The 144,179-nt window shown below is 46.4% G+C and overlaps 1 protein-coding gene across 1 annotated transcript; it reads right to left on the minus strand.

The window, feature by feature from the left end:
• Window positions 1-34,854: 34,854 nt before the first annotated feature.
• CLIC4 (chloride intracellular channel 4) lies at window positions 34,855-101,508 on the minus strand. Its single transcript, XM_019461835.2, has 6 exons — window positions 101,259-101,508; window positions 64,966-65,075; window positions 54,260-54,385; window positions 47,444-47,550; window positions 39,134-39,315; window positions 34,855-38,409 (listed from the first exon to the last, which is right to left on the minus strand). Exons 1-6 carry the CDS (start codon window positions 101,328-101,330, stop codon window positions 38,245-38,247), a joined length of 762 nt encoding a protein of 253 aa, XP_019317380.1. The 5' UTR covers window positions 101,331-101,508; the 3' UTR covers window positions 34,855-38,244.
• Between the last annotated feature and the right edge of the window lie 42,671 nt (window positions 101,509-144,179).

The raw sequence follows: 144,179 nt of genomic DNA on the forward strand, positions 1-144,179 counted from the left end.
GTTATCTGAGCAGGTCCTAAATCCAATGGCAAATGGTCTTATAAGAGACACACAGAGAAGAGGAGGAAGCGATGTGACCGCAGAGGCAGAGATTGGACTAATGAAACCACAGGCCGACAAACATCTGGAGCCACCAGGGGCCAGAGAAAGCGGAGAATGGATTCTCCCCTGGCGGCTTCAGAGGAAGCACAGTCCTGCCAACGCCTTGATTTCAGGCTTCTGACCTCGGGAATCATTGGAAGTGTGCATTTACCACCTTAAGTGGCATTAAATATATTCACGTTGTCGTGTAACCATTGCCACCGTTCATCTCCAGACCCCTACATCCTGCCAACGTGAAACTCTAGGGGCGCCTGGGCGGCTCCGTCGGTTAAGCGTCCGACTTCGGCTCAGGTCACCATCTCACCGTTTGTGAGTTTGAGCCCCGCATCGGGCTCTGTTGCTGACGGCTCGAGCCTGGAGCCTGTTTGGATTCGGTGTGGGTCTCTCCCTGCCCCTCCCCCACGCACGCTCTGTCTCTCTGTCTCTCTCTTTCTCGAGAATGAATAAACATTAAAAAAAATGAAACTCCATCCCCGTGAAGCGATAACCCCCTCAACTCCTGGCCACCATCGCTCTACTTTCTGTGTCTGTGATCTTGACTACTCGACATTATCTCATCCAAGAGGAATCAGACAGTATGTGTTCTTTTGTGACTGGCTGATTTCACGTAGCGTAATGTCCTCAGGGTTCATCCATGTTGTAGCATATGACAGGTTTCCCTTCTTTTTGAGTGGTGAATACTATCCCGCCGTGTGGATGCATCACATTTTGCTTATTCATTCTTCTGTTCATGGACACTTGGGTTGCTTCCGCGTTTTAGCTACTGTCAATAACTCTGCCAAGGGCATGAGTGTACCAATATCTCTTCAAACCCCACGTTTCGTTCTTTGCGGTACCTACCCGGAAGGGAAACTGCTGGATTATATGGCAGCTCTATTTATCAGAAGACGCCACAGAGCTAGATGGGGGTATTGGGCAGATCCCCCAATCCCAGTTGGTCCCAATTTGTCATTGGCAAATCCCAATTTGTCATTGGCAAACCCCAGTAGCGTTGTGCTGGTTCAGGCTCCTAGGGCATTCAGCAGCAGAAAACTACTCTCCTTTTGCAAAACATCTGAGAAATGTTTGGACTGCTAGTAATCAGTTCAGATTCAGTCATCTTGATGAAGTGAGGTGGGCTTTTAATCCAATGTGACTGGTGTCCTTATAAGAGGAGAAGAGACACAGAGACAGGGACACAGGGAGGAGAGCACGTGAAAAAGAAGGCAGAGACTGGAATGATGTGTCTGCAAGTCAAGGGACACCAAGGATTGCTAGCTGCCACCAGAAGCCAGGAGAGAGGCATAGAACACACTTTCCCTCGGAGCCTCCAGAAGGAACCAATTCCGTGGACACTCTAACCTTGGACTTCCAGACTTCAGACTGTGAGAGAAACACAGTTCTGTTATTTTCTGCCACCCGGTGTGTGGCACTTTGCTATGATAGTCCTCGGAAATGAATACACCTGGGACCGTGTGGGTGATGGGAAGACAGGCTGCACGTGGAGCCACTTGGCTTTGACGGGGAGGCCGCAAGGCCCACACCATCATCTTTTGGCCGGAGAGACTTGGAAAGATGCTTATGTTCCAAAAGCAAAAGGAGAAAAGGAAAAATCACACACTTCCACCAGCTTTTCGGAGGTGAGGACAGCCACCCCACCCGACAGGCACTTGGGTCCGAGCTGTGAACAGAAGTGTCATTAGTCCGGGCTGGAAAATAAATCCAAGTGCTCTTGAGGTTGTTTTTGGAACTGCGTCTGGCCAGAAGGGAGAGGTGTCGGGCCTGGTGACTGGACCAAGGTCCAGTTAGGGGAAGAGGAGGGAGAAGCTGGGCACTAGGTGAGCAAGGGAGAGAGATCACTCCCCTTTGCTCCCAGAGACCCCTTGTTCATAGGTGCAGGCTCTTTTTCATAGGAAAAGCAGAGGAGGGAAAACAGAGCTGGGGTCTTGCCAAGTTGGGTGAGAGACCAGTGGCCACTTCACCTCAGTCCTGACATCTTTCAGCGAACGGCGCGTCTCCCCAAGACAGAGGACATCCTTAAGGAGCAAGAATTCACTAGAAACAGCATCTCCCAAACTCACTCACTCAAGTACCACCTTCCCACTTTTTGCCATCTCTGGCACATGTCAGCCACATTGGTATTTCACTTGACATCTTTCTTTAAAAGGCTGCCTCTTTCCAGTCTCTTCAACATATGGTGCTGGGACAACTGGATAAAATGAGGCTTGACCCCTACCTCACACCATATACAAACATCAACTCAAAAGGGATCAGAGACCTAAATGTAGATGCTGAAGCAATAAAGTTCTTAGGAGAAAACATAGAGATTAAATCTTCATGTCCCTGATTTTGGCAATGAATTCTTAGATATGACACGAAAGCACAAGCCACAAAAGAAAAAAACAGATACATTGGACTTCATCAAAAAAAAAAAAAAATCGTCCAAACAAAAGACACTGTTGACAGAGTCAAAAGGCGATCCGCAGAATGGGAGAAAACACTTGCAAATCATATAGCCGATAACAGATTAATATCCAGAATATAGAGCAAGCTCCTAAAGCTCAACAACAAAAATAAAATTCAAGTAAGCAAAGGGCTTAAACAGACATTTCTCCAAAGATGATACCCGAGTGGCCAGCAAGCACACGAAGATGCTCAACGTCGCTAATCGTGAGGGAAACGCAAATCCCAAGTGCAATGAGATATCACCTCACACCCACTGGAATGCCTAGAATTAAAGGGGGGAAAAAACACAAGGAAACGGCAAGTGTTGGCAAGGATGTGAAGGAATTACAGACTTCGCCCATCGCTGGTGGGACTATAAAATCGTCCGGCCGCTTTGGGGAACGGTCTGCCAGGTCCTCAAAACGTTGTAACACAGAGCTGCCGTACGACCCAGCAATTCTGATCCTGGATACATACCCAAAAGAATTGAAAACAGGTGTTTAAACAAGTGCTCGTACACAAATATTCACAGTAGCCACAAGGTGGCAACAACCCAGATGTCCATCGACGGATGAACGGGTGAACAAAACGTGGTCCATCCGTACAACGGAATATTACTCAGCCACTAAAAGGAATAGAATCCTGAGGCATGCTGTAACACGGATGAACCTCGAAAACATTATGCGAGTGAAACAAAAGACCACATATTACACGATTCCGAAATATCCGGAACAGGCGAATCCATTGAGACAGAGAGTAGCTGAGACGTTGCCAGGGGCTGGGGGAGGGGAGGTGCGTAGCGATGCCTAAAAGGTACAAAATTTCTTTGGGGACGATGAATATATCCCGGAGTGGAGTTAGTGGTAATAGTTGCGTGACCTCATGACTATACTAAAAACCACTGAATTGTACATTTTATAAAAGGGTTAATTGTACGGTGTGTGAATCACACCGTAAAAAAAAAAAAATCGCCTTCCAGTCTGGACAGACTGGGGGCCACCTGGCACGACTGAGGCTTTTGCTCCTCATGATAACAGTACGCGATCGGTGCCACGGGATTGGTGGGCAGACTCGTGAGCTAACGCTATGAGTCGCAGGTGTTAGGGTTCGGCGGAACCTTCTGGAAAACGTGTCCAAAATACGAGCTGCCGGACACGTCCTCAGGGTTTCAGATGCAGCAGGAGCCTGAGAATTTGCATTTCGAGCACGTTCCGCAGTGATGCTGACGCTGATGGCCTGCGGACCACGCTTTGAGAAGCACAGCACTCGTTCGTGCCAAGTGCTCTGCGTCCAGCACCAGATCCAGGACGCAAACACCACGTGAGCACATTTTAGTTCTTCCCACAACTACCACTGGGAGGCTTGCAGGACCGGGGTTATTATCTTGGCTTTCCGGTTGGGGAATCAGAGGCCCAGAGACGTCAGTAACTGCCGGGGGTCGTGAGGACAGGACGGGGCAAGGCTGAGACTTGAGCCCGGGGATTCTGGTCCGGGCCGAAGGCTCTTCACCGGCCCACCGGGAGCAGGCACATTTCCTTCAGAATCTGCCGTCCCCCCTGCCCTCCCCCAGCCTCTGAAGCACTCTAGGTCAAGTCCAGACACCCAACGCTCCGGCCTTCTCACTCATTGCAATCTCCCTGCCCATCCGGAGATTTTCCCTAAACCCGCTGCTCTGAATCCACTGCCTGGTGGATACAGCTCCCGCCACCCCTTCCCCCGACTCCCAGAGCCTCTTCCTTTCTGCCACCCCTGCCCTGCCCCGCCCAGGCCCAGGCCTCGGCTCCAGCAGGCAGGACTGAGGCAGGGCGGCCCAGGCAGTCCCGACGGCCACATAAGTCACGTTCTCAACCCCTGGGAGCCTGTGCAAGGCCGTTGTGCATCATCCCCTCCCTCAGGTGCTCCTGTGGCTTCTACAGAGAAGTGGCTTCCTCGAGAGCCGTGAGCTGGGCAGGCTTCAGAATGAAGTCTCTCCATTGCTGGTCTGTCATCTGCTCCTTCATCCAAATATTTCCTGGGCACTTGCTCCAGGGCAGGGGCGTGCTGGGCTTTGAGGGAACACAGGGGTTATTAAAAGCCCGGTTGCAAAAGGTCACGGCCAGCTTAAGACGACGCTGACCCTGCAACAGTCATCACAGGGGTGTGTCCGAGGCGCCATCCCATAGAGAACACTTTGAGCAATCCCCAGAGACGTCCAGAAGCAGCCTGGTGTCAAAGCCCAGAGTTCCCGCAGCGTCCCAGTCCTCTCTTGCCCGCTCGGGGCCAGAGGTGGTCACGGCCAGTGGACCCCAGAGAAGTGGACAGACGCCACCCATCGGGAGGCAGGATGCCCAGCGAGATCGGGGGCCGCGAGGAAACACGGGCACATCTTTATAGGGCTCCGTCCTCAAGACAAGCTGCTTCTCAAAGGAAAGTACTTCAGCAAGGGAGGATGTGTAAATGGGTACCATTTTTCCCATTTTAATATTTCTGAAAATTGGGATGTGTCTTACAATAGCTGTTGGCCAGGGGCCCTCTGGATGGAGTTCTCATTGCCTATGCAAGCCAAGCGGTACTCTGGTATGGGTTTCTGTGGCTTGGAAGGAAATCCTGGAGACAATACAGGAGTATTCTTTCAGCCTCCAGGAACCAGATGGTTGTGGGCGCAGGGCAGGGGAGGTGGGAAAGCGGACGCGTTTAGCAGCATTCCTCGCGTGGGAGTCCAAAGGGAGGAGCACTGAGCAATGCAAAGCTGGTGTAGCACCAGTGGCTCTCAGTCCACCTATGGATTCTGTTGAGAAACGCCGCTTCTGGATGCTTCCCTAGTTGGAGAGGGGGTTAGGGAGAGCACAAAGTTAGTAGGAGTGCTGGAAATCTCTCCGAAAACCCAGAGGTAGCTACGCTCAGTACTGTGCTGGTAAACCAGCTCCTGAGGAGGGAGGACAAGGCCTGAATTGCATCATTTGCCAGTTTCCGTGGTGTAAATATTCTCACGATGGCTGGTTTTGAACAACAAACAGTTTTAAAAGCTGCTCTGCCAAATTCCTAAATATTTACCCATCAGCCACCACTGGTCACAGACGCAGACTTCCATGGATGAAAACTCATCAGATATCCTTACGACGTGTGCGCTTCATGACATGCAAGCTTTTGCTGAATCAAATGTGTTTAAAGTCAGAAAAAGAGAGAGAGAGAGAGAGGTCACCAACACATGCTGACACAGAGGACAATACCGTTTGAAAAAACACCAGAGTCGGTCACTCTGACCCAGAGCCTGATTTCGAATGTGAACAAGTTTCTTTTCAAGTGAATTGAATTTCATTTCGAATAAGTTTATTTTCATCTGAATGCTCCTTCTACATATGTACGAGAATGATGTACGTAAGTCACGCATCCAAGTCTAAAGGAGCTCTTTTGTTAAGTGTGAAATAAAAAGATTCTGAGTGGTAAGAAGGTATTGTCTTAGTCTAACTGACAGCACTTTGATTTCCTGTGGCATAGAGAAGAGTGGTATGTCTGTATCCAGGAATGTTGTAGATTTGTTGAAATGTAGAGACGCATTTTTTTTTTTTCAGTTTTGTACCTGTTCTCAAGAACACCGGGCCAGGAATTAAGAGATGGGGTTCTAAGTCTGGATTTGCTGCTGTGTGACCACGGGGAAGTCAGTTATCCTCTCTGAGCTCTGTTCCCTGATTCTAAAATAGGGATAATAATGCTACCTACCTCCTACAGCTGTGGAGCGAGGTTTAGCAGGTGCCTTAGGGAGGCAGGCTAAGTAAGAGCTGAGTCTAGGGCTACCTAAAGTCATTACTTAGACTCTTCTGAACCCCGATCTGTCAAATGAGCTCAGTCCTAGGTTTGCTGGGAAGATCCAATGAGCTAACACAGGTACGCAGCCCCTGAAAACTGGACCGTGCTCTGCCCACAAGACAAGATTGTTAAGAGGGGCGCCTGGGTGACTCGGTCGGGTGAGCGTCCGACTTCGGCTCAGGTCACGATCTCGCGGTCCGTGAGTTCGAGCCCCGCATCAGGCTCTGTGCTGATGGCTCGGAGCCTGGAGCCTGCTTCGGATTGTGTGTCTCCCTCTCTCTCTTTGCCCCTCCCCCGCTTGCGCTCTCTCTCAAAGAGAAATAAAAAAAAAACATTAAAAAAACAAGATTGTTAAGAACGGTCTAGAGGTTCTGAGCACATCAGGGTAGCAAAACCATGATGGGACACATTGCCCAAGGGAAAGAGCCAAAAAGGGAACCACGAAAAGACTGCATGAAGGCTCACGGCTCACTTCCACACATGGAAACATCTGTCAATCTGCGGTCAGACCCGCCGTCCCAGCCTGGCCGCTCGGTCACCTCAGAATGGAGAAGTGGCCATGGGAACGGCATCCTCGTCTGTGAGGGGCTGACGTAGGGGTTTGGACACAGGGTGGGGGACCGGGCGCCAGAAAACTGAACCGAAAACGTTCCCAGTGAGGCGGGCCCGCCCTGCTGCCCAGCTGTGCTGTCACCAGACCGTGTGGTCCGTGGATAAGGAACATGGCCTTCCCAGCCGGAAGAAGCTGGGCTCAAATCCCTGCTCTGTGCGGATTCTCCAGCTGGGAAACGGGGATGGAGCATAGCTACTTTCGGGGTTATTGGGAGGATTAAGGTAGAACACGTATGCAGAGCACCTGGCGGGCCTGGCACGCTGGAGGAGCCTCAGAGAAGGCCTCTGCAGCATGGCGCCACACAAGCCCATCGGTCCCCGTGCCCTCGATGGATCAGGTGGGACAAACACGGACATCCACGTTCACCGTGATGTGGTTAGCGCCGAACAGAGAAGAAAGTATGAGGCGCCATAGAAGGGTGCAGGGTGTGCCTGCAGCTTCCCAGGAGAGCTGAACCTCACCAGATGGGTAAAGTTAGCCAAGCAGTAGAGGGCGGGAAGGGCATTCCCGGCAGATATGATAGCGTGAGCACAGCCAGGAGGCACGAGGCGGCCAAGCGTCCCACACAAAGGCCTCATGCTCCAGAGACAGATCCCTTGGTTTAGGCGGGGAGCCACAGGGACACCAACATTTCTTCCTCATTCTGAGCCAACGCTCCTACTCGGCTGGCAATGAAATGGGCTGTCGCTGCCACCTCCAGAGTTAGAGAGTGAGCTCCCCAGCACCTGAAGCATGTAAGTACAAGGTGTCACTGGGCCAGTCCCGGGCCTCTAAGTTCAAACGCGTTCCTCCCTGTGTTGCAGGGGGGGCTGATGTCTGTGGGCTGCGTGTGTCCCCGGTCCCCTGGCCAGTGGGTTTCCAGCTGGGTTCTGGCCCGGCGAGGCACAGTCTGGGGGGATGGGAGAGGGGGCTAAAGAGAGAAGCTGGAATCGTTCTCCTCAAGTGAGGTCACCAGCAGCAGCTCTTCCGTGTTCCAGCTCCCACCCAACCGGGTCCCAGCTGGCACCAGGCAGCCCGGGGCTCTGGGCTCCACTCACCCCACCACCTGCCCTGGCCCCTCCGTCCCCAGGGCGGGGGCAGTTTTCCACACTGGCTAATCTCTGGGTTGACTCACCATCCCCTCTTTGGCTCTAAGCTCTTCCATAACCTGGGTAACTAACTCCCTGTATTAAGTCTCTCCGTCTGAAATACCCGGACTGCTTCTGTTTCTTGGTTGGAGCCCGAGTGACAAGACAAGTCACAGATAGGAGGCTGGTCCAGAAGGTCCTCTGAGACTCTCCCCCAGGCATCCACGGGCCACAGGCAGGCCAGCCCCACCCGGACAAGTCCTGGAACAGAAACTATACCCCCAAACCCCAACCCCAACCACCAGGAAAGTCCAATAGCCCTTCCATGGTTACCCAGAGCAGAGACGGCCCGGTTCCAGACCACAGGGAAGAAATGCACAGGGAGCTAGGGAGGTGTCCTCTCTCCACAGCTTTAGAGTGGGGCCCACTTGCAAGCCGGGAAACTGGGCCAGCATCCTGTTGGAGGGTGAGGAAACTGAGGCTCAGAGAGGGAAGGGGACTTTTTTAGAATTCCCAACCAGAAAGCAGCAGAGCGGGGGCTGGAACCCGGAGGTCCCGGCTCCTGGCCAGTGCTCTTTCCCCTCCCGAGTTATCCTGTCCCTGACCCGCCTCCCGGGAGACAGGGACTCTCAGGTCCACCGGCGACACTGTGCATCAGCTTGATTGCAGTCGGGTGCCGCCGTGGCCCAGCCCGCCCGCTTCCGGGGCACCGCCATTTAGGAATGTTTCCGGCACAGGCCTAAGGACGTGCGGTGGGATGACTGTAGCCTTGTCTAAAAGTGAAAGGCTAAGGATGACCTGAGTGTCATCAGCAGGGGATCGGTCCCAAGTGCGGCGTGTCCACACCTTGCGCTCCTGGGTGACCGTTAGACCACACGCGGTGTGGTCTAACCACCTGCTGTGTTTTCACGACGGAGCCCACGTTAAGGAGCGCAGAGAGAACTCTGAGCAGGGGTCAGTATTGGGGCGGAGCAGGGGTCTGGACCCAGAAATAACTCACTTTTCACTGTAAACCCCTTATGATACTTACGTGGCCGCCACGGCCGCACCATTGTTCTAAGAACAGTTAATAAAGTTTTTAATATTTCATTTAAGGGGCACCTGGGTGGCTCAGTCGTTAAGCATCTGACTTCAGTTCAGATCATGATTTCACAGCTCGTGCGTTCGAGTCCCATATCAGGTGAGCTTGAGCCCTGCTTCGGGTTAAAACATAAGCCCTAGATGAGCCCCACTTCTTTCTCTCTCCCTCTCTTCCCTTTGTGGGATTCTCTCTCTTTGCCCCTCACTCACTTGCACCCTCTCTCTCTCTCTCTCTGTCTCAAAAAAAAAAAAAAAAAAAAAAAGACCTAAAACCATAAAACTCCTAGAAAAAAAACATAGAAGGTAAGCTCCTGGACATTAGTCTTGGTGATAATATTTTGGATTTGATGCCCTACTCAAAAGAAACAAAGGCAATAATAAACAAGTGAGACCACATCAAACTAAAAAGCTTCTGTAGAGCAAAAGAAACCTCCAATGAAATGAAAAGACAACCTACTGAATGGGAGAAAATATTTGCAAATCTTACATCTGATAAGAGATTAATGGCCAAAATATATAAGGAACTCCTACAGCTCAACAGCGAAACAAACAATCTGATTTTATAAATGAGCAGCGGACCCGAAGAGACATTTTCCCAAAGAAGACATCCAGATGGCCAACAGACACATGAAAGGGTGCTTGACATCGCTTATAGTCAGGGAAGTGCAAATCAAGACCACAGTGAGATGTCGCTTTACCCTGTCAGAATGGCTAGTATGAAAAAGACCAGAAATAACAAGCGTCAGTGAGGATGTGGAGAAAAAGGAACCCTCGTGCACTATCGCTGGGAATGTAAACTGGAGCAGCCACTGTGGAAAACAGGATGGAGGGTCCTCAAAAAATTAAAAAGACACCTACCACGTGATCTAGTCATTCCACTTCCGGCTATTTATCTGGAGAAAATGAAAACACTAGTTTAAAAAGATCTGTTACTCCCCATGTTCATTGCCGCACTATATACAATCGCCAAGATATGGAAACTAAGCTGAGCATCCATCGATGGACGAATGAATAAAGAAGGGGGGGGGGGGCGCCTGGGTGGCTCCGTCGGTTGAGCGACCAACTTCGGCTCAGGTCATGATCTCGCGGTTTGTGGGTTCGAGCCCCGCGTCGGGCTCTGTGCTGACAGCTCGGAGCCTGGAGCCTGCTTGGGATTCTGTGTCTCCCTCTCTCTCTGCCCCTCCCCTACTCGTGCTCTGTCTCTGTCTCGGAAATAAACATTAAAAAAAAAAAGAAGAAGAAGATGGGGTAATATCTACAAGGGAATATTTTTCAACCATAAAAAGAAGGAACTCTTGTCGTTTGCTACAAGGATGCACCTTGAGGGCGTTAGGTTAAGTGAAATAAACCAGACAGGAAAAGACAAACATTGTATGATCTCTCTTATGCCTGGAGTCTGAAACCAACAACAAAAACAAAAACAACCAGGCTCCTACACACAGAGAACAGACTGGCGGTGCCAGAGGTTGGGGGTGGGGAGGTGGGTAAAAGGGGTGAAGGGGGCTCACAAGTCACAAACTTGCAGTTTGATAATAAAATAGGGATGTGACGTACAGTCTGATGGCTGCAGTTCATAGTTCTGTATTGCCTATTTGAAAGTCGCTAAGAGGCTAGATTGCAAAAGCTCTCATCACAAGAAAAGCGACGTCACTGTGTGTGGTGACAGGTGCTAAGCAGACCTACTGTGGTGCTCATCCTGCGGTCAATACAGATAGCAAATCATTACCTTGCACACCTGAAACTCACATACTGTGGTATGTCAATTACGCCCCATTTAAAAAAAAAAAAAAAAAAAAAAAGGTTAAAAAAGAAAGACCTGCCAACAGACCAACCTAAAATGGAATAAACGGCCTTGGGAGTGAGCATCCTGTCATTGGGGGAGATCAAGCTGGTGCTGGGCACTGGCCCACAGGACACTGTAGAGGTGACTCAATTGCAGGACAGAGGGTTGATTCTTTGATGTTCAGAGTCCCTTCCACCCCGAGAGTCACTGAAGGAGCCAGTCCTAGAACAGCCCCGTTCGCCGAGTCCCGACTCTGGGCCCAGTGCTGTGTGAAGGGTCCTATCAACTCTAGAGCCTTAAACCTCACGGCAAAACTGAGAGAGGGGCACTACCGCTCCCCTGTTCTACAGACAAGGAAAGGGCTGGGGGGGGCAGGGGAGGGCCAGGCCCCCCCAAGAGTCCACACCTGCAGGGAAGGCATGGCACCCACTGCCCTCCTGAGCCACAGAGGCCCCAGTCAGCAAAGCCCGGCTCTCACTCACTTCCCCTCCCCAAGAGGTCCCCTTCACCAGTTGGTCTGGTTCTGTGTCCTCATAAAGGGTGTTATTGCCTTAAATTGGCACAAATGTATTGTGCTGAATTTTTTAGTATTCTCTTTTACTTTAAATTTGAAAAAAAAAGGGGCGGGGGAGCCCAGGGTGACTCAGTCGGTTAAGCGTCCGACTTCAGTTCAGGTCACGATCTCACGGTTCATGAGTTCGGGCCCCGAGTCAGGCTCTGTGCTGACAGCTCGGAGCCTGGAGCCTGCTTCGGATTCTGTGTCTCCCTCTTTCCCTGCCCCTCTTCTGCTTGTGCTCTGTCTCTCTCTCTCTCTCTCAAAAATGAATAAACATTTTAAAACAATAAATTTGAAAAAAGTTAAGCCTTCAAAAAAATGACAAGAAAAACACACTAAAGGGGTCGCTTTCACCTAGATTCAGCCATTATTAACATCTGGCTACATGCGTTCTCTCTCCACATATCTATATACTTTCTTTGTGCTGACCCACAGCAAAGTATGCTGTGCACATCAGGACGCGTCATCCCTAAATGTCCCGGGTGCCTCCGGAGAAGAAGGACGTTGTCTTACACAACCCGGGACAATGATCACATCCAGGAGAATTCACACCATTCCCTGACATATAGACCACATTCCTTCACCAGCCGGCCCAGCGCTGTCCTTTCTGTCATTTTTCTACATGCACGTTTCCAGTATGTGCGTTCTTGTCCCCATTCCCGCTTCTTCCACTCAGCCCACGACGTGGGATCCCTGCGTGTCCCTGCGGGCACACGCTCCCCTCCCCGCTCCCCAGTGCGGACGCCTCCCACAGACAGGGCTGGACACCGTCCTTCCTACCTGTCCCCTAGCCCAGCGCTGCTCACACTTTGCTCCCAAACTACCCGGCGCTCTTGGGAGATGACAGAGTCCGATTCAGCAGGATGCCGGGAAATCTGCATTCCTGACCCCCTCCCGGGAGTTGCTGGCGTTACAAGTCCACACGTGGAGCAGTGAAGCCCCTGAGCGAGAAGTGGGGTGCACTTTTGTGGAGGGTGAGAGGTGAGGGCTGGACCCGGGGGCACAACCGCCGCGTCTTGGAGTTTGTGGACTTCACCATCACAGGGCACGGCCACTCTGAGCTCCACGATGACTGTCCTTTGTCTGGGTCGCCACGAAGGCCCAGGCGCGGCTGCCTCCCTCGCCCACCCCTCCCCCCCCTAGAGTCCCCTTCCTCCCCACACTGTGACCTAGGCGGGCAGCTGAAGCTGCACTGCCTGTGGCCAACACGAATCTCTCTGCCCCCCAGCCATGCTCACAACTGAAGGCTGTCCCGCCCTCTGGGCAAGCCCCAGAAGACTCTCTGAGAGAGAGGCCTCTGGTCTGTGAACGCATGTGCCCGGAGCTGAACATGAGTTGTCACCACAGTCACAGACCTCGGCCAGCCCTGCCTTTAGCTCCTCTGCAAAACAGAGGCACAGAGAGGTTGTGCGACTTGCCCAATGCTACACAGCCAGAGAGATGGAAAGGCTGATACTCACTCCAGCCAGGAACCATAAGGACAAAGCCGACCGCCAGGGGAGATTAAAAGTGAAAACACTTTCAATCAAACCAATTGCAGTGGGGAGAAAATGACATTCCTGGAAAGACCCATCTTGCTAAGGCTCATGATCAGTGAGTGCATGGACGCTGGGCATTTGGGGGTTTGGAGCGTGTGGGGGACTCTGGGCTGACCAGGCCAAGCCCTGCCTGTAAGGATGCTGGGGCCATTCTGGAAATATGCCCCTGAGCCTCCTGGGGGGCCAGCTCCAGGCACCTGCTTAGCCCGCCCACACCTCCCTGAACCTGTGGACCTCGGGGCTCCTCTCGCCCCTTGCTGCCCCCTGCTTTCTGCCCACGCCCTGCCCCTGCCCCCTCAACTTCCGGCCAGGGCCAGAGGCACCAGGGGGTCTGGAATGTGTGTCTTCCCCCCCCCCCCCCCAGTAGCCCTGCCTCAGGACCCCTCCTGCTTTCTTGCCCCCCGCCCCCATCCAGGCTGGGAAACCTCTCTCTGTCTCAATAAAAGGACACACGTCCTCCAGCACATGCCCACCTCCTGAGATCCTGTACGCGGCCACCACCCCATGGACGCTTCACCAGGGTGGGGACCAGGAGTCACAGCAGCAGCCCTGGGAAAGCCACCCGCCATCTTCCCCATGTCTCCATACCTCGTGCCCTGCGGACCCCAGACCTGCCTCCCACCCCTGCTCCGCTCCAGCCACCCCGGCCGGCCTCCCTTCGTGCCTCACCTCTTCGTGCCAGCTCTTCCCCTCCTCGGGGCTGTCCCTCTACGACACCTCCCCTAAAGAGCTTCAGCAACCAACCTCTCAGCCTCTGTCCGGATGTCACCTTTCCAGAAAGGACTCCTCCGAGGTGGCGCCGTGGCGCTGGCCCTCATGGGTCCCCCACTGCCTCGCCCTCCAAACCGTCCCCCTGGTTTCCTGGTTGATCGTCCGGCTGTGACCCCTAGAAGGTCACCTCCAGGGACCAGGACCTTGTCTGCGTGCTGCTATTTCCCCAGACCCCAGAGAAGGGTACGTACGTTATAAAATGCTCATTTACAGTTTACCCGGTGTTTTTGTGTCCACAACATGCTCAATCCACCCAAACCTGTACGGTAGGCAGTTTCTTGGCTTTTTCAAAGAGGAGCAAATAGGGCTTAGCCCCTCCTGGGCCATTCACTTCTCAGGCTCTGGCTTCCTCATCTGCGAAATGGGCACCATAATAATCCTCACGGCCTGCTATGGAGCCAGCGTTCGATACATGGAGACTATTGCTAATGTTATTTTACTTAGACACGTGTACTTTCGATACAAAAGCAGATCCTCGGAACACTTCGTTACCAAAAATTTGAAACACTGCAGATGAAGCTGAAGAAGCTCCTGGAACCACTGTTGGTTGGGGAACCTCCCTGTTCTTTCTCCTCCTCTGGAGAAATAAAGGAGTGGGGGAAATAAAGGAGCTAATCAGGGCTAAACTGATTAGCATCGTCATCCTGTGTCCCTCGGTCCGCACGTGAGGGCCACTTAGCGCCCTGTCCCAGAGAGGTCCCATGCTTTCTCGTCCACGGACCGTGTTCCCTCCCACCTGCCGCTCGACCTTCACAGGTCGGTGACTCGAGCCGGGCAGGCGATATCCCCATTTTGCAGAGGGATAAACCGAAGCCCCAAAGAGTAGAGACAGCCTCCCAAGCTCATGCAGGAGGAAGGAGAGGGACCACCTCCCAAAGCGGGGTCTGCCAACTTTGGGGTGGCTGAAGCCACGTCTTCTGAGACCAACTGCCCCCTTGGGAACAGACTGCTACACACAGCTTCTTCATTCATTCATTGCCTCATGCATTCATTCAAGCTTTGCCAAGGATGAACAGACCTTCCAACAGTGGCCTCCAGCCATTTATATGCCAGAAAGGGGGGGACGAGAGCCGTGCAGCGCTTTAGGACGGTGCCGGTCGCCTGGTTCCTGCCCTGAGGGAGATTTGGACGAAGAGGAGAAAGTCTTCACGTCTATACTGTCGATAGTTCTAGTTAGAGGCGAGAGCACATTTCCTTTGCGACCGTAAAGAAAAATCCCACCGCCGGAGGAAGCCCACAGGCAGAGGAAAGGCAGGACGAAGCCAGATGAGGAATCGGGGGGCTTTGCGAGACTCCCAGCACCGGCTCCCAGGCTCTCACGTCGGGAAAGGGGAAACCAGGGCGAGCGTGGAGCTGTCAGCAGCGCTCAGGCCCCATTAAAACGGCCCCCAAACCCCAAGGTCATTTCCTCCCGCACAGTGGATGTATTTATTTTCCATATCTGGCCAAACGCAGGGGAGAAACCCAGGCTGCGTAGCAAAGGGGCCGGGAGAGAGAGGGGAGAAAAGAAAACAACGCGAAGTGGAGTTTTACGAGAGGCACTAAGTCCCCTCACACGATGAATCACACAGGCCGCTAACGAGGGCGACTCCGGAAAGTCTAGGGGACCGAGTCAGGGGAGAGGCAGGCAGTCGGAGAAAGGTGGGTGGAACTGCACGGGCGCCCGGCACGCACACAGAAAGAGAGCTGCGCTGGGGGACGAAGGTCTCGAGGGAAGAAAGCAAACCCGACAAGGTAGAGCTCTGGAACCATCCCAAGAAGAGTCCCTTCACGCAGAACCTTCCACGGAAGGAGAGCCTGCCATTGCCTGGTGGATGCTCGGCTGGGGTCCCGCAGACCACCCAGAGTCATGGTCCCCTGCAGGGGGCCCGGGTCTCTCTTCCTGTCCACACACCCCCCCCCCCCCCGCTCCCTCCTCGGGCATGGGGGCTGGGCCTGGTACAAGACATAGCCTCTCTCCGTCTCTCTCACACACACCTGCACCCACTCACACCCATTACACACACACAGGACTTTAATTTCTTTTTCTCTGGGTGGGTGGAGGGAGCTTCTTGACCAACCAGCTACACCATCAGAAGGCCCTCTGTGTTCTCCAAACCTGCCAGCTCCCCCACCCCCACCCCCAGGCTGCAGAACGAGACCGTTTTTCCCCCACGTAGAGCTGTGGGAGGGCCCAGTGACGCTTGTAAGCACTTAGCGCTATGCCTGATACAGTCCCGGTACATGGGAGGCATTATTTTTCTTTTTATCATTAGCAGTGACCTTGGGAGGGCCCGGGGACAAGGGGTGGGAGGGGGAAGGGAATGAGCGAGCCGGGGCAGCAGTGGTCAGGAGGCAGCCGAGGGTGAGGGTCTGCTAGCCGGTGAGGCCTCACGCAGTTGAGGGAGCCGGTGTGAGGCCTGAGGTCACTGGCCGTCAGAAAAGGAGCCTGGAGGTGCACGGGGGCAAGGAGTCTGCTGCCGAGCACAGGGGAGGGAAGATACGGGTTCTGGCACCAAGAAGAGGGATGGAGGGTGGCCTGGAAAGACGCCAGGTGTCCTCGGTTGTGCCTCGCCTCCAACTGTGTGACTGTGACCCACCCCTGACTACTCCAAGCCTCAGCGCCCTCCCTGGGAGTCTGGGGCCCCATCTCCCCACGGACCCACGGCTCGATCTGACGCCACCCACTGTGCCCTCCAGCAGCGGGCGCTCCCTTCGCCCACGGCCACCCCCTCCTCACCTCGGAGCCCCCACAGCCGGGGCCAACAGTCAAGAATGTCTGCCAAGTGCCTCTCCCTCCAAACAAACAAACAAACCAGAAGGAGTCACAGCCTAAGTGTCTTTTCGGTCCGCTGCCTGATGTCCCTGAAGCCCTGCCTGATTTCTTTCAGGCCCGGTTATGCAAAACATGACCCTCTCTAGCAACTGAGAGACGGCCCTGAGTTCTGACCTGGGCCGCGGCGAGACGTTTGTCCCAGACGAAGGTAGTCTGGCAAGTCCCCCAGCCCTTCTGAGCACCTGTCCAAGCTGCGGAGCCTCTTGGTGACTTCGTCAAAGCTAACCGTCGGCTCTGCCAGAAGGGAGGGCCGGGCTGAGCCCGCGGAACGCAGAACGTGAGCCAACGTCCGCGCAGGGGTGTGGTAAACTGCCCGTGGTCTGAAGGACGGCCTCGGGGAGCGGGGGGTGCTCAGAATCTGCTCCCGGACCGGACCTCGCTCCCCTTACTTCTTTAGGGAACTGGAGCCACAGGCTTCAGGATCCCGCCCTGCAGCCCCTCCAGGCCCGAGCTGACGGTCACGGCCAGGGTAGGGCCACTCCGCTGGCTGGGAGCCCAGCCGCACCTGCATCTGATGCTGCAGGGCCAGGGATTGACAAGGCCTGTGTGGCCCGAGTCACAGATTCCTGATGCCTTCCTGACCCCCCCCCCCCCCCATTAGCCTCCAGGTGACTCGACTTCTGCTCGGGGACTTAGGCTGGCAAGCAGCCCCCGACAGTGACAGTGGCTGAAAGAGGACCGGGGTCCTGGATTTCCACGTACTCCCGCCATCCAGGGGGTCTCAACGGGGCAGGCTGGGGGCACAGCAGGGTCACCCCAGGCTAGGGTGGAGGGACCTGTTCATTGCAAATCTGACTGCCCGTCTCCCACCTCAGACCTGCTACACGGAATCCCCACTGCCCTGGCAGCCCCAGAATTAGGCTCTTGGGCCCCTAACAACTGCAGCGTGGGGCACAATTCTTAAGGGTCCATCCCAAGAGCCAGAAGACCCTCGGCGGACCCCTGACTCTGCCACTTACGAGCTTTATAAACTTGAGCGAATAACTGAACCTCTCTGAGCCTGTCTTCTCATCCCTACAATGAGGATAAAACTGGCACCTCCTCCACAGGGGACATGAAGAAACGATGAGAGAATTCTGTACAACACTCGGTGCAGGGCTCGGCACAGAGTAAATGCCCCATAAACGCCAGCTATCCTTACCGCTCTGACGTGTGGCCCGCTATTAACCACCGCCCTGCCTGCTCTCAGGCTACAGTATCTCTCTGCCCTGCCTCACTAGCCAAATTATACCTCTGCCGGTCAGGGTTGCCACATGCGATTGCATAGGTTGTGCACTGCACAAAGTGCTGTCGCCGGAACCGGGGCTGAAATCCAACCTGACTCTGCTGCTAAGCCAGGCGCAGCGGCATATGAGCTGTGGCCACAAGGGACGCATTTTCCGATCTGCCCAAAAGCCCCACACAGGCAGCAGCAGGTGCTGTAGACCCCTGACTTAGCTTGCCCCAGCCACTGCTGGGCACGGGACCCTGATCAGTGTCTACCAGGTACTGCCACTCCAGCCCCACCTCAGCCACCGGGAGAGGGTGGTGGCCGATGTCTGTCTGCCTGTCCCCAGCCCCACCCTGCGGGCTGCAGGAACTTTGATGTCTCTAGCTGACAGGCCCAAGCAGGAGGAGAACAGTGATCCACTGTTTTGTAAAAGTGTATGTACAGATGTATATATATTTGGAGGACAACTTGGGAAATTTGAAAATCAATTTATTATTATATGAGATTAGAACATGGTAGTTAATTTTAGGCATCGCGCTGTGTAGGAGAACGTCCGTATTCTTAGGAGATGAGGGCTGGATTATTTAGGGGCGATGTGCCATGACGTTGACAACTCAGTCCAGGGGCGCCCGGGTGGCTCAGTCAGTTAAGCGTCCGACTCTTGGTTTCAGCTCAGGTCATGATCTCCCAGTCTGTGAGTTCGAGCCCTCCGTCGGGTTCTGTGCTGATAGCGAGGAGCCTGCTTGGGATTCTCTCTTTCCCTCTCTCTCTCTCTGCCCCTCCCCTGCTCACTCTTTCTGTCTCTCTCTGAAAAAGAAATAAACTTTAAAAAAAATTAGGAAAAAAAAAAAAAAAGAAGAAGAAAGAAACGCCTGGGCCCCAAAACATAGATCCAGATGTGCCTATAACTATAGAGAAATATAGATACGGAGAAATGATACAGATCAGCAAACCAAGTATGGCCAATGTCAACAGCGATTACATCCCGATGGGGGGTATAGAGATGTCTGTGGGACCGTCCTTGTACGTTCTCTGTACCTTTGACAGTTCTCATAATAAACACATTTCACTAATAACTCCTGTAAAGGAAATGGTGAACAAGGGGCCCCAGAGTCAGCCGAGTTCTGTCTGGCGTCCCCCGCCCCCACCCGCACGGTGGTCTTCCTTTCCGGGAGAGAACCTCCTGGACAGGCCCTTGCCTCCTTTGGGCGTGTGGGAGGCACCCTCCCAGGGCGACGCGTTGGAGCCACTCAGAAGCCAGCGCCGAGAAGGGCGGACCATCACCGTCTCTGACCCCCAGAGGAGCTCAGATGCGCAGCTCGGGACACCCGCACCCCCGCACCCTCAGGATCCTCCTCTTGGAGTAAGAGACTCTAGAGAAGGATGTTCCCTGCTGCATTTTGCATAGTCAAAAAAAAAAAAAGGAAATCGCGTAACCGTCCACGAGTAGCGGATCAGAGGCATATAAACTGAACAGCTGCGTACCTGGGGTCACGGACGCGTCTATGACATTCGGGTGAAAAAGCAAGTTGACGAGCAACACGTATGATCTGTTGCTCTTAAAAGAAAACTCTAGGGGCGCCTGGGTGGCTCAGTCGGTTGAGCGTCCAACTTCGGCTCAGGTCATGATCTCGCGGTCCGTGAGTTCGAGCCCCGCGTCGGGCTCTGTGCTGACAGCTCAGAGCCTGGAGCCTGTTTCAGATTCTGTGTCTCCCTCTCTCTCTGACCCTCCCCCGTTCATGCTCTGTCTCTCTCTGTCTCAAAAATAAATAAACGTTAAAAAAAAAATTAAAAAAAAAAAGAAAACTCTAGATATATATGATCACTGTGTACGTCTAGAGAATGATCTGGAGGGTGGCCCACTGAACTGTTCGCGGTGGTTACTTCTGGAGAGTGAGAGTAGGTAAAGGAAGAGAAACTTTCACTTTCGGGTCAAACACATCTGCATTTTTGGGATCTGTTCACAATTCTAAAGAGCACATCTCGGGGCACTTTGAGCTTTTAGAGAAGCATAACAACAATGTCCAGCACTCACGGGCACCTACTACGCCTCATGCACTGTTCTAAGGGCTTCATGCCTATTAACCCACTTAACCCGCACACATTATTCTTACCATCTTTCCAATTTAGAGACCAGGGAGGCACAGAGCAGTTAAGCAACCTGCCCAAGGTCACACAGCCAGTAAGTAGGGGAGCTGGGACTTGAACCTGAGCAGTCGCTTTCTACGAGCGGTGCCACAAGCCGACTATATCCCCCTCGGAGGCGTATCTTCATGCGTTGTTTGTAACCCTCGCAAAGCTCTCAGGGGTCCTCCTTGCCCGACTCCGGTAGTCCAAGAGTAGCCGAGGAGGCTGACCCACGAGGGCCCCGGCACTAACACCATCTGAGGCTGGTCGGAGGTTCGTCCTCTTCTAAGAGGGAGGCAGTGAGGGCACCAGAGGAGTAAAGAGGATGCACTCGGTGTAAAACCCTGCGATCTCCGAAGCCGTCTCTGGTGCCACACAATATTCGTCTTGAAAACCAAGGCCCTGCTGCTCCTTTGACAGATGAGGAAACTGAGGCTCAGAGCCAGGAAGAGCCCAAAGTCGGGATGAGTTTTGGCCAGGGCCTTTTAGGGGAAGGGGGGAGAATAAAGACCAATCCCGCCCTCCAGGGGCTCCTGGTCTTGCTCTCCGTGGATGGTGAGGACCGAGTCTTGAGTCCCGTGGGCCTCACCTGGGCGGCAAAAGGTGAGCCGCCTCCAGGAAGGCAGGTGGAACCCGATGGCTCCCGCCCCCCGCCCCCCCATCCTCAGCGTCGTCGGGGCCTGGACAGAGGTGTCACAGTGCCCCAGAGCCACACCTTAGAATTCTGAGAATAAGAAGTGACCCAACACCCCGGAGGAGACACGCCCAGATGTTAGCAGGGGCAGATCTGGGGCGTGAAATTGCGGGTAATGTTTATTTCCTTCTTTGTACTTTCCCACGGTTTCCAAATTTTTATTTGGTGACCGTGTATCACTGTTATCATTCGAAAAAGAATGCTGTACTTCCTCTCTCTCTCTCTCTCTCTCTCTCTCTCTCTCTCTCTCTCTCTCTCTCCAGGAGAAACCAAGGACAAATCACAGCACGTACTTCCATGTGTGACCCTTGCTAGAAAACCAGCATTTCTGGGATGGCCCACTCTGCAGGGTGCCGGGACTGCTACGTCCCTTTAATGTCCACAACCACCCTGGGAGTCGGCTTTCAGGACCCCCATTTGACAGGTGGATATACCGAGGCCCATGATGGTCCACGACGCATTTCACAACCCAGGTGCCTCTCCGGGCATCGTTGTACCGTAACGCACAACGGTGACCGATGGCTAGCATTTGCCATTCCCTTGATGACGGAAGAACATTTTGTGTTCCGCATGCGCTGTTTTGTCTGGTGGCACGCACACCTAATGTAGATAAAGCTACAGCGGACTCAGGCTCCCCTTTGGCTGCCAGCAGCCCTGAAAACTGGAGCCACCCTTTCGGAAGCAATAGATGACGATGGGTAAAGAGCTCTAAGCACGTTAAGGTCCTCTGACTCGGGAGTTCCTTTCCCAGGGACGGGTTTCTAAAAGGGCTTCAGCAGGAAGAGGAACCTGGGCGCATAAAGAGCTTTGTGTCCATATTAACGGCAATAAGCAAACCACTTACAGCACAACGATGTGACAGAAGACGCCATAGGACCTGACCTTCTGCAGGGGCCAAATAGAGGTGGCAGCAAACCCCCCAAAAGGCCCCACAAGTGCCTCCTCGTCATCACTTGCGAAGTCCCCTCTCCCACCGAGCAGGGCTGACGTGGTAATGGACAGGATATTGTGGGAGTGACCACAGGTGGCTTTCAGGGAGAGGCCGTGAAACACGTTGCAGTTTCAACCTGGGGGGAAGCCGGGCATCGCGTCATGAAGAAACCCAAGCCCCGGTCGAGCCCTCAGACGACACAGCTGCCCGCCGGATACCTCAGGACCGCCCAGCTAAGCGGCTCCCAAAATTCTTAGCCCGCAGAAACGACGAGAGAGGAAGTGTTGCTGCTGGGTGTCCGTGAAGCTCGAGAGATCCCGGCCAGGCAAAGGATATCAGATCTCATTGTCTTCTCAGCCCTTGACCTTTCCCCGAAACCCTTCCATGGAATGGTTTGATCACGGAAAAATAAAAATAAAAATAAAAATAAAAATTAGTAAGTATAGGTTGTCACTTGACGTCACTGGGTTTTGAGATAACTTGTCCCACAACAGTGAAAAAACAATACCCCATGCAGGGAGCCAGAGGGGCTTGGTCGGTTAAGCGTCCGACTTCGGCTCAGGTCATGATCTCACGGTTCATGAGTTTGAGTCCGCATTGGGCTCTGCGCTGACAGCGTGGAGGCCGCTTTGGATCCTCTGTCTCCCTCTCTCTCTGCCCCTCCCCAGCTTGTGCTCTCTCTCTCTCTCTCAAAAATAAATAAACATTTAAAAAATTTTTAAAAGCAACAATGCCCCATGCAGTGGAATACCAGGCAGCGATGAACGTGAACCAGTCGGCTACAAACAACAATATGGGTGAATTTCACAATGTTGAGCAAAAGAAGCCAGATAGCAGAGGACATTCTTTGTGATTTCATTGATACGAAGATCAAAAACATTCAAAACCGGGGCACCTGGCTGGCTCAGTCAGTGGAGTATGCGACTCGATCTCGGGGTCGTGAGTTTGATTCCCCAAGTCGGGTATAGAGATTACTTAAAAATAAATAAATAAAACTTAAAAAAAAAAAACAGTCAAAATTAATCTATGCTATCAGAGTAGTGGTTCTCTTTGAGAGAGGGAGGGAGGTTAGTGACTGGGGCCGGTCAGGAGGGGGTCCCCAGGTGCTGAAAGCAGTCTACTTCTCCATCTGGGGTGGCTTTTTAGTTCAGATTGTAAGTGTGGTTAGTTTGCAAAATTTCATCAGGCTGTCCATTCATGATTTGTGTACTAGTCTGTATGTACCCTATATTTCAATACAAAAATTTTTTTTAAATTTTTTTTAATGTTTATTTTTGAGAGAGAGACAGAGTGCGAGTCCGGGAGGGGCAGAGAGAGAGGGAAACCCAGAATCTGAAGCAGGCTCCAGGCTCTGAGCTGTCAGCACAGAGCCTGACACGGGGCTCGAACCCATGAACCGTGAGGCCATGACCTGAGCTGAAGTCAAACACTTAACTTATTGGGGCGCCTGGGTGGCTCAGTTGGTTGAGCGACCGACTTCGGCTCAGGTCATGATCTCACAGTTCATGGGTTCGAGCCCCACGTCAGGCTGTGTGCTGACAGCTCGGAGCCTGGAGCCTGCTTCCGATTCTGGGTCTCCCTGTCTCTCTGCCCCTCCCCTGCTCATGCTCACTCATTCTCTCTCTCTCTCTCAAAAATAAAGAAACATTAAAAAAAAATTAAAAAAACAAAAGAAAACACCACTTAACTTATTGAGCCACCCAGGTGCCTCAATACAAAAATGTTTTAAAGTGATCATTTTAGGGGTGCTGGGTGGCTCAGTCGGTTGAGCATCCGACTTCGGCTCAGGTCATGATCTCGCAGTCCATGAGTTCAAGCCTTGCGTCGGGCTCTGTGCTGACAGCTCAGGGCCTGGAACCTGCTTTCGATTCTGTGTCTCCCTCTCTCTCTGCCCCTCCTCCACTTGTGCTCTCTCTGTGTCTCTCAAAAATAAATAAATGTAAAAATTAAAAAGTAAAAAATAAAATAAAATGATCATTTTACATGCAATGGAGAGGGCCGCCTGGGTGGCTCAGTCCGTTGAGCATCCTACTTCAGCTCAGGTTATGATCTCACAGTTCGTGAGTTCGAGCCCCACGTCGGACAATGTGCTGGCAGCATGGAGCTTGCTTGGGGTTCCCTTTCTCTCTCCCTCTCTCTCTCTGCCCCTCCCCCACTCGCGCCGTTTCTGTCTCTCTCAAAATAAATACATAAACCTGAAATGCACTGTATAAAATCTAGACACCTATGAGCAGGCTCTATTCACGGTTCGTGGGTTCGAGCCCCGTGTCGGGCTCTGTGCTGACAGCTCAGAGCCTGGAGCCTGCTTCAGATTCTGGGTTTCCCTCTCTCTCTCTGCCCCTCCCGGACTCGCACTCTGTCTCTCTCTCAAAAATAAACATTAAAAAAAATTTAAAAAAAATTTTTGTATTGAAATATAGGGTACATACAGACTAGCACACAAATCACGAATGGACAGCCTGATGAAATTTTGCAAACTAACCACACTTACAATCTGAGAAAAGGGCAGAACCCTAGGAGAGCCAGTTATCTTCATCCCGCAGCACGCACATGCCTCGGAAGGCAGGGTGGAAAGGAAAGGAAACGTTTGTGTTGGGAAGCAGGGACCCTGGGCCATCGTTAAATGTTCAACTATTTCATTTAAGAATGCACTATACTGTGGTGTCAAAGGAATGAACTACAAGGCCAAGTGGTAAAACGTTTCCGCAGGGTGTCTAAGCAGACACTAAAATACAATCCTCTAAGGAGTAAGCTTTCCAGTCACCAAAAATCCGGCCACCCAGAAGAGCTCCTTCCCAGAGATTTTACAAATCGTTCGAGCGCGGTCTCTCTAAGCAGAATCGGTTATTACAACTACCGTTTTAATGAAAGGCAGAAAAGCGGAGGCCTACTCGCAAGGTTCGTGGCCCAGCGGGGATTGGCGGGGAGTCTCGCCAAGAGGAGAGAGAAGGAGAGAGAAGGAGCGGGAAGGAGTCGACGACACGCTGGGCAAACAGAACAGGAAGTATCACTTTGCCGTGAAGTAAGGAAATAACTGCCCCCGGGGGCCCCGGGGGATCCTCCCCAGGGCTGATAGCAGCAGAATCAGAACAGAAACATCACCCTCAAATCCCAAAATGGCTGCAGACGCACAAGAAAGAGGCGAGAGTCCTCAAGTTTCACTGAGCTGTGAACTCCGGGCTTGGCGTAATAGCTTTCCAGGACGGGTCATCTCCCAGCTCAGAACTGTCAGTGGCTCCCCTGCCTGTGACCCTACAGCACAGCCCTAACACGGGTCCTTGGTCCGGCCCCAAACCACAAGTCCGGTCCAGGCACCCACGAATGGGTCACCTCTGGCCTCCAGGCCAAGCCCCCTTGTATCCCTCACCTGGGAACTCCCTTCCCCAACTGCCCTGTACATGGGAAGGGCTTTCTGAGCTTCAAAGCTGTGGAAGAAACCACAGAGGAAATGTCTGACAGATCCGTGCTACAAAACACAACAACAACAACAACAACAACAAATTCTGGTGTGATTAAAAAATACAAGCACAATTAAAAGACAAGCGACTGGAGGGAATATTTGCAGCGAATACCACAGACAGATGGTTAGAACCCTTAATTTATGAAGAACCCACATAAATCAATAAAAACAAACACAAAGACACTCATGGATAAAAAGGCAAAGGACATAATAAGAAGCAAATGTAAGTGGCCCATAAGCACTGGGAGGGGGGATAAAAGGATGCTCAATCTATCTAAAGGCCGAAGAAATGCAATTAGCAGTAAGATACCATTAAGTTAGCAAAGACACTGTCCCCTCCTAGCTGGAGCACAGAGATGGCATTAGCCCCGGTGTTGGGGGTCGGGGGGTGTAAACCACTGAGATATTCCCTGCAAGCCACTGGGTGATATTTATCAAAAGCCTGAGAGGCGCCTGGGTGGCTCAGTCAGTTGAGCATCTGACTTCGGCTCAGGTCATGATCTCACAGTCTGTGGGTTCGAGCCCCGCGTCGGGCTCTGTGCTGACAGCTCAGAGCCTGGAGCCCGCTTCGGATTCTGTGTCTCCCCCTCTCTCTGCCCCTCTCCTGCTCACGCTCTGTGTCTCTCTGTCTCTCAATAATAAATAAATGTTAAAAAGGAATTTTTTTAAAAAGCCTGAAAAAATGGTCCTCCTCTTTGTCCATATGTATGTTTTTAAACCACGTCCTCAGAAACTTCCCAGCAAATAACTTGCTCATATGCATCGATCCTCTGGAGATGGTCATACTTTTGGTTCACATCTCTGATTATTTCCCCCAAAACGTAGAAGCTGAAATACAGTCAGAGATGTACGTACAGAGATACCCACAGCGATGTAAATGTGTAATAACGGAAAGCTGGAAACAACCTCGACACCCTACCAGTCGGGGAGTAAGTGAGTCAATTATGATGCATCCGTGTGACGGAAAGCATTGGGCAAATAGCCTTATAATGATCGAGAGTTCCAGATGATGCGGGAAATGCTTCTGATATGATAGATTTGTGATGGAAAGTAAGCTGTAAAATTCTTAAAGAAAAAAAAAAATCCTGACCAATTGGTGGGAAAACACACCATGAATGGGTTGCCTCTGGTGGTGAATTTGGGGGAAATTTGTGTATTGTGCTTCTCTACTTTTCTCTGTACTTTCCAAAATTTCTACAGCGAGCAGAATTACTTTGATAATCATTTGAACAGTTAAAAACCTTTTATAAACGTATTTGCAATACTATTGATTTTCCTAGTGAAAATCAATTTTCCCTTTACAAATCAGAACAAGGTAAGCTCAATAAATACGCAGGAGTGAATGAATGAATAGTGCTTTTAAGTCTCTTGTGAATAGTTTCTCACCTTCTGCTTTTATTGCCTGGTTATTTGTGTTTATGTCTTTTCTCCCCTGTGGTCCTGGAAGCTCCTGGAAGGCAGAAATCACGTGTCTCCATTTATTCACCATCAGCCAGTGCCTTGTGCCCAGGAGGCACTTCAGTTATTTTTTTTAATGAATGGGGCATCTCATACACTTAAGCGTGTTTTAACAGAAGATAAAGATTCTGGATCCCGATAATTTATTTGTTAAAACCCATTTCTTGTGAAGTCAGGGAACTCCCTGAGAACCAAGCAGAGGGGATCAAGATGTGTTTCCAGGGGCGCCTGGGTGGCTTAGTCGGCTAAGCGTCCGACTTCGGCTCAGGTCATGGTCTCACCGTTTGTGAGTTCGAGCCCCGCGTTAGGCCCTGTGCTGACAGCTCAGAGCCTGGAACCTGCTTCCGATTCTGTGTCTCCCTCTGTCTCTGCCCTGCCCCCATCCACGCCCTCTCTGTGTCTCTCAAAAAAAAAAAAAATGAATAAACGTTAAGAAAAAATGTTTTAGAAAACTTACCAAAAAAAAAGATGTGTTTCTAGAGGCAACTCTGTGTCTGCTTGGTAGTCACCACCTTGTGTAAACCTGAGAACACTGTCCTAGAGGTCCCCACCCTGCAACTAATTAACTAAGGGGCAGGGCACGACCCTCATCCTTGGTTCCTTCATTGATGAGCCAAGGGTGCTGGAGTATGTCCAGGTTGCCCTCACCATCATCTTCTGAAAAGCATCTGATAATGAAAGTTGAGTCAGAATATCAAGTTGAAAGGTATCTTTAGAACACGGCAAGAGGTTTTTTTTTTTTTTTTTTAATCAGGGTGCTGGGGGTGGGGGGGGAGCTCAGGGGTTGAGCATCCAATCCTTGACTTTGGCTCAAAATCTTTGAGCACTGTCAGCACAAAGCCTGCTTGGGGTTCTCTCTCTCCCTCTCTCTGCCCCTCCCCGCCCCCAAATAAATAAACTTTTTTTCAAAAGGCTCTTTTGATAATCAGTGAGTGGGGCTTCCCTCCAGTTTATTTACATTTTTATCTTTCGGTCCAATTTGGAAAATAGTTACCATAGGCAACCTTAGGAGTCTGCTAAGGGCCATAGGGGTCTTGGAGCATCTGTAGAGACGAGGACCGACTTCTCTGCGGTCAACTGTTTAAGAGAGTGACATGACCTCGTAGACCTAACGGTGTTTCCAGGGAAGGGAAGGCGGAGGTACCCAGGCTTTTCGCCTCCTGCCGCTCCCTTGATGGGGAAACTCCGATTTTGCTGGCTTACAGTGACCTCTGCAGGCAGCGGGCAGTTGCACGCCTATTTCTGAGCCGAGGAGGTGGAGAGGCCAGGCCCCTTTTGCTCTCCGGGGAGGCCCCCAGAGTCCCGTCTCACCGTCTTTTTCACAGACAACAAAGCGCCAGTGCACTTGGCACTTAAGAGTTGGAACCTCTCAGCTCCGCGTGCACGGCGCCCACCCGACTGTCCTCCGGGGGCCGGAGCCGGGCGTGGTACAGCCGCGAACCTTCTGGATCCCACTGGAGAAGTCCACCTAGGGGAACTCTGGGCGGCTCCATCGCCGGGCCAAGAAATCAGCCTTCCCGAGGCCCCACCTGAGCCCCTCCCAACGCAGGGGAAGTGACAGCATCGAACTGAGCGCTGTAGATAAATCTCGCAACCAGATGGCCTCTATCACATTCCTGGACATGTGGCCTTGAGCAAATAATTGAACCTTTCTATGCTGAAGTTATCTTACAAAAAAAAAAAAAAAAAAGTGGGGGGAGGGTTATTAATCACCCCTACCTCAATAGATTGTTGACAAGATTCAAAGATTTGAAACGTTTACTTATGAATAAATATATATATTTATACGTACATTCGGGATAAGCTTTAACACAGCAACGGGCACCTAGTGTTGAAGGAAAATTATTTACTCTCATTTGAGGACGTCCGAGGAAGAAGAATCACTTGAAAAAACCGAAGCACGCCCATTCTTCCTGTATAAGACACAGAATCAGAAACGTCGCCGGCTGTCCCTCGTTTTCCCGAAGGACGACCCCCGCGGCTCTCCTCACTGGAGGCCACTCCTCCGGCCGGGGACGGAATTTCTCCGGGCGGGCCTGGAATCTTGCACCCCGTCCCGGGGACGACGACGCCCTGGGGCTCTCAGCGCGGCCCCTCCTCCGGGGAGCCTGCCCCGCGGCCGCACGGTCCCCTGCGCCGCCACCTGGCGGCTCGCGGAGCCGCGTCCCGGCGCGGCGGGGAGGGGGGAGGGGGCCCCCCAGGACCGGCCGTGGCAGCATCGCTGGGTCCCCTCGCCGCACCCGCCTGCACCCGCACCTGCTGCGATCGCGGCCGAGGCGCTCCCTGCAGCCTCCCGCCTGCCGGCCGACCGCCGAGGGCGCGCGAAGGGCTGGGGGGGCGCGGAGATCGCGCGCTCGCGGGCTCTGCCCCCGCGGGGAGCGGAAGCCCTCGGGCCGCCTGACTTGCAAGCGGGGTGTCCCCCTCCCCGGGGTGCGAGCGGGGCGGGGGGTGGGGGGGCGGCGCTGCAGGTTAGAGCGGCCGTTCGGCACAGGAAGGAGGGGCGGAGGCCGGAGGTGCCTTCACGGCGCGCAGCAGCCGGGACAGATCTGATAAAGAGGAAGGAAGCCAGCGACGCGGCGGAGCCGAGCTGCCAGCTCCCCAAACTGACGCGGGTCTGCAGCTGCCGGGCGGTTTGCAGCCCGGGGAGCGACGGCAAGGGGGGCCTGCGCCCCCTGCTGGTCCTTCTAGATCAGCACCCAACGGGCGCCCCGAAAGCCAGCAAGGGCAAGGCTAAGGTTGCCTCCAGCACGAGGCAGTAAGCCTTCCCGGGAGAGGCAGGGCCTGTCGGGCCGGGGCCCTCGACCCTCTGCTCCTCGCCGGAGACCTGCCCCAGAGAACAGACAAGAATAGATTTGCTCCTGCTGGAGCTCTGCTGACCTGGCAACCCAATGACCTTGGCTGGCGGGACTCGGGGAGCCAAGTCTACGCTAGTAAAAGCAGGAACACTTGCACAGATTGCAGCTCACAATCCGCCTATTGCTACGTTCCTTGGGCTCTAATTCTGGCTCTGTGACTTAATAGCTGCGTGACCTTGAGCAACTCTCTTAACTTCCCTGTGCATCAATTTCTTCATCCACAAAATGGGAATCATAGTCTCCATGTCATAGGATTGTTAGGGAGACTAAGTGAGTGTATGTAAAGTGGTTAGAATAGTTCCTGGCACATAATAGGCACATATGTTTGTTAATTTTTTTTACATTTCAGTGCAGGTTTTGGTCTTACTTTGCACTTGCTATCACTGGGATTCTCCTGCTGTCTTTCAGTCATGTCTATTTTAATTCTGCTGTGGTCAGAGCACATACTTTGGAGGATTTCTTTGAAATTCGTTGAGACTTGCTTTATAGGCCAGCATATGGTCTACTTTGCTGAAAGCAAAGTACTTGAAAAGCAAGTACTTGAAAAGAATGCGCGTTCTGCAGTTGTTGGATATAGGGTTCCAATGTCAGTCAAGTCAAGTTGGTTAACTGAGTTATTCAAATTCCTCATTGAGTGGGGTGGGAGGTTCTGTTCTTCTATCAGTTATGAGAGAGCTATGATAAAAATCTTTCATTGTGATGGTGCATTTGTCTATTTCTTCCTTTTAGCTTAGTTAACTTTTGCTGTATGTATTTAAGACTGTGTTGTTAGATGCATACAAGTTTAGGACTTTGTATCTTCCGAGTAAATAAGCCTTTCATTATAAAAGGATACCCTAAATGTCCTGTATTATAAAATGTCCTTCTTCAGCTCTAGTAATACTTTCTGCCTCAAAGCCTGCTTTGTATGATAAATGGTTATGTCTGCTTTCTTTTGATTAATGTGTCGACAGATTGACTGTTCCACCCTTTATTTTCAACCTTTCTGTATCCTTATAGTGGGTTTCTTGTATGTGTCAAATATTCGGTTTTGACTTTGTTTTTAATCATTCAACACTCTCTGACTTTTTTTTTAATGTTTAATTTTGAGAGAGAGAGAGCATTAGCAGGGGAGAGGCAGAGAGAGATGGAGACAGAGGAACACTTCCCACTTTCTGATTTTTAATGATTGTTTAGTGCACTTATATTTAATATAATTACTCATGGTATATGGTTTATAGCTAACCTTTTTCTATTTTTTCAATTTGTCTGATCCTTTATTCCTTTAATCCTCTTGTCCTTTTGTTGGGATTCATTGGCTTTTTAAAAAATTCCTTTCCCCTTGAATCTTAGATGTTTATTCTTATAATTATCGTAATAGCTACCCTAGGCATTACAAAACTTATCTATGGTTTTGTAGTTTTCTTAAATCAGTATTTAATGTAAGGATCCTACAAGTACTTAACTCCACTTACTTTCCTACTACACCTCCATCAATGTTATATATTTATAATATATAACCAGCTATATACTGCACATTATCTATTTTACTTCATTACATTTTACTTCTGTAAGCCAGTTATATGTTCCATAAAATATACTTCTGCAGAATATAGATATGTAAATGTCTCCTTCCACAGAAGTAAAATATACGACAGTGCGTATCTGCAAGACGTCGTCGTTGTTTAAGTAGTCAATATTCTTTTACATTTGCCTACAGATTTTACCATTTCCATTGCTTATTCCTCCTTCTGGTTCTGTGCCTCAGTCTGGGGGTCATTTGCCTTTGGGCTGAAGTACTTCTTTCAGTGTCTTTGGTAGCATTGGTCCGCTATTGCTAAAGTCTCTCGGCTTTTGTCTCTGTGAAAATGACTTTTGACTTAGCTTTTGAGAATACTTTCACGAAAGTATGGAATTCTCCGTTGGTAGGGTTTCCTTTCCTTTCCTTTTCTTTTCAGCAGTTTGAAGATTCCCCTTTCTTCTGGTTCCAACATCTCTGCTGAGAAGTCAGCTATTAGTCTCATGGTGACTCCTTCAAAGGTTATGGGTCATTTCTCTCTGGCTGTCTTCAGGCTTTTCTGCCTTTGGTTTTCAGCAGTTTGACTAGGATATTCTATGTTGTGGTCTCTTTGTTTTGATTCCTTATGGGGTTTGCTGAGGCTAATGAATCTGTGGGTTGATGTCAACAAGTCTGGAGAGTTCTCAGCCATTATTTCACCCAATATTGCTTCTACCCCGTTCCCTGTGACTTCAATTACACCTATCTTTAGATTGTGTTCTCTCATGTTCTTTCCTTGTAGATTTGTTTTTGCATTCTTTTTACTGCCTTGCTTCAGTTTTTTTCTGTTGACCTACCTTTGAGCACTAATCGTGTCTTCTGCTGTGTTTATCCTATTGTTTAAACCCATAAAATAAATTCTTGATTTCAGATTTGTGTTTTTTAGCTTAAAAAAAAAAACATGTTATTGAAGCATAATTTATAGGCTGTAGAATTCACCCATTTTAGGTGAACAAAACTAAATGGTTTATACAAAAATTCTTTTTTTCAGGGCGCCCGGGTGGCTCAGTCGGTTAAGTGTCCAACTCTCGATTTCAGCTCATGATCTCCTTGTTTCATGGATGGGTTCAAGCCCATCGTCGGGCTCTGCGCTGGCACCACAGGGCCTGCTTGGGATTCTCACTCTCCCTCTCTCTGCCCCTCCCTGCTCACTCTCTCTTTCCCTCTCACAATAAACAAACAAAACTTATTTTCATTTTTTTTCCTTTTTCCCTTTTAAGAATACATTTTGGATGACATTTAATTTGTACTTTTTTAATTTTTTTAACGTTTTATTTATTTTTGAGACAGGGAGAGACAGAGCATGAACAGGGGAGGGTCAGAGAGAGGGAAGCACAGAATCTGAAGTAGGCTCCAGGCTCTGAGCTGTCAGCACAGAGCCCGACGCGGGGCTCGAACTCACGGACCACGAGATCATGACCTGAGCCGAAGTCCGCGGCTTAACAGACTGAGCCACCCAGGCACCCCTTAAATTGTTAACTTTAATTCAAACACAAAAGAAAGCCAAGTGACTAACTCTGGCAACTAAGCTGCCAAAACGCTGATTATCCAAAACTTCAGCATGGCAGAGCTGCCTCCACGCACTTTTAAAAAATTGAGATATAACTTACATCCCACAAAGTCCACCCTTTCAAAGTACACAATTCGGTGTGGTTTTTTTATATTTTAGTATTCACAAAGTTGAACAACCATCGCCATCATTTAGTTTTGGAACACTTTTATCACTCAAGAAAGGAACACTAGAACTACCAGCAGTCCCTCCCCGTCGTCTCCTCCTCCAACTCCCGGCAACCCAGTAACTTGTCGGTCTCGGTAAGATTTCCCTCTTCTGGACATTTTGCATAAATACGTGGCCTTTTGTGATTGGGCTCTTTCACTGAGCATAATGTTTTCAAGCTTCATTCATGTTGTGCCTTGTATCTGTATTTTTTGATGGCTGCATAGTATTCCAGTACATGAACACATAGATATATAGAGATCTACAGGTTTGGGTTTGTTGTTTTTTAACCATTCATCTGATGATATCTGGGTTGTTTCCATTTGGGGGCTATTGTAACTGACACGAGCATCCATGTACAAGATGTGGAGACAGTTTTAATTTTCCTGGCTAGGAAACCTAGGAGTGAAATTGCTGGGTCGTATGGTTGCTCTATGTTTAACTCTTTGAAGAACCACCAGGCTGTTTTCCAATGCAGCTACACCATTTTATGTTCCCACCAGCAATGTATGAGAGTTGTAATTCCTCCACCTCATCGCCAACACTTAGTAATTGTCTGTCTTCTTGATTATAGCCACACTAGGGGGTATTTTTTGTGGTTCTAATTTACACTTCCATAATGACTAATATTAAGCTTCTTTTATGTGTTTATTGGCCATCTTTGTATCTTCTTTAAAGAGATGTCTATTCACATCCTTGCTCTTTTATTATTATAAGAATTCTTTATATATTGTGGACATTAGACCCTTATCTATAATCCATATTTGGAATAGTTCCATCATCTTAAAGATCCCTTATGTTTGTTTGCAATTCCCATTCCCACCCCCAGTGCCAGGCAACCATTACGTTCCTGGGTTTTGAGTAAACCCCTCCAGCTAATGAAATTTTGTCTCCTAAATATGGTGAGATGGTGGGAGATCTCATTCTGCCTTTTGGAAGCCCTGGGCTTAGCTTCTAGCATGCCCTGGACAGCTCTGGAGTTCAGCAAGTGTCCTGTGAGAAATCCAGTCATGTATTTGGGGTACCTCAGGTTTCCAGTGTGCCCTGTAAACAAGAGCCTTGTGATTTTCATTTCCCCAGAAGAACCCCTCTGCATGGGCCAAACCCAGTCCTCAGTCCCAGGCCCAGAATCAGCAAATGCCCCCAGGGAAGAAAATTACCAGACCATCAGTTCACCTCAGAAGGGCTTCCTCCTCTGAAATTCCAATTCATTTAGTTCTTCTTGCTTCCACAGTTTTCTGATGTTTAAAAATATTATTTTGGTGTTTTTACTAGTTGTAGTATGAATGTTGTGTTGTCGTGACCTACTATAACCTACCCATCAATTACTGTAAGCTTTTAAGTCTTTATGTCTTATCAGGCAAGTCTGCTAGCCTACCTTCCCTTTTCCATATATTGGTTATTTGAGGGGCATTAATTCTTCCATATGAATTTTTTAAAATCCATTTATCTAGTTTACACACACACACACACACACACGCACACGCACACGCACACGCACACACTTGGGATTTGGGGGGAAAATATACTGAATTTATAAATTACTTGAGACTGAATTGAAACTCAAAGACTCTTAAGCTCCCTATCCATGAACGTGGTATACCTATCCATTGAGCAGGTTTCTATTAGGTCCTTTGATAATATTTTGCACTTTTCTTCATAAAGAATTGCACATTTTGACCCTAAATAGCTTATAGTTTATCTTTTAAAACAGTTTTATTTTTTGGAATAGGTAATATATTTGCTACAAATTTCTCAAAGCTCAAAAAAGTATACACTGACAATCTCCTACCAATTTTCCTGTCACCCAGGTTTTTCCAGAATTGTCACTCAGTGTCACTAGTTTATTAATTTTAATATGGTTAATATTAGTATATAGTAATTATATTTCTTCATTATTGTATCTAGTAAGCTGGCTTAATTTTCTTATTTCTAACAGGTTATTATGGATTTCCTTTATGTGTATGTATCATCTGCAAAGAGTAGCCATTTGGTCACTTCTTTTCCATCCCCTGTTCTTTCTACTGATTTTACTGCACTGGCTAGAATGTTTCTAATAAAATAGCTGTAGAAAGTAGCTGGATAATAGCCATGATAAAAGGCAATCTATGTATGAAATTTGCTATAGGTTCTTAGATGGCTTCACCAGGTTAAACATTTTTTTTTTTTTTTTTTTTGCCGCTGGTCCTATTTTGCTAAGAATGAGAATTATGAAAGTTCTTATCAAATTATTTTATCCACCTACTGAGATGACTATATTTTTCCCCCTTTAATCTATTAAATGTGCCGAATCACCCACTCATGGAAAAAAGTAGTCTCAAGTAAAACACTTTTACCCCAGGTTACTATTTATTTTCATGAGGGGGGGAAAAAAGAACCTTTTATGATAGTGAAAATATACTTTATTTTTTTAATACAATAGCTGCCAGCAATATACTGGTTCTAGAGAGAAAAGAAAATACAAGCATTCTATAATAAGCTTTCATTTGCCTTTTCAAGTAATTCTAAAGAAAATATTCCAATTCTGTTCAACATTATGACTTGGGGAGTTGAAATTTTTTCCATGATAAAAATATAATTTTGACGGTTCCAATCTTGATCATTTGTAAAGGATGGAATTAAAAAAGCCCATACAGTGTATCAATAATGAATACTTCCCTCTCAGAATCAAATACTGACTATAACCAGTATAAGAAAATGGTTAATCAATAAACTTGATGAAATGTGTATCAAAATGTTCATGAAAAAATACATTGCTATTTCTTCCCATTTTTTTTACCTTGCAGATATTTTCTAAATGGAGATTTTAAATGTACAGAAATAAAAGCTATCTACGTAACTCTGGAGAGATTCAAAACTCAACAGAAGTTAAAATGCCTAAACTCTAGAGTTGATCAACTTAGTGTAAGAATGTCAGAAGTCTCTTAATTGCATACAGATTGCTCAAGAATTTAAACATAAATTGTGTAAGCTGAGTTACCAAGAAATCAAATCGTATATGATTTTCATCACAAAAGCCAACAATCCTAATAAAAGAAGGCTAGAGAATATCTGCATCTACATTAAAAAAAAAAAAAAAAAAGGAAGTTATATCTGCTGAAATAAAGAGCTTTCCAACTGTTAAACACAAAAATGTCTCAGAATTCCTTGGAAAACAGTGAGAGTTTCCATTCAGAATCTAATGTTGTTGAAGGGGAAGGTAAGGGGTTTAAATGAAGGGGGAAATGATTCAGTAGTTGTAGAAATAAATATCAGATGATCCACATTATGTCAAATCATACACTAATTGCCATGAAAACTTTTATGTCCTAATATCTCCCAATATCTTAAGCCATGACCTTTCCACAAGTACAAAATGGGATTAAAAACAATGTTCTAGGATTATTCTCTTTACTAGCTTTTTGTCCATTTGCCAATCTCAATTTTATCTATCTTCCCTGATAAAGTAGTAAGGTCTTTCTACATCAAAATCAGAAGAGAGAAACCTGCCTTCCTTAGGTATCCAGAGGGACAGCCAAGTATAATCACGGGATAAATTTTTAAGAGACACTGAAGAGAATAAGTATCGAAAGTGGAAATACTTCACAACTGAATTTCAGAATGTGTTTTCCATCGCTCTACTTTGAGGAATGTGCCGCTGTCCTCATTACCCTCTCCTCTGCACCGAGGCCACCATTCACTTGGAAGAACAGACCCCCTTCTCTTGAATCTTTTTCATACTTCAGGCTGCGAGGCCCGGCTCAGTATCACCTGAATGCCAACTTACCACTTAGAAAGTAGGTGAGAAGTGGCAATGTGCGTCCCGGTGCAGATGTGACATTTTCACCCACTGAGGCTATAGAACCTCTCAATGATAACCTGAGTGCTCTTCTTGGAACCAGGTAAGTCGTCATCCGATATTTAATTATAAAAAGGTGGGTGCCCAAACTTTCGATCACCAATAAGGAGTTCTAAGAAAGGTAAGGCAAAGAAACTTCCCTGAGCCGAACGGAGACAATACGGAGCTCATCCTTCTACACCAAGCAATTACGGAGAAAAATGCAGTACATTTATAGAAATCAGGCTGCTTCCATAACACCAGTGCTTACTGAATGTTACCACATCAAAGTGGGGGGAAACACCGCCACTTTAAAGCAATAATATACTTGAATTTCCAAAAACAGCCTCTGAGAAATAGCACTTCTTAAACAAGTTATGTATAAAAAATTACCAAAAGTGTATTCGAGTCACAGCCATGGTCTTTGGAGCAGTATTTATAAAGTACGTTTTTAAAAAATGAATAAATACATAGCAGACTTTTTGTTTTATTTTTGCCAAGTTCATCCTCCCCTGTCACAGCATGGACCATCCCTGGTTTAGGACTTCAATCTAAAAAACAAGCATGCAGAGTGCTATCCCTCAGTGCGGCTTTAGAAAAATTTAATTGAAAGACGTACAATGACTGAGATTAGGCAAAACTCGGTAAATGCGTTCTCACCATCACAACTACAATTTAGTCCCAAAGGAGCGAACCATCCTCTAACCCAAAGTTTAACAGTAAACGGGAGTGGAATGGGAAAGCTCGTAACGTGTGTTTTATCTTGTTTTTAATATAGGGTGGAAAGTGCATTGTTTAGATGATCCACATTAATTAAATATGTTTTAGAAACAAAATTCTACTTGCCATTTTGACAAACCCACCCGACATTCCTTCGGTTAATATCTGTGAGGGTTAATCTTTACAAATCGTTGTACTGCGACAGCAAAATCAACTAAAGATCAGTTTATGTAGTGTTGCTCAAAAGATCTACAGACAGCAAGGTCTATGCTTACCTAAAAAGGAGCTTTTTAAATAAAGGAGGAAAGCAATATGGTTCTAAATGAATGGCACTGGGCAAAATACATACCAAAAAAAAAAAACAAAAAAAACAAAAAACCCAAAACAACAAAAAAAAAAACCACACAAAAAAAATCCACCACACATTTAGACAGAAGAGCAGGTGCCCACTGGTTTTTCTCATATGGACTTGAGGAAGACCTTGAGAATTATCATCTCTCTCTCTCTAAACTTTTAGCTTCTACATAGTGTCAGATGTTACAACTGGTTTGAGGGATAAATGCTTTCGGGCAAAAGTAAAAACCCACGTACAAAAGTGGAACGGCAAAGTTTGTAGTGACTTTCTGTGGAAGGCTCTCTTCACTGGTGGGAGCACACCCAGGACAGATCATCCCGAAACTGACGGATACGGCGGTATTCTGATATGGTGGCGATCCCTTCATATACGAAACACTCTAAAATTCCAAACATACATAAATATTCCTTGTACCACGCATTGTGCACCAGCTGGGGGCTGACTGAGGAGGTCACGGTTACTATGTTCACACATCAACACTCAAAGTTCCGCCGTCTACACAAAGTGAACAGACACAACAGTGAGGGTTCCGGAAGGATGGCAAACGACCTCTAAAGTGAAAAGAGCGTGATGGAGTGTCCCCAGATGGGGGGCAGGGGAAGGGGCAGGGGCAGGAAGGGGAGGCAGGGTGCAGAATTTTAACATAATACTGCTTAGGAGTGTGTACTTAAAGACAGCTACTATACCTGGTCTATCCTTGATCCTAATCCTGAATAACTGCATGTTCATGCAAAATAAGATTTCTACTTTATAGGAACAGGAGCAGTCTGTTAGGAAAAGCATGTTCTTAGGGGAAGACGTGAAGTCATCTCTCTCATAAGTGATAGTTTACTTGGTGAGTCTTTTGGCTACGTCGCTATATGCTATTTCAACCTCCTTGTCACTGGGACAGGTGTTGGTAAACTCATCCCTGCTATAAGCGTTAGTTAGGTATCTCCAGATGCCAGCCATCCCTTTCGGAATGTCAAAGTTGCGATATTTTTTGGCCACCACCTGAAAACACAAAGAGATCGAAAGTGAACATTTATTTTCCATGACTTGTACACCAGACATATCTCCAGTTTGGGGACAAACGAATTCCAACCATCTCTGAGAACTGCTTCTATTGGAGAAGTCACCTTCGTCCTAACTGGAGTTTTAAATAATGACAGGACTGCACACGACATCAGAACTTCAGTAGTGTCACCGTGACCGTAAACACCTGCTCTGGGGATCCAGGGAGGAGACAGCCAAGTGCCATTGCTCGATAGATACCTTAAAGCGCACATGCTGTTTGAGACGTCTGTTCTCCTTGGTCTTGACCTTTACTGCACAAGTAGTGCCTACTCCTATTCTAGGTAGCACAATGTCTTACACAAGAAACGCTCAGTAAATATTTTTTGCCTCGTACCAGATGATCACAGAACAGAATTTGACAATGTAAGTTTGTGTAGCAAACTCCAATTCCAAGTTACCTGCTACCTTTTTAAATTTTTATGTAGTCATAGGAAAAACTATTCTTCTTTCTCATATGCCTCAATTTTAAGACATAATTTTCCATTTAATTAACTCTAAAGGCATTTCAGCCGTTGCCTAAATAGCATTAATTTCTACTGTTCGGGGGTTCCTGGTCATATACAGAAGATCGAGGAAATTTCACACACAAAGAAAGCGCTATCTCAATAAACAGAGAAGGAGCCCCCTAATTGCAAAGTGACACCACATCCCATAGACCTACCTTGACAATGTGCAGTTTGGGAAGCAGGTTGCAGTCAGCTAATGTCATTTCATTGCCATCCAGAAATTTACGTGTAGAAAACTTAATGTCCTCCATACTGTTCTCATCAATTTCATCAGGGAGGGGAGAATTCAGATATTCATCCAGTTTCTGCAGGGTTTTCAAGAGACCCCTCTCCAATGCTGAAAGAAAGATGGGGATACTGTAAGAAGGAAAACCACCCGAGCCCCAAAATAGAAGCGTTCCTCTTCCAGCCCGTAACTACTTTATCAAATGCTTACGCCGACACGAAGCACTGTCGAACTAGACAGACAAGGTTCCTGCTCTCCTGGAGCTTATTTACATGGGGCCAGTATGAGACAAACAAATACATTTGTTCAGATAAATACAGAAACAAGCGGGACAGTTTCAGAAACCGGAATCCGTAAAACTTAATAACTAAGCGCCCCACTTACAAACACACTGTGGCCCAACACAGTTGAGGTTTAAACCAGAAAAGTGAGTGAGAAAAGGCAAAACCTATTAATTCAAATCTAGGGAATAAAATCTTGCTACGACGGAGATTCTTGCCCTGAATTTTAACGCCTGCTTCCCCAGGAATATTTGGATTTATCACCAAGAAACGTGTTAAGAAACTCCAATACAGACAATCCAAGCAGAAAACCCGAAGTTTCTGCACTGTCATGTAACACACAAGAAGCCAAGAATAGCACATTTTATAATAACATGGAAAACACAGAGGTCAGATTAGTGAGTTCAATTTATAATACTGAATCAGGGGGCTCTTCAGCCAAGTAGATTAAGATGCTATGATTGTTATAATTCAGAAATTAAGTGAGACAGAGCCACCCCTGTATACCTGATCAAGGTTAAGGACCTTCAGCAGAGGGGGTGGGAATGTCATTGGAGAGGACTGTGGAATAACACAGACAGGTCTCCTATTATCCCTTCTTATCCTCAGCCTTCCCAATCTACCTTCACCCCCCCGCCCCCCCCCACACCCTGAATGGACGAGCTCACACTGATGACTCCAGTGCTTGGCCATAAAAGAAAGTTAAATACCCTGAGGTGACAATCAATACGGTTGTATAAGTTTGAATAAACTTGGTTCCATTAGAGAAAAAGACAAAGTTTTCATATGCTACATATTAGGTATTTCACCAGCAACATAAATATGTCCTAACCCAAAACGTCTTCTTCCACATTAATCCCACCCACTCATCCCTTGGTCCCTTCCTAGCAGTCCAGATAAAAGATGGCAGTCTTAGCTGGATAAAAGGGGCTGTAGACATAAAAAGGAATAAATGGATTTTAGAGGTACTTAGGAGATAAAAACCAACAGAGCTTGGAAACAAAACTGTACATCGAGAAAGGACAGACGGGTGCCTGAGAGGCTCAGTCGGTTAAGCATCCAACTTCGGCTCAGGTCATGATTTCGCAGTCAGTGGGTTCGGACCCCATGTCGGGCTCTGTGCAGAGAGCTCGGAGCCTGGAGCCTGCTTCATGTTCTGTCAGCCAGATGCGGGGCTCAAACTCAGGGACCATGACATCATGCCCTGAGCTGAACTCACGGACCGTGACATCATGAGCTGAGCCAAAATCGGACGCTTAACCAACTGAGCCACCCAGGCGCCCAACACTTAAAAAAACTTTTAATAAATAAATAAACATTTTTTTAAAGTTACTTTATTTTATTTTATTTTTTAACGTTTTATTTATTTTTGAGACAGGGAGAGACAGAGCATGGACAGGGGAGGGTCAGAGAAAGGGAGACACAGAATCTGAAACAGGCTCCAGGCTCTGAGCTGTCAGCACAGAGCCCGACGCGGGGCTCGAACTCACGGACCACGAGATCATGACCTGAGCCGAAGTTGGACGCTCAATTGACTGAGCCACCCAGGTGCCCCAAAGTTACTTTAAAGTCAGTATCTGACAACTGCATACCTTGTAGTTTTTAATATGGTTTTTTTTTCCACTCTACCTGAAACGTTTTCTTTTTTAATATATAATTTATCACCAAGTTAGCTAACATACAGGGTATAGATACAGTATGCTCTTGGCTTCGGGAGTAGATTCCCAGGATTCATCACTTACATACACACTCAGTGTTCATCCCAACAAGTGCCTTCTTCAGTGCCCATCACCCATTTTTTAATATGCTTTTTAAAAATATGTATTAGTTATGCTCAGTATTTTAATATGAGCATTGTTAGGTTTTTTTAGAACTGTTAAATTTTTTAATTCAGGGCTGGTTTATATTAAACTAATAGTCTACTAAATCCTGAACTCCTTCCTTCTAATTCTTGTTATTCAATTAATACATTATTCTTGTTTCCCCGACCAATTTTTTCTTTGAAGGTGAAGTCCGTGTCTTATGCTTCTGTATATCGTCTAAAATTTATGGCACTCTAGTCAAGCACAAATTAAATGCCTGTTCAACATCTGTGCCAGACTGAGAAAGGCTAACAACGAAGCATAAAAGTTTAGAGTTTCTTAAATGTCTGGAGAGGGTTCAAAAGGAAATCATGTGAAAATGTAGAATAGATACTTTTAAAGTCAGACAAGGGGAGATATTTGTATCTATTACATCTTTGCGGGAAGCTGAAAACAGAGGCAGGAACTGCGTATTGCTAGGAACATTAAAGCCATTTTAAAATGTAAAGAAGAAACGGTAAAAATTTTTTACTTAGGTAAATATCAAACTGGAATGTATGTATGTCAAATGATAGGGGACAAGCTCCAGAACAAAGAACTACCTATTTTATTAATAAAAGGTCACTCCAGCCATAGCCGGAATCAAGTTAGTTTATTTCTTAGAGCAAACAGTTAAGCAGGAGGGCGCTAGAACCCAGTAAAATAAAGTTGAGGAGTTAGCAGAACTCAATTGCAACCATGGAAGTGACAAGGAATTAAGCCATTTAAAAATAGATCAAAAATACAAAGGCAATTAATATAACTTTTTGATTACATCCAAGTTATCACCATGCACACAGTCATCTGAAATGTCAAATTTATAAATTAACAAGAGAATGAAATGTGAGAAATAGGCGGGTTAGTGAGGAGTCCAGGGCTTGATGGAAAAGTTTTCACGGTTATACTTAAAAGGGCTGGGGACGGGCCAGCAGAATCTCAGGATGGTAAAAATAAATAAATAAATAAAAAACAAAGATTCAATATGCTTCCTATCAAAATCAATGAACACAGAATAAATACACATTAGATACAATGACTTGTTCTTTGATGGGTTTATAGTGAACAGAGTCACGGCCTCTATGGAGGAGAATACTGCCTGAATTCAAACACTGAAACAATGTCTCCAATGGCACTTGAGGGGAATGACAAGTCTGGGCAAGTCTATGATCTCCAAGCTACTCTAAATTCATCCTTTTCCTGAACTGGTTTTCAAATGTATCCAACAGAAAAATAAAATATCCTAAATCTACAATATTTGAAACATAATGCTTATCGTCCCAGATATAATAAGGCACAGACTAAACTTAAGAACCTAGCCAAACATTACAATTACTATTCTTTCCATCCTTTTGGACTTAGTAAAGCATCCACAATGAAGCTGAACTGCTGGACCTCATTAGAACGTGATTATTCATTAAGAATCTCAGAAAAAAGGGTATAGTAATGAAAACAAAGAACGCTGAATTACTTTGATTCCATTTTTTATGAAACAACACAAGGAAGCCCAACAAAACAAAGAAAAACAGAGGTGCCGAGAGGTACTAACAGAGCATCATTCAATAAATATAATGAAATTTTGAAGACAAACCACGAAGGAATCTAAAGCTAAGAGAAAGAAAACGTCAACATTAACCACTAGAAGGCAATAGCAAGCCATGAGAAAGTAGCTCTTGTCTTAGCACTGTTACTCTAATACCCCTCCTGTGGTAATGCTGATATCTCTACGAAGGTACTTCAAAAGCTCTCCAAAAAAAATTAGTACTTAATTACAATAGAGGCCATACAATTAGTTTTAAATTAATTCTGAAAATCAAAACACCCTTTCTTGCCTATGAAAATATAGCAAAAATTTTCACACACACACACACACACACACGCACGCACACGCACACACATGCCAGGGTCAGAAGTGTGGGGAAATGAATACTCTCACATTAGTGAGAATATAAACTGGTGTGGACTTTTGAAGAACAAAACCTTCTGACCTATTTAGAATGTAGCACAAGGACACGGTGACTGGCATCACTGTTTGTGATAATAAAAAACAAAACAAAAAACTTGAGACAATCTATATGACTATCAACAGGGAAATAATTAAATAAAAATCCTTATTGTGGAACACATTAAGCAACATTTCTAAAAACTGAGGTAGATCTATGATCTCCAAGCTACTCTAGATTCATCCTTTTCTTGAACTGGTTTTCAAATGTATCCAACAGAAAAATAAAATATCCTAAATTTACAACATTTGAAACATAACGCTTGTTATGTTTTTTGATATGGGAAGACTTCTACAACATAATATGTGAAAAAGACAATAGCAGAATGTAAAACACACATAAATACACACTCATATACAATGTTCGCAAAATTACATAGAAAAAAGGATGAATACTAACTGTTGGGGAAGAATTTATATAAGGTTATTAAGAAGGACACTGAAATTCCATTAAATTTATTTCTAAACTATTGTAACTTTTTTAGTAAGCATACATTACTCAATCACTGTATAATTTGAATGAGTAAATGCAAGGCAGGAAGCATGAAATGTAACACGATCATGCTAATTTCAATAAAGGGTAATCTTACACAAACAATTTTTAAAGGCCAAGTAGAAAATAGGGAGTGGTAATGAGTATTTGAAGATGATTAAATCTACAATTCGGTTACATAGTTACAATGGTGAACAACCACCCTCTGATTCCAAACACTTCCGGGGGGGGGGGGGGGGGTGGTTCGACAGCCAAGGAAGAGGGGAGGAAAGATGAATTTTGAATAAAAAGGAACTAATTAGAACTTACAGAGATCCCTTGCCTCCATTTAAAAATAGGAATTTGGACACTATGAAATATGCCTCAGAACATATAATGGCGGGTTTCATCACTGCCAATTCATTGAGCTCTTAAGAATATTATAAATATCAGGGTGCCTGGGTGGCTCAGTCAGTTAAGCGGCTCTTGATTTCGACTCGGGTCACGATCTCACAGTTAGTGAGATCAAGCCCTGCGTCAGGCTCTGCGCTGACAGTTCCAAGCCTGCTTGGGATTCTCTCTCTCCCTCTCTCAAAATAAACAAACATTTTTTTAAAAAAGACCATTATCTAAAGTACCAACACCCTAATAAATTACCTATTAAACAGTTACATTTGGGAACTTAATAATTTATACAAATTAATGAAATCCCAGAACTGAAGGAAAAAAAAGTAGATCTGGACAAGTCCTACCTAATTCATTCCCATGAGAGGAATGACTATTAACTTCTTTTAATGCTTCAAAAGATTACACAAATCTTCTCCCAATCAACTTGGACATGTTACCAAAAGAATGAACCTTTCTCTCCCTTCCTTCCTGCCTTCTTCCTTGCTCCCTTCCTCCCTCTCTCCAGACCTACCATATTTCCCTTTATTGTATTCTTTAAACCCTATTTGTTTATTTTCTACCCAATCTAAGTGCTGACCCTTCTCGTTCACTGGCCCAATACTGCAGTATCTAGACATCTAATCCCTCACTTAGAATTAGGTCTTAAAAGGTCTTAAAACTGTTCAAACATACTGAGTTTTGTAAAATACTTAATAGGCTGGTAAAACTAATCAAAACCTTGCCTACCCGATCTACTGTGTAAAAATGACAAATTCATCTCCACATAAGCAGTTTATAGTTTGGGGGAAGAAGGAGAAGCACTAATTTCTTAGGCTTATTTAAGGCATTTTATTGCACTAAACAGACAGATAAGACATCTGAAACATGTATATATATACACACACACACACACACACATATATACATATACTCAGTAAGCTCCACAGTAATTTGGAATACTGTTTTCTAAAGTCCCAGGGCAGTGACAGGCCCTATGGGGGAAGGTTGCTTGGCAACTGGAATTCTTATTTACCAATAGGTAATTTAATATAAAGCCTTCTAAGTTATGCACTGTCTGATCCATTATGTTGTTTGTTCTTAGTGGTTACAATTCTAAGGACAGTAAGCGTAGGTGGCTACTTAAGACAGTAACAAATTGATAGGAAAAAATAGAATACAAAGTTATACTTAAGTGAGTCACTTTCTCCCCTGTTCTCTCCCCTCCATCCCATCCCCCAAAGCAATTGTTTGGCATGCACGTGCGTGTGCGTGTGCATGCGTGTGTTTAAGCAAATATATTTTTTCCCCTTTCCTCCCCACCAAGTGTCAAAAGAAATTCAACCACCCTCCAGTTTCCAAAGGCTACGTGGAGAAATAAAAACATTATGAATTTAACTCTGAGAGTTCAAAGAAATGCGGGCAAGAGCATCTGGATATCAAAGGGCAGTTTCACGGAAAGAAGAGTCACCTGGATAAAGGAAGGGGACAACAGAAGATACTGTGTGTGGACAGGAGGGGCTCCAATGTAACTGTTTACTTAGTATCTAAAAGGCTTAGACTGAAACATCCACCAGGAAAAAAGCCAATTACTTAGGAAAAGTGCTCCCAAACCCAAGGCAATTACTGGAACACATTTAATAGCTACAAGCCAGGGCTGGACACTAAGACTGTTCCCTCCCTCCCTTTGTAGGAAAACATCGCATGCAGTGAATATTATCCCAGAAACCATTGAAATTCAATACTAAATTATAAACTGCTGCAATTTTAAAATTTAATAATAATAATTTTTTAAAAAGCCTGAATAGCTTGGAACTCTGCCTACTGAAATAACATCAGAAAATTAGCAAGTGTTTCAACTTTTTAAAAGATGTTTATTCTTGCTTAACCAGCACTGTTATTTCCCCCCTTTGGTGTCCTTATTCATTTGTAGCCATAAACTTCTACCCAAAAGAACCTCACCCAGGCTACCAAACTGTCTAAAACTACGATGGATTCAAGTGTCTTTAGGAGCTGGCGTTTTGGGTATTGTGATTACTTTTAATTAATAAACACTAACGTTCTCTCCACAGAGTTTTATCCAGAGAGAACGATGCTGGATGCTTTGATGCTTCTCAAAGAAGAAAAAGAAAAATTACTGAATGGTATAGTTAAGACAAGGTTCATTAAATGGACCCTCTTTCAAAAAGACCTCCCTTCACCATATATAGTTTCGGTAAATGAAATAAGATAGTGTCCTTTAATAAATAAAAGAAGGAATTTGGGGGCACCTGGGTGACTCAGTCAGTTAAGCGTCTGACTTCGGCTCAGGTCATGATCTCACGGTCCGTTGAGTTTGAGCCCCGAGTCGGGCTCTGTGCTGACAGCTCAGAGCCTGGAGCCTGTTTCAGATTCTGTGTCTCCCTCTCTCTCTGACCCTCCCCCGTTCATGCTCTGTCTCTGTCTCAAAAATAAATAAACGTTAAAAAAATAAAAATAAAAATAAAAAATAACAAAAGAAGGAATTTATATCTGTACTACCCTAAACAATACTCACCATGAAAATATGACTTAAAACTAAAATCCTATTTCAGGATGCAAGAAATTAGGAATTATACTCCCCAGTATAAATGCCCTCTTAAGAGTCCCTCCCAAAATTGCTCTTTAAGGATAATTATCATAGAGGCGCCTGGCTGGCTCAGTGGCAAGAACACATAACTCTTGATCTCAGGGTCATGAGTTCAAGCCCCATGCTGGGTATGGAGCCTACTTAAAAACATTTTTTAAAGTAAAAATAAAAAAAAAAATTTAAAAAGGACAAGTATCACAAAGATCCATCCAGGCTGACTTTAGGCTGCCAGCACCCAAGAATAAACAAAAGATTTAGTAATAATTTAAATGAAGTTAAATCAGTCTATTCCAAACCACCACAACCACAGAATCCATGGTTTCTGATGCACCGTTAAGTCTTTGCGTAGTTCCCCTTCATGGTAACTTCTCAGAAGACTGTGGAAACAATTTGTTCAATAAACATTTTATCACACATCCACTATATGGTAGGCACTGTACCAGCAGCCACAGACAGGAAAACGACAACCTCTAATCAACTTGGAAAAAGCCAGTTTTTAATACTTAATGGGACTATCTGGACTCCAAAGTAACCATTTATAATCACCGTATAACGGGATTTTTTGGATTTATTCGAGGGGGTTTTTGGTTTGTTTATCTGCAGTGGTAATCCAGTAGTCTGTGGGGGTTTTTTTGTTTTGTTTTGTTTTTTTACCTTCATTAGCCTCTGGCCTTGAATTTTTGATATATGCAGAGAATTTGGCAAAGATGTCCATTCCAGCAGTATTTGATTCTGGGTGTTTTGGTGACAGCTTCAAGTACCTGGCGGGAAAAGGTGATAAAGGATTAGAAAGATCCTCCAGGGATCTGTTAGCGCTGAGTTCTCTCAATCCACAAACCATCGTGCTAGCAGTTACTAGACATCTTCTAACAGTTATGACTCTAAGAAATGCCATCATCTGTTTTCTATGGTATTTTTAAGATGTGTTTTTTCCTTAGGAAACAAAGCTCTGCACAGTGTTTTTGTTCGCATATTAATATTCTTGGCAAGCAAAGGGCATCCGCGCTCACTTCCATTTTAGAAATTAGAACGCTGGGGAAACAGTCTGCTTGCTCGGAGGTGGGTGCCAAGCCAATGCGGGTCTTAGAAAGAGAGCTCCAGAGCAGCACTGTCCAAAAGAACTTTCTGTAATGAAGGAAATATTCTATATCTGAACTTCCCAGTAGGGTAGCCACTAGTGATGTGTGGCTGGCTATCTGGACAGGAATTTCGATCAACCTGTGTTACGTCAAGTTAAAAAGTCCCCTCCTCCGCTTGCACCAGCCACATTTTAACTACGGAGCTTTCTCGAAACAGAGATGCCAACCAGATTCTTGGTGTGTGCCCTGCCCTGAACCACCCCATGCAGCAGTGCCAGAGAATCCCGACAGCGGGAAAGATCAGGCATTCTGGTCAAGACAAAAACAGCAGGAAGCGGACCACTCACTTCAATCCCACGCTCGGGATTTTCCAAAACCTTCCCTGTATTAGACATTGTAAGGGTGGCACTGGGCAACAGGAAGAGAAGTTGCCCGGTAATTTTGCTAACAAGTGTTCTGTTGTGTTGTTACAAAGTTGGTCTACTTTGACATCAGACATAACTTTACACACACACACACACACACACACACACACACACACACAGATGTGTATTTTGCATATTTAAATCCCAAACACACATACTCAGTGTCTATTTCTTGCTCAAATTGGAAAATACATGTGAAAAGGCTCAGCTCCTCCCTCTTCCCTTGGGCGGAGTCGCACGCACTCAGGGAGTTGGCGGCCACAGGAATTCAGACCATCAGCACCCCAGTAGGAAGACAGATTCATCTCCTCAAAGGCCCTGCCAAATTTCCCTGGAAAGTGGGCCTGGGGGAGTAAGACTTTGGGAAAAATCTGACATGAAACTACGAACTTTGATTTCCTCAGATATTTTAGGATGCGGTCTTTCCACTTCTTTAAAATTAAAAATGAAGGTGAGGTATTTTTAGGTAGAAATTTAATTTACTTGCAAGCTATAGTTTCTGGTTAGCTTTTATATTCATATTTTTTTACATCTGCGATTCTGAAATCAAGGACAGGTACATCTAAAAATCTGGACAGAGGACTACATGGGTAAGGAGATTATAAAGTATCTACTGAATACTCATAGGCTCCATTTGTCTTTCATTTTAGTAACTCTCAACTGTTAAGCTTAAAGATTTCTCTTATAAACAGAAATATTTACAGAACAGATTCTTCAATGAACGATGAATTTCATACAGTATAATGTATACTACATTAATAATATATAATAATTTTTTTTTCCCTCTTAACTATAGAAAACCTTACCCTCTCTTTCTCTCTCTCTTTTTTTGCCCCCGGCTTTGGGCTGAAAGAGTTAATTCCAGGTTCACCTCCCTGAAGTCCCCTCGAGTATAAAAACAACAGCCTCCAGTTTAAATGTTTTTACTGCCTGTAATACAGTAACTTCATTGATTCATTCCAAACAAAAAATAGCGCAAGGAACCTACGTGCCTCTTCAATACATCTATGTTTTCCTCTAGCCAAGTTTCCATAATTATTCTTCTTTTCCCCACCCAATATTTAGCTGTACCTACTTTTTCTAATAAAGTTCACTTCCTAATTCTCAAAATAAGAGGCGTGAAGGTAGGCTTAAATTGTAGATCATTTATATATTCATCACTCACATATATTCATTTATTCTAATTATTATGGCCCTGCACTGTCAGGCATTATTGTAGGTGTAGGGGATATAATGATGAGCACACAGAGGCATATTTACTAAAGACCTATTTTAATTAACAGGGAAGAATGAAGAAGGATTTGCAATCAGCATATCCTTAACCATATGAAAACAGATGCTATTATGATTCTTAAAAAATAAAAACTGTCCTCTAAAGCAGGTTAGGCATACCCTACTCTTCTCCAAGACAAACCATTAAATTTGTACTATTTAATCGATAGAATACTTACAAGAGACCACCTCAAATTCTCATTTTGCCTAAAAGGAAATTCTATTCCAGAAAGCTTACATTCTTGGTCCCCAAATCCCTAGACTAGTTAAAAGTATTGGCAAACTAAAACCCAGGTTTCCTGTCTCCAAGTATTGTTTTTGCTTTTGTTTTAGGACAGATTGGGGTCTCTGAAAGATAAAGCAAATTCTAAACCAAGAGGTCCAAAATCAGTTGCCAGTTCATTTTGCGTTTCCTCAAATACTGGATTTTAACAATTCATCATTATTCACTTTCCCAAACAGCTTGATAAAGCAAAACTTCGACTGAGAACTTTCATTTCAACACTTAACAAAAAGGAAGGCAAGTAATTAACAAAAGGCTACCTGTCAGCAACACCACGGGGATGAGCATCCAGGGTACAAAGACTTTCAGATCAGTTCTTTATTCTGTATTACATCACAGACTGTGAATGGTAAGACTAGCTATGAATACTCCCATCCTTTTAGGAAAGATCTCAGGCATTTTCTTTCTCATGTGAATATAAGAATAAAGTCTGAGTATACAACACATTAAATTATCCCTGTAAATTCAACTTTCATTGTATTTCTCACTTTAAAAAAAAAACAACAAAAACACGATTAGGGGTTTAAGATTAGAGCCCGGACAGCTCAGTTGGTTGATCGGCCAACCTCAGCTCAGGCCATGACCTCGACTGTTGTGAGTTCGAGCCCCAGGTGGGTCTCTGTGCTGAGAGCTCAGAGCCTGGAGCCTGCTTCGGATTCTACGTCTCCCTCTCTCTCTGTCCCTCCCCTGCTCTCTCTCGCTCTCTCTCAAAAATATACAAACATTAAAAAAAAAAAAAAAAAAAAGAATAACCCTTTACAGAGCTCATCTCCAAAATTATCTAACTTCCTCTATCCTTCTATTTTTTTTTATCAGTAAGTTAGCCAAGTATACCAGTCTGCTTCAGTTAAAACTCCCAGTTTCAAAGCTTTTTTGAAAGCTTTTTTGGCAAAGTAGTTCCTTAATTCAAGCAAGGGGAATTAGTTATATATTTATAAATACTTTCCCCAGAGGAAAAGAAAGAGAAAGTTTCTTCTATGTATGCTGGTTAACAGACCAGCAAAAAAAAAAAAAAAAAAAAAAAAAAAAAAATTCCTGGATTTAAGCTTTTCACTAAATTCTAAACAACTCTAGAACAAACAGTTGCCTGTATTTATATTTGTCATGATCGAATCAGAAGTGCTCACATAAAAACACTCTGTTCTCAGTACCATCAAATGCCAAAAACATGTTATTAGAAATGCTAGCTTCTGGTCTGCCAGCTTGGGCAACTCCTCTGCCTTTTCTCTTCATCCAGTCTAGAAACACGAAGGCTCTCAATCAGGGAGTGAGGAGGGTCAGCAGTAGTTAAGGACTAAAGACCTTCTTGTCCTTGAGGGGAAAGGCAATGAGCCAGGGCAGTCCCTGAACGCCCTAGAACACCACAGGAAGGGAAAGGGATGCCCGTGGTGGTCCGGGAAAGAACTTCCTTCCTCCTCCTGCTCATCTTCCAGAAACAATTGTGCCCAACAGAGACTCTGCTGTTCATCAGCACCTCACAGTAGGGGCCGCAGGGCCCAGTAAGGGGAAGCCCCTGCCCATCCAAACGTGCTTTTCCAATGCATATACATAAAAACTCATCACAAGTTAAGCCTCACCTATTTCTTAAACAGGATTCATTGAATTAAGTTTGACAAACACCTTCGGTCCCACGGGCTCATCACAGGAAGCTTTGATTTCTTTCCTGTCCTTCCTCCCAACTTGAACTAGCCTACAATCTTATACTCGCTAAAGCACAATCCAACTAAAGACTTACATTTCACCTCTTTTATAAAAGTCAAGCTCAACAACATAAAGAGGAGAAAACTAAAAGGAAGAAAATAGAGGAAACACAGGTTTTGGAAGTCATATAGGCCTGGCTTTGGAGCCACAGCTCTGCCACCAGTGACTGTAAGACCATGGACAGGCTACGTAGGTTACTCGCCCTCAGTTTCTCCATAAAGTCTTTGAGAGGACAGAGATCGTCCACAAACATAATCCATAATGCACAGCGCACGGCACATAATTGGCACTTGAACGTTGGTTAATTTAAACAGCAGAGCCATCAGCAACATCAAAAAATACTCCCTTCTACAGAGTGAAATTTAAAGAAACCCTTCAGAAGAGGGGCACCTGGGTGGCTAGGTCGGTTCAGTGCTGACTTCGGCTCAGGTTATGATCTCAAGGGTTGGTGAGTTTGAGCCCCGCATCGGGCTCCATGCTGACAGCTCAGAGCCTGGAGCCTGCTTTGGATCCTGTGTCTCCCCCTCTCTCTGCCCCTCCCCTGCTCGCACTCTGCCTCTCTCTGTCTCTCAAAAATTAAATAAACATTGAAAAAAATTAAAAAATTTAAAAAAAGAAACTCTTCAGAATATAAACTACAGCATAAAAACAAGGAATATAATGGGAATAAGGCATGGGGATTAAAGAGTACACTTAGGGGGCCCCTGGGTGGCTCAGGTGGTTAAGTGTCCAACTCTTGATTTCAGCTCAGGTCATGATCTCACACTTGTGACATCGAGCCCTGTGTTGGGCTCCGTGCCGTGTGGAGCCAACTTGAGATCCTCTCTCTCCGTCTCTCTCTCCCTTTCTCTCCTCCGCTCACTTGTGCACATGCGCGCTCTCACTCTCTTTCTCAAAATAAACATTTCAAAAAAAAAAAGAGTACATTCAGCATGATGAAAAAAAAATAAAATGATTTTTAAAAAATACCCTTAGAGAGAATTCAGCACATTGTGAACCTTTTAGGACAGAAAGATCTCCAGATACTTTTTTTTTTTCTTTACTGATTTTTTTTTAGAAAGTTTTCCAAGTTTTAAATTATTTAAAGTGAAAAAAAGACCATCTCTGGTTAGAGTATCTCTGTGAACATGCCCAAACAAAATGGAGCTGAAATTTCTGTATATAAAAAGCAAAGTGAAAATGTGTATTTTCCAGGTCCGATTCAAGAAGCTGTGACGTCTCACAGAGCACTGAATGCTAAGAAACTTGAGTATTTTTGATATTAGTTCTACTATCATCTATTATCTTAATGTCTGTTCCCTCTGAGAAAAACAACAAGAAGGAATAATGAAAATCGTCGCTACAGTTGTGGAAAGCCTAGACTGCCCATCTCTCTCCTTCGTTCACCTGCAGGATGCCACTTTTTGTTCATTAAAGCTTAAGCCAGGTATTGTCTCTTTTCTAAAGCCTTTCCTGCCTCCACTCACTTCCCTTCACCATGCCACCACCCCCTCTCCATCCATAATGGACCGCGCTTCCTGAGGGTAGGAACTGTGTCTTACTCACTACTGTATTCAGAGGGCTTTGGTTGTAGCATAAATGAGCGAGTGAGTTCTGAGGAACCAATTGTTTTAGAACCCTCTGACCCAATAATCCCATTCCTGGGAAATTTATCTGGATATGGAGAGTAAAAGTCAGATCAACTAGCAAGAAAGCCCCAGGCCAGAAGAAAAACAGTTCTGTTTTCAGGATGATGGCACCAGAAAAGTCTAAAAGAAATCCATAATGCATTGAACCTATGCCAGGATTATAGCAGGATGCAACACTGCACATGTGCAATGCGGGTAACTGTCACCACAGTCCATCTGTCCCTCAAGGGTACCTCACATTGTAGGAAATATAGTTGAGTACTTCAAAATCATTAACCACGTGGGCTAATGTGCAGGGCCTGGGAATCTATAACAGCTCAAAGAAATACATAAATAAAAACTGAATCCCAGGGACACAGTCTGAAGTCAATTCCCTTGGGTGACAGCTTTAGACAGCTACCTTTAAAATGCCCTGATGAGGAATCCCCCAGCAACGTATTCCACACTCCTGCTTAGCCGTTCTGGCTAGGTTCCATCTGAACCTCTCTCTCCATCTCTTCTCCTTCCCAAACTTCTCAGTTTGGGACCACTACCCCTCAAATAACCAGAGCTAACCTAACGTAGCTCCCACGTCTCAAACCCGCCTTCAGTGTGTACTCTTATTTAGGCTTATTGGCCGAGCCAGAAGCCAGTTCTGACAGAAGCCAGTTCTGACGTCTGTGGAGCATGAATTATAATGAATGAAGGGAAGGGGCGCCTGGGTGGCGCAGTCGGTTAAGCGTCCGACTTCAGCCAGGTCACGATCTCACGGTCCGTGAGTTCGAGCCCCGCGTCAGGCTCTGGGCTGATGGCTCAGAGCCTGGAGCCTGTTTCCGATTCTGTGTCTCCCTCTCTCTCTGTCCCTCCCCCGTTCATGCTCTGTCTCTCTCTGTCCCAAAAATAAATAAACGTTGAAAAAAAAAAAAAAAATTAAAAAAAAAAAAAAAAAAATAATGAATGAAGGGAAGCCCAGCCACTGCACCTTAATGCTTGCTGTAAGACTTTGACCCCAGGACCATCCGGAGAAAGGGCCCCAAGGGCCAGAAAAGACCAAACTTTAAAGAGATGGCAATACTTCCGTACGCATTTTTTTTGATACTCACTTGGGAGGGCATAAGACTTCTTCGAGAAATTCTTCAATCTTATTTACATCCGTTTTGACTTCATTGTTGAAAGTTATAAATGGTGGGTGGGTCCCAGGAGCCAAGTTCTGCAGGTCAGCAGGCTTCCTGTTGGGCAAAACAGTGGTCAAAACTGGATCATTTTCTACTCTGGGAAGGCAACAATACTTTAAATACTCAGAGTGGTTCTAAATGTTAAAGTATGTAAAAATGAATAAGAAATAGTACTTTTTCCACTAAGTACAACAGCTGCACTGCTCTTCTAATAAGACGCGAACCTTCACAAAGCACAAAATTCATAGTAAGAAAATCAGAAATCTTTGATTTTTAACCAAAAGACAAGTCCCCCATTCTCATTCCAAATTTAACGGAAGTGCTTATTAGAAACAGTGGTAGAGGGGCGCCTGGGTGGCTCAGTTGGTGAAGCGTCCGACTTCGACTCAGGTCATGATCTCACAGTCTGTGAGTTCGAGCCCCAAGTCTGGCTCTGTTCTGACAGCTTAGAGCCTAGAGCCTGCTTTGGATTCTGTGTCTCCCTCTCTCCCTGCTCCTCCCCCACTCGTGCTCTCTCTCTCTCTCTCTCTCCTTCAAAAATAAATAACATTTCAAAAAAATTTCAAAAAAAGAAAGAAACGGTGGTAGAACTGAGAGAAAACGGTCTCTAGTCTCAACTGTGGCACCCACTCATTGTGTAGACATGGCGTAAACCATAACTTTTCTGGGTCTTCCTTTTCTTTTTGTAAAACACGGAACAAGAGCAGCTGATTCATACAGCCTTTTCCAACTACAAGATTCCAATTCAGTGCTACCAATTTTCCACTTTCCTAGAAGTCCACTCTCAGCGAGGAAAGAGATCACCAGTCAAAATGACTTCAGTACGTAAGAGATAGCATAACCAAAAGTAAGATGCAACACAGAAAGGGCAAAACAGGATAGCGAACAGGAAAGGCTTAAAATACGTATTAGATGAGAATTTTGTCCAAATTCGTTAAAAAGCCATCAACAAGTCAAACAGGTAGGAGTCAAAAGAAATTGATACACGATAGATAAAGTAAGTGGACACGTGGAAAAATGTAAGAACAAAACAAAAAACCAATTACCAAAGAAATTCAAGAGGAAACTATGACGACAGTTCCTTCCTATTAATTAGGGAAAACTGAAAATACATAGAACACTGATAAAGACGGCAAAATTGGATACTTACAGCTACTAATACCACAGAACACTGGTACCACCCTATTAAAAATCACAGTGGCTCACCTGAACCCATCAGTGAATCCTAGAATCAATAATATGACCCAATACAGTGTGATCCTAATGATAAAATATGGAGCGTACATCACCATCTGGGAGGTATTCTTACAAAAAAGTGGCCCCTGAATCTAGAATCAAGTCTCTTAAGGCAGCTGTCTCTTAAAATGTGGTCTAGGCGACCCTTTCACCAGGTGGTCCATAAAGTCAAAACCATTCTCATAATACTAACACGTCACTTACTTTCTTCACCCTCATTCTTTCATGCCTACAGAGTTATCCATAGACTACCTGGTGTGTGATGTCCCAAGGTAACGTATACGGAAACAGATATGAGAATCTGTCTTCTATGAAGGCAGACATGAGAGATGTACAAAAATGGAAAGCAATGCCATTGTTTTGGAAAATACATTTTTTAAGACATATTTTTTGTGATAATAATAGGTTCATGGTTGTTCTACCTAGTAAATGTTTTTTTAATTTCTCAGCTTTAATTTCTAATACAGTAAAGTTGACAGATACAACCCACACAATTGAAAGCTCTTTGAGGTCCTCAAATAATTTAAGTGTATAAAGGACTTCTGAGACCAAAAAGTTCATTTGCAGGAAACATGAGGAGTTGCTGAACAAAGTTAAATGATACCACAAAGAAGCCATCAGCCAAATACAGAATTTGGGACGTTCTGCAGTTCAATGGAATGGATTTCCACCAGTCAATGGCATGAGGGAAAAAAGTCACAAATGGGGGTTGGAAAGGACTGTTGCAGATTAAGAAAAATTTAAAAGACATAACAACCAAATGTAATGAGTAGAATTTGTTTAGATCCTGATTTGAAGAAAGCAAAGAAAAAAGATACTATGGAGACAACCAGGGAGATCGGATCATATGCTGGGGACTAGACGTGATAATGGCAGTGTGGTTGGGTAAGAAAATGTCCCTACTATTTGGAGACATACAGTGAAGGGTGCAGGGTTGGAATGACAGTGGGATTTGCTTTGAAACTTATTAGAAAAACTAGGGACACAGCAAATGGGTAAAATCTTGATAACTGAGTTGAAGTTGTGGGGAAGTTTATTCTATTCTTGTGTATGTTTGAAAAGTTTCAAAATTAAAAAGATAAACCTTAAGAAACTTAAATGTTAAAAAAGCAATATATTGCTTCAAGCAACATTTCCCCCACATACTATTACAGCCCTTCCCTATCACAAATGCACAGAATTTAAAAGGATATCTTTTGTTTTTAAAGCTCACCCTTTTTTTTTTTTTTTTATGTTTATTTGAGAGACAGAGAGACATGGGCCCAAACCCATGAACTGTGAGATCATGACCTGAGCCAAAATCAAGAGTAGAACACTCAACCAACTGAGCCACCCAGGTGCCCCTTAAAGGATGGCTTTTAATGCATCATGAAGGTGAAATACTTTGTCACTAGAAAATAATGTTTAAAACAGAGTGTGCCCCAACGTCTCATCCCAGCTTATCAATTTCCCTTGGTCTTATCCATATTCCTTCTCTGTCCCTCTCCTTTTTTTTCTCCCTACACCCCCATTTAGGTTTAGAAAGCACTTCATCTCCTTATGACTACATTCCAAAAACAAAGAGACTTACTAATGTCTGCTTAGTTCAAATTTTCTAACTCCAAGCCCCCTCAACCCAAGCTCTAGAGCCCATCTCCCTTTCAAGCCAAAGAAAAAGAAGACGCATTTTCTATGACTTGTGTAAGAACCTAAGCTCTAAAAGAGGGCTTTTAAAAGCCAAAATCTGATTTGATGTGCAATTCTGATTCCTTTCCTGAGCATACTTTGGTCTGAAAAGGTAAAGCTGAGCACAAAATGACTGGAATCACGAGAGCTGAGCAGTCTTCCGGCTGCACACATACTTAAGCAGTGGTGTAGCCTGTGAGACTCCCGAACTCATGTAAGAATCCAGGTCGGAGCAGGGCCTTTTCCAGGCGTCATTTCTTTGGTTTGTTCAGTTATTCCTTTTCACGCCTCACCCTGACCATCTGTTCATCTGTGATCACCAACGGGCCCGGCAGGTCCACGGCCGTGTCACCTTTGGTCTTCAAGCCCCCTCACGTTCCAGCTCACAGCTCACGACTGTTCCCAGCTACCCTCCATTTCCTGCTCAACTCGGGAAGACCCTGTACGTTACCAACGGTCCAGAAACCCTAACAGTTCAGGGTTTAAACAATTTATTTTCAAATCTCAACATTTTAAAGTTAAAAAAAAGAGACTCGTTTTGTTCCCACGTTATAAAACCTATCCATCCGCATTTTTATGACTAGCAGTCGATTAATGCCTAAATGTAAGGTAATAACAACATACGTCTGTGTGTTTCACAAATAATTTTTTCATGAACAGGGTAGAGTTAGACAAAGGGGAAGAAAGGGACTGATGCCTTAAAACAACATGGAGGGAGGGCAGCAAAATAAGTAACAGCTATTACTTCTATAATAAATTGTAACAGCTTTTAGCTCTCCAAACAAATTTATTAGAGGAGGGATAAAGTTGGCATGGCAGAGAAGAAAGAGCCAAAGACTGAATCAAAAGGATGTGGTTCAAGTCTCAAATTGAATAGTTCTGCCATCCATCCACCAGCTGTGTGACTAAGGAAATCACGGCCTCTGGATTTCCTCCTCTGCACTGCGGACATAAGCCCTGCTCTGCCGGTGAAGATCAAATCAAATAAGGCCTATGAAACCGAACTAAACCAAAGTACGCAAAGGAAATCCACGACGGCTTTCAGTAGCACGCTAACACAGCATGCTGCAGGAGATGAGACAGGCGGTTTTTAAACTCTACTTGAGTCTGATGGTTCAGAACCGGCTATCTAGCATTAGCTGACTGGTAATAAGAAATCTGATTAATAGAGGCTTATAAGTGAAGTGAAACCAGGCACGCGATTACCAATGTTCTGTTCATATTAGGGACTAGTGGATAGTCCGTTTTGTTTCTGCCAAAAGCCTATCTAGATTTTGAAAAACCAAAGGTGACGAAACTATTTTCCAGGATTAAGTGTTGACGTGAAGGAGAACCATGTTAGGTCCTTACCCCAAGTGAAAGCAAATTTGAGAAGAAACTTGAATGCCTCTCAACGGAATAGCGGACTTCAAATAAATGTTCAAGTTGCAAACACTGAGGTGACTTAGAAGCTTTATCAGGTCATCAACAAGGCAGAATCTCCCCTGGCACTCCAAGGCCTCAGGTGTTGTTTGACCCACAAGGTTCACTTTACAGATGCTTCACAGAAACTTAACATTTCAGAAGCGCAGCGTGACAGACATGAAACTGAAACACAGGCAACGGCTAAACATGTCAGGCCATCCTTGGCTTATTTCATAAAAGCCCTTTAATAAATACTCAATGATTCATTCAAGCCCATTCAAATGTTTTCCTTAAGTGACATCTAGAAAAAGCAAAGTGCATATAATTCGTGCTTTGAGATAAGAGCACAAATACTCTTCAATGTTTGAGGTGTCTTTTCTTTTTTTCTTAATGTTACTTATCTGAGTAGTCTTTTTTTTCTTTGTCATAGTAGATGGACAAACATATTCTATTCTCTCCCGTTTTGCTTCTAGATGAAGAAAAGGAAAAATAAAGAGAAACAAACGAATACAAGAGGCAGAGGAGGAACCTCATAGGACCTAATACTTTAAGCAACTTAAGTGGCTTAACTTCAATTGAAAGTTAATTCAGTACACTTGCAACAAGTGGAGAACACCGGGCAGGTGACTCAGGTCCAGCTGCTTCTTAGAAGATGAGCACAGTATAGTCCCAGGACACTGGAGCCGGTTCTTAAAGATGACCTATCTGTAACTAGCTGACTCCACTAAATGGAGAAAACAAAAATACTAAGTATGTAGACCTTATATTCTTCATTGAGTTCCTTTTGAAGGTACTGTTTTTTGTTTTTTGTTTTTTTTTTAACGTTTATTTATTTTTTTGAGACAGAGAGAGACAGAGCATGAGCAGGGGAGGGTTAGAGAGAGGGAGACACAGAATCTGAAACAGGCTCCAGGGTCTGAGCTGTCAGCACAGAGCCCGACGCAGGGCTCGAACTCATGGACCGCGAGATCATGACCTGAGCCGAAGTCGGCCGCCCAACCGACTGAGCCACCCAGGCGCCCCGAAGGTACTGCTTTTCAAGACATAAAATTCATCCATACAAATCAAGAGAATATTGAACACTGTATGGCAAGTATGGGGGAAAAAAGTTAACACCAAAAATCCTTGGTTTCAGAACACTGTACTCCTTTTAATTATTCTTCTCTAGGTTTGCTATAGTCTAATACTAAAGTCACCAACTGAATGAATGAGTCATGGATTCACCAAAACATACGCGCCAAGGTCCCAGTTACTAAGCATTTGCCTATGTGTCCCAATTCAACCAGTTAAAGGATTTTCTTTTGATTAAATGTGGTATGCTGCCAAACCTTCGTCTACTTTAGTGTCAATCTGTAGATCAATCATGTTAAAACAGCACCCACGAACTGGTTTCAAACACAACTTCAAAAATTCTTAAGAGAGTTCATCAACACAGTTTATAGAGTTTACGCTAAGTTTAGAAGTACCTCCACCATTAATCCATTTTTCTAATTCAGCTCTTAACCACCTCAACAGGATTTACCATCTTTGAAGTCATTTTGAAAAAGAACATAAAGACGTGGCAGTGAAGCTCTCTCTCTCTCTATGACTGTCCGTGGCTGTCTGTCTGTCTCTCTCCCTCTGTGGTTCTGACCCTTCCCCCCGCTCAAAACACTACACATGGGGTGTACATATGATTCATAATGCGTTCATGAGACACACATCTTGATTTGTCGTGGTAACAAGGGCTTCGTGTCGCTCAAGTCAACTTTACAAAGGGAAAGAATGGAGTCTGTACCTTCCTGACTGGCCAGTAGCAGGCAATGGATGATTTCTCTAAAAGGCTGGCCTGTTCCATTCCATTTAGTCTCTCTGCATGTGTCATTCACACTGTTGTCACCACCTGGAAACCAAACTGATCTCTCAACTTGCTGAAGACAGTTTTCAGAAGGGTAGAATCACAGAGACATGATAACAAAAGCAAACTACCTGAAGAATCTAGAAATCAGATTTTGTTCTGAGTCTATAAATGCCTCTCAAGAACACGCAGAACTATCAGTTTTATAGCTCCGTGGTAACTTGTTAAATGATTACAAAATTGTTAAAGTTTAAACTGTCCTAATAATCATCCAAAACTTTACGCTATTATTATGGCAACTTACAAGTGAGTCTTACACAGTCCCTTACGAATGGTGTATCAGCATGTGAAGCAGAAGGAAATCATTTATGACAATGCAAATGATAGGCAAGTTTCAGAGGTTACGGTGGAAATGGGAAAATGGAAACGTGTATTTCCCAGACTTTTTTTTAATAAATTTTTTTAAATGTTTATTTATTTTTGAGAGACAGAGACAGAGCATGAGCAGCGGAGGGGCAGAGAGAGACAGAGACAGAATGTGAAGCAGGCTCCAGGCCCTGAGCTGTCAGCACAGAGCCCGATGTGGGCTCACAGAGCTCACAAACCGTGAGATCATGACCTGAGCCAAAGTCGGATGGATGCTTAACCGACTGAACCACCCAGGCGCCCCATATCTCCCATAATTTTTAAAAGCAGTCTTCTCCAATTTATTTATTTTCTCAGAGAACATCACAGAGGAGGGATTTTATTCACTGGTAATATACCACCACTTTGACAACAAAAAGCTGATTTCTAGGGCGCCTGGGTGGCTCAGTTGGTTAAGCGTCTAACTCCTGATTTGGGCTCAGGTCATGATCTCACGGTTCATGAGTTTGAGCCCCACGTCCGACTCCGCTGCTTGGGATTCTCTCCCCCACCCACTTCCCTGTGTGCTCCTCCCGCACGTGCATCTTCTCTCAAAATAAATAAGTAAACTTAAAAAAAAGGTTCATTTCTTAACGTTTTCATTTCTCCTCTCATTCCCCAAAACTAGAAAAGCTTACCTAACAAACGTGACAAAATATGGCCACACTTAGATATATCCAAGTCAGGGTCTCAGCATGTGAACAGGTGTGTGTGTGTGTGTGTGTGTGTGTGTGTGTGTGTGAGAGAGAGAGAGAGAGAGAGAGAGAGAGAGAGAGAGAGAGAGAGAGAGAGAGAGAGACACACAGAGACAGGGGATGGGGAATCTACTGTTGTCATTCTTCCTTCTTTCTCCTCCCCTTGCCTGCCTCTCAGGCTTATCTGTGCTCCAAAGATGCTAATCGTTGATATAAAATTTTTATAATTAAGTATAATGAAGGTAGCAGAAGTCTTCAAAGATTTTCATCACTGCCACAAACCTGTCCAGCCAGTATGATATGAGACAATGAATTCTATTCAACAGAAGTGTCTGAAAATGGTTTGATGAGTAGTAAAAAGTACCCTGAACAGCGTTGAGTACACAGTAGACACTGGGGAAATCTTATTTTTTCCTTCCTTTTTCCTGAATTTAGAAACAAGGTAACTGACCTCCAGAGAAGACAGGCATCTTGCCCGAGGTCCCACGGAAATAAGTGACAGGGCTCTCTCTACACGGAACCAGGTCTCTATCCCTAATCCATTGCTCCCCATTTGATGACATGTGGTAACACCTTTAAATATACTCCCAATTTTAATATTTTCGTTTCTATTCATCTGAAGATCATGCTTAAATGGTGGCTGATGTAAAGCCCAAATTCCTTCCGAAGCCTGAGCACTTTTTTTTTTTTTAATCTCCAATTCTGCAATACAATTGCAGCATGAACAGAAAATGAGGTTTAGGAATGACTCCCACTAAAGCATTAAGGCAGCACTGGCAGGCAAGCCGAGGGGGATTGTTCTAAGCCTCGCAGGGGCTCATGAATACCACCAGCACGGTCATTAACATCAATTGAGATTCAAAGAGAACGTGTCATACACTGCCAGAACGAGAAACTGGCTTGTTCTTATGGATGAAATGTCACGGAACAATACTTTTTTCAGAGCACAGAGTGGGCCCCGAAATAGCTCTCAGTTGAGTCCAACTGCTCTCCACCGGTCTGTGGGGCGGTCGGCAGTCCTCACCGAGGAATTAGACAATTACCGGGAAAAGCAGGAAAATCAGCACCGTAGGCATTTTCTCCCCCGCAGCTTTTCAGAAACGGTCCTGTCTAAAGTTTTTAAAGTTAAGAACATACTGTGAGAGGTACTTTTTTTTTTTTTTTTTTTTTTTTTTACTACAGGATGCTCGATTCCTCTGTGACAACTTCATTTCACACGATGTTTTGAGCCAGCGTTCACTCTCTTTAAATCTGACTCAAGACTTTAAGTGTCTTAACTCACTGAAAAGGTCTGGAAGGATAAAGACCAAACCTAGATGCGACGGTATCTGCGAAGCGGAAGCTGCCGACCAGGGGCCGGAGGTGGCACGGATTCGTTACCAGGTGCTCCTTATACGCGTATAACTGCCCTTGAGAAGGTTTTGGATGTACTGTAGACCCAAGGTTTCTGAAGGAAACTACGAAATACAGGCTCCAGTGTCAAGTGCTGTTGGTTTCACGCAAAGCAGGACAGAAACAGACAGCTTCTCTGGGGGGTGATCCTCACTGAGGAGGGAGCCTTGAATCCCTCAATCCTACCTGCCACGTGTCACTTTTCACACGCAGGGTGTATTACTCTGAGACACATACACATCCTCAAATATCAATCCACGCGCAGAAATAATGCCGCCAAGGGTTTGTACAGGAAGAGTGAAAGAGCCATTATGAGCTCACTTCCTTTCCTGAACCGGACTCCCTTCGTTTATGGCACTGTTGCTGGTCTGTGCCACAATCACGCACTGTGTTGAGCTGCTCAAAGAAGGCTTTTTCGAAGCACGGCCGCCAACTCACTTGCTCCAAGCCAAAAATGGAATAGGAGAAATCCGTGTATTTTAAGACACAGTAAGGGTGTGTGCCTGGTAGCATGGTCTATTTTTAGAAGTTACACTGGGAAACTTGCTTTTTGAATGCATGGGTGGGGGGGGGGGGGGGAACAGTCATAGAAGGGGAACTACTTGAATTATTTCATTCTTCCAACAGCTCTGTCCAATGTGAGGTGGGCACACCTTTGAAACAGACTATAGTTTTAACTCTTACTGTCCCCAAAGGCTTACCTTACCTCTGCCTTCATACACATAATTAACGGGTTCCTGGACGACTTCCTGGATTATTTTCAGTAAATAAATTTTAAGACTCCAAAATCTCAAATAAGGGCACTAGCAGTAAGTAAAGAATAAAGTTTAAGCTACCGACAGAAATGCAGGGAATGCTAGCCTGGAACTGGAAATGGGATGATAAAACTCTCGCTTTGTGACGCCCAGAGGGATAACATGCATGACTTCTGCCACCCATGTTTTTTCCTGGACGCTGTTCGTGACTGATAATGCTTAAAAAAATGAGCAACAAGCCATGTTGTTGCATGTGTGCAAGAGGCATACATTTCCACTGCCCAATCCTAGATTTCCTTTTGTTATCACTGCTCTTAACCCTTGATTTAAATCTCGTCTTTTCGGGACGCCTGGGGGGCTCAGTCAGTTAAGCGGCGACTTCAGCTCAGGTCATGATCTCGCAGTCTGTGGGTTCGAGTCCCGCATCGGGCTCTGTGCTGACACCTCAGAGCCTGGAGCCTGCTTCGGATTCTGCATCTCCCTCTCTCTGTGCCCCTCCCCCACTCGTGCTCTCTCTCTCAGAAGTAAACATTAAAAAAAAAAAAATTCTTTTTAATAAATAAACCAATCTCTTCTTTTCCCCTAAGTATGAATGTTCTTCACGTCGAGCCTATTTGCCGAGGAAGAACAGAGGGGCTCCTGAACACAAGGAGCCTATTACCTATCAGGGCCCTTCCCAGTCCTCTCCACTTGGGCCTGTGGAGGCAGAGTGAGAAACAACTCTTCACCGAGCAAGAATAATCACAGTGCCATGGATAATGGCTCTTATTTCACAATTATATTTAACCAAATATGGTTCAAATCATATTACAGACAGTTCCCTGTAAAGGAGAATAAATAAAATAGCCCACAGTCGTATCCGTCCTCCTAAAATCCCACTCTTGTCTTGAAGGATCCAGATAATATACACCATGAGTTTAGCACCTTTTAAATGAAGAAGCTGTCTGCTTAGAAAGTTCTTCATAGTTCCACGTTTACGCTGGAAAGTCAAAGATCCTGGTGCTGGTCTTGAAGTTAAGAGTAAGCATACAGTAAGTTCCTAAAAAGACCGAGTGGCCAGTAAATGCAATTTACTGATACTGTGAGTTATCCATAATACTTACACAAGTTAAAGTTGTCCACAAATCAGCTGAACTTTAATAAATGTATTTCCTTTAAAGAGCATATACATACATAGGGAGGAGAGAGGCTCAAACTGAAAACACTATACACTCAGGTTAATTTCCAACCACAACAAAATCTTACCTTTTCAGGTCCACGGTTGTGACACTAAATACAACTCCTTTGAGCCACAGAATCATGAAGAGCCTCTGGGAAAAGGGGCAGTTTCCTATGCTCTCACCATCACTCCCAGCCTAGGAAACAGAAATCAACATCGAAAACCAGGGTCAGAGGGGTGACATTCAAAACAAAAGACTTTCTTCTGACTTATAATCAGGGGTCCAAGAAGAGAGCAAAAGTTGCATTACAGAAGAAGCAGTGGAAACTCAGGTTTCTGTTATTTTGCTCTTTCATTTGCCTCCTCTCTTCTTAAAGATGGCCAGTCTACTATAGCACCACCCTAGAAAATTTTCTGCAAGGGTAGAAATGATCTGCATCACCACTGTTCGACATAGCAGTCGTTTGTGACATATGGCTAAAACGACTGCTTAAAATGTAGCTAGTTTGAGGCTTTTTATTTGCTTTTAATTAACTGTATGAAACTTAAGTCATTTCTTGTTCTATGAGACAGTATTCTTTACAAGGCAACATAAAGAGGGAAATTTACAGGTGTGTCTATCTCCAAAAAGTTAAATCATCACCAACCCCTCCCCATTTACAAAACACTCATTATAAAAATCCCATATCCTGTTTTACACATTCAGGAGCAAGAGAATAACAAGATATCTTTATAATAAGCTATTTGTAATCCTACTTAATGTGAATGGAGCAGCTGATGACTATGACTTCCCCAAGCTCAATGATGAGGTAGAATTTTCCTAAAAATCAGTGGGACAAATCTTTAATTCCATCACATGTGCCCCCAAGTTTACAAAGCAGGGACAGGGGAAGCAGGAAACAGGAGGGGGGAAAGAGAGCATACTGGAAGAGAACATTCCAACACTTGCTAGGGAGAAACAGTCCTCTTCACCACAAAGGGTGGAAAAAGCCAGAAATAACTTTCGACAACTCATTCAAAGATGAATGATTCAAGTACTATTTATTATCCTAAAGTAATTCTCAAAATATTCAGAAGCCATTTCAGTAAAACGCTGCATTAGTAAAGTATTCCTAAACTAATGGGGAAATAGGGTGGAGTAAAAAAATATAATAAAGTCGTTAACCGATTAAACACAACACAACTAACAAAACACACGGGTATAAAAGGAGGATCCCAGAACCCTTCCCTCATCAGCATGGGAGAGTTACAACTAAGCTTGGTTAAAAAAAATAATAAAAATCATTCTTGGGGCGCCTAGGTGGCTCAGTCGGTTAAGCGGCTGACTTCGGCTCAGGTCATGATCTCGTGGTCCGTGAGTTCGAGCCCCGCGTCGGGCTCTGTGCTGACAGCTCAGAGCCTGGAGCCTGTTTCGGATTCTGTGTCTCCCCCTCTCTCTGACCCTCCCCCGTTCATGCTCTGTCTCTCTCTGTCTCCAAAATAAATAAACGTTAAAAAAAAATTTTTTAAAAAATCATTCTTTATCAGAAACAAAACATACACAGAATTGTCACCAGACTGACTCATGTTAATTTCTAGTACTGCAACTTGCACAAATCTTGACTTCCTGAAGAAGGTCTAGTTCTTAAACTTTAAGGTAATTAAGAATAACCTAAATAAGGGGCACCTCGGTGGCTCAGTTAAGCATCCAACTCTTGATTTCAGATCAGGTCACGATCCCAGGGTCGTGGGATTGCACCCCCGCGTCAGGCTCCACACAGCCTACTTAAGATTCTCTCTTGGGGCTCCTGGGTAGCTCAGATGGTTAAGTGTCCGACTTGGGCTCAGGTTATCATCTCACGGTTTGTGAGCTGGAGCCCGGCATCAGGCTCTCTCCTGATGGTGCAGAGCCTGCTTGGCATTCTCTCTCTTCCTCTCTCTCTGCCCCTCCCCCACTTGTACCTTCTCTCGCTCACAAAATAAATTTAAAAAAAATTTTTTTTCTCTTTCTCCTCTGCCTCTCTCCCCTGCTCTCACACTCTCTCTAAAATGAATTTTTTAATTTTTTTTAACGTTTATTTATTTTTGAGACAGAGAGAGACAGAGCACGAACAGGGGAGGGGCAGAGAGAGAAGGAGACACAGAATCCGAAACAGGCTCCAGGCTCCGAGCAGTCAGCACAGAGCCCGACTCGGGGCTCGAACTCACAGACCGTGAGATCATGACCTGAGCCGAAGTCGGACGCTTAACTGACCGAGCCACTCAGGCGCCCCTAAAATGAAATTTAAAACAATAATAATGACCTAAATAAGACAGTTTGGATAGAAGATTCCTGGGCCTTATACCCAGAGATTGTGGGCTGTGATTCAGAAGAATGCTTGGGTGGAGCCCAGGAATCCTCATTTTGTTACAGGCACCCAAGGAGATCGCACAGCAAAGCACCTGCCTAGTCACACTGAGAAACACTGGTGTGGGAAGGGTCAGGGTGATATTCCTTGGACAAAGCACCAGTCAGTTCATAAAACTAAGTCATCCAATGATACAATGTAACAAAATGGTACACAAAGCTGCTTTTTTGAGGATGCCGGCTATCCCCACACACAGAGAACACTGATAACATAAAAGTGAGTTTATCGCAGATAATAAAAAGTTAAGGTATTCTCTTTCTGTATATGTTGAGGATTAATATTTTTACACGAGGCTGTGACTTTAGATACTCAAATTTTATGAACTTGCAGCTTGCGAGTTTGAGCTCTGCATCGGGCTCTGTGCTGCCAGTGCAGAGCCTGCCTGGAATTCTCTCTCTCCCTCTCTCTCTCTCTCTCTCTGCCACTCCCTTGCTCGCTCGCTCTCTCAAAATAAATAAACTTCAATATATAACTACAAGAAAAAGTACACCAAACTCCAGACTTCCTAAAAAAGCAGTATAGTTTGGTAGCCAAAGAACAAGTCTGACTCACTTTGTCCTATTCCATTTGTTTAATCTATGAAATGAACTATAATTTCCCAAAAAGTCCATCATAGGAGTGTAAAATAATTAAATTGGTAGAGAAGTTGCAATAAAGATGTTACACAGAGCCACTTGGAAAGACATTCAACCAAAGGCCAGCCGGACATAAACAGCGATTGGCTACAGATCAGAAACACCGCGCCATAACCCCTATGACAGTCTGCAGAGCATATGCGACAGTAGAGACAGAAGCACCCTGGGACAGGGACGCTGCGTGAAGACCCAGTCAGGACACGAATGCCGCCTCTGCTTTCGTGCACTTACTTCCCTCTCAGGCATGTCTGACGCTCGTTACACATCCCGCACTCCTTGTACGGTTCTTTTATACAAACACAAATAAAAGTATGTGTGCTCTTTAAAGCAGATCTGAAAAACTGCTTTTCATTAACTAAGGCCAAAACTCAGGACATTTCAAATGAGAAATATTGCCAACTACAAGTTTTTCTGAACTTTCAACAGCATAAGATTGGGAGCTACCAGAAGGATGTTTTCATCAAGTACACATACAGTGAAACTGGAAAAACTTGGATTTCTAGAAGTCACAGATCAAAGACTTCCTCCTTTGATCCGTGTTGTAATAAAATTCCATTTAAACATTTCAATAAAATTCATTCAAGTTAAAGGATCAAAATTACACTCTTCAATACGAACTACGTTGAACATAACCTATCGGTACAATGGACTGAGGAGGACATTGTGGTATAGTGGAATGCATTATATGCTGGAAATCAAGATACCTTTATTCCATACCCAGTTCTTTATTATAATAAAAATTGACACATAGGTATATCTAACAAAGGCATCTAAGAAAGTATGTTAAAAAAAAAAACTTGGCTTTTTACTGCTTCTAACAGTACATTCATGATGTTAAAGATAAATAAAAATTGAAACACTACAGAAAGTCAGAGTTCCTCTACCTTTGAAACATTCACTAGTTTGTTCCTTATTCTCCTGAATTTTTATTTTCTATGTACATACTACTTTTCTTTTTCCAATATGTGATCGCTGGGGCGCCTGGGTGACTCAGTCGGTTAAGTATCTGACTTTGGCTCAGGTCATGATCTCACGGTCTAGGAGTTTGAGCCCCGTGCCGGGCTCTGCTGATGGCTCGGAGCCTGGAGCCTGCTTCGGATTCTGTGTCTCTCTCTGTCTCTGCCTCCCCCCCGCTTGTGCTGTCTCTCTCTCTCTCTCTCTCTCTCTCTCAAAAATAAATAAATGTTAAAAATTTTTTTAAAAATATGTGATCGCACCCCACATAACTTTTTTATAATCTGCATTTTTATTCCCAATGTAATGTAATCAACCCTGTGAAGGCTGTCATGCCCTCACCAGGATGGTGGCCAAGAGGGTCAAGGGGGGCGCCAGGGCTTCCAACCCTGCCAGGAAGAGGAAGCCCTACTCCCCCCTGCTCGGGTGCACATCAGAGGAGGCCCAGTACAGAGCAGTCAGACATTCACCATCAACCAGAGGTAATGAGGCCACCACACTGGGGTATCAGCGGAGGCCACTGTAGACATTCCGTCTCTGACAGTAACCAGGCAGTGTTGTTGCCCTTCTCCCCTCCCAGCCCCCTCCACAGCAGTGTCACAGAAGTCTTATTTGAGTGTTCGGGAAGTTTAAACAAAGTTTAAACAAGAGCCAGAGTCTCCTAACGTAATATGAAAAGGTACCGGTTTCAATCAAGAATCGCTTGTCATACAAAGAACTGTATCGAACTGAATGAAAAAAGGCAGCCAACAACGCGGACATCAGGATGACGGAGATGTTAACATTTGCTGACAAAGATTTTAAAGCAGCCGTAATAAAAGTGCTTCAAGGAGCAATGAAGACCAGCCTGAAACAAGTGAAAACATAGACTCAGCCAAGAAGTAGAAGGTGCAAAGAAGAACTAGATGGAAATTTCACAACCAAAAAAGAAAAGAAAAGAAAAGAAAAGAGCTCAAAGGATGAGCTTAAACTGCCAAATGGAAGGCACAGAGGACAGAATCACTGGACAGAAAGGCTGGATAGAAATCACTCCCTCTGAACAGAGAAAAACGTAGACTGAAAATGTGCTACTTCCTATATGTTTCCATATTTTGATGCCATCCATCAAACAGTTACGTTTGAAGGCTTCATTTATGCTATTAATCCAACCATTTCATTTCTATAAATTTATTCTGTAGAAACATGTATACAGATGCCCAGAGACAGAGGAGCAATGAAGCACCGTTTGTAACAGCCACCCACCGGAGACCACCCAATGCAGATCGATAAAGGACTTGTTAAGTTATAGGCCACCACCAGAGGGCATGTCTGGGCTAAACGCTTGGCCTTTGCTGCTATGGGTAGGGGCAAGGTCACAGCTTTTTTTTTTTTTTTTTTTTTTTTTTGAGAGAGAGAGAGAGAGAGAGAGAGAGACAGACTGTGTGAGCAGGGAAGGGCAGAGAGAGGGAGACACAGAATCCAAAGCAGGCTCCAGGCTCTGAGCTGTCAGCACAGAGCCCGACGCGGGGCTCAAACTCACAAACTGCCAGATTATGACCTGAGCCGAAGTCGGACGCTCAACTGACTGAGCCCCCCAAGCTCCAACCCCCCGCCCCACCACACAGTTCCTTCTCTTAAGGCCCATATGGGATGGTCTCACTTTATGATTCTTACCTACACACAGACACTTTATTTAAAAAAAAATTTTTTTTTATAAATGTTTTTATTTATTTTTGAGACAGAGAGAGACAGAGCATGAGCAGGGGAGGGGCAGAGAGAGAGGGAGACACAGAATCCGAAGCAGGCTCCAGGCTCCGAGCTGTCAGCGCAAAGCCCAACGCGGGGCTCGAACTCACAGATCATGAGATCAAGACCGGAGCCGAAGTCAGATGCTTAATGGACTGAGCCACCCAGGCGCCCCTAAAAACTTTCCGTCTTAAGCTTAGGCTGCCCGTTCCTGGTTCTTTGGCCAGGGAGAGCAGGCTTCTGTTAGAAAGGTTTTTGTCTGCACCTGTTGGTGTTTCTAGGCTGCCGGCTCCTACAGCTCCGGGTCTGGGATATATCGAGACGGAAAACAAAAAATAGAAAACAAAAAACAAACAGACAAAAAGCAATTTATCTACTCTATCTTTCCAGAAGCAGAAGTCTCTCAGAAGTATTAAAATTAGAAAGCAAAATTAAAAATGTAGAAAATGTGGTATATCCATACAATGGAATATTATTCAACAGGAAGAAGCAATAAGGTACTGACATACACTCTAAATTGGATGAACTTTGAAAAATTATGCTAACTGAAAGGAGCCAGTCACCAAAAACCAGGTAGCGTATAATTCCATGTATATGAAATGTAAAAAACAGGCAAATGTAGAGAGACAGGAAGTAGATTAGTGGTTACCTACCTAGGGCTTCTGTGGAGCAGGAAGGAAGGAAAGGTTGGATAAAAAGGGATGTTTTTCTGGAGTGATGAAAATATTCTAAAATTAGACTGGGGTGATGGCTGCACAACTCTGCGAATATACTAAAAATCACTGAATTGTATACTTTAGATGGATGCACTATATGCTATATGAATCATATCTCAAAAAAGCGGTTTTAAATATACAGGCACAAAGGGCACCTGGGCAGCTCAGTTAAGTGTCAGACTTTGGCTCAGGTCATGACCTCACAGTTCATGAGTTCAAACCCTACATCAGGCTCTGCCTGCTTCCGATCCCGTCCCCGCCCCCTCTCTGTCCCTCCCTCGCTCATGCTCTCTCAAAAATAAACGTTAAAAAAAAAAAATACACAGGCACAAATTACAAATATAAATATATACATACCAGATAAATGTTACCTTGGAATATATAGTCCTAATATTATGATCTCTTATTAAAAAACAAACATGTCCATGTTTTCTCAAAAATTAGAAAACCCAAATAAGGCAAAAACTTCAATAATCCCACTGACCCAGAAATGACCACCAATTTCCAGGTAAAGGCTGGGTCTAAACATTCATTTTAAATGTTCTTACAAAAGGAGCAGTTCTGCTTAACTTGCTATCTGGGGCTCCTCTTACACACTCACTATTGCTCACCCTTCTCCCTCCAGGCCTCTGTTGTAATTCCTGAATTGCCTAATACCAGTATTTAATCAGAAACTTCCATATTAACTCCTACATTGCTAAATAGGGGTCAGTGGTAGATGCCATAAATATTTTAATGTTTTACTAATTCCAGGTTAAGGAATGGCTCACTTAGAAAACCTAGTTTAATCAGTTGTTAGAATAGTCATTTTAAAACACCCAAGAAGGCAAGTTTGAACTCCATTCCTCCTTTGTGACTAAGGGACTGGGGGGGGGGGGGGGGGGGGCGGCGCAGGGGGTGATTAGGGTAAGAAAGACAAACTAGGAACCTAAGGTAAACCTGTGCTCCTGACCATTAAATTATTTTCCTTGACATACTTTCTAAGGAATGTATATAACAATATGCTGCTAAAAGAGTAAACTTAAAAACCTTAAGGCTTCATGTACCTTTACTGTGGATTCTACCTAAATTTGCTATCTGAATACACTAAATGGCTTGCTTTGATTTAGATTAACTTAAAAGTCTCAAAACAACATGATAAATGGGCAAAGTCACCTGGTTTCTATTATTCATTTCTTCAGAGACTTTCCTAAACACATGCTAGAACCAAGGTTTAGAGTCCTGAGGTTTAACAAGCCTTCACTTGTCTACAGGGTCTGCAGAGCATGTCAGAAACAGGGTTCAGAATCAGACATCTGGGGCGCCTGGGAGGCTCAGTAGGTTAAGCGTCCGACTGAGGCTCAGGTCACGATCTCGTGGTTCACAGGTCCGAGCCCCACGTCTGGCTTTGTGCTGACAGCTGGGAGGCTGGAGCCTGCTTCCCATTCTGTGTCTCCCTCTCTCTCTGCCCCTCTCCCACTCACACTCTGTGTCTCTCTCTTCAAAAATAAACATTAAAAAATTTTTTTTAATAAAATAAATTAAAAGAAAGAATCAGACATCTGGATGTTGAATCCTGACTTCACTACTTATTAGATGTGTGATCTTTAGTAAGTTACTTAACATCTGTGAAACTGGACTTCCCATGCCATGTTATTAGGGGGTCAAGTCTGTTAGGGTACACACAGTTCTTGGCACATGGTGAGAGTTTAGTAAATGCTACTTGACTTTAAAGACACTTCATGCACAGAACTCAAGCCCTAACAACAGGTTTTTAAGTTGGAGCACTTAGTCATTAGAATCTCCAGTCACTTTATTCTTCCAGAAAACGAGAGAGGGAAAAGAATCACAGAACTAAGTCTACAAATAAAGCCAAAGGATACGGAGTGGAACAATTCCTGTATCCCAAGCTCTGGCGATGTAAATAAAGCAGCCAATGGCAGGGCCTGGGAAAGACCTCAGTTGCTACCATTTTCTTGTTCAGTGTCACCAACTCCTGAAGTCCACTGTGCAATTTAGAGAAGAACTGATTCGTGTGAAATTACATGAGGATACCCAACTACCAGGGTTAGATGAAACTCCAGGCTAGGCTGTTTGAGTTCACATAAAACATTTACCCTACTGAAAATGAACTCTCTACTCTCCCAGAACAAGCTCTTTACATGTATTAAACCTAGCTGATCCTTGCATTCTCTAATTCAGCAGAGGACGGTGGTTAATTAAGAGCCAGACTCACACAAAGCCACCACTTCCTGTGTGACTTTGAAAAAGTGACTCAACCGGGGCGCCTGGGTGGCGCAGTCGGTTAAGCGTCCGACTTCAGCCAGGTCATGATCTCGCGGTCCGTGAGTTTGAGCCCCGCGTCGGGCTCTGGGCTGATGGCTCGGAGCCTGGAGCCTGTTTCCGATTCTGTGTCTCCCTCTCTCTCTGCCCCTCCCCCGTTCATGCTCTGTCTCTCTCTGTCCCAAAAATAAATAAAAAACGTTGAAAAAAAATTAAAAAAAAAAAAAAAAAAGAAAAAGTGACTCAACCTCTCTGGGCCAGTCTTCCTCGGGCATAAAATGGAAACAATAACAGGACCTACCATTGGATTGTTGAGGGGAACTGAATGAGATAACACACCAAAGGGCTCAGAACAGCACAACTGCTCTAAAGCCAAGACACTGGGAGGGAGTTATTCACTGCATACCTTTTACACTCTCACATTTTTTGGTATTTGTACTATGCACATGAGTCTTTCGTCTTAAAAAGAAAAAAAAAGAAGCAAGGCGGGGGTGCCAGGGTGGGGGTGCCAGGGTGGCTCAGTAGGTTAAGTATCCAACTCTTGGTTTCGGCTCAGATCACGATCTCGCAGTTTCCTGAGTTCAATCCCCACAATGGCCTCTGTGCTGGCAGCACGGAGCCTGCTTAGGAGTCTTTCTCTCTCCCTTTCTGTGCATCCCCCACTCACGCTCTCAAAATTAATAAAGAAAGTTTAAAAAAAAAAAAAAAGGCAAGCAAACAAAAGCCTTCCACCCCAAACATATGAAAATGAAGTAAAACAAAAGCTACAGAATGAACGTGGAAAAGTTCTGAAGCTGAATGACAGAGATATGACAGAATGTACAGGAGCAGCATTCTCACATCTCAGGCTACAGAAAAGTCCACAAGAAGTGCGTTTAAAATGCAGATTTCCAGGCCTCACCTCCAGACATTCAGATTCAGTAGGTCTCTGGTGAGGTCCGGGAATCTGCAATTTTTAACAAGTGCGTCAAGCAATTCAAATTCTGATGCATTTGGTGGGCAGACCACATTTTGGTAAACACTGACCCAGAAGAAAAATGTGCCAAGAAATAAAGACTGGAAGGAAGTTTACTCCACAGTTAGACTTTGAATTTGAATTCCTCGTGATGCCTTTTGGACTCTGCTCTTTGTAGGCCAGCAACCTGGTCACTATTTGTTAGAGGCAGTTTGGGTACATAACAGCCGCCTCCCATATTTTAAAGGAATACTACGCTATCTGGCCTCAAACCAGGGCATACCAAGACTTAAACGAAGCCAACCTAAAGCCCTTTAGAAACCTAAACACTCACATTCAAGAATATTCTTAAAAAAAAAAAAAAAAAGTTTATTTATTTATTTTGAGAGAGACAGAGACAGAGACAGAGAGGGACAAAGAGAGAGGGAGACAGAGAATCCCTAGCACAGAGCTGATGCAGGGCTCAGACTCATGAAACCATGAGATCATGACCTGAGGCCAAACCAAGAGTCAGATGCTTAACCTACTGAGCCACCCAGGTGCCCCAAAAACATTCTTATTTACACAAACTAAGAAGCAGAAGCAAAACAAGGTAACAACAATGTTTCTAAGGGTTTGTCTTACAGCCAAACAATGTCGAGGAAATAATGGTGTCAGGAGTCCTCTATAGATCAAGTCCTTTATGCTGTGGGATGGTTAGATCTGGTTTAAAAGAACTATAATTGTAATTACTATATTACATTACTAAATGATTTGACTTCTCGGGAGGAAAAAAAAAAAAAGATTCTACTATAATGTTAGAGACAAGGACCAATACCTGAATTGAAAAACAGAATTGGGGCCGGGGGGGGGGGGGGGGGGGGGGCGCCTGGGTGGCTCAGTCAGCTAAGCGTCCGACCTCGGCTCAGGTCATGTTCTCACAGCCCGTGAGTTCAAGCCCCGCGTCGGGCTGTGTGCTGACAGCTCAGAGCCTGGAGCCTCCTTTGGATTCTGTGTCTCCCTCTCTCTCTGCCCCTCCCCCACTCATGTGCTCGCACACGCGCGTGCGCTCTCGCTCTCTCAAAAATAAACAAAAAACACTAAAAGAAAAGAAGAACAGGTTGGGTTTTCCACTTAGAAGCCATGTAACTTTACACTAGGCGAGTCACTTAGCGGCTTTGCCTTTAGTTTTCTCTTGTAACGGGCAGTCCCAGCGTAGGGGTTTGGGGGTGGAGACTGAGTTACAGAAGCTGGAAACTACAATGTTGTGATACAAGAATATATTCCTACCCTTAGAGAGCACAATGTATGGAACTTCAAGAAAAGGAGCAAATAATAAAGCAAATGGGGTAACATATTAATAGGTAAACCAGGTAAAGGATGGTCTTTGTACTGTTCTCATTCCTGCAACTTGAAAGTTTGAAATTATTTCCAAATTCGTGGTTTTTAAGTTATTCATTTAGTTTCCACTTCTGTCCTAATAGTTTCTAACTATAACTCATTTTTGATGTACCATTTATATATTATCTCCAAGGGTAGATAAAAATCAATCTTTTTAAATTAAATTTTTTTGCTTTTTAATCATTCATCAACCGTACGAGGACCGACGCTAAATCCTGGAGATCCGGTGCTGGATAAGAAAAGACTGTCCCTACATTTGTAATACCTATGGTCTACAAAGCTGAATCTGAATAATTTAAGAATGTTAGAACACACTAAAAAATGACAATCAAAACAGGATACAGTGAAACTCAAAATACATTCCCCAACCTTATCACAACTGAAATAGCACTTCAACATTTTCTCAAAAGTGTCATAAACATCCCCCAATAAATCACGGTTCTGGGAGTTTCAGTTTTATGGGCTTTTGCCACGGCTGCTCCTCTGCGTTGGTGATTCAGCTTTTAACAGGAGACTTGATGTTCTTTTGCTTTAGTCTAAATCACTGAACTGAGAAAGCATTCAAAACTGCACAAAAACATGTCTTTTCACTTTATTCTCAAATACAAAAAAAGGAGGGAGCAGGTAAAAGAACAAAGTTTATCATACTTTACCATCTAAAACAACCTTCTAAAATTTACAGTTATGACTAAAGTCATCGAGATTCAAAGTTACATGGGGCGCCTGGGTGGCGCAGTCGGTTAAGCGTCCGACTTCAGCCAGGTCACGATCTCGCGGTCCGTGAGTTCGAGCCCCGCGTCAGGCTCTGGGCTGATGGCTCGGAGCCTGGAGCCTGTTTCCGATTCTGTGTCTCCCTCTCTCTCTGCCCCTCCCCCGTTCATGCTATGTCTCTCTCTGTCCCAAAAATAAATAAAAAACGTTGAAAAAAACAAAAACAAAAACAAAACAACAAAGTTACTTGAAGGCAGTTGGGGGAAATCACTGAAATACACAATTCAGCCCACTGTTTTAGCTACACGTCAGGGTTTAATGATAAATCTTCCTTTTTTAAGCTGCTTCTTCTACCCACAACGATGGAGAGTTAAACCTGTTGAAAGGCAAACAATTCGTTTTCCAGTAGTTTCTAAGGCTATTTATTTCCTTCAGTAAATCACCACATTATGATTCAATTATCCAATGTAGCTGATAGTTTAACTTAAGATAAAAAAAAAAGCCTGTAAACATGTACAATTGTCTTTAAAAATGAGGTCTTTGCCACAGTTCTCACTTCTTCAAGATGATTTACCAACCCGTGTCCCTGAGGACCCTACACCACGATTCCGTTATCCCCTCCCGTTCATCCTGTACAATAAGGCCATGTGAATCAGACACTTTGGTGACTCAAATCACATCATCTTCCACAAAAATGCCCACTGCCACACCTGTCCTTCAGGTGAAGCTCAAGCCTCACCTTTAAGAAATCTTTCTGGATCACTCTAGTCCAAACCAGTTACCTGTCCTCTCACCTTCTACTCTGGCTTCTCAGACTCTGATGTCAACACAAATCATCAGAAGATCATGTCAAAATGCAGCTTTGGCTCCAGGAGATCTGGGGTAGGGCTCAAGATTCTCCATCTCTTACAAACTCCAAGGGCATAGCAAGCCTGTGCCACTTACTTAACAATGAATACTGAGTTGCCTTGTGATCTCTTAAACTGTTACTATGTATTACCAGTTTCCTATTCATATCCCTGCACAGTTATCTCCTGAGCTAGCCTGTAACTTCAACTGAGATGACATACATTTTTTTCATCTTACCATAGGACCTCATCTGCTACAGATGCTTTACTATTTATTAGCTTTCCGTTGATTGCTAACAATGAAAGCCTCTGAGTTACAAAAAATGTGCTCCAGGTTATTAGCATAGAAAAAAATATATTTATTAAAGTCAAATCTTCTTGATTAATGCTTCTCAAAAATTTACATTAGTTCTCTAAGTGAACTTGGAACACAGCTAGCAAATTACAGAAGCCACTATAGCAAACTCTGAGAATTGCCTGCCCAGTATCCATTCTCCTACTTATTGCTGATAGAAGTCCCATTTATAAAACGGGAGTGGGGCACCTGGGTGGCTCAGGTGGTTAAGCGTCTGACTTCAGCTCAGGTCATGATCTTGCGGTTTGTGAGTTCGAGCCCTGCGTTGGGTTCTGTGCTGACAACTCAGAGCCTGGAGCCTGCTTCGGATTCTGTGTCCCCCTCTCTCTCTCTCTGCCCCTCCCCCTGCCCATGCTCTGTCTCTCTGACTCTCAAAAATGAATAAACGTTTTTTAAAAAAGTTTTAATTTAAAAAATAAAATAAAATACAAATAAAATAAAAGAGGGGCACGTGGGTGGTTCGTTCATTTGGTTAAGTGTTGGACTTCAGCTCAGGTCATGATCTCGAAGTTTCTGAGTTCAAGCCCCACGTTGGGCTCTGTGCTCACAATTCAGAGCCTGGAGCCTGCTTCAAATTCTGTGTCTCACTCTCTCTGCCCCTCCCCTGCTCACCCTCTATCTCTCTCAAAAATAAAAGAAACATTAAAAATTAAAAAAAGAAAGAAAGAATTCCCATTTGTGATCAGGTATCCATTCTGTCCTTCCCCCAAGGGACACAGGGGAGGATGACCCAATCCCCAAAACTAGGAGTAAATCCTGACTAATCCTAAGCCAGTCATGGTAGCTCCATTCCTCTTGCCAGTGATTAGTGGCAGACCTGGTGACTAGCCCCAGTTCTGGTGGACAAGAGTCTCGTGAGAAGTTTCCTGCTCTTAAAACAAAGACACCAGAAGAGGAAACCTTGAATGTGAAACCTCTGGCTGCTGTGGCCAACTTGACGGTAGCCAGAGGCTGCAACCAACCCCAAAAAAGAGCAGAACTGAGAAATGCAGATTTGTGTGGAATAAACAGTTAATGTACCAAGTGAAAAACTGTATACTGCAGTAAGTGCCAAGAGGAAAGCAAAGTAGTAAGAGTAAGGGTAAAGAGCACCTACTTTAGATGGTCGTAAGAGCTCTCTTAGAGCTAAAGAAAGACAAGGAGTCCGCCATGCAAAGCGCCAGCATGAGTACGACAGAAAGTGGTATTGGCAGGGGCCAGATCATGAGAGTTTCTAGACCAAATTAAGGAGTCTGAATTTTACGTTTACAAAGGGAACAATTTATTCTCCCATGTAACAAATGTTGGCCCAGTGCCTCTCGCACAGAAAGAAACCACTGCACACGATGGTTAATCAGCAAGGTCTCTGGAAGCAGAGTGTCTGGTTTGCTATATGGGTCCTTCTGCTTAACCTGCTGTGTGATATTGGTACACTACTTAACCTCTCTGGGACTCAGTTTCCTTATATGTCAAATGGGGAATAATACTACCTCATAGTTAGGAGATTAAATGAGTTAATATGACAGTCTCTTAAAACACTGCCCAGCATCTGGTTAGTGCTCAGTAACAAAGTATGTGCTGAGTAGAGAACAATTTCCAGACTTCACTGAGCTTGGGGGAAATGCCAGAGAGCAGGGTAACGGGATACCACTGAAGGTAGGGGCATATGAGGGCAACATCCAACTTCCTTTTTAAGACAATAAGTAACACTTGCTACCATATGGAGAGCAGGTTGGGGGCATGGAGCTGGTGGAGAACGTACACTGGGAGATTCAGAATTTGGCCTGGATTAGGGGCGCCTGAGTGGCTCAGTCGGTTAAGCGTCCAACTTCAGCTCAGGTCGTGATCTCATGGTCCGTGGGTTTGAGCCCCGCGTCGGGCTCTGTGCCGTCGGTTCGGAGCCTGGAGCCTGCTTCAGATTCTGTGTCTCCCTCTCTCTCTGCCCCTCCCCCACTCACGCTCTATCAAAAAAATGAATAAACGTTAAAAAAAAAAAATTAGAATGTGGGCTGGATTCAAGGCAATGGAGCTGGAGAGAAATGCATGGATTAAACTGAATCAAGAGGATACAACCCTAAAGACTTGTGCATGACTTGCATGTGGGAAGTGAAGTTCAAAAAGAAATCAAAGAACTAGATTTCTGGTTTGAGGAACTGGGTAGAGGAAAGCCTCGAGATAGGGGTGGGGGTGTGCCTTTACTTTGCTGGAAGACAGAGCAATCCCTCAAGAGATGACCATACAACTACCACCATGGCTTGGAAATATTTCTCAAGTGTGAAAGGCTACAAACCAAAACTGACCCTGTTGACCTCAGGACACACTTGAGGAGAGGTGGGGGGAGGGTTATGACTTGATATACCTCTGCACTGTTTGGTTTCTCCTTTTTTTTTGGATTTAAGAACATTCTAAAAGAAAATGTTCAAAATGTTTACCCATTTTATTCCTGTCCCTAACCACTGCCAAAACACTAAACTGCTTAAAGATGACAGAACTTCTTTAGAATTCTTCATATTGCTTGAAAAAATGCTGAATGCAAAGTAATCGGGAATTAATGACAGTTGAGAAAGATTCTATTGAGGACATCTGTTCTGTTACATATTGGAAACATATGCTGAAAACGAAAACAAAAGTTCTAATCTATACTCAAATCAAATCTGAAATGTCTCAGCTAGAATCGTTTGCTAAAACAAAGTGTCAGATATACAGTGACCAGACTTTACATCGAAGCACAACAAAACTATAACAAAAACAAGTTCTGCTGCAATGTTTCATTTACATTCACCCATCAAAAGCCTAAGATAGGAGGAACAAAGTCTATTATCTCTTCAGAGAAAATTATATGCCACATGTAATTAAAAATACTAAATGCCAAGTCAGAAAAAAAAAAAAAAGACGACCAAAAGTAGAACCCCTTTTCCCATCTGGATCAAACTGGATTCTACTCCCCACAGGAATCAAACACAGCAAATGAAACGTCACAAGTGGCCTACGAACAAGCTAACAGCTACTGTTTCATTTAGCAGCTTCTATCTCACGTGAGATGCACTATTATGAAAACGCTTTATATATAGTAATTCTCACAATAACCATATGAAGTTAGGTATTATTTTCCTCATATTTCAGATAAGGAAACAGATTTTGAGAAGCTTAAGCAACCCGTCTTAGGTCCTACAACTGAGGAGTAGCAGAACCAAGTTTGATGGCTGAGGTCCATGCAATTAACCATTCTCATAATTTCTTACACCAAGGTTAGAAAGAGACGCTGGACTCCTGCCTGCTTAACCTCATGATTTGGGGGTACAACCACCACCTCACTCACATGCACATTACTACCAAGATAAATCCCCTGACCTACAATCAATACAATGTAATCGACAAATTTCATTTCAAATTTTCTAGGAGCCATGTTTTAAAGAGTAAAAAAGAAACACGTGAAACTACTTTAAATAATATCTTAATTCTATGTATCTAAAACATTATTTCAACACGTAAATGACACAAAAAATACTACATTCTTTTCTTTGTACTCAATCTTTGAATTCTGTTATATATTTTATAGTACATCTCAATTCAAACGAAACACATTTCAAGCACTCAAAAGCCACATATGGCTAGTGGCTCTCACACTGGTCAGCAGACGTCTAGAGAAAAAGCCTCTGAATAACCAACACCAAGGTCACCAAGACCACATACTAAAGGTCATGTACCTGAACTCATCAAATCAACACTCAAGCTCTCAGAAATGATTTATTCTTATTCCAAACAAATTTTAACAAGTTTGTCTACCTGACTTACCAAACTACAACAGACGACAACAGAAAAGTAAAGGGAATGGACTGCATGAACACAGCTGAGCGGGCAAAGGAAGAAACAGAAAACACACAACATAAATACACACAGGCGTGCACACATAAAAAGGAGATCTAGGTTCAAAAACCGTAACAGTTGAGGACACTTAGCAAAAAGGCAAAAACAGTCTTCCATACCTCAACAGTTCCCCAGGACATGGCAGCATTATGGAATTCATCAGAATGCTGGCATTAAGTGGCAGTTAAATTCAGCATTTTAAGGGACACCTGAGTGGCTCAGTCGGTTAAGCATCCAACTTTGGCTCAGGTCACGGTCTCACAGTTCATGAGTTCGAGCCCCAAACTGGGCTCTGTGCTGCCTGTGCAGAGCCTGCTTGGGATTCGTTCTCTCTCTCTCTCTCTCTCTCTCTCTCGTTCACTCAAAATAAATAAACTTTTAAAAAAACAAATCAATTTGAAAACTCTCTGTACCATCTTTGCGATTTTCCTATAAATCTAAAACTACCCTAAAATTATAAACTTACCTTGAAAAAAACAATCTGAGGGGCGCCTGGGTGGCTCAGTTGGTTAAGTATCCAACCTCGGCTCAAGTCATGATCTCACAGTTCGTGAGTTCGATCCCAACATTGGGCTCTCTGCTCTCAGCACAGAGCCTGCTTCAGATCCTCTGTCCTCCCCCATCTCTCACCCCCCCCCCACGCTTCTCTTTCTCAAAAATAAATAAACATAAAAAAAATTTCTGAGGGGTGCCTGGCTGGCTCAGTCAGTAGAGCATGTGACTCTTGATCTTGGGGCTATGAGTTCAAGCCCCACATTGGGTATAGAGTTTACTTTAAAATCTTTTAAAAAATAAAAAGAAGGGGTGTCTGGGTGGCTCAGTTGGCTAAGTGTCCAACTCTTGATTTTGGCTCAGGTCTTGATCTCACAGTTTGTGGGTCTTAATCTCACAGTGTGTGCTTGATCTCACATTGGGCTCTGCGCTGACAGCATGGACCCTGCTTGGGATTCTCTCTCTCTCTCCCTCTCTCTCTCAAAATAAATAAATAAACCTTTTAAAAAAAAGGGGGGGGGGGAAGAAAAAGAAAAAAAAACAGTTTGAGGCTTCTGGTATGGTCAAATAGTTCCCACAAATCAACCCTCTACCCCGATAACAATGATAACTTCCACACAAAAGCAACCACTTGTTGGGGCGCCTGGGTGGCTCAGTCGGTTAAGCGGCCGACCTCGGTTAAGGTCATGATCTCACGGTTCGTGGGTCTGAGCCCCACGTCAGGCTCTGTGCTGACCAGCTTGGAGCCTGGAGCTGCTTCGGATTCTGTGTCTCCTTCTCTCTCTGCCCCTCCCCCACTTGTGCTCTGTCTCTCTCTGTCTCTCAAAAAATAAGTAAATGTTAAAAAAAAAAATTTTTTTTTTAAATAAAAAAAAAAAAGCAACCACTTGTGGGCACTGGAGAGTAAACAAAAGCAGCAGACATCGGAGGGGAGCTGACACTTGGAAGAAAGGAAATACGCTGCACAATTTTCCCCAATTTTTATCTTTTATTCTTGTGCCATGCAGGGCAGCTAAAACTCCAAAAGGCTCTGCTGGCTTGAAGAACAGCATTCAAAGCACCACTGGAAAATAAGGCAGAACACCATACAAAAGACAGCGGGAGAACCAGAGCCCTAAAATCTGCATAAAACTCTGCCTAAATCTCTAGCTAATGCCCAGCACACACAGGCACAGTACAGAATCCAAGCAGAGCAGCTAACAGAACTGAACTGAAATTTAAGCTGCCATCCATCATGGGGGAAAGAGTTTTATACTTTGAGTTCAGTTCATTCCTGCTTTAAAAAAAAGAAGAAGAAGAAGCAAAATCCATACTCTTCAAAGGAACATAACCAAATCCAAAGCTTCTACAACTTGTCATTCACAATATCCAGAATGCAATCCAAAATTATTCCCAGGAAGAAAACAGGAAAACACAACCCATTCTCAAGAGAAAAAAATAATCACATAATCACGGACACACCCTTTGTTGACCCAAGTGGTATAATTTGCAGGCAAGGATTTTCAAGCGGTTATTATCACTATGCTCAAGAACTTAACAAAATATATATGTTCATCATAAAGGAAGATAAAAAATTTCAGTAAAGACTGAAAAGAAAATGGAAATTCAAGAACTACAAAATATACTATCTGAAAAATTCTTAAACCACTACATGGGCTTAACAGTAGAACAGAGAAAAGAAAGAGAAAGGTTTATGAATGGGAAGACAGATCCAAGAAATTAATCAGAAGAATTTTTTTTAAGGTGAAAATATCAACAGTCTCAAAGACCCATGGGAAAATATCAAAAGGTCTACATTTTTAATTAGAGTCTCAGAAGGAGAGAAAGAAAAAGAATGAGGCATAAAAATTTTCAAGAAAAAATGGCCAAACTTTTCCCAAATAATGACAAATCTACAGATGCAAGAAATTTCATGAACATCAAGATTTATATAAAGAAAGTGACAGCGAGGTTAATCACAAAATGCTAAAAAGCAAAAAAATAAAAAAATAAAAAAAATAAAATAGTTGGGGGAAAAAAAACACACTGCATACAAACAATGATTGGAATGACAGTGGAATTTTCATCAGAAATAAAAGAGGCCAGAAAATATGGAACATTTTTTAAATGCTTAAATAAAAATAACAAAAATCACCCCAAAATCTTATATCCACCAAACATATCTTTAAAGAATGGAAATAAAATCAAGGCATTTTCAGATAAAACTATGTAGACTTTGCACGTTTGACATTTCAATAAGTGAATGTCTGGAATATAGAAAACTAACTTGTGCTTTTTAATATTGTCATGATTATATTACTATAAAAAGAAACACGTGCCCTTTACAATTAGTCATTCGCACTCTGGTCACATACAAAAAAGGTATCTCCACCTTTTTCATTGTAAGACTCATTCTTTTAACATATTGTAAACAAAGACAAATTCACTGGGGCGCCTGGGTGGCTCAGTCAGTTGGGTGTCCGACTCTTTAATCTCAACTCAGGTCTTGATCTCAGGGTTGTGGCTTCAAGCCCCTCGCTGGGCTCCATGCTGGGCGTGAAGCCTACTTAAAACAAACAAACAAAAAACAACAAAGATACATTCACTAACTTCCAGAGTCTTCCTCTAGCAGCTGAAGACAAATATGTTGGGGTTGGGGGGAGCAGGGAAGGGAGGGGTGAAATTCTTATGCTAGTCAAAATCTAGCAGCCCACTTTCACTAAGGGCTTTAAAATACACACGCTGTAGTATCAACTACATTCAGAAAGAGTCCTGGGGCGTCTGGGTGGCTCAGTCGGTTGAGCGTCCGACTTCGGCTCAGGTCATGATCTCACAGCTTGTGGGTTCGAGCCCCGCGTCGGGCTCTGTGCTGACTGCTCAGAGCCTGGAGCCTGTTTCCGATTCTGTGTCTCCCTCTCTCTCTGCCCCTCCCCCGTTCATGCTCTGTCTCTTTCTGTCTCAAAAATAAACGTTAAAAAAAAAAAAAAAAAAGAAACAGTCCTGAGAGTAAAAGAAAACTTCCTCCCCCATCTGTGTATGGCAGCTACCTGATTTTAGTGGATGAGAGGTATTTCTCTTCATCAACAAGTTCCCAGACCTAGAAATTCCAGTAAGAGTTCGGAAGTAGGGTCAAAAATCCAACTTCTCCCTTTGTAAAAAATATGAATTCTCCATGAAGTTCTTTTTTTAAGAGATTACACTTTAGATAAACAAAATAAAAATAAAGAATTCAGAGAATAAATAAGGCATGTGAGCGACTTTAACAACAGACTTACATGATACGGTTATGCACAGGAAATTGGCTATAAAGATATACATCACAGTACTGCTTAATAGCTAAATTTTGGACCTGTAAATGACTAAGAACAGTGGAATAATAATGATAACAATGAAACAATGAAAAAGTGCATTCATAAAAGTGCTACAGAATTTTAACATAAAATATTAGCAGTCAATAAACATATGAAAGAATGAATCACTCTCTGGTATTTTATTTGGGATTATCTGTGTTTAAAGTTTTCACTAAAATATCTTACAAAATAAAATTTTTAAAATTATATATACCCAGGGTGCCTGGGTGGCTCAGTCAGTTGAGAATCTGACTCCGGCTCAGGTCATGATCCTGTAGTGTGTGAGTTTGAGTTCCAAATCGGGCTCACCCTGCTGTCAGCATGGAACCCATTGCGGATCCTATGTCCCCCTCTCTCTCTCTGACCCTCCCCTGCTCAGGCTCTTTCTCTCAAAATAAATAAAACATTTTTTTAAAAATTACAAATAAAAAAATAAAATTATCATTCAACAATGTACCGTAGCTGCAAAAGTTAACATTTGGGATTCTTGTCTATCCTCCTGGCTAGCCTAAAATCAGTATCAAATATCTGAATAGTACAAGACAGCATGTTTATTACTGAAATTTTTACTTGCTATTTCAACACACAGGTGCATTAAATATGATAAAGGCAAATCCTAACTTACAAGAGTTCTGTATCTTATTTTAGACATACAAACAAAATCTTCCCTTTATCTTTTAAGTAGCTGATTTTCAGGTAGTTCATTTGGAAAATAGAACATACTTCTAGTCAAAGAATTCACTCATGAAATATTCTTCACTTCTCGGACAAACTGCCCTCATTATCACTGAGAATTTTTTATTTAAAGAGAATTTTTATTAGCTCCATTTGTATTTGTTTTCTGATAAACTGCATCTAATTATGAGAATTCAATTATCTGGATCAGACTTTGAAATCTCAGGTCTCAACTTTCTGTCTGGACCTAAATACCCAAGACTAAGGCTACTCTGGCATATAAAATAAATCTGGACTGGACTGGACATCAGTTGTAAGAAACACACCCACTTTACAGATGAGAACAACAATTTGAACCTGGTCTTCCAGTTATGTAATTTGAAGACTCTAGGCCTTTAAACCCATCTGTTATTAAGTTTAGATCAATGGCTATCTAGTGAGCCCTAATCATAAAACCCAAATTACAGGTCTCAAGCTCAATAACTGAATACTATTTTTATCTCTGGCATTTTACTATGAGGTAACACAGAAGCCAACACCAAAAACAGATTTAAAATTCTCTTGCATTCATCTATCCCCAGACTACACAACCAATCTGCCCAAAAACTCTTATAGATATTTACTGAATTAGTGAGTTTTCCCCTATATAAAGATTGTGTTGGGTGGAAAATATGAAAGATGAAGTAAACAGTCCCTGATCCTTGACCTCCTAGAATTCACATTCTGGCCCGCAACAAAGATATGATGAGAAATGACTGAGATGAGGGTCAGAAACATACAAACACCAAATGCTCCAGACAGACAGGAGGAAGGATTAGCTCAGCTGAGGAAGGCACAAGGTCAGAGAAGGAGCTAAACCTTGGAGGGCATTTGGTTTCAGGAGCTAAAACCCTTGAAATTATATGTTAAGCTACACTTTTTACAGAGTTTGGTGTACTCCAAAATATTTATAATGAAATACACCATAAAGGTGCATGCATCGTTCTTCTCTCCAGAAGCACAGCACATTCCTAAGGGCCTGAATGCGTCCGCATGCTTGCCAAGAGCTCTGAGGAGGAGCACAGAAGCTGAAAACAGTTATTGTCAGTAAGAATGTTTTGGGGGGCTTTTAAGAGTCTTTATTTGTGAACAACATGTGCTCTGGCCAGAAACAGATTTATTCCTTCATTCTGCTCTACAATATCTACCACCAACCAATCAGAAGAGCCTTAATACCACTTGACCACACAGGGGTCTGACTTCATGGTTAAAAACCGAATACCCAAGAAAATACTATGTAAGACAGACACTTCTTACAAAAAGACGAAAGAGTCTAGCCTCACAGTAAAAATACATGTGAAAAAGACTTAAGGTTAAAATCACCGAAGAGAGAAAAGGAGAGGAGAGGAGAGGAGAGGAGCGGAGCGGAGAGGAGAGGAGAGGAGAGGAGAGGAGAGGAGAGGAGAGAAGAGAAGAGAAGAGAAGAGAATTGGGAATAGGAAAATGACAACAGGGTCAAGAAACTAAAGAAACGAACATATTTACAACCTCCCTCAAAAAAGACATAAGCAACTATTCTTTCTACAGAAAGCAGAATTTGTGTGTGTGTGTGTGTGTGTGTGTGTGTGTGTGTGTGTGTGTGTGTGTGTGTGTTTTAAAGAAAGATTCCTTATAAATGGTCTGGTTTTTCTTTAAGGGACAAAAGAAGACAGACCACAGGATTAATCAGTTTCATAGCCTTTTAAGTGAGCCAGAAAAAAGAAAAAACGAAACCAAATGAAACAAACAAAAAACCCCAAATCCAAAAGCACTGGCTGATCTCATTAGCTTTGCTTAAGAAACTTTATAGATGTGACTTCACTCCTGGATTACACTTCTATATTTAGTTTATACCTAATATGGATAAAGTCCCGAACTAACAGTCATTTCCTCTCTCCACAAAAAGAAACTTCCTTGCTTTTTTTTCTATTAACAATGCAAAGATTACTGTAGGCTCCTCTAAAGGGAGAGGAGGTTAAAAAAAAAAGAAGAACACAAAGAAAAATATTAACAACTTGGTATGTTACTTCTGTTAAACTCAGACTGCTTGGACACATCTAAATTGTAAAGCAATCCTAAAATCAAATATGTGATGTTCCAGTCAAGTTCCTTAACAAGTTTATGAATAAACCCTTTACAGAACTTTACAATACTAATTAACCAGGCCCCCAAAATGCACAGAGGTGAGGTAATGGAAATTTTAGTTTCCTTTCAAATTTAACCAAGAGAACTGAAAGAAACCAAACTCATTTAACGAACCATCTAGACTTGCTGGTTGTCAGTATGTTTTAGAAATACCCTTAAACATTCTCAGAATGTTTTCTTTTATTTTTTTATTTTTCAGGGTGACTGAATACAGCAAAGAGTGAAAACAAAACTACGTTAGGTAAACATTCAAGTTTCAAATAAAGAAAAAATATAAACACAAAAGCTCTTAGTGGTTAAGAGTCAGGCTCTGGATAACAAAGACCTCCGTACAAATACTTACTAGCCCTGCAGCCACACACAAGCAATGGCCTCTCTAAGCTTCGTGTGTAAAACAGTATTGATAGTACCTATTTCAGAGTTTATAGGAGGATTAAATTTGCTAACATGAAAAGGGCGTGGCACACCGTGCCTGGACCAGAGTAAATATACAACGCTCTCTAATATCTTATGCCTCTTATTCTGACTTTAACAGAAAAACAAAAACTTACTGCTCATTTTCATGTACCAGTGTACTCTTACACAGGAATAAATTAAGTGGTTTCAAGGAGCTTAAAACACTATCATAAAATGAAGGGTTTTAAAATCAGTTTACGATCCTTACATCACCTATTAATTACAGCCATGCTAAAGTTTTATCATCATCCCATTGTGGTCTAAAGTGGAATTAAAAAACAACAACAGTAACAATCTTAGGGTCTAGAAATCAACTAAGAATTAGGAGACTTCAACTCTCTACTCTTACCCCCTTAAAAATTACTAAGCATAAAACCTGTCAATCTACACTAGCTCAATTTCTTCTGCTACAAATTAAATAGAACCTAATCTCTCTTAAACATGTCTGTATCTCCCATAAAGAAAGCATTAGATAATGGGGCACCTGGGTGGCTCAGTCAGTTAAGCGTCTGACTTTGGCTCAGGTCGTGATCTCGTGGTTCGTGGGATCGAGCCCCATGTCAGGCTCTGTGCTGACAGTGCAGAGCCTGCTTGAGATTCTTCACTCTCCCTCCGCTTCCCTCCCTCACGCTTGCTCTTTCTCTCTTCCTCTCTCTCTCAAAAATAAATAAACATTAAAAAAAAAAAAGAAAGAAAGCATTAGATAAATGTCAGTTAATGTATGACCAGTTCAACTTTGTAAGTGAAAATGTAGCAGCACAAGGCACTATTATACCAAATCCATAATTCACAGAACCACTAGACAGATTCAATAAGCCACAGATTATTCCTCCACTTCTTTTCTGCTCTCACAAAAAATGTAAGGAAGGGAGGGAGGGAGGAAGGGAGGGAGGGAGGGAGGAAGGAAGACACTCCTACTAATAATAAACTCTTAAAACTTTAGCTACTAGTCCAGAAACAGCTGCTGTGGCAGAGTCCAATCTGAATGTCCTTTAGTTATCTAGAAAGTGTCAACAGGATCATGGTTCACTTAATTCAGGAATAAATTTGAGACTGATCTTGAATTTTTTTTCTAATTATATCTGCTCTTCTGATAAAGAATGGAAAGTTCCCCACCTATTTATTTGTAGTAGCAGCCTGGCAGATGCTTCTCTTAGCAACATCCTGGAGATTGAAACCACATGTGTTGAACAAATAAACCAACCACGAGCCAGTAGAGTCTTAACTCAGCATGCCAAAGGCCCATGTAATAATAATAAGCAAATAATGCTTAGGATATGCCAGACCTTCAGTGTTTTCCTTGTATTAATTCTTGTAATCTTTACAAAAGCCCAAGAAGTAGATACCATTACCCTAGTAGAGACACCAAGGCAGCTGGCGAAAGGCAGAACCAACATTGACACAGTCCACATGAGTTCCAGAGACGATGCTCTTCACCACTCTGCGACGACAACATAAAGATCCAGTCTTCCAATCGACAACTCAATTGCCTACTTGCAATATTTATTCTAACCATCTTCAACTCTGAAATAGACTATTTAGTGCCACATAGAAAATACAAATGATACTTCAAGTCGATAATCATCCCCTGGCTCTGACTCTGGGCTCTCCAATCTCAAATATTACCAAGGATAGAAAGAACATTTACAAGCAACACCAAAGGCAGCACTATAATCTAGCACAGGGGTCCCTGCTCAGTCATCAAGACAGCGATGGCGACTCTTCAGCCCTCTGGCTGTCAAGCCACGTACTCAGGGCCAGGACGCAGTCACGGACTCTCCCCTCGCTCTTTTTTATTGTACGAGGGAAAAAAGTAAATCTGTTCACTTCAACCTAAAATAAGAGTCATTCTGAGGCACTAAATCAAAACAGCCATAATGCACTGAGCCCAGTGATTTGCATCACAGTCTATTTCTCTTGTTTGAAAATTTCTGTGAATTTCATAAGCATTTGCTTTTCCCCAATCACCTATTTTATATCTTCTTTTCCCACCAGCCTCCTCTGGAATCAACCCTGAGCACGGGGGTTGGGGGGGGGGGGGGAGCTTCTGTATACTCCTTCAGCAAACATTTTATTGAGTCAACACAAGTAATGCAGTTAGCCCAGTGCCTGGCACATAGAAAGCACCCATACATGTTTATATTATTTCAATTAAATATGAAATAATCTTCTACATATTTATTCTACCTCATGCATTTGGGAAATGCAACCCAAAAATAAGTCAGTGGTAATAAGCACATCTATTCTAAATATACACAAAACAGACCTTCCTCACTGAAAAAGGCCTCCCAGTCGGTGAATCAGGAGACTCTCATGGGAACTATTTTCCCCTCCAATATGATGATGTAGTGTTCTTTCCAACATTATAGCCCTTTCAGCTCATAATTTTTAGAAATGCCTCCCCTTAAAATGTCTCCTCTTCTGACTACCAACCTGTTCCTTCCGCATAGCCAGGTCTCGCGTTAGAGCTGGCATTACACATGGGCTCTGCTGGCACTTTTCTATTCTCTCTTCTACCCACTCTGCTATGGCTTTCCCACCAGGACTCCACCAAGGCTGCTGCTGTTTGCCAACGACTTCCAGGCAATAAATCAAACAGACATTCATCTTACTTGACACAAATGGTCACTCCCTCCTTCTTAAAAGCCTCTCCTGGCTTCTTTGGTACCCCACTCTTGCAGCTTTCCTCTCCCCACACTGCCTTATTGCAACTCCTCCCTGTTCTCCTTTTTTCAGCTTCTCTATTACACAACCCCTAAGTGTTGAGAGTTTCTTAGAACTTGGTCCTGGGCATTTTTCCCTACTGCTCCTCATTCACCCAGTGAATGGTCTCACACTTTAAATACTATATAAGCAGCTATATGTAACAAGTCCCAACTTTCTCTACCCTGCCTAGACCTTTTTTTTTTTTTTTTTAAGTTTGAGAGAGAGGGCACACATGAGTAGGGGAGGGGCAGAGAGAGGGAGAAAGAGAATCTCAAGCAGGCTCTGCATTGTCAGCACAGAACCCAACACAGGGCTCGAACCCATGAACTGTGAGATCATGACCTGAGCCAAAATCAACAGTAGGATGCCTAACCAACTGAACCACCCAGGCACTACCACCCCCAGACCTCTTTCTGGTTGTGGTTGTTTGCTTTAACATTTTATTTATTTTTAAGAGGGAGAGGGAGAGGGGGGGGGGGGAGAGAGAGAGCGCGGAGGAGGGGCAGAGGGAGACACAGAGTCCAAAGCAGGCTCCAGGCTCTGAGCTGTCAGCACAGAGCCTGACATGGGGCTCGAACCCACGAACCAAGAGATCATGATCTGAGCCAAAGTCACACGCTCAACCAACTGAGCTGCCCAGGCGCCCCTAGACCTCTTACAGAACATGAGATCTGTATATCCAACTTTCTACTAGACATATCCACTTGACATCTCTGTCATCCCAGACTCCAGAAGGCAAAACATGAACACTGTCTGCTCCTCCTCCTCCAATAAAAAGCACCGCTCTCAACCAGTGAATCTGATTAGAAACTCACATACAACTCCTTTGCTAGCTTCCTATTGACTCCACCTCCAAAATGTATCTCCAACCCACTCTCTTCTCCCCATCACCACCCCAATCCAAGCCATCATCATCTGTCTCGACCACAATGGCCTCCAAATAGGTTGCCTTGTTCCTACTCTCGCCTCTCCGCATTTCATTTTCCAGAGTGGGGAGACTACTCATATCAAAATGCACATCAAACCGCGGCACTCCGTTGCTTAAAATGTTTTGAGAACTACTCTTTTTACTAAGGATAAAAGTCACATGACCTACAAAGACCTCCATGATGTAGCCCATCTCCATCTCACTCTGCACCTCAATTCTGTTCCCTCTATTCCAGTCACACTCTCAATTTGTTGAGTATTTCCAGCCTTTACATGCATCAATTCTTCCAGCCTGGAATCCTATTCCCCTCATTCTTCTCTTAATTACTATTCGTCCTACATGTCATTTCTCAGAGAAGGCCCCACTCAGCTTCCATCTAAATTAGATTTCCTGGCATTTCTTCTCAAGAAATGCCCTATTCTTGTCTTTAATGTAATTATATGCTGTCTGTGTTTGTGTATTTCTTTAACATAAGCTTCTCCCACTAGACAAAAGATTACAGGAGGTCTTAAAATTTATCGTGTCAAAAACGACACTCCTGATCTTTGCCCAGTCAGAACTAGCTCTCCGCAGCCTTCCCCGTCTCAATCAGTGGCAACTTCGTCATCCTGTAATTTCTTCAGAACAAAAATCTTCTAATCAGACTACTTCTCACCTTAGCCCAAGCCACCAATCTCCTGCCTGAATTACTAAATAGCTAATTGGACACTCTGCTTCTGACCATGCCTCCTTCTAGGCTATTCTCCACAAGGCTAGCCAAAGGTCCTGTTAAATCAAAAACAGCACCCCCTACTATTCTATACTCCGTACCCTACTCGAGTTTTCTTTCCAGCACTTATCACTAGTGGACATAATTTATGGTCTGCCTCCCCCAACTGAATATGAAAGCCATGAAATTCCTTGATGTAGCCAAGGCCCCACAACAACGACCTCACTATCTGTTACGTTGACTGAATGAAAAAGTGACTGAAAAAGTAACAATTTATTCCTCTGGGCAGGCAGAAATTGGAGGTGGGGAAGGGGCTGGAGAAGTCAAAGATATTTCAAATGAAGTAAGTACCAGCAAAAGTCTTGCGTGGAGACACAGAAGTACAGGGCATATTCAGGATGAGTCTAGCTAGAATTTGAGGTAAATTTACAGCTGCTGTGGGAGATAAGACTGGAAACCCAGTTGGGTCATGATCTGAAAGGCTCTGCCTGCCAGATCAAGGAGCTGTATCTAATTCAATAAACAACTAGGGAAAGTAGGCTCCATTTAACGTTTGAGGCAAGAAGTATCAGTTTCATTTTAGATAGATAAAAATTACAGAATATTAACACATAACTAAGTTACTGAGGGAAAAGATTCAAGTTTCTTTAAACGGCTAATAATATACCATACGTAGTAGGTTCCAGAGTACTAAGTACCTTTCATCTGTCAGCACACAACATAAACATGTCACTCGTGTCCAAGTCAGTTAGTTACCAAATAAATCATTTCTTAAGGTCTTAATTCAACTGCATTTTAAAAAGCACAAGCCAAAAAGTCGCTATACTGTATATGAAAATGCCATCAGCAACCAGGGCTCATTTACTCACCGTCTAACTCTCCATCAGGGGATACTGTGAGCTCCTTAAAGACCAGAAACCTGCTCTCACGCCTTTATGTCTCCAGCACTGACTACAGAGAATGTATTCAATTAACGTTTGCTTTTATTAATATCTCTATATTGTGCTGGACCATTTCCAGGCAAAGATTCTATCTTATATCCTCTAGCTGTACAATGGGTACCTACTACAAGATTAAAGAGGAAAATTAATACTAAAATATAATTTGGATTTTCAGAACAGATTTCTCCTAAAGAGCACAAAGGGGCAGGCTACCTTCAAGCCATTTAATCAGTATCTTTTCTATGAGCAATTCTAGGTATTGGCAAATTTCACAACAAAAAGGGCTTGCTTACTTGCAGCAGAAATCAGAGTAAATGCTCTTTTAGGGTCATTAGGAAGATAAATCCAGATACAATCTGAGTTTCTTTGGGAAAAAAAAACTAAATAAAGTATATTTCCTTTAAATCAACTCACAACTCACTACATGTTACATACCATTTTTCATTCATCCAAGTATTCTGCTGTCATGAAGAACATTAAAATGCTCTCATCAATTATTCTTGCAAGTTTATGGAGAAGACTATGATATATAACAAAATAGAAACAGCAGCCATTTCCAGAAGGAAGGTTTTATTTGGTAATTTTTTTAGTAATTTTATTTATTTAGTAATTTTATTTTATGCGTGCTTTCCTGTGTTTTCTAGGTTGTCTACAGTAAACACATATGGTTTGAATAACTGGGGAAAAAAACACATTTTTTTTTTTTTTAATTTGAGAGAGTGCTGCAAGCAGGAGAGGGACAGAGGGAGAGAGAGTCTTAAGCATAAGATCGACATGGGGCTCGATCTCATGATCCAGGGATGATGACCTGAACCAAAATCAAGAGTTGGGTGCTCAAATGGACTAAGCCACCTCGATGCCCCCCAAAAAAACACATATTTTTCAAAGAGCGCATTACGTATAAAACGAATATACTAGGAAGCAGAAAGGAAATGGCATTACTTTCCAAATTTCGGGTCAATATTTAAACTGAAGCAGACAAAAGTTTGATACTACTTATGCTAAGTGATTAAAAAAACAGGATTTGCAACCAAGGGTACTGTCGAAAACTACAAAGTGTAAATAAAGCTTGTGTTACTGATGGCTAGCCACAGTTTTTACACGACTTAGTGAAGGATCAACAGCCCTCAACACTTTCAAGCCAAAATTCTGGATCCCCGTGTTAACTAAAACATGCTGTGCATTAGAACTGCACACTCTTCCTCAGCGTGTGTCTCTGAACACTTTTCAATTCTGTCTTGGGCATCTGTATGTCTGAGGCTAAAATTTCATTCCTAAAGTCTGAACACCTTCCTTTTCTCTGCTAGTCCACTGTCACGGACACCCCACCACGCTGCTGGCTTCCTTAGGAGTGCGACAGCCTCCTTCAGTTCGTGTTCAGTTTTTAAAGAACTTTCCCTCTTGTCACCTACCACCAGGTCTCCACCCCCAAAATAAAGGAACCGGTTCTTAGCAGAGGAAAACAGGTGGCAGAACTCACATACCCTTAAAAGTTCTTAATGACTTCAGCTTTCACCTAATTACTTGCTGTTCTATTCTCCAACGTTTGCTCAGATTCTCTTTCTTCTCTCACACATACAAATAAATAGCTATGTGGCATGGTGCAAATTATTGCAGATGATTGACATGTTTATAACTCTATCATGAGAGCTAAATCCTTTTCGTAAGGATGAGTTATTGCACATGTAAAGCTGGAATGATTTGATCACAAAAAGAGAAGCGGGGGGGAGAAATTTGTTATACCCCTTACTTAGGGCCACAATGTATTTCAACTTCAAGAAAAGCAAAAACAAACAAACAAAAAATCTAGGAGACAAAATATATGCACAATGAACTCAGTTCGGTATCTGGCCGTGGTTCTAATATTGTTACTTCTTCAAAACATTAACCATTAAAGTTTAAAATACTCCTAGTCCACCTTTGGCACAACTTTCAAATACTGTCTTGCTTATCTATGTTAAGTTGTTATTTTCATAAATTTAAAGGAATACAGTTTCCTGGTTTTAAATAAAGGTGGGGGGGGGGGGGTAGGGACCACAAACCAAACAAGACTAATTGATATTCCTTATACCAATACTCAGTACTGAGCACTGAGGGATAAAAGCCAAGTCTCAATAGACAAGAGGATTAAAAGTTCCAAGAGAATTCACAAACCGATGCCCTGAATTAAATTTAGATTCATGTTAATTCATACTTGGATGGTTTGTAATCATGACCTTGGTGTTATTTTCCTTGAGAAACTCCCTTTCCATTCTCTACCAGAGCCTCTAAAATGAGCAAACTCATCTTAACTTACCCCTAACTTGATCAAAATCTTAATTAAGGCTTTAATCACACTTCCCATCCTGCCTCGCACATTTCCCTTTTATGGACTCACTAATTCCCTATCCAGGAGACACCTGACATGAGGATCCACAACACTAATGAAACAGGAAGTGGGAAAGTCTTGCTCACCATCCTTTTACTGGCTTCCAGGCATCTCTGTAAGCATCCTTTCAAACCAACCAACTTTCAGTGACACCCAGGTCCTCCCCACTGCCTCCTTCCCATCATGATTCATACTATGTACAGCTTCTCACGTGTCCAGTCCCCTGCCTCAGCAGTCTCCTGTCTCTTCCCCATTTGGGGCCCCATTCTCTCAGAATTTTACAGTTAACCAGAATCGTGACCTTGGCCTTTGCCGAGAGTAGCACTGTTCAGTCTTCAGGAACAGGTCACACAACATGTAAAAAGAATACAGTTCTCATTCATTTCTATCTCCTGAATTTTCCCCTCTGGAAACCTCAAAGGAATGGCAAACCAGTTAGATCCAAGGTGACACCGTCTTGATGTTGAATTTGTTTTTGTTCAATTATCAGAACAAAGTTCTCCGCATCACTTCTTACAGAAAACACATTTGATGTGCGTTTAAAAAGGAGGTTGAAGACCGCCTTTGATACAAAATATAAAGAGCTCACTCTATATTGGCAAAACAGTTGACAGTCTGCCCGTCTGTATACTCAACTACACCCTCCCAAATGCCACTGAGAAGTTGGTGAATAGACAGCAATCCAAAAAATAGGGAAGTGTTGGAAAAATAAACAAGGCTGGAGAAATTTTATGAGCAAAAACCTAAATTAGGTTTCAATAGTCTATCCTTGGGGTGCCTGGGTGGCACGGCTCAGTCGATTAAGTGTCTCTTAATTTTGGCTCAGGTCATGATCTCATGGCTCATGAGATCAACCGCGCTGACGGTGCGGAGCCTGCTTGGGATTCTCTCTCTCCCTCTGTGTCTGCCTCTCTCCCACTCGTGCTCTCTCAAAATAAACAAGTAAACATTATTAGGAAGGCAGCTCAGACTACCCTAATTAATACACAGAGATTAGCAGTTAATCCCCTCAGCAACCCTATAAAATTGTTGTTATTATTACCCTAATATTAGAGGTCAGGAAACTGAGGCACTGAGAACTTAAGAAACTTGCCTGATACATTACGAGAAGCCAGATTCAAGCCAAGCAGTCTGGCTCCAGGGTCCACACACACTGGAGACCCTGCCAAATAGCTCAAAAGAAACAGTTATTCCTGTGTGTTATGCCACCCTGCACCAGATTAATTTTTTACAACCACCACCCCAATCCCAGCAGTTTAGCGACCATTGCCAACAGTGACTGTCCCAGTTCAAAATCGTACACCAAGTTGAAATTCCAGCCCACAAAACTAAACTCTACAAAGGGACTCCTTCTACGCTGAGATCAGAACTACCATCACAGCAAACCAAAGCCACCAGTGGGGACTGGGAGGCAGGAGGGCCAATAGGAGTTGGGCTTATATAAGCCAAAGAAAAAAAACAAAAACCCAGTCTCTTTTCAATTTCTCTCATTGCGTGATTCAATAATTAAGATTTTTACTTAATACAGAAATCTTGGTTCCCAAATTCTGAACATGGCCAAGAAGAAATACTGGTGGAAAACACGGAAGACACAAGAAAAGACTAGAAGTACTACCAACTGGAGGGGGGAGAAAAGTAGGTGAATAAAACCACATGGGGTTTTGGAGGCAAAGGACCAAGGTTTGAGACTCAGACTATGAGGATCTAAGTAAGTAGTTCCCAATTCCAAAGCACGTCAACACATATATAAACAGCAAAGTGCTAAGAAAAAAAGGAAACAATCTCATTTCAAACATTCAAACCGTCTTATGTTCCAGGCACTTAGAAAAATAAATATACAGACCTTATCTTAAAAAGAAACTTAAGCTCTATCTAGTACGGGAGATCTGCATATAAATACACACATACAGAATGACACCCAACTAGCATTTATTTTCTGCATATCAGATACTGTTCTAAGCTTATTACATGCTCCATATATCAACTAATTTATTTCTATGAGCTTGGTCTATTAATATCCTAACTGCACAGATGAGGCACAGAGAGTTTTAAGTAATGTGTCCTGAGACACACAATTAGTAAGTGAACAAATTGGATTAGAAATTTTCATTATATTCAAATTATAAGGGACCTTATGCCTTTGCTAAAGGGTCTGAACTTCTTCCTGTTGATTAGTGGTTCCCAACTGGTGTCGGTACATCAAAATATACATGCACCAGGCCCCTCTTGGTGGGGGAAGAAGGCCCTCCCACAGTTGGGAGGGTGTCCTATCCTCTGCGTGTTGGGGTCAACAAACCCAAATGGAGAACTGCTTTTATACAGGTGATGAGGAGCCTCTAGGCTCAGGGGCAGACAACTCCAAAAACAGAAAGAAAATGTAGCTGTGAGTCCAGTCACACTAGCTGGGAAGGTCCTGGCCTATTTCTCTTAAATTTAAATCTACCTAAACGGGTAAGCTCAATATCCTTTTCACTCATGTGCCTGAAGTGTAGATAACAGTTTTTGGCTACACCCTCGGATACCTCTTGGCAGAATAATTAACGCTGTTTCACATACCGTGCTGAACAACCCTGGCCTCTGCCCCCTCACTGCTTTCAAAATAACTATACTCACAAGGGTATCTTCCCCCATTTGCATTTCCCATATATAGGTTTCAAGAAGAAATCAAGAGAACCGTTTACCAAAAAAGAAGAAAAAGAAGACTCTTAACCACCATTTACCTGGCCCTTTTTTTCCCCTTTGAAACAACTATCCTGGTTGATATCAGTACACCGCTTTACCCACGCGGAATCACAGGGCAGCAGAAAACAGCTCACCTCTTGCTTCACAAATGAAGGAAGTAAACAACTTCCAGTTGGGAAAACAACTGCCAAGTGAGTGCAGAACCATGACTTGCACCCTGGGTCTCTGCCACCAAGTCCTGGGAGACAGGCTGACAATGAGTGGTGGACTCTCTAACCCTTTTTTATTTTAATAGTTATGCATAGAAGAAATATAATCACCACACCTCACCCACCGTTTCAGATGTTACTGCGAGTTTTATTTAGTGAACAAGAATACACGTCCAACACAGACATGGACAACCGGGAAGCAGTAAGGAAGTAACTCCAGTTCCAGAAACAAAGTGACATGCCCCTCTCCTAACTGAAGGGTTAAATTAATAGCAGGCAGAGCACGAAGCCTTGATCTCTTCCACTCTAACTCATACACTTCATTTCTTTTTCTTGTCTTGTTGTATTGGCTAGGACCTACAGTACAAAGCTAGAAAGAAACCATCACTGATAGTATCCTTATCTGATTCTAAATTTAATGCTACTTCTAAAGTTTCAAGATTAAGTATCATGGGGTTTTTTAGAACTTAACAGATACACTGTTTTTGGAGTCGATGGGAATTCCTTCCTATTCCTAGCTCAGGAAAACTTTTTGAACACTGATCTGCGACCCACCCTTCTCCCTTCTCCCCACTCCATGCTGCCTTCCACCCTCTTACTTTTCCTTATGTCAGGTTCCTTCCTACATCCTCGGTGCTTCAAAGTTCTAGATCTGCCCCCCAAACGAACAGCATCTTTGAAGATATTCTGGGGGTTCTATACCGGTCCGCTGTTTCAGTTCCCCAAACCAAAATGCTTCTAACCCTGTCACTGAAAGAAAATCCTAAAACGCACACTGTTCTGATCATTTCCTATCTCTCCACCCTTCGAAGTGTCCCCTTCTTTAAAATAAAAACTCGAGGGGAAAAAAAAAAAAGGAACAAGATTCTTCTAGATTCCTATTAACTTTCCAATTCACAGCCTGGCTCTGAAGAAGTCTGCTTAAGTAAGTGACTAAGAGAATCTCAAGGATTTTGAAGTTTTGAGGGAGGCAGCTGGAGCCAGATGTTCCTAACTTCTACTCTCTCTGCTTTGCTAAAATGAAAAATAGTCAAAGAAAATACGAAAGAGACAGGGGTAGTATTTGTAAGCAAGTAAGGTGGTGGTAGGATACAAACACTGAAAAGACCAGAGGGGAACACCAACCCTTTAAAGCCCAAGCAAGTTATAAACTCTCTCCCTCATCAGTTTGTCTTTCAAAACAAAAGAGCACAATCTTTCCCGAGGCAGCAGCACCGAGCGGAGCAGCCAAAATGTTGCATCATACAAACCAGTCCGAGTTTGAGCAACAAGAAACCCAGATGGTGGTAAAACACCTAAGACAGGAAAACCCAAGTTGGGAATCTCGGTCTTTCCCGGAAGCCCAGGAATGTCTGCTTTTTTTTTTTTTTTTTTTTTTTAAGACCGCATCGAAAATTAAAGTTACAGTTTCAAGCCAGAGGGAAGCGAAATGCTCTTTGAGAAAGCGTTCCAAGAAGTTGGGTCCATCATCTCCCGACTGAGAGGCTGCGGCCCCGGCCCGGGTCGGGGGGACCTGGAAGCGAGGGTGGGGTGGGGTCGGGCCGGCGCCAGGGCGGGAGCGGGGCTGGGGGCCGACGGGGCCCACCCCCGCCCGGGGCCCGGAGCGCAGCCGCTCTTCCCACCCGGACGCGGGACGACGGTCCGGCGTCGGCCGGAGCCCGCGCAGCTGGAGGCGGTGACCGCCGCCCCGCGTGCGGGCTGCCGGGGGTCCCGGTCCCGCCCCGGCTCCCCCGACCGGCCTGGGCGGCGGGAAGGCGCGGGTGGGCCCGAGACAATGGGCTGGGGGCGCGGGAGCAGCCTCTGTGGGCCCGGGAGGCGGGCGCCGCGCGGGGGCGCAGCGGGGGCTCCGCGGCCGGGGAGCGCCCGGTGCGCAGGGACGCCGCCCCCCGCGGTCGGGCGGACGGGCGCCGGGGGCTCGGCGCGGCGGGACGGCGGGCGAGCGCTCACCTTGACGAAGAGCTCGATGACGGGCTCTTTGTCCTCCTCCTTCAGCCCGTTCAGCGGCATCGACAACGCCATGGCCGGCTCGACTGCGCTCAGCGGACGGCGGCGGCGGCTGCTCCTGCTCCCGGGTTACTCCGACTGAGGGCTCCCGCCGCGCTGCGCTGCGCCTCCCTGGACAGTCCCGGCGTCGAGCTCGCCTCAGCCGCTGATGCCCAGCACCGCCCCACGCCCCGCGAGCGACTCGGAGGCGGCCCCAGCCCGAGCCGCTTCAAGCCGCGAGGCGGGGCCGGGGGCGGGGCCAAGGCCCGGCGCCTCCGGACTCGGGAGGAAAAGAGCGGCTGGAGCCGGGGGGCGTGGCCTGGGGCTGGGGCGGTAAAGCAGCTCAGGCTCGGCGGGTAGGTGGGCGGGACTCCGAGCCCCGCCTCCCGAGGGGGCGGGGGGGGGGAATTCCCCCGGGGGTCGGAGCCTGACACCGCCTCTCGCCGCAGCGCGGGCGCGTCCTCGCAGCTGCCGCTGGCGCTCTGCCAGGTGACCTCATGCCTTCGGCTGGCCTGGGGACGCGAGGAGGCGCCTCCCGCTCTGTCCCGCGCTGCAGCCCACTGGACTCGCAGCCCTTTCCCCCTTTCCCGCAGCGGCCACCTCCCCAAGTCCTTCTGTTAGGCGGAGCTGCCTTCCGGAGGGACAACTTTTCGGAAAGTTTTCATCCCCTTAGAAACACCTTTTTTTTTTTTTCCTCCTCCGACTTCTTCCTTTTTCCTTTGACTCTCCTGTCACTTCTATCTCGGGAGCCAGCATACTGACAAATATTTATGAGGCCCTCGTGTGTTCCAGGCCCCGGGTGGTGAACAGTACGGACGGGATCCCTCTCCTAGAATCCACAGTCTGGAACTGCAACCCCAGTGCCTGAAGGCTAGTAAGGATTCCCAAGCCATTGTCTGTGTTCCTCCTGCCTGGACTGATTTCTCACCCCCGTTCGCCTGGAGTGCATCAGAATCACCTGGATGCTACACTTGGCCCTGCTTTACCCATCCAATTCTCCTTCTCCGGGGAAGGGAGAAATTCACATTTTAACAAGCATCAGGACAATTTTGATGTAGGTGGCCCTCAAACTGGAAACACTGTCCTGGGTTTTAAGCCCCTGGAGACAGAAACTGTGATAACGTCTTTTTTTTTTTTTTTTTTTTTTTTTTGGAGAGCGAGACAGCACGAGCAGGGGAGGGGTAGAGAGAGAGGGAGACACAGAATCCGAAACAGACTCCAGGCTCCGTCCGAGCTGTCAGCACAGAGCCCAACACAGGGCTCGAAATCACAAACCGTGAGATCACGACCTGAGCTGAAGTCAGACGCTTAACCAGCTGAGCCACCCAGGCGCCCCAGTGATACTTTGAGCCAGGCAGAAGGTATGCACCCAGTCCAGGTTTCCTTCTGTTGAACACTTGGGGAAAATGTCACCACCTCTGGAAAGAGTTACTTGTTCCCTCTTCTGGCTTTAGGTAATGCTTGACTCACAACTACTTCTCCTCACTTACCAGGTTAAGTTGAATGATGAAGGCCAGACGTGGGAGGTTTGTCTCTCTACACCCTTAGCGTATTAACACACATTGGTGTTGGAACAAATTGAATGCATGCATGAAAATATAGTGAAACTGCAGCTTCTTCCTCCCCCAGCCCGTAGCAAGTTGCTCAAGTGTTCTTGTAGGGACTCTGTTAAAGAGACAGTGTACCCCAGAGGTTAGGAGCACTGCTCTAGAGTCAGAGCCTCAGTTTCATTATGGCGCGGTGGGGCCCTGTTACCAGTCTTTGCCTTTCCACGTGTGCTGCTCAGTCAGCGGTGGCTGTTATCAGAGCCTTGGGCCTTATACTGTCCCTGTTCCCCCCTGCGGGCAAGGATGGAGTCATATTCAACTCCAACTCCCTCCGTGACCAGCTCGTTTGTTGGAAAGGACTAAATGCTAGGAGGCTGCCCCCGAGATAGGGACTTGAACCTAAAACAAACTGGAGTGCCTGTGTGGACTCTGAACTGAACCCAGTGTTAGTTTTTCACAAAATTATGAACTGAACCAAAGTTGCCTTCCCGCCGCCCCCCTCCACCCTGCCGGAACAGCAACCAAAATGGACCTCCAGTTCAAAGCAGTTCCAAGTCTAAAAGGATCAAATGGCACTTCAAAGAAGGCCCCAAACTGTCCCTGGGGCCAAGGAACAGTTCAAGACATCCTATTTTCTAAGGCGTGCCTGAGGGTTTGTCGAATTCAGTTTGAATCAGCGAACATTCCCTGTGGTGTCTGTTGGAAGTCACGTGCTGGCATCCTAGCACCAGGATACAAGGAGATGGGGAAGGCCGGGAAGCAGGGGAGAAGACCAGGGCTCTTTAGACTTCCTTGACTACACTCAGCTCTTACCTGAAAGGAAACCATTCTCCTCCTTGGGACGCTGAGGCAGCGACAGTCTCTAAGACCCAGACCCTGAGCCTGTGCTTAGAAACCCAGTCATAGTCACTCCTACCCCGGCCCCCCACCCCGCCCCATTTCCACCCCATAGGCTCACAGAGATGGGTAGAGAGGGGGTGAGTGGGGATGTTTCTGCAGGGAGGCTCCCTGAGCACATTGTATTCAAGTCTCGTTTGCCAACTGTGAAATGTATGCATATTTTGCATTCTGTACTCACGTTTGTTTTGGTAGCACACACACAAACCTTAAAGACGGGTGGAGATGTGCTCTCTTTCCCACCTCCCCCCACACCCTTCTGACCTCATCTTAACTGCTCTCCCCTTTGCTCTCTACCCCAGCCACACCCACCTCCTTGCTATCCCTTGAACAAGCCAAACGCACTCTTGCCTCAGGTCCTTTGCACTTGTTATTCTACCTCTGTGGGACATTCTTCCCCCAGGATTCCCGCGACTCCCACTCCCTTGCCTCCTTCAGGCCTTTGATCACCTGTCACCGGCTCAGAGATCTCCCCAAGTACCATCCTGTTTGCCAATGCAAGCCGTTCCATTCTGTCTCACCCTACCCCCTGCCATTTCTCTCCGTAACACTTACCACCCTCGGTCATATATTTTACTCACTTATTCGCATATTGTCTGGCTCCCCCAACTAGACCGTAAACTCCATGAGAGCAGGGATTTTTGTTCCATGTTGTTTCTGGCTATATTTCCGGCTCGTAGAACTGCTCATGGTCCACAATAAAAACTTATGGAATGAGGGAGTGTGCCCTGTTGATCTACAGTTTCCTGTACCCCTGGCTTGCCCTTTGCAGGGTCCTGCGTGTGCCCAGCCTGAAAAGCCAGGTGGTCTGTGTTTGTTACGATTGCCACTTGACGAGGAGTCAGGTTTTCCAAAGGACCAGATGGCGCCTCCAGAAAACTTCCCCGAATGACTTCCTCTTCCCTCCTCCCACTCTTGATTATGTGGCGTTATTGACTGATGGACTCAACCCCCTTTCTATAACTTTCTAGACAGTAGACAGGGGTGCTATGCACGCGGACTCTGGGGCCAGACCGTCCGCTTTCCAGTCTTGCCCTGTCGTCAACTAGCTCAGCATAACTTATTCAATCTCTCTGCGCTTCAGTTTCTCATCTGTAAAATGGACCTGAAAATCAACTTGGGTCAGTTACTCAAGTACGTTCCCTCGTCACTACAGCAGACAATATAAGAGAACCTAACTCATAGAGTCACTGTGAGGATTAGGTGAGACAACATTGGTGCAAAGTATTTAGTTAAGAAGCATTTAATAAATGTTAGCGATTGGGGTACGTGGGTGGCTCAGTCGGCTCAGCCACATCCGACTCTGGGTTTCGGCTCAGTTCATGATCTCTGGTTCGTGAGATCGAGCCCCAGGTCCCTTGGGATTCTCTCTCTCCTTCTCGGTCTCTCTCTCTCTCAAAAATAAATAAGCAAAATGAGGATAATTACAATACCTACCTCATAAGGTTGTTACGGAGATTATACAGGTTAATAAATGTAAAGCCCTTGACACAGTGCCTGGCGAATAGTAAGTGCTCAGTAAACACTAGTGGTTATGGATGCTCTGCTCTGCTTCCCCCAGCGCCTGGCATATGATGTAGGATAATAATCATCAGACTAAGTGAAAGAATCAATCACATAAATGTTCCTACGTTCATATTGCTCTTTCTCTCACTGCACGTATAATAGATGTTCAGTTATTCTTCGGTGATGTCAATCAACCCAGCGATGGAAAATCCCAAGGCAGCTTTGAATTTCAGCTATGTCCCCATAATGTGAATTAGGTCCTATAAAATCTTGCTAATTGCCACTTAGCCATAATTCTGGCTAAAGTTTAACCTGAATGCTGTGTCCATAGGAGCAGCAACCTGTCCAGCCTCTCTATAGATCTGGGTTCACCTGGAGGCATCAAAGTCTCTCCACAAACACAGGAGCTGGACACGGCCTTTCCAGGCCTTTCCAGGCTCTAGGGATAGAGTTCCAGTGTGTGGGTCCAAGAACGGACATGTTCATGCTGGCCACAAGCCCCAGTAGATGGACCTTCATTAGGAAAAGGACCGTCCAGGTGCCATTTGAAACCAGAGTACCGTGGAGAAACCTGAAGTTCAGAGAAGTTAAGCAGTTTGCCTAGGGTCACACAGTCAATGAGTGGCAGAGCCAATAATCAGACCCAGATCTCTTTATCCATGTTGCCTATACCCTGGCCAACCATCTGCTCATAATGCTGTTCTTCGGGTTCTTAAGCGTGTTTAAAAAAGATAGTACATAGGGGGCGCCTGGCTGGCTTGGTCGGTGGAGCATGTGACTCTTGATCTCGGGGTTGTGAGTTTGAGCCCCGTGTTGGATGTAGAGATTACTTTAAAAAAGAAAATCAAATCCAAGGGAAGAAAAGACGGTACATAAAGTTTTTAGTATGGTGTAGACATTCAAAAACTATCATCTTCTGCTTCTTCTGCACAAACCCCTCCTCAACTCAATTTCTCCTTTGCCTCATGGTCCTGAGGTCAAAAGATGTTGCATAACAGGTCTTGGCTCAAATTCCAACTCTGCCACTTACCAGTTTAGGCAAACAGTTCCACCTTATTGAGCCTCAGTTTCTTCTTCTGCCAAGGGTCAGAGGCTTATGTTGAATCAGGGAAGCAAGGGAAAGTTTACACAGATGTGAGAGACCATTATTCATATTGAAAAGAATTCACTAACATGCTCACAGGATCTACTGGGTTGGCTGCCTTCAACATTACTTCCAGAGAAAAACAGCCTAGAAGAGCACAAGTGGGGGGAGGGGCAGAGAGAGAGGGAGACACAGTATCGGAAGCAGGCTCCAGGCTCCGAGCTGTCAGCACAGAGCCTGATGCGGGGCCGAACCCACAAACCCACAAACCGTGAGATCGTGACCTGAGCCGAAGTCGGAAGCTCAACCGACAGAGCCACCCAGGAGCCCCAAAAATTTCTTTTAGAAAGAAATAAATAGTTGAAAGAGCATTCTGAGTGCAATTAAGCCTAAACTTGCGGACCGTTGCCTTTCCATTTCTGCAGTAGGGACCTCGAGCAGGGCGTGCCCTTTCACAGTCTAGGTTTCCAGCCCGGCCACAGTTCAGTGGGAGAACTCACGTCTCCTTGCTTCGCATCTCTTTTCCACTGTCTGCATCCAGCTCCCTCCCTGCAAGGACTGATCTTGAGGGTGGTGATCCAGCCTCTGATCCTGGCCCCAGCACTCTCTCTCTCTCTCTCTCTCTCTCTCTCCACACACACACACAGTATTAAAACCATTTGGGTGCAATGCACATCTGCTTCCCTGGGAACAGAAACCCTACCCTCAGCCCCTTCCTGCCCTGCTGGCCTGGAGACTGTCTCGTCTTGGGAAAGTTACAGGTTTCATTTTGTCACTTGGAAGCCGCAGCAGCCAGGAAGGGAACCCGAGTTGACTTGGAGCCAGGGCCTTAATTGGATTGGATCCCTGTGGAGGCCATTAGCCTCTTGCTGCAGCTTGGCAGGGAGGAAATATTTCCTCCCTCACCCCAGTCCCCACTTGCACACGCCCCAGCCAAGATCTTCAATGGCCTACCACCCAAATAAGGTCCTGTATTAAGTTTCCAATTATTATGATCCTCCTGTCCATTCGAGCAGCTTTTTACTGTTTCCAGGCACTAGCAACCGCCGTGTTAGGAGGAGTCTCCTTTGATCTCTTCATTCAGTTATGCCATATATTTTTATTGAGGGCCTACTATGTGTCAGGCACCTGCCCCAGGCCCAGGTCAGACAGCATCTTGGCTTTCCCGAAGATTACATTTTATTTGCGAAGACAGAGAATAAGCCAAGACCCAGGACAATTTGCCTATGTCAGGAGGTAATAAGAGCTACCATGAAGAACAAAGCAGAGTAAGGGGATGGGGAGGGGTGCTGGGGGCAAGGAGGAACAGCCTCTCTGATAAAATGGCATTTGAGTAAAGACCTGAAGGAGGTAGGACAATATCTGGGCAAACAGTGCTCTAGGCAGACAGAACAGCAAGTACAAAGGCACTGAGGCAGGAGTCTCCTCAGAGTGTTGGAGAAATGGTAAAGAGGCAGCTAAGAAATCACATGTCTGGACAGTTTGGTGACTTGTTTGCTGACCAATTCAGTGGCTTTTACCCACTCCTCTGCCTAGTGAACACTAAAGACTAGGCGAGGGTTTAGAAAAATTTCTTTAGCTGGGTAACAGAAATCATCCAGGATGATAAATAACCCCCCCACACACACACACATGATACATACATATATATACATATATATATATATATATATATATGTACACACATTCCACCCAAATGGATGGTTTGTGTGTGTGTGTGTGTGTGTGTGTGTGTGTGTGTGTGTAAAAGTACTCCTCATTAGAAGAGAGAAGTAGCATTTTTTAGCTGAGTACTATGCTTGTAACACTGCACATTGGGCTTTCAATAGGAGGAAACCGTGACTCAGAGAAGACATGTGACTTGCTTAAGCCCACACAGCCAGGGGTTTGAATGCGGGTCAGGTTATATGCCTGTCTCCCCTGTAGCCCGTGAGCATTGTGAGGGCCCATCCATGTCTGTCCTCTTTACCCTGGCACAAAGCACAGGGCCTGGCCCGGAGTCGATGCTGACAAAAGTGCTGATTATGTGGTTGATGATCTCTATCTTCAAAGCCTGTTCTGATTCTAATATACCACTTGGCTTCCCCATTAAAATGTGATCCATCTAATCATTGAACTATTCTGCAGCTGTTAAAACGATCGTTTGCTCAGGGCAGCTGGGTGGCTCAGTCAGTTAAGCACCGGACGCTTGGTTTCAGCTCAAGGTCACGATCTCGTGGTTCATGAGTTCGAGCCCCACGTCAGGCTCCGTGCTGGCAACGTGGAGCCTGCTTGGGATCCTCTCTCTCCCTCTCCCTCTGTCCCTCTCCTGCTCACACACTCTCTCTCTCTCAAAATAAATAAACTTTAAAAAATGATTGTTTGTTTAAATAAGACATAGTTCATCCATAGAATGGAATAATACACAGTCATTAAAATGATGTTGAGGGCTGCTGAGAATAGATCCACGGACAGGGTCTGACCACCAGGGTGATGGCATTCTATCTATACCTCTGGCCTCCACTCAGTGCCACTGGCTACTCTCTTAGCCCATACCCCACTCCTACTTCACCCTGGCTCCAATTTCCTAGTCAAGCCTAACACAGCAGCCCGGAGGCTCAGAAATGATGATAGTGATCATCACCATCGTCATCATCACTATTATTATTAGATAGGACACTATTTGGGGAGGGGTTTACTGGACACTCAATATGCACCTGATTGAGTGGGTTACAAATACAATCTCATTTAATACCTACAACCTCATTTCAGACCTGCCATACCTACGACACGAGTGGAGTATTCTTTTTTATTTAAGATGTTACTTTTAAGTCATCTCTACACCCACGGTGGGGCTCGAACTCACCACCCCGAGACCAAGAGTCACGTGCCCTGCCAACTGAGCCAGCCCGGTGCCCCTGAGTTTGAGTATTATTAGTGCTCCCCATTTTGCTGAGGACAAACTGAGGCTTTGAGAGATTAAATCACTTGCCCAAACCACTCAATCAATTTGAACCCAAGGTTCTTCTGACTCTAGATGGTGCTTTGCTGCACCGTCCATCCTTCTCCCACCACCCACAGCCATCCTACGGGCAGTACTCTGTGTTCAGCAGTCTTCCCCTAAACGCCTGCTCTGCCCTTTGCCCTTTGCCTCAAGAATATGGCTGTGATCTTCAACATAGACAAACAGCTCTGACCACAGAGGGTCTCCACCCAGAGCTTTGTGGCCCTGAGTCAGATGAGCAGCTCATTTCCTACTGTCTGAAGGTGCAGAGGATGCCAAGTGGTTGCCCCGGGAGAATCCCAGGCCTGGGTAGCCTACTTCCCGGCTGTTTCCTTGCTACATAAGAGCAAACGTCGACAGTCCTCTCCAGCCATACATTTGGACTTGAATAAGGACGTCTCTTGTCCATCCTTGGGCATTCACAGTTCATTTATTTGGTACTTTGAGGCCCGAACAATCAGTCCTTTAGATCACAGCTAGGTAGCAGAGGGGGCGTTAAACTATTTGAAATTCAAGCAGTCAGCTGTATTTTTTTCAAAGCTGAGAAGTGTCCTTCACGCTTCCCCAGTGCTGAGCCGTGCTCGTGCTCAGTGCCAGCAGCCAGAGGAGCCCTGCAAAAGGGGAAAAGGAAAATCAGCAGGCTGATGTTTTCGCAGCTGCATCCCACACCCTGGGGGGCCACCTTCTTCACTTGCTGGAGGCTTGGTGATACCTGCTGGCACACAGAGCTAATGTAATGTCCACGTCTGGACACCCTGGGACGGTCCCCAACAGAAGGACAACAGCCTTGCCTGAGCGGATCACAGACATGGCCAGGGACCTGAGGGACGAGCCCAATACTATTTTCTTCTCCCATTTGGTTTACCTCTTAGTTTTCAGGTGAGATTCTGGAAGGAATCCTTTCTTCCCCCGCCATTCTCTTCAGCTGCTGGAGACACCCCACCAGGGCAAGGACCAGAACCCTTGCTGGGATTCACCCAGCGGGGCTCCCACAGGAGTGGGCATGTCCAAATCCCACAGAATGCTGATATAGGCCCCATCCCAGTCCCTCAACAGGGGAGGGCGACAAGAACAAGGAAGGTGAAAGGGGGCCGGCCGGGCACCTCTTCCTGCTGATCAGAAATAAACACTACAAGAATCAGCAGGAACAGGATATTTACATGACCTTAAAGTGTCCCTACAGATTGCTTATTGCTTGCAAGGAGGAAAATTGTAACTTCTACGGTGGAGAAAAACCAGACCACCTCTTAACTGTTGCTCAAATTGAGCACCACTCTCTCCAGGCAGACAGACATGGGCGGAAGGGGTGGGGGGGGGGAGGGGAAGTGATGCATATGGTATCAGTTTTGCAAATATTCCAGCTGAGAATGCGCAACCTGAATCGAGTCAAGAGGAGACATCAGACATACCCAAATCGAGCAACATTCTATAAAATAACTGGTCTGTATTCTTCCAAATACCAGCGTCGTGAAAGGCAAGGAAAGGCGGCTTGCTGTTCCTGACTCAAGGAGATTAGAAAGACACGTCAGGCAATTAAATGCAATGCGTGAACTTGGCCAGATCTTGTACTGGAGGGAAAAGAAGACCGTAAAGAACATTCCTGAGTCAACTGACAGCATCGGAATACAGGAGAGTAGATTAAAGTATTATGTCAATGTTACATTTTCTGGATTTCATAGCTGTACTGTGGTTGAGTAAGAGGATATTTTTGTTCTTTAGAAGTACATAGTGGGGCACCTGGGGGGCTCAGTTGGTTAACTCTCTGGGTCTTGGTTTTGGCTCAGGTCCTGATCTCGCGGTTCGCGGGTTCAAGCCCCACGTCAAGCTCCACACAGACAGTGCCAAGCCTGCTTGCAATTCTCTCTCTCTCTCTGCTCCTTCCCCATTCGTGTTCCCTCTCTCTCTCTCTCTCCCTCTCAAAATAAATAAACCTAAAAAAAATTGCATACTGAAGCATTAAAGGGGAAAGGGGCATCAATGTCTGCAATCTGCTCTCAAATGGTTCAGAAACCGTAATGTGTATTCCATAATTATATGTATCTATCTATACGTCTATATATCTACCCACCTATCTGTCTCTATTTACCTATCATCAAAAGAAAGAGACAGAGGGAGAGAGAATAAACATGGCAAAATGTAAAAAAAAAAAAAAAAAGAAAGGTGAATCTAGGTAAAGGGTATTTAAGAGCTCTTTGTATTATTCTTGCAACTTTTCTGTTAGTTTGAAATTATTTTATTTTTTTTTAATTTTTATTTTTTTAACGTTTATTTATTTTTGAGACAGAGAGAGACAGAGCATGAACGGGGGAGGGTCAGAGAGAAAGAGGGAGACACAGAATCCGAAACAGGATCCAGGCTCTGAGCGGTCAGCAGAGAACCCGACGCGGGGCTCGAACTCACGACCGTGAGATCATGACCTGAGCTGAAGTCGGACGCTTAACCGACTGAGCCACCCAGGCACCCCTGAAATTATTTTAAATTAAAATAAACATCATAGGAGTCCAGAGGGGGGAAAAGTTGGATCCCCAATTGAAATCCAGGGAGTTCTTCCCCCTCCTCTTTGAGTGAGTAACAGAACATTCTATGACTTCTCTCTTTGAAGGACTTTTTGTGGGTTCGTTGGTTCCTCTTTTGCTAAGAACCAGGAAAATACTCTAGCCCTCTTAAAGACTTCTTTCTTTTTTTTTTTTTAAGTTTATTTACTTATTTTGAGAGAGATAGAGAGAGGCAGAAGGAGAGAGAGAGAGAGAGAGAGAGAGAGAGAGAGAGAAAGAATTCCAAGCAGGCTCCGCATGGTCAGCTCAGAACCTGACAGCTTGAACCCACGAACCATGAGATCACAGCCTGAGCCGAAACCAAGAACCAGATGCTTAACCAACTGAGTCACCCAGATGCCCCTAGCCCTCTTAGATCATTACCACTGGGACCACCAAGTCTGGCCATAAGGGCTGGGCTTCCCAAGTGGGCCAGGTGAGAAGCATGGGGAGCACAGGCACACCCCCCTGTCATTCCAAAGTGAAAAGGCAGAGATTCTGAGCCTCTGGGACCCACGTGGAAAGTAAGGAGAAAGAAAAGGCTGCACATGATGACAGAAGCCTAACACCCCACCTCCCTTTGTCTCCAGTGGGGCTGAGAATCAGCCGAAAGAGAAACCACCTTTTTAAAAAAAAAATTTTTTTTAATGTTTTTTACTTCTTTTTGAGACAGAGAGAGACAGAGCGTGAGCAGTTACTTCTTTTTGAGACAGAGAGAGACAGAGCGTGAGCAGGGGAGGGGCAGAGAGAGAGGGAGACACAGAATCCAAAGCAGGCTCCGGGCTCTGAGCTGCCAGCACAGAGCCCGACACGGGGCTCGAACTCACGGACTATGAGATCATGACCTGAGCTGAAGTCGGATGTTTAACCGACTGAGCCACCCAGGCACCCCCAGATGCAAGGATGTTTAACACAGATATAAACTGAGCACCTGCTATGTGCCAGACATTGCTCTAGGCCTCATGAATGCCATAAAAATAGAACACAAGCTCTCACAGAACTTCCATTCCAGTGGGGAGTCAGGTTCTATTAGGAAGAGACAAATAGATACATAACGTGTCAGGAGGTCACGTGCTGTGATGAAAAAGTAAAAGAAGTTAAGGGGATGGAAAGTTTACCCATCTGTGAAATGGGGTATCTACAGGTATCTCACTCACACCCTCATCACAAGGATTAAGTGAAGTCATGTATAGAAAATGCTTAGGGGCTCCTGGGTGGCTCAGTCAGTTAAGCATCTGACTTCAGCTCAGGTCATGATCTCACGGTCGGTGAGTTCGAGCCCCGCATCAGGCTGTGTGCTGACAGTTCAGGGCCTGGAGTCCTCTTCGGATTCTGTGTCTCCCTTTCTTTCTCTGTTCCTCTCCTGCTCATGATCTCTCTCTCTCAAAAATAAATAAGTATTAAAAAAAAAACAACAAAAAAAAACCAGAAAGTGCTGGGTGTTTAACACAGAGTGTTAAATACTTTACATGCTTTGTAAATGCTCGAGAAGTGTGTATTTGTTTGAATGGATCATTTCGTTTCTTTAACAAGAATCTCTTGAGAAGTTTTTAATGTGTACTAGGCCCTGAGTGGGTATCAGGGTGATATAGCCCAACTGCGGCGTTCAAGCTCAAAACCGTCTAGAGGGGGAGACAGATAAACAGGCAATTCCGAATATCACGTGATGAGAACCAAGCCTTATCAAGTGCTTACCGTGTACCAGGCACTATTTTCAGCATTTTATCTGTGTTGAGTCATATCATCTTTTACAACAACTCTGAGCTTAGCACTCTTTCACACATGAGAAAACTGAGGTTCCGAGAGGTTAGGTAATTAGCCCAAAGCTACACGCATTGCAAAAGGGGCAGAGCTGGGATTCTGAACTAGGGGACCCCAGTGTGTTACGGGAGCCCCGAGGAGGCTCCTGACAGGACTGATCAGGGAAGGCTTCTTGGAGGAGGGCCCATCGAAGATCAGGTTTGCACCATGGGTAGATATTAGCTGGGCAGCTGGGGAGAAGGGCTGTTCAGGTTGTGCGTGGGCCCGAGGGGAGAGAGAGAAGGCTGTTGTGCTTCCCAGCTGTTAGTCTGAGATGAGGAAGCAGAGAGGATGAGTCTGGACAGTAGGGCAGGGCCGGTCAGGGAGGACTTTCTACCGTCCGAAGAAATGTGGCCTTTCTCTTTGGTGTGGAGGTGCAGTGAGGAGCCGGTGAAGAGGCTGCCTGTCCTGGTGGGGGTCCTCCAGGTTGAGTGGAGTGGGCAGGGGGGCACCCCCGCGGTTCTGCTCCCTGAGCTGGTAGGTGCCCACTTTGATAGAAACAGCCACCTGGCCGGGAGACTCCTAGTCGGACCCGGGGTCTCTCCAAAAGGGGGTCACCTAAACAGCCAGAACAGGGGTAGCTGGGCCAGTTGCTCAGTCAGTTAAGAGCCTGATTCTGGATTTTGGCTCAGGCCATGACCCCACGGTTTGTGGGTTCGAGCCCCGCGTCGGGCTCTGTGCTGACAGTGCAGAGCCTGCTTGGGATTCTCTCTCTGCCCCTCCCCTGCTCTCTCTCTGTAAAAATAAATAAATAAACGTTAAAAAAAAAAAAAAAAAGAACCAGAATAGAGAATGAGAGGGGGAGCCCATAGCTGGGTCCCTGAGATGGCAACTGTGGGACCTAATGGAAATCTGGGGCTTGGGTCTGGTTGATATTCTTGACTAAAAATGAAACAAAGCAAAACCTTCTGAGGGCCCCTGGCTGGCTCAGCTGGTAAAGCATGTGACTCTTGATCTCGGTTCTAAGTTTGAGCCCCATGTTGGGTGTAGAGATTACCTTAAAAAAAAAAAAATCTAAAAAAAAAAAAACCCACAAAACACTTTTTTTGGAAAGGTTATGCAAGCATATGGTAAGATAAGTAAATAATAAATTCAAGCAGTCCCATGGAGCCTAAGCCCAGAGGCACCCCCCTCCCTCCACCTTGGTCTCTCATTTCCCCTCCCCCCAGCCCTGCGCTTGACCATTTTTCTGGACTGCCTTCCAAAGACATTCTATGCATATATGCATAGGTTTATGTAGATGCGTCCCAGGGAGGAATTTTAATAATGAATTTTAATGTTCTTCTTTGGTGGTGGCGGGGAGTCCATTAAAAAGCAAAATATGTTCGTCGTAAAGAACATGGGGGGAGAAAAAACACAAAAAGGAGAAAAGCAGAACAAAAGCTGAGCCGCAAAGGCAATCACTGCTCACGTTTTCAATCACCCCAGGATTTCTGCTCTAATAAGAAAAACAAGTAACCTTTGAGGCATGGGAAACAGAACTCCGCATTCCCTCCCATCTGCCCCCTCCCAATGGCATGATATTTGGAATCATGCAGATTATTATTACTTCAGACGAGAAAACGAGGACTGGGAGAACTAGTCCTGTGACGCTAGATCTCCCGGTTCTAGGCCCCCTTTACACTTCGGGGCCCCCACCTTTTCCCTGTCTCTCAGGCCTCAGGAGGGGGGGGTCACCTCCCTGCCCACCAGAGACAAAACCTGGCTTCCCGCCTTGGTCTGCCCTTCTCTCCTCCCGCTGCTGGGATGGGGACCCGGTGAGGGAGGTACAAGGAGTGTTACGAGCCCCGGCTTTGGGGTCAGAGTGCCCTTGGCCAGCTGTGTGACCTTAGGCAGATCACTTAAGCTTTCTGTATCTCCCTCTCTCTCATGCCCGAGTAGAGCTTGCCCATGGCATGCGCTCAATACTTTTACCATTCCGATGCTCTCGGCCAGGAGGTGAGGTGGATAGGAGCCCGTTCTGTCTTCTGAGGGCCATGTCTCCACACGCCCTCCCTCCCTCCCAGGCTACTCTGCCCCTAAGCCCCAACTTCCCAGAAGCGTATAGCTCTTTGCTCATGCCGTACCCTCTGACCCTCTTCTCAGGCTTTCCAGCCTGAGGAAATCTTCCTCAGGCTCCAGGATTCAGAGGCGAAGCCTCCAGGGATCTTCCCACAAATAAACCTCCACCCTCAGTCCAAATAAACCTCTTCCTCCTCCGGATCCGGCACCACCGCACAATGGACGAACACATTGTATTCAAATGATTTGTGTAACCCAGGGATCCCCCCCAGACCCTCCAGTTGACAGGGGTCACTAGTTAAAGTTGCGTCCACAACCGCTTTATGAGTTCCCAGCAGATCCCTCCTCTGGCCAGCCCCCTTATTCTGGGAAAGCTTGCCCCAATACCAGTTCCAAGCATGCAGGCAGAGAAGGCAAAGCTAACCAGCTCCTGGCATTGTTTCAGTGCCATTACTGGTCCAGGGATGACCACATGACACAGCTTGCCCAGTCAGACTGAAGGGAAGCCCTCGGATGTCCCGTTTAGGGGCACAGCCTCTTCCTCTTGCCGGAAGAGTAAGGATGCATGTTGGTCTAGGGGCTGCGGGCAGCCATCTTGTCATCAAGAAGGTAGCTAACCTTGGACTGGATCCAACGTGTAGAGTCAGAGACAGAAATCTCCTGGGTCCTTAGGCCACCGTGGAACCACGGAATCAATCCATCCTGAGGCCAGGAATGCTCCGGGACTTCCCGTTGGTGAAATAATAAATTACCTTAATGTTTAAGCTTGAGTCGGGTGTCCACATCACTTCTCACACCACAAGAGCTCGGATTGAACTTCTCGAGCACTTACGACGCATCAGGCACCGTTCTGAGAGGTCTGCATGCAGAAGTTCACTTAGCATTCACAGCTACCTTCATAAGTAGATGTGATCTGGGTCACAGCTAATGGCACCGTCTCTGGACCGAGACCTCCTGGGTTTTCATACCTCTGCTACCGATTGTATAAACTTAACCAGCTGCTTACGCTTCCTAGTCCTCAGTTTCCTCATCTGAAAATAGCACCTACCTCATAGGGTTGTAGTAAGGTTTAAAAGAGGACAATCCAGGGGCGCCTGGGTGGCTCAGTCGGTTGAGCGTCCGACTTCGGCTCAGGTCATGATCTCGCGGTCCGTGAGTTCGAGCCCCGCGTCCGGCTCTGTGCTGACAGCTCGGAGCCTGGAGCCTGTTTCCGATTCTGTGTCTCCCTCTCTCTCTGCCCCTCCCCCGTTCATGCTCTGTCTCTCTCTGTCTCAAAAATAAATAAACGTTAAAAAAAATTAAAAAAATAAAATAAAATAGGACAATCCACATAAAGCACCTCTATCAGGGCCTAGTACCTAGTAGATGCTGAAAAACTTAGTCTTTATGTTATTGTTCCCATTTTACAGATGAAACCAAGGGTCAGAGAGTCTATGACAGGACTTAAGTTTACCCTTGCAGTAAGTGTGTCAAACCCGCATCATCTATCTCTACGGTCTGCAGTCTTAACTTCAGGGTTCAAAGCCTCAGTGCCCGCCTGGGGAGAAAAACCCAGGAGACGTGCAGGTTACAGGCAGTCCGTCTCATCGGCCTCCCAGGACCGCATCCACTGAACTGGCCATCTCCAGACACGTCTAGCGCCCCAGGGGTGCTGTCCACACCCCCAGTTCCGGTCGTGGAACACCACCGCCCACAAAGTGGTGGGAAGGCTGGGGTGTGGCAGGCGGTCTGGAGGGTTAGCGGTGACAGTGCAGGGTGCCACCACTTAACAGCTGAGATATGATCGTTAAATAGCCTTCTTCTTAAAAGCCCAGCAAACATTTCCGCCCTGGGAACCCTGGGACTCGACACAGGCTGCCTTTTTCTTGAGGCCCCCGTTTCTCTGCTCCCATTTTCGGTGACAGGTCTCCCCTCCTTTGCTCACAAGAAACCTTCTTCTCACAGACAGGGAGAGGCTGTGGGCAGGGAGAGGGCAGTGCCGCTCACACCCGAGGTGGCCATCGGTGTATGTGGCCACGCAAAGAGCCTCATCTTCCCGGAGGAGTGCCGTGGCCAGGTCTTAATCTAGCATTTCTCCCCCTGCCAAGTCTGTGAGCGTGTTGGCATTCAGGCCTCTGGCTCCGGGGCCCAGTCTTCTTGCAGGGAGTGTCCGAGGAAGGAAGACCCAGCTAAGGCAGTCCTGGCCCTTCCCGACTCGGCGGCTCGCCCCGCCTCCCCAAGAGGCAGTCCCGAAGCCGGGCCTCTCGGCCTTTCCTGTTCTCTTCCCAGGCTCCGGAAGAACAACAGGATGTGAGCTGCGCCTGAGCCTTTTTTGGACTTGACCGAGTGGCAGGTGTTGGCAGGCCGTCCGCAGAGGCTAAGGCTCCTTGCTCAGTTGCCCGCATCCCACCGCCGGCCCCCACCCATCACCCCAAAGGTGGGAGAACCCCCGTCCCAGGAGATGAGTAATGGATGCCCACGGATGAGTGGGGTCCACTGTGCACCCCAACTCCCGAACAGAGGGGACAGGGGCAGAGAAGGTCAGAAGGTGGAGCTGCAGCCAGATGACCTGGGTTTGACTCCCCGGGCACAACTCTCTGCCTCAGTTGCCTCATCTATAAAAAACAAAAACAAAACCGGGGTAACAATAGTCCCTCCCGCCAAGACGGTGAGGAGTAAGCGCTTTAATCTGTGTCAAGCACACAGAAGAGTGCCTGGCACATAAAAAGGCGCTTGGTCCCGTGTTTCATGAGAAAAATAAATTCAGCAAACATTTAAAATGTTGATTTATTTTTGCGGGGCGCCTGGGCGGCTCCGTCGGTTGAGCGTCCGACTCTGGCTCAGGTCGCGATCTCGCGGTCCGTGGGTTCGAGCCCCGCGTCGGGCTCTGTGCTGATGGCTCAGAGCCTGGAGCCTGTTTCCGATTCTGTGTCTCCCTCTCTCTCTCTCTCTCTGCCCCTCCCCCGCTCATGTTCTGTCTCTCTCTCTCTGTCTCAAAACTCAAATAAAACATTAAAATAAATAAATAAATAAATAAATAAATAAATAAATAAACTTCGCTGAACAAGTGGTAAAACTGAGGCACGGGGAGGGGCAGGCTGTCGCCCAAGATGTTACAGCTGGAGAGTAACAGCAAGCACCAAAGCTTAGGGAGCGCTTTCAACGCCCCACACGGAGGGTTGTTTCATTGGTGTTTTGTTCTTATCCCCAGTGTAGAAGTGAGGAACTGAGCACAGAGAGGTTGAGTAACATGCTCAAGGTCAAATTGCTAGGAAGGGGTAGAGGCAAGACTGACCCCCAGGCAGCCTGGCTGAGCAAACAGCAGGACAAAGCTAATAATTAACTGTCGTCTACGGAGAGCCCCCAGCGGTACTGCAAAACACGTCATCTTCTCTCATCCTTGTACCACCCGGCGAAGTAGGTACCATTACTGTGCCCATTTCACAGATGAAGGAACTGAGGCCCGGGGAGAGTATGCAGTCTGCCCAAGTTCTCACAACAAGGCCGTGGCAGAGCTGGGGTTTCTAAAAACTAGGCTCTCCCGCCTCCCCGGCCCTCTTGATTTCCAGCAGCTTCCCCCCCCACCCCCACCCCCCCCCCCACCCCCCCGTCTGGCTGGAGCCTGTCCTGTTGCCCTCCGTCCCTCCCGGGCCCCGGGCAGCGCGTGCAGAGAATGCAGAAGCCGCTGAACCACAGTCTGGACAAATGAGCATTATGAGTACGGTCCGTCTGCCAAGCGGAGAGAGAGCCTTAGAATGTAGCCAGAGCCAAGCGGCTGCTGTTCGGGACCAGCCGCAGCCCCACTCCCTGCAGCCGGACCCCAAGATCAAGGATGCTCTGGGACGACTGGACTCCGCCAGGCTCGGAATACCACTGGTAACAGCGGTGCTCAGCTCGGCTGGATCTCCCACACACATCGTGCCAAGACTGGGCTTCACGACGACCTAACGAAGAAGGTTCTGGAAGTAGCTCCATCTTGCACGGGGCAGGACAGTTGAGCGTGAGGAGCATTGACTCTGGAGCCAGACAGCCTGAGTTCCAACCCCAGCCCTGCCACCCCCTGGCCGTGGCCTCAGGCAACTCTTACCCTCTCTGGGCCTCAGTTTTCCCATCACTACAAGAGGACGATGAGAGCACCTACGCCTCCCAGGGTGGGTAAGAAAACAGCGTGAGGACACGAGAAGCACTTCGAAGAGTGCCCAGCACACCAATAAGCACGATGTGTTTGCTATTTTAAGGAAACCGAGGCTCCAGGAAGTCCCGTGACTCGGCTCACCTCACTCAGGTGCCACATAAAAGAGCCAGGACTTGAACTCAAATCCATTTGACTCCCGAAGCAGCCCTTTGTCACACGGCGGGGGCAGAGTCCCCCGATGGATGAGCAGGGTTTGGGGTTGAAGGGAGACAGACATGTTAGGTTGATGTGGGAATGGACCGCACAGCTGCCTCGTACTAGAGCCAGAGAAAGGGCCCCGTCCCCACAGCGCCAACGCTCAGCCGCGCCCACCCCGCCTGAAGGCAAGTCAGATCAGTCCAGAAGAATTCCTTGGGCACCTACCGTGTGCCACGCCAGGCACTGGGCGCTGAGAAAAGAAAAAGATATCATACACAGGTCTCGTCCTCCAGAAACCCAATAATCTAGTGCAGGAGATGAGTATACAAACACACAAATCACTATCAAGCAGCCAAATAATGGTTCCTTAGTGGACAGGAACAAAGAGCAAATTCTCTTTTATTTGCGCCTGGGTGGCTCAGTCGGTTAAACGTCTGACTCTTGGTTTCGCCTCAGCTCATGATCCCGCGTGTCGTGAGTTTGAGCCCCGCGTGGGGCTCAGCGCTGGCAGTGTGGGGCCTGCTTGGGATTCCCTCTCTCTCTTTCTTTCTCTCTGCCCCTCCCCCGCTCGCTCTGTCTCTCTTGAAATGAATAAATTAAAAAAAAAAAAAAAAAGAGGGGCACCTGGGTGGCTCAGTCGGTTGAGCATCCGACTTCGGCTCAGGTCCAGCTGACCAAGTCAATGAAAGGGGAAAAGCGAATCAGCCCCAAGTAGAGAGCCCAGCAGAAGTCACAGAGTACATGGGGTGTCTGGGGGGGGAAGGCAAGTCCAGAACAAAAAGGCAGATGGGAGCTCAAAAGTGGTTTGAGGCCACAGTAGGCAGGGCCTCTGTGTTGGTCAGAAGTCCTGGGTTGCAAGAGACAGAAAGCCCAATTCCAAGAGGCTTAAAGGAAAAGGAAACGTATTGACCTCAAGAAACAAACAAAAAAAAGGCAGCTTATCTGCTTCAGGTACAGCTGGACTTAGTGGGCTCAAATGATGCCGCCAGCACCTGGTCTCCCATCTTCCTGCTTCTCCCTGCCTTGGCTTCATTCTGGAGCAGGTTCTTTCCAGATGGAGGCAGCCCCAGGCTGACACCCTCGCGGTTCCAAGCCCAGTGGAAGGAAAGATTCATTTCTCCCAATGTTCAAACACAGATTCTGAAACTGGATCTCCCTGGAGCGGTTTGGGTCACATGACTACCCCGGAACCGGCACTGTGTGGGGGTGGGGTAGAATATTCTCATTGGCCGGAAGGGGGCCTGTGGTTAGGTGTGAGCCCCACCCAAGCGGCAGAAACTGGGGGTGGGGAAAAGGTGGCTTCCCAGGAACTAAAGGATTTAGAAATCAGAAGGAAGAGGAACAGGTACCGAGTGGGCAAAGAAGGCAGGGCAAAGACCCTGAGGCCATGGTCCTTTGGGCAGTGGGCAGCCGGCGAGGGCTTTAATTCACTGAGCGGCTTAAATTAGATTTGTGCCTTGGGAGTGAAGAAGGGGGAGCGAAGGGGGGCAGACATGCTTGTGGGAAGACGTAAGTCCCTTTAAGAGATCCTGGAAGCCTGGGGCAGAAGGCGTGGAGAAGAGGGCGAAGTGCAGAAGACACTTGGCTGGGATGCCCCAGTTGTCACTGGAAGGGCTTTTCAAGGACCAAGACCACGTTACCCTCTTGCTATGGGCCTGCAGATGCCAGCAAGAGTGTGGGCTGAGGGCCCAGCCTCCCTTCCCCCCAGAACTCCATGACTAACTCTCTCCCTCCATCTGCTCCCACACTTACTCAACCACCCCCCCCCCCCCCCCCCACACACACACCCCTACTCCAGCCCCGGGCCCCAGAGAATCTGAACTCCTGTGGCCCCAGTGCGGGGTGGTCACCTTGACATCAGGTGGCCGTGAGGGGGTGACTCAGCACCTTCACTTCTCCCAGCCTTAGCAACCCCTTCCTTAGTTTCTGACCTCCCACTCCATGCCCCTGGGGCCTGGGACACCACCTCGAGGGCTATAGGCAAGCCAGCTCTTCTTTGTGGTGAAAGGAGCCATTGTGAGATCAGCCTGAGAGCTGGCAGGCGCTGGGCTGGTTCACGTGGCTCTCCCAGAGGCCCTGGGTGCAGCCATTCCTGTTCTGACCGCTTGGGCCTTTCCAGAGAGCAGGGAGGAGGCCTAAGGGGGCTTGGGCTACCACAGGGCGCTTCTGGGCCTGCCTTAGCTAGACCCCAAGTATACGCTAAACATTCTGGTTTCCATCTGCCTTGAGTCCGAGGGAGGAGCCTGGAGGGCAGGCTGGCTGCTGGAACCTTCAGAAACTTGGAACAGGCAGGACTTGCCAGCTGGCCCCCAGCAGATCTGGGGCCTTCGCCAAACTGAAAGCCGTGGTGTGCTAGACCAGGCCAGAAGCCTGGTCCCCAGCAGCCCGGCCAAACTTGGAGAGCTGTGGAGGGGAAAGGCAGGGCAGCGAGGCCGTCCAGGAAAGGTTATGAGGTTTGGGGGTGGGCGGTGAGAAAGGAAAGAGTTTCTTACGGTGTCAGCCCAGACTGCCAGAGACCTTCCAGACTGGGGCTGTGGTGATGTGTCATAACAGCTCACTGCTATTTCTTGAGTACTTTACTAAGTGTTGGGCGCATTATCTCATTTAGTCCTCCTAAAAACCACATAAGGCCAATGTTATCCATCGAGCTTTCTTGTACAATTGTACAGGTTGTTCACTGCACAGGGGACCCAGGCAAGGGACGGGTGAAGGCCCAAACGCACCCAGTGCTGTATTCACCAGCTGTATCCCTGCAGACCTGTGTCTGTACAAAGGTCCCATTCCCTTTACGTTACAGCTGAGGGAAGGCAGGCTCTGAGAAGACGAAATGACTTGTCCGAGGGTCCCATAACTAATAAAACACAGAGAGGGGCGCCTGGGTGGCTCAGTCGGTTGGGCATCCGACTTCGGCTCCGGTCATGATCTCACGGTTCGTGAGTTCGAGCCCCGCGTCGGGCTCTGTGCTGACAGCTCGGAGCCTGGAGCCTGCTTTGGATTCTGTGTCTCCCTCTCTCTCTGCCCCTCCCTCCCTCACGCTCGTCTCTATCTCTCAAAAATAAATAAATGTTAAAAAAAAATTAAAGAAAAAAACTAATAAAACACAGATAGAGGATTCAGACTCAAGGTCTGTCTGACTCCGAAACCTCTCACTTAATTAACCACAACACTCTCTGTGTCCAGGCCTGTTCACTTATACTCCTCTCTACCTTCCTCTTTCCTTAGGACCCAACTGCTCCCAGTCTGCATTATGGTGGGAGGCAGGACACCTGGGTCACACTCCCAGCTCTACCTCTTATCCACGTTTCCTCTCCACACCTCATTCTCCTCATCTGTAAAGTGGGTATGTCAATTAGAGCTCTTTAAGAGTAAGCAACAGAAACCAACTTGGGCGGGGGGGGGGGGGGGGGGGGGGTGGGCGGCACTCGGGTGGCACAGTGGGTTGGGTGTCCGACTCTTGATCTCGGCTCAGGTTGTGATCTCGTGGTCCGTGAGTTGGAGCCCCGCTTGGGATTCTGTCTCCCCTTCTCTCTGCTCCTCTCCGCCTTGGGCTCGCTCGCCTCTCAAAGTAGATAAATAAACTTAAAACAAAAAACAAGAAAGAAACCAACCTTGGCTTGCTTCAGCAACGACGGCGGCAAAGGAATGTGCTGGAAGGATCTGAGGCTGCCTGTAGAATGGAGGGAGGAGGTAAACCAGGCCTAGGAAAGGCCAGAAATCTTAGCCACTCAGGGATCCAGCAGTGGGGATAGGGACGAGTACCTTTAGATTAGTTCTGGAAGTAATCAACCAGGCTCCGTTATCGGAAGGGGAATGGTTGTAGCAGCCCAGAAAACTCATGCCCACCTCAGGGAGGAGGACGGCCTGTTGGTAGGGACAACCTGAATCAAGTGAACTCTGGCTGGGGAGAAGCCCCTCGAAGGCGGCAGAGTAGCATAAGACATACGGAAGCATCATGGATCCCTGCCCTTCTTATCCAGTCATTTCTGACTTTGCCCCGACTGGTCATACGTCCTTGGGCAAGTCACTTTTCCTTCTGGAGCAGAACTTTCCTCATCCATAGAAAGAAAGTGATTATCTTTAAGGCCTTTAGTAGCCCATCCCAGAGGAATTTGGGATGCGGAAAGATATTCCTGGGAGCGATTCCTCAACCCGAAAGAATGAATGAGGAACAGTGGAATTTCAGGCATCCGTGAAGATGGCATTGGGCGGGTTCTGTTTGTCACACCAAGTGGAGACACCCTCGCGTCCCCTGGGAGGCTGAGCGGGGAGAGGGGTAGCACAGGCACGGTGCCCCAAACCTCCTGCCTCCAGGACTTTGCCATGAAGGGGCTCCAGGGCTTCTCGCTCAGGGGCAAGGGGCGGGTCACTTTTGAGATTTCAGCCACTGGAAGTTTCCAGGCAGAGGAAATACAAGCCGGCCGACAGGAGACACGGGGCCTCTGGGCCGCTCGTGTCACAGAGCCTTTGTTGAAGGGACACACGGATTTGGGACAGTGGACGGAGGCGCTGTGCGAAGAGGGCATCAGTTCTCTCTGGGCCTCAGTTTCTACCTCTGTCAAACGGGGATGAGGTCACTGTTGTACCAACCTCCTGGGGCCTCTCTGAGGGTCAAATAGGAAAATACGTATGAAAGGAAACCTGAGGTGGGGGTGGTGCCTGGGTGGCTCAGTTGGTTACTGTGCCTGACTCTTGATTTGGCTCCGGTCATGATCCGGTGGTTTGTGAGTTCGAGCCCCGCATCGGGCTCTGCACTGACAGCACGGAGCCTGCGTGGGATTCTCTGTCTTCTCTCTCTCTGCCCCCTCCCCCACTCGTGTACTCGCTCTTTCTCAAAAAATAAATAAGAAAGAAAGAAATGAAAGAAAGAAAGAAAGAAAGAAAGAAAGAAAGAAAGAAAGAAAGAAAAAGGAAGGAAGGAAGGAAGGAAGGAAGGAAGGAAGGAAGGAAGGAAGGAAGGAAGCCTGAAGAAACATAGGGCGCCCAGCTGCTGAATAAGGACTCGAACGTGAGCTTCATGGGCCAAGGCCTGTATCCGCCTCGTTCCCTGCTGTATCCTCAGTGCAGCTTTGCGTCCAGCATACAGCAGGTGCCCCCAAATCATTTGTCGAATATTACCAGCTAACACGTCGTATGGACTTATGTTCTAAGCACTGTTCTAAGAATTTTCCACGGATGTACTCCTTTAATCTTGACGACCACACGGGTTCAGTTGCTGCCATCTTCCATTTAGAGGTGAAGACACTGAGGCACAGAGACTGAGTCACCTGCCTACGGCCGGCCCTTGTAAGAGGGGGAGTGGGGCTCTGAACCCCGGGCGGTCTGGCTCTAGGGTCTGTGATCTTACGCCTAACTACACCTGCCTGAATGGCTGACTCACAGAGTAAATACATGAATTAACGACTGTGGGTATTTACGAATGAGCTCGGGGGTTCAGACTTCTCGAAGCTTTGCTTTGGGAACGTGAGCTGAAGCTCCTCTCTCTCTCTCTCTCTCTCTTTTTATTACTCTGTCAGCAGGTTCTGGTATTTACGGAAGGCACATTGCAAAGGCAACGCCGTTCGTCCCCAAGTGGTCTTATCACCTTCCTCCGAACCTGTTCACCCACCCTCTCCCTCCCCCAATTTCAGCTCCAGCTGTCACCGAGGACAGTTGCCCAGGACAGAAACTTCCGAGTCACCGCTGACACCTTCCTTTCTCTCACCTGGACGGTCTCTGGGCCCACTCTTCAAGGTCACAGCAGAAACCTTATCTCATACCGAGTTCATCCAGATGTCACCCTGGTCGTCCAGGTATAACGACTTGCTGAGGCCCCCCCCCTCCCCGTGTTTTAAGCTTTCATGAAAAGTTGGCGTCCCCTAGGGGCGCCTGGGTGGCTCAGTCGGCTGAGCGTCCGACTTCAGCTCAGGTCACGATCTGACACTCCGTGAGTTCGAGCCCCGCATCAGGCTCTGTGCTGACAGCTCAGAGCCTGGAGCCTGTTTCCGATTCTGCATCTCCCTCTCTCTCTGCCCCTCCCCTGCTCACGCTCTGTCTCTCTCTGTCTCAAAAAATAAATAGAAACATTAAAAAAGAAAAAGTTGGTTCCCCTAGCCTATCCCACTGTGACAGGATTCATAGCTTGTCTCCTGGTCCGGTTAAACTATTGCTGGAAAGTGAATCAACTAAAACTTAGCAGCGTGAAACAACATTATTATTTTTTTCTCACAGCTCTGTGGGTCTGGTGGGCCTAACGAGGGGCTCTCTCTCTCTCAGGGTTTTTCGCGTGTATGCAGTCACGGTGAATGGAGTTGGAGTGATCTAGAAGCTTCCTCACGCACACATCTGGCAGCTGACACTGGTTGTCACTAGAATCGCAGTTGGGACTGTTGGCCAGAACACCTACACGTGGCCTTCCAGTGTGCCCTGGGCACAGCTCGGTGGCTGGATTCCAAGAAGAAGTGTCTCTAGAAACGGGAGGTGGAACCTACCAGTCTCTTAAGATTTAGGTCACTTCTTTTTTTTTTTAATTTTTTTTTTTTTTTTACATTTATTCATTTTTGAGAGACAGAGAGAGACAGGGCACAAGTGGGGGAGGGGCAGAGAGAGAGGGAGACACAGAATCCGAAGCAGGCTCCAGGCTCCAAGCCGTCAGCACGGAGCCCGACGCGGGGCTCGAACTCACAAACCGTGAGGTCATGACCTGAGCCGAAGTCCGACGCTTAACCGACTGAGCCACCCAGGCGCCCCAAGATTTAGGTCACTTCTATGGTATTTTATTGGTCAAGCAGTCACAGAACCAGTATTCAAGGGGAGGGTCAGAGCATTTGGGGGCCACGTTTCAGAGCCACCACACCTGACCTCTCTGGGGACCCTTGTGGAGGGGTCGTTTCCCCTCGTTCACTCCGCAATCCCTCCTTTCCGTACCACCTTCCTCTGCTGGATTTAACACCCTTCAGCTCTCAACTCCCTTGAAAGCTCTTTCTACTCCACTGGCAGCCCAAAGGTCAACGCCCCTTGCTCTCGATTTTTCCCAAGGTCATGTGTCGAGATGCAGGAGACTCGTACTGACTCACCCATGGGTGATTCACGCATGATGGGCGAGAATCCCCACGCTGCCTGCGGCTGCGTGCGGATGATTTCTAGCCGCCCGTCGGCCCTCTCTGCCCTCCAGTGTCCTTCAGCCACCCTGGGGCCCCCATCCTCCCTCCTGCCTGGGCTGCATCTTCCCACCAGGCTGCCTGACCCTCCCCCACCCTCAACCCACTCACCTCGACTCTTTCAACTGCCTCTCTCAACTCCACACCCGCCATTTAGCACCCTGAACAATGAACTTCTCAGCCCCCTTCTTTCCAGTGCATCCCAGCTGCATTCAGGGAGGGCTCTCTTTCCACAATTACAGTGTCTTTGTAGCCAAGAGAGCTGCCGAACACAGGCGGGTCCCTCCCCTAAGGGGAATCCAGCTACCAGAATGTTCCCCCTGCTTCACTTGGATTTGGAAGGGCCCTAAGAGAGCCTCTCACTCAACATCCGACCCCCGTCCTGGGAGCGGCGTTCCTTCTCACGTTGGTCACAGATGTGCCGTAGGGGTAGTGTGGCCAATTGTGTGCGGGGACTTCTGGTTAAGGTGGAACGGCCCCCTCTGACTGCAGTGCCATTAACTAGCACCTTCTACAGGCAAGGAAACCCTCTAATCACTTCCATGCTACATGGTAACCACCAGCCGCACATGTCTGTGGAGCCCTTGAAATGTGGCTGGTGAGATGGAGGTAATGGACTTGAAACTTTAATCGATTTTAATTAATTTTAATTTCAGTAATCACGTGTGGCTAGTGGCTACCATGTTGGAGAGCCCAGCGTCAGAGTCTTTATTTATTTTATTTATTTATTTTTTTTAATTTTTTTAACGTTTTTTTTTTTTATTTATTTCTGAGACAGAGAGAGACAGAGCATGAACAGGGGAGGGGCAGAGAGAGAGGGAGACACAGAATCAGAAGTAGGCTCCAGGCTCTGAGCCATCAGCCCAGAGCCCGATGCGGGGCTCGAACTCACGGACCGCGAGATCGTGACCTGAGCTGAAGTCGGACGCCCAACCGACTGAGCCACCCAGGCGCCCCCGTCAGAGTCTTTAATATTCCAGTAAGTGTTAGGTGGTTTTTCCCAACATGTTTACCAAGGATTCTCTCTCTCTCTCTTTCTCTCTCTTTATGGAGTGCATTTAACTCTTTGTTTGTTTGTTCGTCTGCAGTCTGGGAAATGCTCCTCTGGTCCAATCCTTATTTGACAACTGATCCCAGGGAGCAGAAGGGACTTTCCCAAGGTGACACAGCAAGTCATTTGCCCAGCTGAGACTTGAACTCAGACCTCTTCTCTCTCCTAGTCAAGCTTTGCCTCTCTGGCCTTTTGACAGCTTTCAGGGCTGAAGCCAAAAGAAAGGACAGACATTGAGTTTGCTTAATGTTCAAGTCTGTGACAGGACCTCACACATCCTTTCAATAACCCTGTCGGGTGGGAATTAGTCGCCCCAATATACGCATGGGGGAACTGAGGCTCAAAGAGAGGAAGCGACTTGCCCAAAGCCATGTATGTGGCCATGCCTGAAATGAGCAGAGCTGCGTCCAAAACGTGCAATCAGCAGGAAAAAGGTGGGGAAACGCCAGGAAGGAGAAGAATAAGCCTCTGAAAACAATGAACAGAGAATTGGGGTGGGGGCAGGAGCCCAGGGAACTGGCCCAGGCCCAGAGGAAAATCAGGATAAGCAGAGAAAACGTTTGCCTAAACCAGAGACAAAAACGACCCCGACCATCACAGCGCAGGGATGGGCAGGCCTCTGGTCTTGGGAGGCCATCCTATAGGTTGGCTGGCACCCAATGGGGGGGGGTGGGGGGTGGCCGGGGCAGCTGGTGTGAATGCTCTGGCCAACAGGGGCTGCTCTGACAAGTTGGCGAGCGGGAGAACCAATCGGATCCTCTCTTCTGTGGGGTTTGGAGGTGAAAAGTTGTTTATAGCAGCCAAAGACACAGAATGAGCCAACGGTTGGGTAGCCTTGACCTAAACCTGTGTAAACGCTGCAGTCACAGACTTGAGCAAATGAGCAATGGCTCGTTGGAAAGAAAGGATGACCTAAGAGCCTTCCACGAGTAATGAGTAATTAGGGACAATGCATAACATTGTGCTGTGTGGGTAGTAAGAGCTCCATCATGGAGATTATTCAAGACTTCTTGTCTGGGAGATGGGGGCTGGGATGGGATCTAGACCAGCTGAATGGACTGGGGAGGCATCACTTCCTCCACCCTTCACACTGATCTTAGAGAAGCCGCGCCTGCTCCCACAGCCCTGGTCGTGGGCGGTGGGCGGTGGCCCCCGGCCCCCGGGGGTGGCTGCCAGCCCCAGCTGGTCAATCAGGTTTATTCTTCTAGAATTTGCGACTGAGACCTAGACACCGGCCCCCGCTGAGTGCTTGAACTGAGGAGACCCAAAAAGCTGGGCTGGAGACAGCGGGGAGCCCTTCCAAAGCTAGTGGACAGGGGCAGGGGTAGGGGGTGGCGCGTAATGGCATTTCTTATTTTCTGGTTTTGTTTCTGGCCCCTTGGGAGCTCTGGCTGCAGTGCCTTGCCCTTGCCTCGCTCAAGGATCTTGCCAATATCCCCCACGCCCCCTCCCCTATTTATGCCTAAGTGGGCTGGGCTGAGCGGCCTCTGACCTTGCAGCTCGAGCAAGGCCTATGTGACCTTGTGTGTCTGGGTGTGAAGGGATAGAGTAACTTTTGTGCCTGTGAGAGCCCACGTGCTTGGTGAGGGTATATCTTTGTGGACAAACCACTTTTCTCTGACCCGCAGTCTTCCCACTTGTGTGGGGAGGGGTTGGGGGAGGAGAGGAGAGGCTCTTATTTAAAAAAAAAAAAAAAAAAATTAATGTTTATTTTTTCAGAGACAGAGCGGGAGTGGGGGAGAGGCAGAGAGAGAGGGAGACACAGAATCCGAAGCAGGCTCCAAGATGTCAGCACAGAGCCCGACGCGGGGCTCGAACTCACAGACCGTGAGATCATGACCTGAGCCGAAGTAGGACGCTCAACCGACTGAACCACCCGGGCAACCCCTGAAGGGACTCTTCTGATGGCCAGCTTTCTGTTGCAAGGCTACCTGCCCTAGGAAAACCGCATTCACTCATTCATTCTGCAAACGTTCACTGAATACCTACTATATGCCAAGCATCGCTCTAGGCAGCAGGGACGAAGCAGTGAAAAAAACAGACAGAAACAAACAAAACCCTTTGTACAGATTGCCCTTCATTTCCTTATCTGGAAAATAGGGTACTGAACCAAAAACTCTTTGAGGTAACCCTAGGCTGTATCTGTCCGCAAAACGCGCCTGCCCCCGCCTATAAAACCCGATTCTGTACTTCAGGCTCCTGGAGGGGGTTGGGCAGGGGACCTGGAACCCGAGAGGGAGGCGGGTGGGCGCTGATGGCTCCTGGGCTCAGGTTGCAGACTGCGCCGGGCCTGCCAGCTGGCCTTGCCCTAGCCCCATTCCTGGCCACCCTTCCCCTGTTACTGCTCAGCTCTCCCTATTTGGCCCAGGGGCTGCCCCACCCACCCTCTCTGACTCACCTACCCGGGCTTCCCTCACACTCCACCCTTGACCTTTTGGTGGGGTGGGATCCTGGAACACCAGGCGGTTAAAATACCTGCCCCACCACTTTCTGGCCGTGTTACCTCAGGCAAGCTTCTTCTCCTCTCCGCGCCTCTGTGTTTCCCTCTGTGAAATGGGGATAATAATAGTACCTTACATCATAGGTGATGGAATCATACGTGGCTGGCACACGAAGTGTTCACGTTTTATGACACACAGGTTCCTAATGGAGCGTTGGCGCTGGCCCGGGTTCCACAACAGGAGCTTCAATTTTGTCCTCTACGGAATGAGGATAACAAAGATGTTGGAAGGATAACAGGCAAGGCAAAATGCCTCTGCCTTGAACCAGATGGGTCACTTTGAGCGAGTCTCGTCTCTTCTGAGGCAGACCCTTCCTTCCCCTCTTCCTTCCCCCCTACCTTCTCTCCTCCTTCCCCCCTTCCTCCCCCCCCCCCAGGGGACTCCAGGAGAGCTCCCCTCTAGGAGAATCTGCCCCAGGAGGACCCATCCAAGGAAAGCACCGCCCCAGGAGAGCCCCCACCACCCTACGCCCTTACCTCCCACCTCCACCCCTGCTCCAGAAGAGGTCTTGTCCCCTTACCCAATGGTTGGTTCAGGCAACCCTGGCCAATGGGAGGCAAGAGGAAGTCTGCGGGCCGCCCTGGGAGGGTCTCCCCTCTCTTACAATGTGTCACAGGGAAGAGAGAGTTCGCTGCTTGCCTCCGGACCGCCATTGTGGGTCCCTGACACCTTTGCGGCCATTTGGGGACGGTGAGAGACGGTTGCGCCAAGGTGCCAAGAAAGGAGCTCACGAAGAGGGTAAGAGCCCTGTCCTGGTGGCCCGTGGGGTCCCTGGATTACCGAGTTGGAATTCGCCAAATCTAGAACTTTGGGGGGGTTTGTCGGATAAATGTCTTTATCGTTTAAGCCACTTGGGGTTGGCTTATCTGTTGCTCGAAGCTGACAGAATCCTAACAGATAGACTCTCCTGAGCCTCAGTCTTCTTCTCTGGAAAGTGGAGATGATTCCCACCTCACGGTTGCTGTAAGCATGGTGGGAGGGCAGGGGTGTGAAAAGTCCAGTGGCCTCTGCATAAGCAGGGGCTCCCTCTTGGTTTTCTTCTGTGAGGCCAGGACCAGGTGCCCCTGGGTAGCACGGCTGACTCACTCGCTCCTGCTGGGCTGGCCCCAGCTCCCCAGCGGGCGTCCCAGGCTGACTGGGTGTCCCCCATGGGGCCAGCACGCGGTGCGCCAACACAAATACCGCCCCCAACCACACAGTGACTCGAAGTAAGCCAGGGGACCGGCGCTGCTTCTCTCCACAGACACGTGGTGGCTAGGGGCCTGGACTCCGGGGCAGCCAGACCTCCGGTCTGAGTCACAGCGGTGTCACGGCCAAGATGGGTCATCGGTTACATTCACTGCCTTATGGCTCAGCTGTTTGGTCTGTAAACTGGGAATAACAGTGGCACCTGCCTCACAGATGCGATTGAATGAACAAATGTGGTCAGATGCTTGGAACCAGTGAGCAGCTTCAAAACGGCAGTTCCCTTCATCCTTGAGTCCCTAGCTTGGCCCGCGTCCAGCTTCCAGGTCCTTAGAAGCCTGTGACTTCAGCGGTCATCTGGTCCAACTTTGTCCTTTCTTTCTTTTTCTTTTTCTTTTTCTTTCTTTCTTTCTTTCTTTCTTTCTTTCTTTCTTGTCTTTCTGTCTTTTTTTTCAGTCTTTCTCTTCCTTCCTTCCATCTTTTCTTCCTTCCTTCTTTCCTTCCTCTCTCTCTTTCTGTCTTTTTCTTTCTTCCTGTCTTCTTTCTTTCTTGTCTTTCTTTCTGTCTTTTTTTCAGTCTTTCTCTTTTTTCCTGTCTTTGTGACTTCCTTCCTTCCCTTCTCTTTCTTTCTTTCTTTCTTTCTTTCTTTCTTTCTTGTCTGTCTTTCTTTCTTTTTTTTGGTCTTTCTCTTTCTTCCTGTCTTTCTGTCTTCCTTCCTTTTGTCTTTCCTTCCTTCCTTCCTTCTCTCCTTCCTTCCTCTTTCTTTCTTTCTTTCTTTCTTTCTTTCTTTCTGTCTTTTTTTCAGTCTTTCTCTTTCTTCCTGTCTTTGTGACTTCCTTCCTTCCCTTCTCTATCTCTTTCTCTTTCTTTTTTTTTTTGTTTCTTTCTTTCTTGTCTGTCTTTCTTTCTGTCTTTTTTTTTTTTTTTGGTCTTTCTCTTTCTTCCTGTCTTTCTGTCTTCCTTCCTTTTGTCTTTCCTTCCTTCCTTCTCTCCTTTCTTTTTCTTTCTTTCTTTCTTGTCTTTCTGTCTTTTTCTTTCTTCCTGTCTTCTTTCTTTCTGTCTTTTTTCCAGTCTTTCTCTTTCTTCCTATCTTTGTGCCTTCCTTCCTTCCTTCTTTCCTTCCTTCCTTTTTCTTTCTTTCTTCTTTCTTTTTCTTCTTTCTTTCTTTCTTTCTTTCTTCCTTCCTTTCAGTAGTGCAACTTCTTCAGATAAAATCTTATGTGAAGGAACATTCATAGCTCTTCATTTATAATAGCTAAAAACTGAAACAATGCAAACTGCCCCCACAGGTCAATGGATGAAGAAACTGGCATTTCCGTGCGACAGAATACTACTCAGCATTACAAAGGGATGTGCCACGGATACATGTGGCAACAGAGACGAATCTCAAAGTAATTACGCTGAGTACAAGAAGTCAGACAGAAGAGAGCACATACCGCAGGCTTCCGTTTACATAAAATTCTAGAAAATGCAAACTGGGATGCCTGCGTGGCTCAGTCCGTTAAGCGTCCAACTTTGGCTCAGGTCATGATCTTGTGGTTCGTGAGTTGGATCCCCGTGTCGGGCTCCCTGCTGTCAGCGCAGAGCCCGCTTTGGATCCTCTGTATCCCTGTCTCTCTGCCCCTTCCCCGCTCACACACTCTCTCTCTCTCAAAAATAATAAACATAAAAAAAAGAAAAGAAAATGCAAACTGGTATATAATGAGAGAAGGCAGATCAGTGGTTCTTGGGTCACGGGAGGAATTAAAGGGCATGAGGCAACTCCTGAGGGGGATGCATATGTTCACTATCTTGATTGTGTTGATGGACAACGCTTTTCAAATTATACGCTTTAAATATGTCAGTTTATTGCCTATCAATTTCCCCCCAGTAAAGCTGTAGAGAACAAAACCAAACAGACATCTCAGGTGAAAGCCGAGCGTGTAAAAGTTGAAAGTGAAGAACGGAGCCCCCCTGGGCGGTGGGAGCCGGGCCTGGAATGCCAGCTCGTGCCCTTGGCCTCTCCCCACCACTCAGGAATATCCACGGCACGCCTGGCCTCCACTGAGCGCAATCTGAAAAACCACAAAGGCTTCCGAGAAAGGGCCTTGCCCGAAGTCATGCAGACCGAGCCGGGTGCAGCCAGGGGCAGAAGCCGGGTTTCCTTCCTGTGCAGCCGGACTCTTTCCACTAGACGCTGGGGGTCCGGTGGGTGTTCGTCAAAGGCCTCAGGGAGGAGCCGGCGACACCGTCAGTTACTGGTCTGCTGTACTCTGTGCTCAGCCCTACCCTGGGCTCTGAGGGGAGCACAGAAGCAAGCGGGCCCCGGTCTCTTGTGCTTAAACACAAGCACTCAAGTCTCGCTGGAGGCAAGAAAGACCTGGAATTCAGGAGGAATCAGAGACATAAAATTATAAAGATGGCTTGGTGTCGAATCCCCGGGCTGGAGCACTGGCGACGGCCAACCGGGAGGACGGCGTGTGTAGAGGAAACTTTCTCGGGGCGCCTGGGAGGCTCAGTCATTAAGCGTCCGACTTCGGTTCAGGTCACGATCTCCCAGCTTGTGGGTTCGAGCCCCGCGTCGGATTCCCGGCTGACAGCCCAGAGCCTGGAGCCCGCTTCGGATTGTCTCTCCCTCTCTCTCTCTCTCTCTCTCTGCCCCTCCCCTGCTCACACTCTCTCTCCCTCTCTCAAAAATAAAAATAAACATTAAAAAAATTTTTTTAATAAATAAAAACAAACACTGTTTCTCCAGCAGCCCAGGAAGAGGGACAGAGGGGCAGCACTTTGTGACAGGTGTGGGAGGTGGCTATTGTGTGAACCCAGGACGAGACTCAGGCCCCAGGACCGCAGTAGGCCAGTCCCCTCAAGCTAAAGTTCCTTATTTCAAAGTGCAGACACTGAGGCCCAGAGAGGGGAAGGGGCTGAACCAGAACTAGAGCCCCGGCGTCCTCACTCCAAAGCTGCTGCCCCTCAGGAGGGCTGGGAAGTGGGTCTTCCCTCCTGGAGTCTGGTGTTTCTCTCCGTAGGACGGATGGTGGGGGCTGGACCGCAGGCTGGGTCCTGGTCAATCAGACCAGGGCAGTGCAAAGACAGGGGCTGAGAGGGGAGGAGTATAGCCAACCCATCCAGGCCTTTCTAGGGCTGATGCTGGGTCAGGCGATGACAGACTTCCTGGCCAGTGAGCCCTCTGGAATGCTTGGAACTCAGTGGTGACAGTCCAGAAGTTTCCCTTCCCCTAGAGGGCCCTGGAATGGAGGGAAAGTTCTAGATAAGCACCCAGGGCTTTGGCCTTTCGTCCTGCCCTGCCTCCTCTCTCCCGGGGACTTCGAGTGTGCGGGGGCGGAAAGAGCCCCTCTGGGACGCGCAGCCCGGCCTCGTGAGCCTGCCCACTTCCTGCCCCACCTCCTGCGCTGGGATTAAGGAAAACGACGATGTCTTACATTTAGACAACGCTTTGCAGTCCACAAGGAATGCTCACATCCTTCTTCACTAAAAATGTTCCTCCCCAATCCTCACAATGCAGGGGAGAATCATTATCCCCATTTCACAGACAAGGAAACAGAGGCCCGCAGAGATGCGTGGTTTTTCCCTGGCCGCGGAATGAGTAAGGGCTCAGAGTTTGTTCAAGAACCCAAGGCTCCGGCCTAGCTTTGCTCCAGCCAATTCCTACCCTCACGCCCCTGTAAACACCAAGAGGGGGGCGTCGCGTGATGAAAAGCACGGACAGGCTCTGAGACATTCAAGCTGCGTCGAGTCCCAACTCTACTGCTGACTTTTGCCGCATTTTCTATGGTTCCTTCGCCCTCCGGGTTTCAGTTTCCTTATCTGTAAAAGGGGGTAATAATAGTAACCACCCATTAGGGTTGACGTGAGAATGAACACGACGGTCACACATGAGGTACTTGGCACATGGTGGGCAGAGAGCACTCAGTAAATGACAGCGGCTGTTTTGTCACGGGCCCTGGAGGTGAAAGCACGTCGGGCCTGCGGTTCTCTGCCTTGTCCCGGCTCCTCACTGGCCGCCGGGAGGATCCAGCGGGACGGCAGCGTGTGGATTTATCTCCGCCGTCATGTGAAACCACCACCCGAGACCCGACTGTCTGAAGTGAGGCTTCCTCCTTAAATTTCCGGTCTCCTTTGGACAGAAGGGAACTAGGAAGATCCCGAAGCTTCTCAGACACGTGAAGTCCAATCTGCTACTTTCATACGGAGAGAACCCCGAGGCCCAGAGAGGAGCGGGGACTTGCTCAAGGTCACACAGCAAGGCAGGGTGGGAGACTGACCTAGAATTCTTGTGATTCCTCCGTCCCCGTCCCCTAAAGGAGGACTGACCAGGAGAAGCCTGCAAATTGTTGCCCGATGTTTAAGGGCAAACCCAGGATGTAAAGGTCGTGTCTTAACAGAAGCAGCAAGTGGAGAGAAGAACGTGCTGGGTCAGGAGTCAGGAGCAGCGGGGGTTTCCCACGGCCGTCTTCACCGGTGGCCGTGGAGCCGGGGCACATACTTTGGTGTAGGATAAAGGACCAAAGGCACGGAGGGCCTGTCCCGCGTCTCCTGGAGCCTGGGCCCAGCGCTCAGCACCGCACTTCAGAGGGACACAGTCAAACCAGGCCGATGTAGAGGAGATAATACAGACAAGCTTAAACGATAAGGGGACTTAACCAACACTAACAAACTACCTACCTAACTCATAACGTATCAGAGAGTTCAGAGAAGGGTCCTGAGGTATGAGCTAATCTAGGAGCTCCAGTGATGGCGCCGCCACGATGACTTAAAAACTAGTCTACAGGTTCTTTGACACTCCCTTCACAGGAAGCCTCATTGTCCTCCCCCTTGAATTGTGGGTCCGACTTAGTCACCAGAGCCCAGAAAAAAAGTGGAAATGACAACAGCACGCCGCGTCGGAGACTAGACCGTTGGTTCCTCGCCTCGTTCTTTCTCCTCACTCACTCCGGTGGAAACCGTCCGCCACGGAAAGGACCGCCTAGCGAGGGACTGAGGCCTCCCGCCCGTGGCCATGTGCGTGCGCCATCTTGGAAGTGGATCCTCTGGGCCCAGTCAAGACTGCGGATGCGTGCGGCCCTCGCCAACCCCTCCCTACAAACTCGTGGGAGACCCCGAGCCAGAACCACCCGTCTAGGCCTCTTCGACCGTGTGGAGTGATTCGTTGCACAACAATAGTTGCTAAAACCACGGACTGGCTTCTATGTCTCTACGGAGTCTCTGGGTGCTGCCTTCCTCTGTACGTGGGCCTCATCCTCGAAAGGAACTCTCTTTTGGCAATGGCTGCCGTGCTTCTGCCCTCCTATCCCCGGCCCAGGTTGTCCAGGGAAGCAAGCCCTGCTACTTCTCCGGACAAATCGCTGGCTCTGACTTAAGCGTCCACTGTTGTCCCTGGGAGTGTGGTGATGCGGTGCTTGGCCTAAGCCCTCTGAGCCCACTCTGGAGCTAGAGGTACCACCATCACCCAATCACACGGCCTCCCAACAGGGCCGAACACGGCTCTGATGGCGGGGGAGATGGGGAACCGATGCTGGGAAGCCGCGCAATCGCCATGACATCAAGGTAGTGGTGGCGGAATGATCAGGAACAGGAGGGTCCTCACCGGCCCCACAGCATCCTCCAGGGTATGGGGATAGCGGGGCTTAGAAGTTAAGGTGTCAGCTCCGGAGTCAGACGGGATCCAAATCCTGGTTCTACCGCTCGCCAGCTTATGTGACGTCTCTGTGCCTCAGTTCCTTCATCTGTAAAATGGGGCTGGCGCGCCCAGGAACACAGGTGGAAGGACGAAATGAGGTGCCAGTGAAGGTTCGATAGATAAGTCCTATTATTCAAAACATTCACCGAGGGCTCACTACCGCTCAAGTGTCCCTTGTCCCGGCCAGACCGAGAGGCACCCCCAAAGGAAGAAACTATGGGGTTGTGTCTTTGTCTTGGTAACCCCAGGGCTTGGCACACAGCCAGTACATGTATGCATGGCTGAGATGAATCATTTGGAAAAGGGAGTAAATGTTCTTCGTGCCTCCGAGGGACAGAGGGACAGAGCTCAGCCCAAGGCCAGTGCATGCAAGTTTTGGGAATCAGGATGCAATTTGCTCTAGAAAACTTTTTTTTTTTTAATGTCTCTTGATCTTTGAGAGAGAGCGAGACAGAGAGACAGAGTGCGAGCGGGGGAGGGGCAGAGAGAGAGGGAGACACAGACTCCGAAGCAGGCTCCAGGTTCCGAGCTGTCGGCACAGAGCCCGATGCGGGGGTCGAACCCATAAACCGTGAGATCCTGACCAGAGCCAAAGACGGAACACTTAGCGGACTGAACCACCCAGGCGCCCTCTCAAAGGAGAACTCTCAAATAAGAGTGGAGTTATCCATAGGTATACAAGAACCCAAAATGAAAGACGCATTTGCTGAGACTAAGCCTGTTTGCACGTCGTCGTCTCCTTCGCTTCTCACAACCTTATGAGGTAACTACCCTGATCAGCCCCATTTCCCAGGTGAGGAAACTGATGCTCAGAACAATGGAGCTGGTTCACTAACTCGTTCACCAAATGAGTGCCCCGCCTGTGCCAGGCCCCGGGGATTCACTCATAAACAAAACAGACGGGGTTTAAGTCACACCTGCTAAACCAGGGGCAAAGCTGGGACGGTTAGAGCCGAAGTGCATGACCATTACATGGCTTCCTTCCAGAAGAGGATCCTCCTAGAGTAGTGAGTTTCCAGCCACCAAAGGTGTGCGGGGTCAGAACTGGAGAGAGCTGGGGGGTAGCCGGGAAGAAATTCCAGTTTGGGGTGTACTGGAGCCAGGGGGCTGCGAGGGCCCCTGTGGCTGTCAAGCTCTGAAACCCTGCGGGCAGCCTCTGAGCACTGGGGCCTCCCGCGGCCAGGAAGCAAGACAGGGATGGAGGGAAAGGGAAAAGAGAAGCGGGGGAAGCCCACCACCGAGGACTCCCTTGCAGGGCGGCAGCTCCCGCTGCCGGCAGCCGGGGTCGGGGCGCCACCTGGTGGAAGAATGTTAGAAAGCCGCTGAAACAGGCGTTAGAGACCCCGAGATGGAGGGATGAGAGGTGGAGCGACACACGAGTGTGTCGCAGGGCTGGGTCAGGAGCCCTTCCTGGGCGTGGCAGACCCTTCTGTGCACAATACTGTATTGAACGTGACACAGCGTAAGAACTTTTTTCCCCTCTACGTTGTAAATTCTCTGAAATCGCGACGCGTCTTTACAAATGAGTGGGATGCAGAGCGTAATGGATGGCATTGCAGCCTACAACGGCCGGCCCCCGGGATTTGACGAAACATGGTCGCAACTCCCGTTGGTGGGGTCCTCCTGATGTGCCGGGCACAAGCCAAGCCCCTCATCGTCTTAACTGAATCCGTGCCCAACTGACGGGAGAGGAAAGGGAGGCTGAGGGAGGTGAAGTTACCTGCCCGGTCCCAGCGTCCGTGGTTGAAAAGCTGGCCGCCGAATATTGTCCTTGTTTATTTCTGCACGGCCTTGCTGTCTCGATCCTATGCCTCCAGTCATATGGTTTTATCATTGCCTGACTGGCCCTCTGTTCCCACCCCTTTCCTGTCAAATGCCCTGAGCGCCAATGGGGCAGGGACTACGTTTTGTTCATGTTGGTCCTCCCGCAAGCCCTATGAGGGGCATACCATTGTTACTAATTTTCCTACAGAGCTAAGGGTTTCAATAGAGAAGCATCTAAAAATCTTTTTAAATCACTAGGTAAGACGTATACAAAAGGGAGAACTGTAGCTGTGGTTTGCTAATGGCATGGGGTGATTTATCGAATTTCCAAACGTCCTGGTTATAGAAAACATTTACAATGTATTCTGCAATTTTAGTTTGGGATATGCCCAATGAAAAAAAGAATTATTAAACATTATTGTATATACGGTATGAGCCTGATATGTACTTCTAAATAGCTAAGAAAAAGACCTGGTTTGTTCCATATATTAGACGGGGGGAGCTCAGTGGGCACTGGGTGTAGTCAGGTAGAGAACTTGACCTGACACAGGTGCCCTTGGTTATATTAGGACGGTATGATTGCCAACAATTTTTTTCTCTATATTTTTGTTTCCCAAATTCTCTGAAAGTCAGTTAGAAAATATCATCTTATATACATTCATAAGTCCAAAAAGGATTTGGACATTAGGAGAGAACATTCCAGAGAATGGCAAGAGAAAAACAAGAGAATTGAAGCGGGCGGTCACAGGATAGGAGCCCCGAACCGGCCTTGAGCACCTGGCAGGTGCTCAGCAAACCCTGGCTGCTTGGGTAGGTCCTGCCGGTCTGGGTGGGCTTCTCCCTCCTGGTGGGGCTGAGCCCAGTTAGACTTATTACCCCCCACTGGTCATGTCGGCTGCGTAGGCCAAAGCCTCTGTGCTTAAAATGCCAGAAGGGTCCCTGCCTGGTTGTGCACTAGGGAGGATCTTGAAAGAACAGATGTCGGACTCTTGGATCCAGCAACTTGCATATGTGTCTAGATGGGGTTTCTCCTTCCACATTACCGATACCCACGGAAAGCTGCTTCACCCCTGCTCCCGAGGCACTTGGCAGATCTCAGTGGGTCTGCTTCCTCCCACCACAGCGTAAGGTTGGGTGCCATTCACAGCCCCCAGCCGAGGCAGGGCGATGAAGTGGGAAAGTACCTGGGGGAGTATTATTTACTATGATGTGTAGGACCTTGGGGCAGTCTGTTCCTCTTTGTACTTTTTCTGTAGAAGACACGGACTAGGCTAGATGGGTGGTTTTCACACGGTGTTTGGTCGCAGATCCCTTTATTCAGACAGGACACTACAGGAAAAGCCCAAAGTTGAAAGAAAAAAATACGTGTTTGTATCTAGATACCTACGTATCAGAGTCAAGCACCTGCAAGGCTTACCTTCATCATCTCTCTGTCCTTCCACAAAAGTAGGTACGACCAGCAGCCCTGGTTTACAGAGAAAATCTGAACCGTAACCCACCCCCCCCCCCCCCCACTCAGGGTGCTGCAGGGCAGTTTAAACACTGGTGGACCAGATGATCGGCGCGTGCGGCAGTGGCTTTCCACTTTGTTGACTATGAATTAGACTACATTTTACATAGTAGCCCACTTACACATGTGCGCGTGGGAATAGACACGTCATGAAACGATACTTAGCCTGCTACAGTTCACAGCCAAATTTACTGTTTGACTTTTTTTAATGCTGGTTGTGATCCAGTAATCGTAAAATTATAATCCCCTACTGGCTCTCAACGTGCAGACTCCAAAAGACTTCCTTAAATTAAAGTAGTTCCTACCCGAAGAGTTTACGACTGCTTCATCTGGTTAGCAGAGTCCACAGCCCTCTGCACGGATGCTGCCACTCTCCGGGATCTTGGGAGCATGCTGGCTGCCCCTCCCCTCTGATAACACCTGAAATAAAAGGGGATCTTGGCAAAAACCTTTTATGATATACTAGACAGATCTATTGAGAAAAAGATTGGGTTCTTTATCAGATGGTAGGAGGGACAGTATTTTTTTTTTTTTTTTTTTAATAGTGTCTTTATTTGAGACAGAGAGAAACAGAGCATGAGCAGGGGAGGGGCAGGGAGAGAGGGAGACACAGAATGTGAAGCAGGCTCCAGGCTCTGAGCTGTCAGCATACAGCCCTACGCGGGGCTCGAACCCACAGACTGTGAGGTCATGACCCAAGATGAAGTCGGACGCCCAACCGACTGAGCCACCCAGGTGCCCCGGGACAGTACTTTGTTTTTATTTTGAGAGAGAGAGAGAGAGAGCGAGCAGGGGAGGGGCAGAGACAGAGGGGGAGAGAAAGAGTCCCAAGCAGGCTCTGCACTGCCAGTGCGGAGCCCGACGTGGAACTTGAACCCACAAACCGTGAGATCATGACCTGAGCTGAAATCAAGAGTTGGATGCCTAACCAGCTGAACCACCCAGGCGCCAGAGGAAGGACAAGATTAACTAGACCTGCATCTACCCCTTACCTTAAGCAAGTCACACTGAGTCTTCTGATCTTCTTTGTAAGAAGGGAACTAATTTTTGTTTAGCCCCAACCTGCGCAGTGAGTATGAGCACAAGTCAAAGCACTTTACAAATGAATTATTAGCTCTCCTCTACAGACCCTGAGAGACCTGGATCCAACCTACAGAAATTTCAGAAAAATCTTCATGTAGATACAAACCAGCTTAAAAGAGTGCTATGGTGTATCGACAAATGAAGAGATGCTCAACATCACCAGCCATCAGGGAAATGCAAATCAAACCACAGTGACACCAACCAGGCTGGTGATAATAAATTGATACATAACAAGTGCTGGTAAGAATGTGGACAAATTAGAACCCTTATACACGCCCGGTAGGAATGTAAGATGGTGAGCTGCTTTGGGAAGGTCTAGCAGTTTCTAAAAAAGTTAAGTTACGGTATGACCCGGCAATTCCACTCCTAGGTGTATACACCCAAGAGAAAACATGTCCACATAAAAACTTACACGCAAATGTTCTTAGCAGCTTTATTCTTAATAGCCTGAAAGTGGAAACAGCCCAAATGTCCAGCTGATGGAGGGACAAACAAAATGTGATATAACCACATAAGGGAATACTATTTGGGAATTAAAGAAATGAAGTCCTGGGGTGCCTGGGTGGCTCCGTTGATTGAACGTCCGACTCTTGATTTTGGTCATGATCTCACAGTTTGTGGAATCGAGCCCCGCGTCCGGCTCTGCGTACTGACAATGCAAAGCCTGTTTGGAGTTCTCGCTCTCTCGAAATAAATAAATAAACTTAAAAAAAAAAAAAAAGTACCACCATGGTTGAACCTTAAAACATTATGCTAAATTAAAGAAGCCAGATACAAAAGGCCACATCTCGTGTGATTCCAATGAAAGGTCCAGAATAGATGGATCTACAGACGGGAAGTAGTTGTCAGGGGCTGGGGCTGAGGGGACTGTCAAGAGAATGAGAAGTGAATGCTACTGGGCAGCAGGTTTCTTTTTAGGACAATGAAAATGTTCTGGAATAGACAGTGGCGGTAGCTGCACAACCTCGTGAATATACTAAATACCAATGAGTTGTACACTTTAAAACAGGAAATTTTAGGCTGAGTTACAACAAAAAAGAAGAAAACTGCATTGAATAGGGCTGTGATTGGTTAAAACCTTTTGTAGACGTGTAAACTAAAATTTGCATTACTAAAATGGATCCATGTCCTTAGCTAAAAAGTTGGGAACCTTTCTTTGTGCTATCAGTGGATTATACGTATCAACTAACACATTAAAAAAACCCTGAAACCACTCTGAGGTAGATTCCACCATTATTTCCCTTATAGAAGAGGAAATGGCAGGACTTAGGTCAAGTACAACTTGATCGAGGTTACACAGAAGGCTACGGTAGAAACCTTGGTCTACCAGAGTCTGTACGACGTTCTGTCCACTACGAAGTGTCTGCATGGTTACAGCCCCAGCGGGCAAATACTCCTTGGTGGCAGCAATCGCGGTCTTTTCATTTTCTTTGCCTCAAACCCTAGTTGCACCTGGCCAAGTGCAGAGACAAGTCAGTTAAATGCATTCATCCATTTGTCAAATACTTGTGCTTCTACTGCGTAGCAGGCACTGGGAACACGGTCACGAACAAGACCAGAGCTCCTAGGGACCAAAAACCCGATCATTTCAGGTACTAATAACTGCTATATATGAAGACAAAGAAGGGGAGTTCAGGAAGACTGTCTGAGGAGAGCCAAGGAAGGAAATAAGCCACAAGGTCAGGAGCAGTGTCTCCCAGGATGAAGGAACAGTGGGTGTGAAGGTCCTGAAAGAGCAATCGACTTTGATGGGTCACAGGGAGGGCAAGGTAGCAGGTTCGGCTCGAGACTGAAGGATGGAGGAGGTTGCCAAAGCAGATTCAACCCGGTGTGTCGGGTCTGGGAGGCCACGGTAAAAAATGTGGATTTTCCTCAGGGGCAGGAAGCTATCAGAGGGTTTTGAGCAGTACTGTGATCTGACTTAGGACTTGGGAACGGGATGGCCTCTGTGCCTAAGGACTGGAGCGTAGACGACACCGCTCCTAACAGTACTCACTCCGACTCTGAGTAAATGAAGTCGACGTGGACCGAAAGAAGAAGATGGGGAGAAGACCAGAGGGCGGCATCAAAAATACTCTACTTTGGATACGTTCAGTATCTCTTTTAGACCCCTGAAGCGAGGTAACAAGTAGGTGGCTGGACAGGGTCTAGGTGAGGGGGAAGTTCAGACTAGAAAGTAACTGACAAACTAACAGAAAGAGGACATTTAAAGTCAAGGGATGAGGAATTAAATGTAGGGAAATCCACCAAGGACTAAGACAAACTTCCATCACGTTATGTTTGCGAGAAGCCATTAGACATAAAAGGACCA

Source organism: Panthera pardus, unplaced genomic scaffold (genome assembly GCF_024362965.1).
Source record: "Panthera pardus isolate Hobbes unplaced genomic scaffold, ASM2436296v1 HiC_scaffold_11, whole genome shotgun sequence".
NCBI classification, from domain to species: Eukaryota; Metazoa; Chordata; class Mammalia; order Carnivora; family Felidae; genus Panthera; species Panthera pardus.

Excerpts from the sequence above, each read along its gene's own strand:
- CLIC4 (XM_019461835.2), bottom strand. The coding sequence starts at position 101,330 with ATGGCGTTGTCGATGCCGCTGAACGGGCTGAAGGAGGAGGACAAAGAG. Across the intron at positions 39,316-47,443 it reads AAGGCCAGAGGCTAATGAAG|CATTGGAGAGGGGTCTCTTG; the intron begins GTAAAAAAACAA and ends TCTTTCTTTCAG. Across the intron at positions 38,410-39,133 it reads CCAAACTGCACATTGTCAAG|GTGGTGGCCAAAAAATATCG; the intron begins GTAGGTCTATGG and ends TTGTGTTTTCAG.